The sequence below is a fragment of the Salvelinus namaycush genome, chromosome 41 (genome assembly GCF_016432855.1).
Source record: "Salvelinus namaycush isolate Seneca chromosome 41, SaNama_1.0, whole genome shotgun sequence".
In the NCBI taxonomy this organism is placed as follows: domain Eukaryota; kingdom Metazoa; phylum Chordata; class Actinopteri; order Salmoniformes; family Salmonidae; genus Salvelinus; species Salvelinus namaycush.
Window position 1 is genome coordinate 7,438,160 of NC_052347.1, and position 144,179 is coordinate 7,582,338.

General features: G+C 42.8%; 5 protein-coding genes across 5 annotated transcripts; 3 read left to right on the top strand and 2 right to left on the bottom strand.

Annotated features, from left to right (window-relative positions):
* The first annotated feature begins 2,654 nt into the window (after positions 1–2,654).
* LOC120034371 (beta-1,3-N-acetylglucosaminyltransferase lunatic fringe-like) lies at positions 2,655–10,755 on the top strand. Its single transcript, XM_038980900.1, has 7 exons — positions 2,655–3,196; positions 7,703–7,751; positions 8,053–8,155; positions 8,272–8,425; positions 8,564–8,815; positions 8,928–9,013; positions 9,158–10,755. The coding sequence occupies exons 1-7, from the start codon at positions 2,765–2,767 to the stop codon at positions 9,222–9,224; spliced, it is 1,143 nt and encodes a 380-aa protein (XP_038836828.1). The 5' UTR covers positions 2,655–2,764; the 3' UTR covers positions 9,225–10,755.
* Positions 10,756–18,760: 8,005 nt separating this feature from the next.
* LOC120033908 (protein tweety homolog 3-like) lies at positions 18,761–82,863 on the bottom strand. The gene is made up of 14 exons (XM_038980297.1): positions 81,812–82,863; positions 66,179–66,348; positions 52,419–52,530; positions 51,954–52,174; positions 50,773–50,868; positions 46,684–46,756; positions 46,030–46,105; positions 40,539–40,594; positions 39,233–39,325; positions 38,164–38,256; positions 32,862–32,998; positions 30,666–30,842; positions 29,965–30,043; positions 18,761–22,473 (listed from the first exon to the last, which is right to left on the bottom strand). The coding sequence occupies exons 1-14, from the start codon at positions 81,935–81,937 to the stop codon at positions 22,303–22,305; spliced, it is 1,680 nt and encodes a 559-aa protein (XP_038836225.1). The 5' UTR covers positions 81,938–82,863; the 3' UTR covers positions 18,761–22,302.
* Positions 82,809–98,346, top strand: LOC120033978 (sorting nexin-8-like). Its single transcript, XM_038980378.1, has 13 exons — positions 82,809–82,932; positions 89,322–89,449; positions 90,164–90,293; positions 93,241–93,431; positions 93,955–94,075; positions 95,718–95,854; positions 95,992–96,072; positions 96,169–96,329; positions 96,577–96,706; positions 96,810–96,878; positions 97,227–97,376; positions 97,903–98,052; positions 98,257–98,346. Exons 1-13 carry the CDS (start codon positions 82,809–82,811, stop codon positions 98,344–98,346), a joined length of 1,662 nt encoding a protein of 553 aa, XP_038836306.1.
* A 2,937-nt stretch (positions 98,347–101,283) lies between these two features.
* LOC120034051 (7,8-dihydro-8-oxoguanine triphosphatase-like) lies at positions 101,284–102,221 on the bottom strand. The gene is made up of 3 exons (XM_038980458.1): positions 102,070–102,221; positions 101,650–101,794; positions 101,284–101,457 (listed from the first exon to the last, which is right to left on the bottom strand). The coding sequence occupies exons 1-3, from the start codon at positions 102,219–102,221 to the stop codon at positions 101,284–101,286; spliced, it is 471 nt and encodes a 156-aa protein (XP_038836386.1).
* A 903-nt stretch (positions 102,222–103,124) lies between these two features.
* On the top strand, positions 103,125–109,876 carry LOC120034407 (rRNA methyltransferase 2, mitochondrial-like). Its single transcript, XM_038980945.1, has 2 exons — positions 103,125–103,489; positions 108,904–109,876. Exons 1-2 carry the CDS (start codon positions 103,189–103,191, stop codon positions 109,332–109,334), a joined length of 732 nt encoding a protein of 243 aa, XP_038836873.1. The 5' UTR covers positions 103,125–103,188; the 3' UTR covers positions 109,335–109,876.
* Positions 109,877–144,179: the final 34,303 nt, after the last annotated feature.

Sequence of the window (144,179 nt, forward strand, 5' to 3'; positions counted from 1 at the left end):
CTCTTTACTATGTACAGATGCTTCCTATGACGCACAGAGCAAGGTAAAACTGTATGTAGTCAGTTTCAACAGTGAGTGTGCAATCTTTCAGCGCTGAGTGGATGTGTTTTGTAAGTTTCAGTGGTGAGAACAAGGCCTTTACAATAAGTGGTCTGACAGAGACATTTTTGTGGCTAGACACAAACATAAAAAACAACAGTAATATTTCTCAAACTGACCTCAGAACTGACAGAAATGCTTTACCTCCCCTTTGTGCATAGATCCTACAGTAAATGAGGAATATAAATAGCATCCTTCTAATCATAACCACCCCACTCATTCCCCCCAGGCCCTCTCTATTCAAATCCCCAGAGATGTTCAGAGAGAGATCAAGCGCTGTTGTGTTTATTGGTGGGTCTGTGGGCACTCTCTGGTGGAAGTGGGATACTCTTTACAAAGGGGATTTCATTTCATTGGAATTCAGCGGTAACATCGTTAGAAGGGCTCAGGGATGGGATGGGGTGCTGTTTAGTGTGGTGGGTAGTTTAAGGGGAAAAGAAGGTTTTATGTTTCTGTTGTTGCTGTCAGTGGAGGGAAGATAGGAGCAAAAAGGGGGATGGCTGGCATAAAGCTGGTATAGAAGAAGGACTTTCACTTAGTACATTTCAACCGCCATTTTAACAACTGTCATTGTCCCAGGAGTCCAAAAGCCTTTTTAGAGGTGGGACGAATCTCCTGCAGAACCAGGAGAAAGAGCCTGTTGATCCAAGAAGAATGAGGGCCAGGGAGACAACCCCCTCTCCCTGGTTTCTTATATTTGTTTTTTATCTGCCTTTTTTTAGCAGTTTTAAAAGAAGCACAAAAGGGCTTGTCGGTAGGAACAAATCGAAGTGAAAGGATTACTTCTCAGCAACGTTTTGTGATTTTTGTTTGATTAAAAGCCCACCTTTCAGTTTGTTTTAAAGGGGCATTTAAGGAGAAAGGCTTATTGGTTCTTCTCCTCCATTTTACAGTGTGTTCTCTTCGTGGTTCTTCTCCTCCATTTTACAGTGTGTTCTCTTCGTGGTTCTTCTCCTCTGTTTTACAGTGTGTTCTCTTCGTGGTTCTTCTCCTCCGTTTTACAGTGTGTTCTCTTCGTGGTTCTTCTCCTCTGTTTTACAGTGTGTTCTCTTACTGTAAAACGGAGGAGAAGAACTTCTCTTTTGGCTCAACCAGTCCTTGTGATGTCAGGAAAAAAAGAGGACTAGAAGTATAAAGCTGGTATCCATACCAATTTACTCTGGTTTACTTAGCTCAACAATAGAAGTGGTGGGGTAGGGCTTTAGCTAGACGACTTTGCAAATAAGGATAGTCAGTGTTAGACTATTCTCCATATGACTTTAAAGCTAACCCCTCTAACCAAAAGATGATTTCACATGATTCACATGCTTTTTCACATCAAACTGTTTTCTTATTATTATTGAGAAACATGAGATTATAATTCTCATCCAATAGTTTGAGTGGTCCATTGGCCATTCTCTGAGACTGAGACTGGTGGGAGTGAGTGTGGGTATTCAGACCTGTCACTGCCAGCTGCAGGGCAGTCAGTCTGCTGGAACTCATGTCACGTCCAGGGGTCAGCCACCCCACTGCTTGAGAGACAGAATTTAAATAACAAGGGCTGAGGAATTGCCAACTGTTTAAAGCCCTTAAAAGGTCAATGCAGAATAATTGCATTTGCTTGGCTGGTGAACAAGCTGTCCACACTTGGTAGAATTTGAATAAATTCACAAAGAATTTCAATGAGGAGTCCAACTTTTTATATCTGAGAGACATTTGTAAGATGTGGAACGTAGCCAAATGTTACAGGATTCACCGGTTCTAAATGGAAGTTTCCAATGGTAGGCCTAATCAATCATTGTAAACTCAGAAGCCTGCTCTGTAACCAAACCCCCCAAAAATCACAAGGATGTACGTATAAGTAGCCTAAATATAATCAACATTTATTCAATTAGGCATCCTCTCTTGTAGATTGTGAGGCTCTGATGACAATCACAAACAGGCCAACTAAAGCCAGATAGGGTTGTTAATTATTCAAGCCTACTTGAAAAATGCTACTTTTCACCACCACCAGCTGCAGACAAGGTGCTAACTGAAAACATTAGCAATGTCCACCTGCTGCTTTCTTAGAGTAAAGCTTTCACTCTTATCTGTAACTGCCACGGGACTTCCCTGATAAGGAAAACCATAGGATCTGATCCCCTCCTTAATCTCCTCCAGCTAATATGACTTCTTTATTCAAATGTATATGTCACATGCTCACACAGCAACATATTTTTATGTTCTATTTACCAAAGTACTATGAAGGCCTACCTGTGGTAGATTCAAGAACAATCAAAGAGCCTATAGAAATAGTTGTAGGTTAAGGCAGAATGTGAAAACTTTGGCGGGCAAGGAATTCAAAAGTAACAATGGGTTTACAAAAATGAATTTCACACACACACACACACGCACGCACGCACGCACGCGCGCACACACACGCCCTCCAAACGGGGGGAGAGTCTTTTCTCAGCGTCTCCACAATAGAGCGCAATGGCACATTACAGAACGCCCATGAGGCGTGGCTAGCTTGGTGGGTAGCTTATAAAGTAGGGCTAGAACAAAATTGCATTTTATTACAATAATGCAGACGCACGGGAAAGTTGTTTGAGTTCTTTGTTCATTCTGGAGAGAATTACTATATGGACTTTAAATATACGTGTTTCTCAGTATACAACTACATGTTGTAGTTTTGAAATATATCAACATGTCGAAAAGTTATGGTAAGAAAACGGTTATCTCTATAACCAGTGCAGGAGTCACCTGCCTTCTGTTGCTCTTGGTGGTCGCGCAGCATCAAAGAGTTCAGGTAGACGAGGTTCCAAACCAGAGAGAGATGGGGACGCGCTCACTCCAGAGCATGGACACCGTGGCTACGGACGGAGTGAAGGATGTTCAGCAACAGGTCAATTCGGATGCGCAGGCAAAAAAAGGATTCTCTGCGTATTTTTCCAAGTTGACCCGGGGACGGAGAGAGGCGGACAAGCCTGCAGGGTCCGCTCAGTCAGCGACAGATGCCTCCCCCGCAGAGGACATCAGTGCAGATGACATCTTTATCGCTGTCAAAACCACAAAGAAGTTCCATCAGTCTCGACTGGATCTCCTTCTGGATACCTGGATCTCTAGAAACATGCAGCAGGTAAGCCAACAATACTACATTATTATCAGAAGAATATGGTTCATTTGACATCTTCCATGGACAAAGTCTAGAATAAAACAATCACATATTTTCACTAGGTTTCCTTTAGTAGGCTTAGGCTAGGCGATTTACCATAGCACACAATGCTTTTACAAAAATGAGCAAAAGGCCTAATCTTCTCCCACAAAAGATGCTTTACAACAAGCCACCAATGAGAGTTAAGTGTTACTGCTGACCCACTGAAACATCTGTCCCACTCATGTCAGGTGAGATGGGTGACAACTGTTTGATTCTGAACTGTCCATGTTACCCTCTTAATTATTCAGAGTTCCTTAGGCTCTGTCACTTTGTATTCTGCCTTGAGTGATGCCCCTGAGAACATAGGGAGCAGTTTCAGGACTCTGCACCCCCCTCCTTTTTCCCCTCTCTCTATTATCCCGCTTTCTCGGGTGTCCCTGTGAATGCCCTGGTGTCTCACAGCAGCAGCTCCAGTGCTGTCCCCTTTCCAGGGCTAACAAAGCGTCTTTCTGAAGGGGGAAGAAAAGCTTTCCCAGCCCCCTTGTCTCAGCCGCTCCATGGGAACGTGGGAGCTGAGTCTGGGTCAAGCAGCCAAGGGATGGTAAAAACGGGGGCTTCGTTAAGGGGATGCTTGGGACAAAGGGGTGCATCTATAGGGAAGTTTGTGCTGGGAGTAGCACGCTGAGTTTGAAAATGCAGCCCTGAGAACCAAGCTCTTTTAGACTGGTGCACAAAGGCACTCACAGCCATAGTCGAGAGGAAACAGAGGCTAGTCAAAGTGATTTTATCCACTACCCAGAGTTGTCACGCATATTTTTCAAAAGTCAATTACATTCTCTTCGGGCACAATCACACATTCTTTATCCACCTTCTTTTGAGAACTCTTCTCTCCATCCCAAGCCAAACCCCACTCTGTGTTGGGTGTTTTGAAAATGGCAAGGTTAGTCATGGCAACACTGTCTCTTTGTATGCAGAGGAAGTGGGGTGAGTTGAGTCTGTTGCCATGAAAATGGAACTTTGAACACATAAGATGCATCACATTATCAAATACAGTAGCCCATTCAAAAAACTCCCATTACATAATGGTCTGTGGTGAGTTTACTACATCCGATACAGGGAAAGTCTATCTGACACCTGTCCTAGTTCTTAAACTACCCCCCCCCCCCCCCCCCCCCATACTTCAGGACAGGTTTATGCTCAGGAAGATGGGCTGTCAATAGAGTTTGGGGAGTAGCAGTTTACATGGCCATTGAGTGTGTTGTGCTTACTGTAGTGGATGATGTAAGTTAACTCTCTCTCTCTGAGATGGGTTAACAGCAGGGTTTAATCAGGCAGCTGGTGGGAGCCAGTGCAGGCATAAAGGACAGCCTGGGCACACAATACAAATGGGAGTTCCTGGAGGAAGGCCGGCAGGTGGCCAGAAGTTAGAGAACAAAGGATGGTTTTAATGCCAGTCATAGGAATCAGGTCATTCCCAGCACATAGGGACATCACCCAGGTTAAATGATAATGCTCAACTGACGAACACCTGTGGAGCTCAGCTGACTGAATCCAGTTGATCATGTCTGTAGCTGGTATCTGAAGCTGGTCGAGATATCATGCCATTCTGCCAGCAGGTGAGGCCTGACTAGAACTGTGCACTGGTTCACTGGGCAGATCAGAGCCCTGATTTAGTATTTCCAGCACAGTTCCCGTAAGCCAACGGACTTGCTATCAGATAATGTTTATATGTAAATAGAGAGGGTAGATCCAATCTGTGATTACCATGATAGAATTGTGCCTGTGGCTTACTGTGTCTGGCAGAATAATATATCTGATTTAGTATTATGGTCAGATGTTTGTTTTTTATTACATCAAATTAAAGATGTTATTGGGGGAAAAAATTATTTGGTTCAGAGAATAGTTGTAGTGAAAGGCCCAATTTGTTTTTTTGTGAGTCATAAGTTAGTGAGTAAGCAAAAGTACTGTGACGTAACATGATAAATACGATGTTTTTTTTTTTTTACAACTTGCTATTATGCACGGGTTGTTCAAATAGTAGGCACTTGTTTCCTGTGTTTCAGCAGATTTCCCCCCTGGAACAATGCAGCTTCCCTAGTGAGTGAGCCTCAAAACAATGAGAGAACAAACTGTGCAGCAACAGCATTCTCTGGCTTGTAGTACTCTGGGCCCTGCAGTACATAACTAGCTACAAAACACAGGTTGAAATCTAGCTCTAAACTACACATCAATGAGCATTATAAAGGTATTGACTTTGGTTGTCTGGACAGGACAGCTGGTAGCCTGGCAGTGACATCATAGTGGTTGGATATGCATTCCATTTTTAATTGAGATTATACTAATTCGCCAGCACTCCCAAAATGAGCGTCTGTACGTCTGGTAGTTTGGAAGAAGACTTGGCTCCATTGTTGAGTTAATCAAATAGCCCTTCACAGTATGAAGGAATGAGTGTGTGAATATCCAGCTGGTCAGAGTGGGAAAGTGTCATTCTGTGTCTGTAGGTGGCCTGTTCTCTGTCCTGTAGTCCACACTTCAGTGACTTCAGTGCAGTGCTAAAGGGAAGGGAGAAAGCGGCATGGTTGAGTGAGGGGGTGTAGGTGGTTGTTGATGGAGGGAGATGAGGAGTGGGGTGTAGTCCGTGCCCTTCCTTCCCGGGGATCTTGAGACAGCCAGCCAGGCACCATGCTCTGCTCAGACTGGGCCGTGCCAGGCCTTTCTTTAGTGGGGAGGAGTGCAGTCCCCCCCCCCCCCCCCCCCCCCCAACCCCAGCCCTCATCTCACATCTCATCTGTGGTTCAGACAGTCATCATAAAAAAAACAGTTTATTCTCCTCACGGGACAGGATTTATCAAACTACGGGGGTAAATGAATTAGTATTCCGTTTGAGTGACTACTTTTCTTTCATGTTTCAGTTAAGACAAAAGCCATTTAGCCCTTTGTAGACTTCTCTTTTAGTTAACTGCTGCAGCTGTATGCAAATACCAGCAAACATAGTTAGAATTTACCCAGCGGAGGACTTTAACCAGCATGAAACCCCCCGGCATTGTTCTATTGAAGAGGGCCAGCGTATGGGGTGGTGAGAGAGGGGGGAACGGGGGGATGGGTAGGGGCTTGAAGTGGGGGTGAGTGACCACACACAGATTTCGATTTTACTAATCAGCAGTGAGACCCCCCCCCCATCAGCCCCTCTCGACCCCTTTCTGTCAGTACCCGGGCCGCTCTGGCAGCTGCCTCAGTGATTAGGCTGTCCATTCAGCGGGACTTAAAGCAAACAGCGCCAGCCTCTGATCCCTTTACCAGTGAAACCACCACCCTTCCTTAAACAAACACAGGCCCAGGGCCTTGCAGCATCCATCGCACAACATCTGCTCCCAGTTTGTTGTGCAAACCAATCAGATAAAGCTTTGGCACCGATGGCAGATAGTGCTGAACTGTAGAAATGGGAGGGGAGTTATTAGAAAGGTGAATATCTTTGCCTTATCGCCCTCTGGCATGAACTCAGCCAGCGCCACTGTTAGGATACAGATCTCAGATGGCTGTTGCTGCTCAACAGTCAGAGGCAGCAATCAATTAGTGGGAATGTGGGGTTGGTTCAGTTGTCATTAGCTGTTGGGAGGTCGCGAGCAGCGAGAAAGGGAAGGAGGGAGTGGGGCTGAGTGGGCGCTGCTACCTGGCGTGTTGGGGCACGCGGCGGAGATAAGGCAGGTGCTGTCTCACAAGAGGGGAAAAGTAAACGGGCAACGGCAGACACACGCACACAAACAGGCAACGGTAGACACAAACAGGCCATGGGGGCCCTTTCATCAGCCCTGTCTGACTGACTGAGGGAGGGCTGCCTAGCACCTGCTAAGCCCTACCCACCATAAAACAACTCCTAATCCCTACCTGCTCTTTTAAGTGTGCCACTGAGGCTGCCTTTTGTTGTTAACTAAACACCAGCCTGCAGTATTCTAACCTTGACAGCTTTATTCTTTGGCTGCTAAGACCTTACTCTGTGTCACACAGGTGGTGCTGAAATGATCATTGGTGATGTCCCCATTGATATCTGTATGATGGCCATCGATTTATATTCGTAGTCTAGTCAACATGTTGGAGCTAGGGAGTGGGTACAGATCTAGAATGGAATTGGGTCTTAAGGGTGTTGGGGGTCAGTGGGGGTTGGGGAGGGGGGGGGGGGGTGCCTCCTTCTTTGTTCCATGTCTGGGATACTTTTGGGGGGCATGCACAGTTGCTATGGAGAGAGGGGAACATTGCATAAGAGGCCTTTATTAGTGGGGCTTGTTTAACGCCATGTGTTCTCCACATGCATAGAAGACTGCTGATAGATGGTCATCACACTGAATTCGATGTATGGTGAACAAGGACATCAGACATACTGTAGTTTGGAATCCAGCTGATTCTTGTGCCACCACTTGTTCTGTGAGGGGCTTTGATTTCATGGATTTCCACTCCCACAATGTGATCTGATGTGTTTTCCCTCCTTTTCAGACATACATCTTCACAGACGGAGAAGATGAGGAGCTGAAGAAGAAAATTGGTGAGTTTTGGATTTTCTTTTGAAACATTTTAGTTCTCATTTTATATTTGTTTTAACCTGAACAGTAGCTGGGATTAGTTCACCATTAAATGTCCAGATTTGATAGTGATAAACCAAGCCCCTATTTGAATCCCCATGGAATTTGTTGCTTTGAGCTCCTGGGACATGCAGTCTTAGTGGCAGATGGCGTTAAACTGTGTGAAAAAGGCTCTAACAGCGCTATAGTTACAATTACTTGCATTAGCTAGCTTGTAAGGTACTAGTTTGTAACTCACTATCTCCTCCCTCATTGTTCCTATAGGGAGTCACGCCATCAACACCAACTGTTCAGCAGCACACAGCCGCCAAGCTCTATCCTGCAAGATGGCTGTGGAGTACGACAAGTTCATTGAGTCTGGGAAAAAGTAAGTGTCTATTTAAAGTGATGAATTTACCCAGGCTGTATGTCATTCTAGATTTGATAGTGATTATTGTTCTAATTGAAATATTAGAACGCTTTAACAATGTTTTCCCCTCTTAGGTGGTTTTGTCACGTGGATGATGATAACTACGTTAACACGAGGACTCTGGTGAAGCTGCTGTCCCACTACCCCCACACCCAGGACATGTACATTGGCAAGCCCAGCCTGGACCGGCCCATCGAGGCCACAGAGAGGCTAGGAGACAACAAGATGGTAGGTGGACTTAGCCCTCCTGGCTTATAACAACTTTTCAATTGGTTATTAAAAGTTTGAGATGCTTCAGAAGGGTTGCATAACAACAACCTAACATGCTCGTGGTCTCTTTTTTTTCTCCATTTTATTTTCTTCCAGCGACCAGTAAACTTCTGGTTTGCTACTGGGGGAGCCGGCTTCTGTGTGAGTCGAGGCCTGGCTTTGAAGATGAGCCCATGGGCCAGTGGCGGCCATTTTATGAACACGGCAGAGAAGATCCGTCTGCCTGACGACTGCACCATCGGCTACATCATCGAGTCAGTGCTGGGGGTGCCTCTGACCCGCAGCAACTTCTTCCACTCCCATCTGGAGAACCTGCAACAGGTGTCCAGATCTGAACTTCACAAACAGGTGAGATGTGCACGTTTGTCCGGCCGTCGTTTCTGTGAGAATAGAGTTTCAGCATTTATCAGAACTTATTGGGCATGGGTGCTAATTTCTTTCTTGTATTTGCTTGTTCCAGATCACATTGAGTTATGGAATGTTTGAGAACAAGAGGAACATCATCAATATGAAAGGGGCTTTCCCAGTGGAGGAAGACCCATCAAGGTGAGACATTACCCTCTGCATGACAACTAATACACAAATGGCGATCCTACTCTACTTGAACTATCTTGACTGTAAAGAGGGTATATCTTTTTTTCTCTGTTAATCTAACCTCCATGTCTCGCTCTCTCGCTCCTTGTGTTCCAGGTTTAAGTCTGTGCACTGTTTGTTGTACCCAGACACCCCTTGGTGCCCGCTTCAGGTTGCCTACTAGGTGACCGGCTCCTTTGGTATCCTCGTCCCCGCCGTGCCTCGGTATCTGAAAGGCTGGTGGGGACCCGTGTTTGGTATCGGACTGTGATGTCACTGTATTTTTGTTTCAGTGGCACACGGACTCTGATAGTTTTACTGGGCTGCTGTGCGGCCCGCCTTGGGACATTTCCTTCCTGTGTGGTGTCTTGGCTTCCTCCCCTGGCATAGGGGCAGAGGAGCCAGGCAGGCACTTAGTAGGAAGGAGCTTTCAGCATTATGGCTTTGCAGGCAATCAGTGCTTTGTTTTAAATGTTGCTTGTAAATGTATTTGCAATTCTTATAGAATACACTACTTATATATCCAAGCCTTTTGTCAGCTTTACATGATTCATTTGTTGAATTTCCGCTGAATTATTTCCCTCATTGTTCAATTTCTTTTTGTTTCTTCTGGGTTTTGGAAGCCATTCAAGACAATCCTTTTACCTTCTATAGAAATAATCAGACGGTCAGAATTTCTGAGATTGTGGAGGAAATGGTTTTCATTTGGGGATTTTTGGTTGTAGTTAATTTTTTTGTTCATCTCAGAAGACTCCGGACAAAAACAATAATATGAAGATATTTTGGTGCTTTTTGTTAATGATTTGTCAGTGTTATTACTAATATGATTTGAGCTGGCAGAAGGCAGTTTTCCGAATGTGCCGTCAGGTTATAAAATCTGAGGTATATCAGGAATAAGCACTTTCTCCCTTATTGATAGTTTTAAATGAATGAATTGACGTCCATAGATATGTTTCACAGCTGTGTCAAAACCAACAGATGTAATAACATAACCCCCAAAATATCAATATCTCTAGATTTGATTGTATTTAAGAACATTCCTTGCATTTGATAGAATCAGGGAAAATAATATATAGCAAAGATATCGATTTTTTTTTTTCTGTTACAATCAACTGTTGATTTGTTTGAACATAGTCTTGTTTAAAAATTGCACAGCTGGGTTTCAAATTAACTTTTGCTTGCTCTTGTGAAGTAGCTAAATTACCTCCAACTCTTCCACTGAGAGTTTATATTTACATTACCATCTACACATGTAATACTCTCTGATACTTTTTGCACAAAATGGATTGATGGAGAGCCATGTACACTAGTCTAACTTATTCCTCAGTGAGTATGCGGGTTGGTTTTGTATTGAGCTTTGCAAGAGCAACACCAGTGTTTACACACACAGAGGTGTTCTTCCTCTGTAAACGACCCATATTGGGTAGGATTGTATATGTTAATTATAAAGCAGTACTTGTGTACTGTGCCTTTTTTGTTGAAATGCTAAATGTGTATATTGCGGATTAGAATGTAAAGGATTTTGATGACCTGGACAAGTTTTTTACTGCTTGTTGTAACTGCGCTAAATGGCTGTTATTTATCCTCCAGTATCTGGATGGTTCTAATGTTTGCTTCTCAGGGATTACGATCAAATCCTGATGTTATTACCATAGGAACCACTGTGGTGCCTGAACATGACGCTTTGAAATAAAGTTGGATAACCACTGAGAAACTATTTTTGTTTCGTATTTTGTTTTCTATGACATTCCATTCATAGCATGAGGTTACAGATCTACTTCTACATAAAGGTTAGAATGGAATAAACCATACTTTTTTACAGATAGTGTTTGTGAACAAAATATCAGCTTATTCAATCACGTCATTATTTAGAAGGGATGACATAGGGTGTCATGACTTGCCATGATTTTATGTAACTGTGTTAGAGGGCACACCCAGGCATGACGATTTAAAAACTATCATTGTAAACTCAGTCATCTCTGACAACCATGCCAAAGAAAAAGGCTGACTAGAAATGGCAATGCCCAAATTCTTATGTACTCTGTCTAAAGCTCTGTGCTCATCTCACTAAAGCATTTAGGCAAACAACCTCTCCCAGTGAGTCTGAATGTTGGCCGAGGCCCAGCGTGTAAATTATAATGTTAATGGGACACACTTAAAAGCCACAACTCGGAATTAATTTATTAGTCTACAACACTGGGTATGGGAAATGACATTGTTGCGATTGAAAAGGATTGTGAGGAATTAACAGACCCGCAGTGTGGAACCACAGTTCTCCATGTGTCACAATCCTAATTCCACTGATGTTGTGATCAGACGTGACATTTCTGTGTGTCTGACAGACAGAGCCACCGCTTTTCTTCAGACAGAATTCTATGCAGAAGACGGAGGACATCACTCATCATAGTGTGACACCGAGCCTTGGGAAAACAGTTTGGCAATGATGAATTGTGGGTAACGCATTGTACCCCTCTTACAGTACATAAACAGTAGCCCTGCCTGATCTGAAAGATATTAGACCCAACAACGTCCATCACTCAACCAATGCAGTCTCACCTATAGCATAGTGCAGAAAAGCTTCTCAGAAGTTTTCAACCGTCTAGGTTTTGAAATGACTGACCAAGGTAATGTTTCTGTAACCCTGTGAGTCAGACCAGACTTTAGAGCCAAAGCTGTACGAGATCACATAACTCTTCAATTAAGGATTTGTTATTCATATAAAACCTTTGTTTTTCTAAGTGAAAGATCAAACTGCTCTCGGTGCCGAAGAAGACATGTTATTATGAGGACACATCCGCGACTTACCACTTAATTGTACAAGAGTTGATATACTTGAGCCATGTTGATGCTGTTCACATGGGTCCAGTGCCAGTAAAGAACACCCTACTTCCTCTACAGTCATGATACAGTTTCACCCAACTAATAGCCACTGGTTAAATGGATACGGTTACTAGAGTGATGGCTTTAACATGCTTGTGTCATATAATACATTTCACCCTTATTTCAAACCTCCATAAAGATTGGGGGGGGGGGGATTATCATTTCATGTGTCACTGGAGAGGAGAGAGCTTGATGGCAGATGTCTGTTTGAAACGGAGCTTCAGACACAAAGGGCCTGTAACTTTTCCCACTACATATCACCAAGCCAAGCTATGATTATGGCTTTGTGGCCTGGATGTTTTCTCTGGTAATTTGTCTCACATGCTCAGCTTCACTGACGGGTCCTTCATCCCTTCGCATGAAATGTTTTCTAAATGGACAGATGACTGTAAATGTAAAGTGGGTGAGTCAAAAGATTAAAATATGCTTTGATAGGACTTCCATTCAGTGGGACTGTAGCCTGAGTGTATGAGACAGACAACCATAGACGTGTAGTTACAGACACAACAGCAGGTGACAGATGACAAACAGAAAGACATGTAACTGGTGAGAGGGTTATCAGAGAGCAACAACAGGACGCTACAGCCCTGTAACCTCATCTCTTCTGGTGACTAGACATAATGTTGAAATAGAACCGGGGGTGTTGTTGTGCCACATCTTGTTATCACTGATAAAGATTTTAGGAACCAAACCAGTCCACTATCCAAATTCTGTTTTTTAAATGATGAATTGTCCACATAGTTGTTGTTTCTGCACACAATGATGCCAGTCAACACTCAATCTCCAGTCTTCCTTGTGTTAGCTTCTCCAGAATCGTGTCAGTCAAACTGTCTGCTCTCACCCTAGCCGTACTTGTGGCTTTAACCCTGGGCGTCAGTCATCATGAATAGCTGATGTATCTAGTCTCTGTCTGTCTGCTCTGCCACCCTTTTAATGATAGTTAGTTCTGAGAATTCCCATGTGGCAGTTGACATGAATTCATAAGTACTTTAAACACACATGGACTTAAGGTTTTCTATTTGTTTTGACTGGTTCCCCTCCATTTCAGACGCTACAGACTGTCTGAGTTCCGCCTTTTCCCAGACGGTCCATTTAATGGGTGCTTCCTGTCTAAAAAAGCTCCCAACCTACTTGATAATGTGTAGGCCAATAGAGCGAGTAGGATTCCAAACATTACAACTATATTTAAATCATGAAATCCCCCCCCAAAAATGTGCAATGTAAAGGCCAGAACAACTGGTGCCTTGATAATGAAACGTGAAAGCAAACCTGTTAAACACTTGAGGTAAGGTAGTTGACTCACTCTGACTCATTTGGTGGACACACTCAACAGTTAATCCAACGATCATTTTATCTACAGAGAAGTGTCAGAGATGGCTATAGATGGTGATGACCTGGAACTGTCTGTATCCTGGTGCTAAGACACTTTAACACCTCGGAGAATCTACAGCCTCATAGATGTTACATCTCACACCTCCCTGCTTGCTGTTGGTTCAGATGTGTCAAAGTACACACGAAAAGTATGTTTTATCAGGGAGGTCTGCCTTGTTTTCATTCATACCCACTGGGCACACACTGGTTGAATCAACACCTTCCACATCATTTCAATTCCATTTTTTAAATATAACCGTTATTTCACTAGGCAAGTCAGTTAAGAACAAATTCTTATTTACAATGACGGCCTACACTGGCCAAACCCGGACGACGCTGGGCCAATGGTGGGGCAGTGGTGGTGTGGATTAGGAAACTCCTGCAGTGATGTTCATGGTGAATCCTGGCACAAGGCTAAAATCTGGCGAGGTATGGAAGGCATCCAACATTGGAACAACTGCCAGGAGACAAACATTCCACAGCGCGCCGGGGATTGCGGAGACGCTGGTGACTCGCACGCTGTCACCGTGGCTTTCCCCTGCAGATCACCCACCCAGCCAGTCTCCAATTAACAACCCACGGTGTCTGTAGGATTAGGAGTGGCAGGACGGTTCTGTATAGCCCCACTGGGAGGGAGCACTCACAGCAACTGGCTGAGGGCTTAATCCGCTTTCTCAACATGTACTCAAAAGCTGTAAAGGCTGTCTTTACCATAATCCAGGTATCACATATCTCTAGAAGTGAGGGCTCGCTTGAACTACAGAGTGGCTATTATTTGTGAAGACAGTGTCCTTGAACAGACTATAGTGAAGATCCAGCCTTAGAGGAGTGCTGCAGGCTCCTCCCAGACCGATCCATCCATATACCGTAGCCTCTTGAAAGGTCCATTGGGTAAGGTAATACATAAGGGACCTTCTACAGTGTCCCACAGCAGGCAAAACAGTTCCTGTGTGTTCAGCCAATAGCTTGATCTCACCCATCCATCCCACATTGACTCGGAAAGGCCGTGCCTGTAACTCATGATTATTGAATAATTTGATCTGAGTGCTGGGCAATTAATTCCTGTTGGCACAAGCTGTAATTGAATTATCCATCAACAGTCTTATAGTGACAATGATAATGTACTCAAACACTTTCCATGACATTGTCCTAATTGAATCATTTGAATTATCTGAAAACATCCACTTATTTCATCAAAGACATGAAAGGTTGTCCTGCCCATTCCTCACTCATATACCATCGCTGCCCTAGGCCAAAAGTACATTCCTACACTTAAAGAAACATACACCGAGTATACAAAACATTAGGAATATCTTCTCTGTCCATGACATAGACTGACCAGGTGAATCCAGGTGAAAGATATCTCTTATTAATGTCACTTGTTAAATCCACTTCAATCAGTGTAGATGAATGGGAGGATGTAATAAATGTATCACTAGTCACTTTAAACAATGCCACTTTATATAATGTTTACATACCCTACATTACTCATCTCATATGTATATACTGTACTCTATACCATCTACTGCATCTTGCCTATGCCGTTCGGCCATCGCTCATCCATATATTTATATGTACACATTCTTATTAATTCCTTTACACTTGTGTGTATATGGTAGTTGTTGTGAAATTGTTAGATTACTTGTTAGATATTACGGCACGGTTGGAACTAGAAGCACAAGCATTTCGCTACACTCGCATTACCATCTGCTAACCATGTGTATGTGACCAATACAATTTGATAGGTTAAAGAAGGATTGCGTCATTCAGAGGGTAAATGGGCAAGACAAAAGATTTAAGTGCCTTAGAACGGGGCATGGTAGTAGGTGCCAGGGGCATCAGTTTGTGTCAAGAACTGCAGCGCTGCTGTTTTTTTTTACCACGCTCAACAGTTTCTCATGTGTATCATGAATGGTCCACCGCCCCAAAGGACATCCAGCAAACCTGACACAACTATGGGAAGCATTGGAGTCAACATGGGCCAGCATCCCTGTGGAACGCTTGACACCTTGTAGAGTCCATGCCCCGACGAATTGAGGCTGTTCTGAGGGCAAAGGGGGAGGGGTACAACTCAAGGTGTTCCTAATGTCTGGTAAACTCAGTGTACAAGGGAGCTCCACTGTGAGGGAGGAACGCTAAGTCCATTATACCTGGGGAACAAGGATTATCTCGTGAAGTCAGTACCGTATGCCCTGGGGTTTAATACTCTTCCCACTCCAGTGTTCTACAGTGACAACATTGGCACCTGCAGGGCTGTTGAGTGATGCTTGGGCCCACACCCTCTGCGTTAACGTCCTAACAGTAACACCATCAATCTTGATGCTACTCTCAGATATGCAAATATCACTGTCAGCTCTTACACCCCAGGTTGTGTCACGTAAGACATGCTGGATGTCGGGGAGATGAAGACTGATCATCTTTACCAGTTGAACACTAGGTTGACACGCCTAAAGTAATTTGACCCCCATTACAACACATTCTGAAATGTACACAAGGAAGGAGGCCTAATCTTACGGTAGAACACCAAAGGGATCTTCACCAGAGATATGCAGGAAAGGTTGATTTGATAGAGGATGCAACAAAATAGAACATTTCCTTAAAAAATGTTGGGAAACAGTCCTAACTTAGGGACTCAAGCACATATTGAACTGAAGAAATCGTTTTTTTTGTGTAAGTGTCTTACGGGTGTGCGAGACACAAGCTTTTGTATGGAATGCAAATCAGGAGGCAAATGAATTATCTGGACAGACAGCACCTTCTCCAGGCCTCTGCCCCGGCAGACACACAAGAGAGATATAGGACTCCAAGCTACGAGTGTTGACTGTAGCTTGATTACTGCCATGTATGCCTCATAGCCGCCTGTCCGGAGATTTTCAGTTAAATACAGTATATTACAGCTACTGCATAATGCTGTTTATTCATAACCTATACCAAATCCAACTAATGCATCTGTGATCTAGGATTACTGTTATAGGTGTGCCACCCTTCAAATGGGTCTCAGTTCAATCATTCCATTGCAGTATTTATGTATTAGGCCTAAGAGCCAACCAGCAACCAACCAGCAACAAGACAATCGTCCCAACAGAGGAAGACCAGTTCTTTGTAGCGATATACAAGTCACCCTGCCTTGTAACACAATAGCTCGTTCTGTAAACGCCATTTCCAGCCATTGTTGCTTCTACAGGAGGAACGTGGCCACATTCACGGCAAGTGTGGCAAACTAATGTGAAAATGTACCTTGTTAAACCTGTTAAACCGGAGGTGGTGGAAAAACACTGGTTCAAGACAGTAGTTTTGCCCAGGAGGCAAGACTCCCCTCAAAGCCTAGGAACGAAAAGGGATACGGTTTAGATCAATGTAAAAAGTAGGACAGTGAGAGGGAGGAGGGGATTTGCTCGAGAAGATAACTACCCTGCACCAATACCAATGCTTGCTTTTGAAAATGACTGGCTTTCCACACAGCCATGGAATAAAAGGTTAGGGAGGGGGCAACAGGGTAGCTCTAGCGATCCCTCATTCCCCCTCCTGGTGTGTGGGGGATGTGTGTAAAAGAGCTGCTGGGATGTGAGTAACACAGACACCCCCCCCAGGATACAGCTGCCTCTCTCTTTTGAGTCCAGCCACAAAGGAGGGACAAGCAACACGCCCTGTCTCCTTGACTCCCAGGCCCTCCCATGACTCCAACTACAATGTGCCTGGTAGGACGTCCCTCCAGTCAAAGATGCCTGGGACCTGCATTCACTGCTCTTTGCCTGGCTCAGTCCCACAGGACACTACTGTACATTGTGTTAAAAAAGGGTGAATCAGAATACACTGAGACATCCTCTAGAATTAGACTTTTCTAATTCTAGCTAAAATGGATGACAATTTAGAGAGGCATCTACACTAATAGGCTTCTTCCGTCTGCTCTGTCATGCAGCTGCTCTGAGTCCTGGAGAGATAGCTGGGGTTAGAATCCTCCAGAGGAGAGTTAGCTGTGCTAGTGTAGGAGCATCTGGCTGTGCGCCCAGGCCCGACTCAGGAAGTATCTGCTGGGGGTCAGAGGGCCCTGGCACCATCTCGCCCCTGCTCCGCTATTCAGCCCTCCACCTCAATGCATTAGCAATGCATTCCTCCAATCCAATAATGGGGAGTAATTCAATTTCCTCAAGAGTAAGACTGTGTGAAATTTCATTAGCGCGCTCCTTCTCGCTGAATACATTTCCGGTGCATTTGCAAAAGACTTGGCCTGCCTCTTCAGGAGAAACAAGACTATTTAAACACCGTTCTGCTTTGTTTCTTTACATCTCAGTCAAACTGAAACGTTTGAGAAGCAGGGAAGGAAGGGGGTAGATGTGATTGCTACATATTTAGACAAGAATATTGAATTAGAAAAAGTAAAAAAAAAAAAAAAAATCGAATATCGTAAGCATCATTAACCATTTACATGTAAGACCAAAATAAGATCATCTGATAGGCATTGTTGTCTCCATGCATACTTAACGTATACCCTAAAGAGTTACCAAAAAGTTCACATCTGGTGTGAGATACTAAATGGACCTTCCAAACTGATGACAGTGCAGTGAGTGGCCAGAAGGAACAGACAGCTGCTGAGTTCATCTACTTCTCCAGCTGTTCACTTATCATCATCCTACGATCCAGGAAGAAGTGTTGACCACTTCTCTTTGTTCATACTATGTTGGAAGAACACGTGACAAAACCGATTTGATTTAAAAGGATTTGTTGGACATTTCTGTCATGTTTGTTAAATTCATGTATCGTAAAGGCTGAGTTCCTAACATTACATTTGTAGTAAAATGGGATGAACAAAATACTAGGATTAAAGTACTTTGGCTCATGATCATTCAGGATCGAGGGACCATTCACTCATCCATCCCCGTTCCCATCCCTCCAACCCCTCAGACTAGACAGGACGCCAGTCTTGGAGAGACAGCAGCTGCCTGACGTTCTGCCCTACAGGAAGGAGACAATGCTGGACGTCTGTCCTGTTTGTGACACTGGCCTCTTGCCTGCCGTCGGCCCAGTGAGTTTACACAGACAACACAGCCTTTCTCCTCCAGTCAACAGGACATCCAGGCCTATAGCCTTTCAATCTGCACACTACAGAGAACAATAGCACATCCCAGAAATACATTGGAGCTATATTACTGCCTGTAACAAAGCCTGCTGTGTTGAATATCAAAATACTTGTATCAACAAACAACCATCCCCTCAGAGTACTATAGCACAGATATATTTACTGAGACACTGTGTAGTTCTGCTGCTACCTAGTGCTACTAGTCACAATGTCAGCCAAGTGGAGCAAGCAATCTGTTATCTTTGTTCACCATTGATAGCTGCACATAGGCTACATTATTTTACAGTGGAAGCCTAAGTTAAAATCAAACTCTCATAAAAACCATGCATTTCTGTCCATTTGAAAACAGTTATGATCAACATTGTCTATTCTTCACTACATGTAAAGACAAGTCAGGGCTCAACAGTTAACGTTGGTTTAATTTCAAAACACTGAGTTCAAGCTCAATAAAACCACAGGTTTAACATGTACAATATTTTAGTAATTGCTTTAAAATTATATGAAAACAATGAGTAAATCTACAGGGAAATGTTATCAAAACAAAGCAATGAAAGACAAAAATTATATCGTATTCCCATAAAAGCAACAAAAATGTTCTGCCTGCTACACATCGTAATATATGCAATGAACACTAAAAAGAATCAATGGTAAATTACTTTTTTTTTAATGAAGGAAAAAAGATTTCATCACCATGACAAAGGAAATGTCAACTTCACCAGCTCATTTAGCAAACTTGTTTTAAAGGGATACTTCAGGATTTTGGCTATTAAGCCCTTTATCTACTTCCCCAGAGTCAGATGCACTGGTGGATTCCATCTTTTTTGTCTCTGCGTGCAGTTTGAAGGAAGTTTCTAACTAGCGTTAGTGCATTTGCTAGTAGATACCATACACTTCCACTCATTCAGCTATCGCTAGTTAGCATTGGCTCGCAGATCTACCTCTTAACTCATACTGGATGCAGAGACGGTGGTCTATAAGTTCATCTGACTCTGGGGAAGTAGATAAAGGGCTTAATAGCCAAAATCCCAAAGTATCCCTTTAAAGTCTGTACATTGATCTAGCATTACAATATTAACAAAGAGAATATGACTACTCTAAAAACAGTAAAAATCCACCATTACTATAATAAATGGTCTTTCACACAGAAAATAAAAGAACAAGTCATTTTCAGCTCAAAATGTAGGGCTCATTTTCCTCGTTTGGTTGCTCAGGCAACCACAGTGCTGTGAACTGTACAAACAGGCCTAAGTGAGACATTTAAAAAGATCCTAGTAAAGGTAAGGTGTTGTGTTTGGTTATTGGCACAGTCTGACGAAAGAACCACACCTCTCATATTGATTACAACGCAGAACGAAGGGGCGCCAAGAGAAGCGTCGGTAGCAACAACGTACAACAATATTTCACTGTACGTTTGAAGGGGCACCATGCTTTAGGAGTCCACAGAAAAGTAGGATGCTCTTGCTGAAAAGGTAAATGGTACAAATGAACCCGTGTCACCACAGCATTTCTTCAATTTACCCATTTGGAAACAACTACCGCAGTTTCATTTTTTCTCTCTCCAAAAATCGTTCTTTATGCTAAAACACATCTTTGTGACCATGAAATGCTGGAGCATTAGGACGTCCATGTTGCAGTTGCCTTGGCTGTTGTAACATGCATAATTGTATACTAGAATACATGTACGCTACACCTCTTTAGAAGAAACACATTCTAATTAATGTACACAGCCTCCAGACACGGGATGTAACGTGATGTTACAGTCTGTGACTATATCCATGGGGTTCAGCAGAGGAGAACGTTGCGAGGCGGTCAGAGATCTGTTGGGAGGACAGGAGACTGGCAAGCAAAAACACCGACCACTGTACACAGAGGAACACCAACACAAGATACCTGGCTAATAGAAGAGCACTGCAAATGAGACTTTAAATGAGTCTTATAAATGGTGGAGGAAAACTCCTCTTTTGTTTCGTCTCTCAGCAATCAGGAACCAGTCCTCATATCGGTCTGTTGAAAAAAAGCTTCTGCTTCTGTTAGTTTTCGAAATGTTTCCTTTCCTCGTCTGAATGGTCTTCCGGTTTGGGAACAAAACCTTACCATAGAAGTGTGAACATTTTTGTCAAGCATATTCTCAATTGATCAAACTCTTCAATGTAATTGGAATTACAGTTCTGATAACAGCGGTCTGTGGTATTGATGAGAGGACAGCGGGTCCCACCGTTCACAGCTCCTCTTCTTTAGTGAGCGTCGTCCGTCTTTTCAGTTCACATCATCCAAGAGCAGACGCTGGAATCGCAAATAAACTCGTTTTTCCACAGCAAAACTCTCCAGTTCAAAATTCCATGTAGCTTCAGTCATTTTTCAGGAATAGTGGCACACTGCATCACTCCAATGAAAAACCTCCCCCTGAGGGGGGACAACAGCCACAAACATGCAGGTCAGGACTAATGTAAGAGTTAAGAGGTCCCAGTCTTTTCCAGTCATAGACCTACTACTGTAAGACATTAGGAAATAAGATAACTGGTCCCACTCACAGTCTGAGACAAACGCAATAACAAGCTGATGGCTACGTAGATAAGAAATCAGTAGTCTCTCAGCTTGTTAGACAGTAGTAATGATATGCCAACGTGATCTCGTCAGACACATGGATTGAGAGACCGGATAATACAACTGATGTTAATGCCCTTTCCTCGACCAGGCGTTCTACTGGTCGTGTTGCAAGTCCTCCAGATAACAGGATCACATGAGGAACTGAGATGTTTCACTATTATGAAGAACACTCACACGGAATGCTTGAGAAACACTGGTCTTTGTCTTTCAGACATATCTTTGCCATAGTATTGTTGAGGTACATCCAACCGTTGAGGAACCGTGCCTGGATCCCAACTTGCTATGACAGAGGACTAGGTCTGTAAAAGGGTGTGAGGGAACAGTGGTTTCTAGGCCTTTCCACAGCTCTCTGTGTAAAGGCATTGCTCAACATCTCCTCCAGCAATGAGAGAGAGAGAGTACAGTACGTAGCAACATATTGAACAAAATCACTATCAATAGTAATCAGTGCTAGCCTAGATGGTCCCATAACTGTCTCAGTCCTCACCAAAGCAATGGCAGTTTAGTTTCATCATCTAGTCAGGTGTTCTCTCCTTCACAGCACCACAACTAGTGGTTTTTGCAGTGGTTAACATGGAGACCATTTGATGGTGGATGTCTCCTTCATACAATATCCAATACAGGAAGACCCCAAAAGTGGCAGACAAATAAAACCAACAGATGTTGTTTGAGCAACATATCCTCACGTAAGACATTATCACTCCGTTCAAGATGATATTTGGTGGACTGAGCAGACAGAGGAGTGGAAAAGGAGCAGAGATCGTTCATGAAGAGCTGGAGTCCAGTTGCCTCATTAGTCTGTATTGTCCCTGGGTAACGAGGATGGCCCAGCACTGAGGCGCGGCGGTGGTAGGGGGTAGCAGGGGAACAAGGGCCACCACTCAGTCAGTCCACTAGCAGCCCATGAAGCAGATGACAGAGATCACACGATGCTGGATATAACCTCCCATTGGCCCTCACCCTGCACTGGCTAGCGGCTCCGGTGTGTGGCCCAGCCCAGACTGGCCATCTGGAAACATCATGAAAGGGCCTACGGAAAACATTGTAATGACGACAGAACTATTTACACGATGCGTCTGCCTTGCGCGTTCCTTTCTTAGCTCTGTCATCAAGCACACTTCAAAAGACATATTTGGCTCAGATGTTTGAAGTTGTTGTTGGGGGGAGAGGGCTAGTAAGAGCGAAGAGGAAAGGAGATTGGGACTGTAGCCTGGATGAGGATGAAGATGACGTCACAGAGATGTTGAGGGGCATTGGAGAAGAGGTTCCAGAGGCTAGGTGGTTCCACACGGGTGTGTCTGTTGGTGGGTCACGCCCCCGGTGTTGTCTAGAGCTGTGCCGCTGGGTGATGTGGTGGGCGGTGTGGAGTGTGCTGTCGTGAGTGGTGTGCCGAGTCGTGTTCTTGGTGCTGTGATGGGTGCTGTGGAGCTACGGGGGGGGAGGTACTGGGACCCGGTCCGCTGTTGGCCAGGTACTTGGCCCTCATGCTGGAGGTGTACTGTTGAGAGAAAGAGACAAGTAGGCGTAACAAAACAGCATGGGATGACCCGTGTATTCACAGATAAAACATTTTCATCCAATAGAGAAGTATAAAAAAATTGAAAAGTCATGAAAGGGCCTCCGGAAAACATAAGTCTTTACATGATGCCTCTGCCTTAGTGGTGTATATTTGATATTTTCTATGTTTGAAAGTGCAGGTCTTTTCCCTGACATCAAAAAAGCATGACTAATGTAACAAGCTGAGAACAACAGGTCACCTTAACAAATCAATAGAGAGGGTTTGGCTGTGAGGGCTGGAGAATGAACAAGCTCCACACATCACAGATGACAACACCAACAGAGAAAACATTCAGGGTCCATTAATTCATTTTAAATTGAGTAACTGCGCAGAGGCCATGCGGGATACAGAACCGGGGTTTTGCATTGTGGGAATGTCACCCGGGGAGTCATTTGGACAGCCTATTGTGGACACCTAGGATCAGCAATATGTACAGAATATCTCAGATTCCCCTAACCTCAGATTTGGCTCTGAACGGTCTGTGTGTGAGATCAGAAATCTACCTACAGTACCTACCTACAGTATCTACCTATATACTATAGGTAGATACAGTAGGTAGACACTATAGGTAGACACTATAGGTAGACACTAGTGGTAGACACTAGTGGTAGACACTAGTGGTAGATACAGTAGGTAGATACTAGTGGTAGATACTAGTGGTAGATACTAGTGGTAGATACTAGTGGTAGATACTAGTGGTAGATACAGTAGGTAGATACAGTAGGTAGATACAGTAGGTAGATACTAGTGGTAGATACAGTAGGTAGATACAGTAGGTAGATACTAGTGGTAGATTCTATAGGTTTTTGAGCAGTGGCTTCTTCCTTGCTGAGCAGCCTTTCAGGTTATGCCGATCTAGGACTTGTTTTTCTGTGGATATAGATACTTTTGTACCTGTTTCCTCCAGCATCTTCACAAGGTCCTTTGCTGTTGTTCTGGGATTGATTTGCACTTTTTGCACCAAAGTACGTTCATCTCTAGGAGACAGAACGCTTCTTCTTCCTGAGCGGTATGACGGCTGCGTGGTCCCATGGTGTTTATACTTGCATACTATTGTTTATACAGATGAACGTGGTACCTTCAGGTGTTTGGAAATTGCTCCCAAAGATGAACCAGACTTGTGAAGGTCTACAATTTTTTTTCTGAAGTCTTGGCTGATTTCTTTTGATTTTCCCATGATGTCAAGGAAAGAGGCACTGAGTTTGAAGGTAGGCCTTGAAATACATCCACAGGTACACCTCCAATTGACTCAAATGACGTCAATTAGACTATCAGAAGCTTCTAAAGCCATGGCATAATTTTCTGGAATCTTCCAAGCTGTTTAAAGGCACAGTCAACTTAGTGTATGTAAACTTCTGACCCACTGGAATTGTGATACAGTGAATTATAAATGAAATAATCTGTCTGTAAACAATTGTTGGAAAAATTACTTGTGTCATGCACAAAGTAGATGTCCTAACCAACTTGCCAAAACAATAGTTTGTTAACAAGAAATTTGTGGAGTGGTTGAAAAACGAGTTTTAATGACTCCAACCTAAGTGTATGTAAACTTCCCACTTCAACTGTACCTATCTACCGTATCTATCTACCGTATCTATCTACCGTATCTATCTACCGTATTTACCTACAGTATCTATCTACCGTATCTATCTACCCATCGTATCTACCATATCCATCATCGTATCCTATCTACTGTATTTATCTACCGTATCCTATGTACCATGTCTACCCATCGTATCCATCCATTGTATCCACCCATCGTACCTACCTACATACCGTATCTACCTACCTAGCATATCTACCTACCTAGCATATCTACCTACCTAGCATATCTACCTACCTAGCATATCTACCTAGCATATCTACCTACCTAGCATATCTACCTACCTAGCATATCTACCTACCTACCTACCTAGCATATCTACCTACCTACCTACCTAGCATATCTACCTACCTACCTAGCATATCTACCTACCTACCTACCTAGCATATCTACCTACCGTATCTATCTACCTACCGTATCTACCTACATACCGTATCTACCTACATACCGTATCTATCTACCTACATACCGTATCTACCTACCTAGCATATCTACCTACCTACCGTATCTACCTACCTTCCTAGCGTATCTACCTACCTACCGTATCTACCTACCTACCGTATCTACCTGCCTACCGTATCTACCTGCCTACCGTATCTACCTACCTACCTACCGTATCTACCTACCTACCTACCTACCATATCTATCTACCTACCGTATCTACCTACCTACCTAGCGTATCTACCTACCTACCTACCTAGCATATCTACCTACCTACCTAGCATATCTACCTACCTACCGTATCTACCTGCTACCGTATCTACCTACCTACCTACCGTATCTACCTACCTACCTACCATATCTATCTACCTACCGTATCTACCTACCTACCTACCGTATCTACCTACCTACCTAGCGTATCTACCTACATATCTACCGTATCTACCTACATATCTACCATATCTACCTACATATCTACCGTATCTACCTACATATCTACCATATCTACCTACATATCTACCGTATCTACCTACATATCTACCGTATCTACCTACATATCTACCGTATCTACCTACATATCTACCGTATCTACCAACCTACCGTATCTACCAACCTACCGTATCTACCAACCTACCGTATCTACCAACCTACCGTATCTACCAACCTACCGTATCTACCAACCTACCGTATCTACCAACCTACCGTATCTACCTACCTAGCATATCTACCTACCTAGCATATCTACCTAGCATATCTACCTAGCATATCTACCTACCTAGCATATCTACCTACCTACCTACCTAGCATATCTACCTACCTACCTACCTAGCATATCTACCTACCTACCTAGCATATCTACCTACCGTATCTATCTACCTACCGTATCTACCTACATACCGTATCTACCTACATACCGTATCTATCTATCTACATACCGTATCTACCTACCTAGCATATCTACCTACCTACCGTATCTACCTACCTTCCTAGCGTATCTACCTACCTACCGTATCTACCTACCTACCTAGCGTATCTACCTACCTACCTACCATATCTATCTACCTACCGTATCTACCTACCTACCTAGCGTATCTACCTACCTACCTAGCATATCTACCTACCTACCTAGCATATCTACCTACCTACCGTATCTACCTACCTACCTAGCATATCTACCTACCTACCTAGCATATCTACCTACCTACCGTATCTACCTGCTACCGTATCTACCTACCTACCTACCGTATCTACCTATCTATCTACCTACCTACCTAGCGTATCTACCTACCTACCTAGCGTATCTACCTACCTACCTAGCGTATCTACCTATCTACCGTATCTACCTACATATCTACCATATCTACCTACATATCTACCGTATCTACCTACATATCTACCATATCTACCTACATATCTACCGTATCTACCTACCTACCATATCTACCTGCCTACCGTATCTACCTGCCTACCGTATCTACCTACCTACCTACCGTATCTACCTACCTACCTACCTACCGTATCTACCTACCTACCTACCATATCTACCTACCTACCTACCATATCTATCTACCTAGCGTATCTACCTACCTACCTAGCATATCTACCTACCTAGCGTATCTACCTACCTACCTAGCATATCTACCTACCTACCGTATCTACCTACCTACCTAGCATATCTACCTACCTACCGTATCTACCTGCTACCGTATCTACCTACCTACCTACCGTATCTACCTACCTACCTACCTACCGTATCTACCTACCTACCTACCTACCATATCTATCTACCTACCTACCTAGCGTATCTACCTACCTACCTAGCGTATCTACCTACATATCTACCGTATCTACCTACATATCTACCGTATCTACCTACATATCTACCGTATCTACCAACCTACCGTATCTACCAACCTACCGTATCTACCAACCTACCGTATCTACCAACCTACCGTATCTACCAACCTACCTACCTAGCGTATCTACCTACCTACCTAGCGTATCTACCTATCTACCGTATCTACCTACATATCTACCATATCTACCTACATATCTACCATATCTACCTACATATCTACCGTATCTACCTACATATCTACCATATCTACCTACATATCTACCGTATCTACCTACATATCTACCGTATCTACCTACATATCTACCGTATCTACCAACCTACCGTATCTACCAACCTACCGTATCTACCAACCTACCGTATCTACCAACCTACCGTATCTACCAACCTACCTACCTAGCGTATCTACCTACCTACCTAGCGTATCTACCTACCTACCTACCTAGCGTATCTACCTAGCGTATCTACCTACCTACCTACCTAGCGTATCTACCTACCTACCTACCTAGCGTATCTACCTACCTACCTACCTAGCGTATCTACCTATCTACCGTATCTACCTACATATCTACCATATCTACCTACATATCTACCGTATCTACCTACATATCTACCATATCTACCTACATATCTACCGTATCTACCTACCTACCATATCTACCTGCCTACCGTATCTACCTGCCTACCGTATCTACCTACCTACCTACCGTATCTACCTACCTACCTACCGTATCTACCTACCTACCTACCATATCTACCTACCTACCTACCATATCTATCTACCTAGCGTATCTACCTACCTACCTAGCATATCTACCTACCTAGCGTATCTACCTACCTACCTAGCATATCTACCTACCTACCTAGCATATCTACCTACCTACCTAGCATATCTACCTACCTACCGTACCTACCTACCTACCTACCTACCGTATCTACCTACCTACCTACCTACCGTATCTATCTATCTACCTACCTACCTAGCGTATCTACCTACATATCTACCGTATCTACCTACATATCTACCGTATCTACCTACATATCTACCGTATCTACCTACATATCTACCTACCGTATCTACCTACCTACCTACCTACCGTATCTATCTATCTACCTACCTACCTAGCGTATCTACCTACATATCTACCGTATCTACCTACATATCTACCGTATCTACCTACATATCTACCGTATCTACCTACATATCTACCATATCTACCTACATATCTACCGTATCTACCTACATATCTACCGTATCTACCTACATATCTACCGTATCTACCTACATATCTACCGTATCTACCTACATATCTACCGTATCTACCTACATATCTACCGTATCTACCAACCTACCGTATCTACCAACCTACCGTATCTACCAACCTACCGTATCTACCAACCTACCGTATCTACCAACCTACCGTATCTACCAACCTACCGTATCTACCAACCTACCGTATCTACCAACCTACCGTATCTACCAACCTACCGTATCTACCAACCTACCGTATCTACCAACCTACCGTATCTACCAACCTACCGTATCTACCAACCTACCGTATCTACCAACCTACCGTATCAACCAACCTACCGTATCAACCAACCTACCGTATCAACCAACCTACCGTATCAACCGTACCTACCTACCTACCTACCTACCTACCTACCTACCGTATCTATCTACCGTATCTATCTACCTACCGTATCTATCTATCTACCTACCGTATCTATCTACCTACCATATCTATCTACCTACCATATCTATCTACCGTATCTATCCATCCATCTATCCAGTGTGTATATAGTATGTTTCTACATGTAAAAGTAAGGGCTTATCATACTGTACTTAGAGATAATAAACCACACTAGATTTGGGTTGTCACATCTGTGTACATTACAATGTATTTACTGCAAAGGAAGGAGCAGACACAAAACCAGGTGCACTTGCAGTACATACTCTGTGAAAGGATGTGACAGGTTTACAGAACTAACAGGACTTATTCCACTTGCCTATAGCTCCTATATAATATACATGCCATTCAGCTTTTAACCAAAGCGACTTGCAGTCATGCGTGCACCCAGGATCATCAGCGTTGCCAGCGCCATGCTTGGCCAACTGGATATAACCAGACATTATATCCTGCACACGGATGTACTGAAAAGTGGCCTTGCCAGATCATCATGACTTTCAATGGGAGTCTCTTAGACTTAGAGGTAAAGTGAGGTGGAGATCATCCCACTCCACACTCAGGAGCCATTCTACCCTTTATAGTGTACATCTATGAGCTCTGAAGGCCAGGAGAGACACGGAGACATAGGTGGCACAACCTGACAATAGCAGAAAGATGTTCTGGCTCACAGAAGAACTCAAGACTTCCAGAATGAACCAGTACAAGTCCTGGACCAGGGGAATCTCCTGGCAACAAACTGGATACAGTTGTTCTCTTCTATAGTAATTAACTCGTTCATTTTTCAAAACCGTCCATCCCTAAAAAAGTCCACTCAGATGTCATTCATAGTGTCCACTCCTTTCCAGACCCTCTCTGTTTCAGGTGGAAAGGGGAATGCAACAGTCTGAAGGGCTCGGCAGACTGCAACGCAGTTACGTGAATGTCGTTTTCTGTCGGACGTAGGCTTCAATGTTCATGAAAGAAAGGCCATAGTGGGCCTGGAGGCAGGACAAGAACGTGACGTGTACCACCTAAAACAGCTGCAGTGCTGGGGGATAGGAAGGCATGCTGCCCAAGGCCACAGTCAGGGGACACGCGTTAGGTGAGGTGTTACACTAGCAAAACACAGGAGGGCAGTGGGGTGGCAGGTAACTCTGGATAGGGCGTGGGTGGTTGGGGGGGAGTAGACTTGGTTTGGGGGGGGGGAGTAGACTTGGTTTGGGGGGGGAGTAGACTTGGTTTGGGGGGAACACAGGCCAGTAAGTGAAGGTGGGTGGGCGGGTGGGGGGGCCATTGTCTGTACCTGTTAGCATAGCGGAGGAGGTTACCAAAACGATCTCTCACTTGCCGAGGGTTTTAACTGCCAGCTGCTGCGGCTGTAACTGTCCATGCCGGCAGTCAAATACAACTGTGTGGGTTTGCAGGAAAGAAAACAACAGCGACAAGACAGTATAGAGAAGATGCACAGTGCAGAGTCTAGGCCCAAGCAGACACACTGACCAAGGAGGGGCTCAACCTCCAGGACAGGAGGGCAACCAGCCAGGGAGGACCAGGGACTGAGGGAACCAGGTTGATTTACAACACACAACCTGTGGAGACTGGTAGCTAGGATCGTCATGTTGACTCTAGCGCTTGCTGTGAACCAAACGCACTTGAATATGTCAAAATAAGAGGCAAAAACAAAACACCGACTACTCTGAGACATTTCCAAAACCAGGCCCCGTTGGCAGACTGTTTACTTTAAAACAAGATCTCATCGGAAAGATCTTTCATTATCGTGTCCTACATAACGGCTACCAAATGACCCAGTCAGTGGAGGTGTTCTGTCCATCAGTGAATAACGTAGACATTGGGACACTTACCGAGGGAGGAGGGGACTCTCTCTCTATCAGTGGGGTGTTCTCACACCGCGGGTTCTGGAAGGCATTGGCATTCTGGGTCCTGTGTAACAGAACAAACACACACTCCAAGGTTAAACACAGGCAGGGATGGAACTACAGCTGCAGAACCTGCGTGCGCACACACACACAGAAACACATACATGACTTGCTGACCCTCAAAATATACTTCCCATGCCACAGAAGCACATACATCCACATATACAAATAGTTCATGATACCATTTAAACCCCTACAGGCACCACAGACACAGAACCCCACAGAACATCCATGGCTGTACTGTACTGTACAATCCAGCAAAACCAGAGTACCACCAAATCCCCTCCCCCAGCCCCCATTCCAAATCCTAAGAGGTCCATTCATAAGGCTGTTGGGTTTCAAAGGGCCACAGCTGGAGAGCAACAGCTGCATCGCTCGTGGCCGCCAGAATGTGACACTCTATGGGAGAGCAGAGCACAGCTCCTCTTTCTCAGCGGTGCCCTAAAACGTGGAGGCTGTGCTAGTACAGCCCTGGGTCACATGGTATCTCACATTCCTCAATCCTCACCACCACAGCCTGCTTTGAACCTTTCAACACTGAGAAAGTGGAGGGGAAGTGCACCCACTGTTCCCCAGTGATTCTCTTTGAGACGAGTGTTCCACGGGACTGGTGTTACTGTACTCACATGTACTCTGTGACGGGGGCGTTGCTGACGGTGTGTGCTGCAGCAGGGATGCTGGTCTCGCTGCCGTAGCTGCTGCCACAGCTGTACAGGCTGGGCATGTGGACGCGGTACAGGTTGTCGTGGTTCTGCAGTCTGCCTCCGTGGGCCACGGACTCCTCCTCGCTGTCCGCCTCGTTCCTATAGAGACAGAGAGAGAGAGAGACACTGCTGAGTCACACATCCACCAGGACACATACTACCAGGGTTGGAGTCAATTCCGTTTCAATTCAGGAAGAAAACAGAAATTCCAATCCGACTTCCACATTTTCTCATAGAAAATCATTGAGGAAAAGGCAACAGAAAACATGTCATACCCTAAGAAGGATGCAGCGCCCCCTGCTTCGACCAAATGAGATACTACATGTGACACATTTCAGTTAATTACTATAGCTCATGCCTTGGGCAAATCAGTGTAATTTTGTAAATGTTGGATCTCTATGGAAAGATCCATCATTCACCCAAGTGACGAACGTACAAGGACACATCCACAGTACCATTCTCAATTTCATCGTGGGGGACAAACATTGGAATGACAGTTTATTTTGAAATGGAATTGACTACAATCCTGCAGAGTGACAAACGGCCACAAGGTGGAGCCCTCTCCCACTGATGGGGAGAGCAGCAGCGGCACAAAAACAGGCACATTCACAGTCACGTTTTGCATTCATCCTCGGCCACGTTTCTAGTCAATTTCTTCACTGCCCAAGGGGAGACGAAAGATGTCTTCTCTTTGAAAAAGGGAAAGCAGCAAATCCCCACTGAGCTTAAGGTATAAAACCACGCTCCACTAAACATGTATTCAGTTTCCACACAAATATTACAGATTGATCTGCTACAGTACGGATTGGTTTACTTTGCCATTTCTGTCCAAACAGGAGCTGTGATAGTAACTTGCGCAAGGGCACCACTGAAAGCCCACATTGTCACATTTCCAAAAAACAAAGACATTTCCCCCTGTAGCACAATGGTCAAGGTATAAAACATGGACAACAAAAGAAGACAAAAATAGCCTTTGCGGCACTGCAGTGAACAGCGCTGCTGATGATGATGATGACATGGTGGAGCTTGTCTCCCTCTAGTGTTCAACACACCACCCACAGCGTTCTCCTCCACACAGCTAATTAATGACATCATCCCATTCAGATCAGCACGCATTCACCCATACAGAACATTACGAAGACAGAGTGTGTAGTGGGGGGGGGGGGTAACTAATTTCCAACATTACCGTGTTCATATATAAAACATATCAATGGAATGGCTTATGGCACTAAAAGCAGTAAAGCTTAATGGCGGGTTATTAAGAACTACATGCGTCATTACAACAACGAGTTATTACTCAAACAACTGTATGTCATTTAGAAGATGCATTCCTATACAAAACCCTTTGCTGTATAACAGGAACAGCGAGCTGAGATCAAACTGCAGGACATAACATATCCACCAGTCTCCTCAGAACTCTGCTAATTACATAGTGGAGTTAAACTGGAGGCGTGGCCTGGGACAGCTAACTCATCTCTCTTACAAGGCATTATGATTAATCCTCTCCATCTGCTGCTGATAGGGTCGCCCAGCGGAGGGAAATCAGATGGATTTCATAAAGTACGTCGTCAACCTCCAAAATTACACCACTCCATGCAATGGTTGCAATAGATTTAGGCAAAGCTTTGCACGATTAGGGAGAGGGGGATAACAGGAAGTGATATATTTGGGGAAGCAGATGGGCCCTCCTGGCCAGGTCCGATGGAACACACTGCCAGTGTTCTACACACCAGCAACGGAAGACTTAAAGCAGCTAACACATTTAGTCAGGGGTTTAGAAACTCTTCAGGAAAAAAACAGATTCAATTCTATAATCTTATTGTCTCTGTCTGTCTACAGGCAAATCATTTGAGTCCTTTCCATGTAATGTAAAAATGGGACTCAAGAGGCTACAGTCCGTGGTTCAGGCAAAAGCTCTATTAACTAATGTATGAGTTCTATTGGAAGCAATTCTAACAGGTTTCTCAAACCCTGAAATACTTAAAACATCGTTTATTTTCTGAACCATTTTCCTCATAGACATGGAGCACTAACATAGAAACAGAAATAGCATTTAGGTCCAATTGGACTGTATGTGGTATTGGAAAATAGTGGTGTGTATGGGAGATGGGTTCTGACCTCTTGTTGTTCCAGGTGTGAGGTAGGCTGCAGACGATGGCGCTGAACATGAGAGCCGTGACGAAGGAGAAGAACACCAGGTAGATCAGGCCCTCCAGTCCAACATAACACCACCCTGTTAGAGCCTGGACATAGTCCTGGAACACAACAACATAACACCACCCTGTTAGAGCCTGGACATAGTCCTGGAACACAACATAACACCACCCTGTTAGAGCCTGGACATAGTCCTGGAACACAACCCTGTTAGAGCCTGGACATAGTCCTGGAACACAACCCTGTTAGAGCCTGGACATAGTCCTGGAACACAACCCTGTTATAGTCCTGGAACACCACCCTGTTAGAGCCTGGACATAGTCCTGGAACACAACCCTGTTAGAGCCTGGACATAGTCCTGGAACACAACCCTGTTATAGCCTGGACATAGTCCTGGAACACAACCCTGTTAGAGCCTGGACATAGTCCTGGAACACAACCCTGTTATAGTCCTGGAACACAACCCTGTTAGAGCCTGGACATAGTCCTGGAACACAACCCTGTTAGAGCCTGGACATAGTCCTGGAACACAACCCTGTTATAGTCCTGGAACACCACCCTGTTAGAGCCTGGACATAGTCCTGGAACACAACCCTGTTAGAGCCTGGACATAGTCCTGGAACACAACCCTGTTATAGCCTGGACATAGTCCTGGAACACAACCCTGTTATAGCCTGGACATAGTCCTGGAACACAACCCTGTTATAGCCTGGACATAGTCCTGGAACACAACCCTGTTATAGTCCTGGAACACAACCCTGTTATAGCCTGGACATAGTCCTGGAACACAACCCTGTTATAGCCTGGACATAGTCCTGGAACACAACCCTGTTATAGTCCTGGAACACAACCCTGTTATAGCCTGGACATAGTCCTGGAACACAACCCTGTTATAGCCTGGACATAGTCCTGGAACACAACCCTGTTATAGCCTGGCCATAGTCCTGGAACACAACCCTGTTATAGCCTGGCCATAGTCCTGGAACACAACACAGCAACACAGTTAATAACACAACCCTGTTATAGCCTGGACATAGTCATGGAACACAACACAGCAACAGACAAGTAATTTATAATGGTACCTGACATTATTTATGATCACAGTATGCACAGGGTGGTACAGTGCATCAGTCTCTTCAATTATGTGATGGTGCATGACGTTAGATCATTAGTAGATGTCATACATACATACATACATACAGTGAGGGAAAAAAGTATTTGATCCCCTGCTGGTTTTGTACGTTTGCCCACTGACAAAGAAATGATCAGTCTATAATTTTAATGGTAGGTTTATTTGAACAGTGAGAGGAAAGTGAATAACAACAAAATCCAGAAAAACGCATGTCAAAAATGTTATAAATTTATTTGCATTTTAATGAAGGAAATAAGTATTTGACCCCTCTGCAAAACATGACTTAGTACTTGGTGGCAAAACCCTTGTTGGCAATCACAGAGGTCAGACGTTTCTTGTAGTTGGCCAACAGGTTTGCACACATCTCAGGAGGGATTTTGTCCCACTCCTCTTTGCAGATCTTCTCCAAGTCATTAAGGTTTCGAGACAGATGTTTGGCAACTCGAACCTTCAGCTCCCTCCACAGATTTTCTATGGGATTAAGGTCTGGAGACTGGCTAGGCCACTCCAGGACCTTAATGTGCTTCTTCTTGAGCCACTCCTTTGTTGCCTTGGCCGTGTGTTTTGGGTCATTGTCATGCTGGAATACCCATCCACGACCCATTTTCAATGCCCTGGCTGAGGGAAGGAGGTTCGCACCCAAGATTTGACGGTACATGGCCCCGTCCATCGTCCCTTTGATGCGGTGAAGTTGTCCTGTGCCCTTAGCAGAAAAACACCCCCAAAGCATAATGTTTCCACCTCCATGTTTGACGGTGGGGATGGTGTTCTTGGGGTCATAGGCAGCATTCCTCCTCCTCCAAACACGGCGAGTTGAGTTGATGCCAAAGAGCTCCATTTTGGTCTCATCTGACCACAACACTTTCACCCAGTTGTCGTCTGAATCATTCAGATGTTCATTGGCAAACTTCAGACGGGCATGTATATGTGCTTTCTTGAGCAGGGACCTTGCGGGCGCTGCAGGATTTCAGTCCTTCACGGCGTAGTGTGTTACCAATTGTTTTCTTGGTGACTATGGTCCCAGCTGCCTTGAGATCATTGACAAGATCCTCCCGTGTAGTTCTGGGCTGATTCCTCACCGTCCTCATGATCATTGCAACTCCACGAGGTGAGATCTTGCATGGAGCCCCAGGCCGAGGGAGATTGACAGTTCTTTTGTGTTTCTTCCATTTGCGAATAATCGCACCAACTGTTGTCACCTTCTCACCAAGCTGCTTGGCGATGGTCTTGTAGCCTATTCCAGCCTTGTGTAGGTCTACAATCTTGTCCCTGACATCCTTGGAGTGGTCTTGGCCATGGTGGAGAGTTTGGAATCTGATTATTTGATTGCTTCTGTGGACAGGTGTCTTTTATACAGGTAACAAACTGAGATTAGGAGCACTCCCTTTAAGAGTGTGCTCCTAATCTCAGCTCGTTACCTGTATAAAAGACACCTGGGAGCCAGAAATCTTTCTGATTGAGAGGGGGTCAAATACTTATTTCCTTCATTAAAATGCAAATAAATGTATAACATTTTTGACATGGGTTTTTCTGGATTTTGTTGTTATTCACTTTCCTCTCACTGTTCAAATAAACCTACCATTAAAATTACAGACTGATCATTTCTTTGTCAGTGGGCAAACGTACAAAATCAGCAGGGGATCAAATACTTTTTTCCTTCACTGTACATACATACATACCAGTTGAAGCCGGAAGTTTACATACATACACCTTAGCCAAATACATTTAAACTCAGTTTTTCACAACTCCTGACATTTAATCCAAGTGAAAATTCCCTGTTGTAGGTCAGTTAGGATCACCACTTTATTTTAAGAATGTGAAATGTCAGAATAATAGTAGAGAGAATTATTTCTTTCAGCTTTTATTTCTTTCATCACATTTCCAGTGGGTCAGACGTTTACATACAGTCAATTAGTATTTGGTAGCATTGCCTTTAAATTGTTTAACATGGGGCAAACGTTTCAGGTAGCCTTCCACAATAAGTTGGGTAAATATTGGCCCATTCCTCCTGACAGAGCTGGTGTAACTGAGTCAGGTTTGTAAGCCTCCTTGCTCGCACATGCTTTTTCAGTTCTGCCCACACATTTTCGATAGGATTGAGGTCAGGGCTTTGTGATGGCCACTCCAATACCTTGACTTTGTTGTCTTTAAGCCATTTTGCCACAACTTTGGAAGTATGCTTGGTGTCATTGTCCATTTGGAAGACCCATTTGTGACCAAGCTTTAACTTCCTGACTGATGTCTTGAGATGTTGCTTCAATATATCCACATTATTTTCCTTCCTCATGACGCCATGTCAGGAACTGTGAAAAAATTAGTTGAAATGTACTTGGCTAAGGTATATGTAAACTTCCGACTTCAACTGTACATACATACATATACAGTAGGCCCGTATGACAGGACAGTGATGCAATTGTGCATGAGCAAATGTGACGTTTTGCAATGCCTGGATACAATACCACTAACATGGTCACAGATCTGTCTGCTCCACTGTCTAGTAGGGCGTTACTTAGGTGCCAATACGATATGTATTGCGATTCTCACAATTCTAATATGTACTGCGGTTCCACACTGTGACTTTATTGCGAGTCGATCATTCAAAAATACTGCTGCTGCAGAGGGACAAGTCGGAGCCATGAGAAAATGAGGTTTGATCAGTCACGGAAATAAAAGTGCTGAAAATAAAATGGGCTCCCTATTTAAAAAGAAGATGGAGAACAAATAGTGGAGTTTTGGTGCAGGTACAGCCAACTAGCGCAAAAATAATACTGCGATATTGTCAAAACTATGAGGTATACCTTCAAAAATAATAACCCGTTATGTAACTGCATGGAACTTTCCTTCCATCACTACCGTCTGGTTGCCATGTCATATACATGTATCTATGACAACTAGTGCACAGGCTAGAGGTTCACATCACTTCATAGAAACACAACTAACCTACCAAACAGATGCTACATTTTGCCTGTCAGCTACACAGGGTTACTGTACACAGCGCCCTATCTGACACACATGCTACACAAGCTGGGGGAGGGAGGTTAGACATGACTATTTAATGATGCATCGCGTGGAGGAGTGAAAGCAGGCCAAGACGGTGCTTTTCCAGCGCCTTGCTTCAGAGCCAAGCAAATTACAGTCATTATCGAGAGGAAGTAGCTCGACAACATTTGCAATACCCGCGAGCGCTATTCAACATGACAAAAGTAGAGTAAGTTGGGAATAATATTGTCCAGCTTTTAAAGAAAACATTTCATGACGGCCGCTTCTGCTTCCTGCATTTGCACTGAGAGACGTCTTGGTTGTTCCCTCTAGGTACAGCATGATTACATGTGATGTAGTGGCAGGCGCGTTACACCATCCTCCTGGGTCATGCTCAGCACAATGTTCAGAAAGAAATATACGATGCAGAACAAACATCCCTCTCTGTAGAAGAACAAACCACGTCAGCTCTATTCACGTCATGACATTTCTATCTGCTACTGAAAGTGGTCCTGGTTTAGGCCGAATGTAAGCTCCTGGGCTACTACTTGATTGGCTCAGGTTCTCCTGCCCTCCGCTGTGAGGGCTGTGAGTGGTGGGGATGAGAGTGGAAGTGACAGTAGGAACAGTGAGACCCAGGCAGGGTTCTGACAGTGTGACAGTGGGCACCGGCCACATAGGGGTTAATAGGGGAGGACGTGAAGAGCTGTCAGGGAGGGCTGCTACTACAGATCAGAGAGATATGCAGCTCAGCCCAGGGCGGAGGATGCACTGCAGGCAGAGAGGAGCAGGTCTGAATACAGGGTTGAACCAAGAGCAGTGGAGCAGAGTTGAGCTCAGCGGAGCACAGATGCACGTGCACAGGAGTGTGAACCGTGAACGTGGTCCTCTCCATCACACAGGCAGAGGGGAAGCCAACTGCGGGTCACGCAACGACTCAATGGACCGTTTAGACACAGCTTGCGCACACATCTGCAAACATCATCGGACTGGACATGCACCGAATGCACCGTACACGCTAAACACCACATCCCAGAGAGGGATATGTACACATGTAGACCGTGACCACGCAACACAGAGACCATACGACATCCCCCGTGGAGTAAGGATGTTAGCCATGGTCCCCCTGGTGTCCCAGGCAGGAAGGCAGCTCACCATGTGCAGGCTTCGGCAGTCCACCAGGGCAGTGAGCTGATGCAGGCCGATCTCTGTGGTGTTCAGCACCCCCTGGATCTGCTCTAGATTCCCCTGCAAGACACACACAAACACACAAACGCTTTAAAAACAGGGCCGGGTCGACATTTAACACAGCAAATTAGGCCAGACCACTGTCTCAGTGTGCGTGTGAGTGTATGAGAGAGATACTGGCAGTACTTAAATTTGGTGTCCTACTTAAACTAGTAAAGGAGGTTGGTATGATGTCAACAAAAGTAGAGAGTCGGCGAAACTTTGAGAAAACTCCCAAACCAGAACAGAGTCAGCAACCCTGATGCCTCGTGCAGACAGACTCCAGGGTTTTAATGGTGCGCACCACATTCCATTGAAATGAAGGTACTTCCTCTGAAACGTCAAACTAAGGCTATACCGCCGTCTGTCTGCACGAGGTGTAATAACAAACCACGTCCGGATTCTCCTATGGGCTGTAACGGCAGGCAGAGAACAGCGTCTGTCCAGAGGTCTATTTTCAATGACTAAATGGGACACGAGGGCTGATGAGTGTTGATGGAGTTCTACATCTCTGGTAGCCCAACAGAACGTGAAATGTTTCCATGAACTCAGCATTTTCTCTCTTCACTGTGCCACTGAAGCAGGCCTGCCTGCCTCTCTCGATTTTCCAACACGTCCCAAATGTCAGGCCTCATTTGTTGCTCTGTGCACACAGCGGAAAGCTCAGCGCTGGACAATACAACACAGGGCTGTACAGAGGACGCCAGTGAAAGTAACATGAGCATAACGCAAAGGTGAAGTGCCAGCAGACTTTTGTGGCCAGGTGCACTCGTCTCCTCCCTCTCTCTGCCTCTTGGTCCATTGGTTCCATTCAGTGGACTGTTCAACCCTTAGAATTGCTACAATAGTACAGCCGGTGTATTCAGAGCAGGGGGAAAGGCAGGGTGTGTTTGTGTGGCGTGACTGAGCCAGCAGGTATACAGTAGTATCAGTACTCTGGCAGGTGGCGTTCACAGCAGGAAGTAATGCGATGGATCTCAGGAGTCAGGGCGCTCACCTTAGTTTGGGGATACTCTCTGGTGGCCGAGCGGAGCAGCTCAGACACGTCGTCCTGCATCTCCACTAAGGCTTTGTGGCTCCCGGACAACTTCTACAACACAAGAGGAAAACACAACCGCCTGTATCAGACATGGCACTGAGAACTGCGCTACTTGTTCAATGTCTTGGTGAGAAACCTCCTGACCAGAACACAGAAAAACCCAACCTGCTAGCGAACTCTAGTCCTTTCTGATGGTCAAATACGTCCCTCTACACTCAACTCAATGTCGGCACATTGACACCTTGTACCTGTGAGATATATTATACATCAACCCTTTTTCTTAACAGATGTACCTGTGATAGCTAGCCTGGGCTTGTGCTGCACTGAGAAGAGGAAAGAAATACTACAGTCCATTAAAAGCAAGTCACAGATAGGGTCTTATGGTAGGGTCTTCAAATCACGTTAATATTTGACACTGGCAATGGCCTTAGTGGCCGTTTCGCAGTTCTACATTTAAACCTCCAGGAAAAGCTGACATTTGGCCTAAAAGATGAAAGACACAGGGGGTGTGCACTCTGTTCTGTCTCTCCCAGCAAGACTGCTCCTCTCTAGTTGGACTGGTACAGTGAGTGTACGTCATAATATGCTTTTGAGGCCCCCCCAAAAAAACAGTCTTGCAGCCTTGACCAGTATTCTTTGAACAAAAAGCTTTTCTGGGAGATATGTTTTTTCGCTTAGATTTACGTTTTGCGACACTTTAATTAGCCAATAAAAAAGCTACAAAGTCTAAGTGAAAAGACAATATTTTCCCTCTGAAGTAGCGGTTGTTGACTAGTCTTACTCCTCTTACTGAGACTGTATTTTCAGCCTGAACAGGTACTAATGACGTCATTTCCACCAACTTCGCCCGCTGGGTCCGAGGCGTTGGTTTGAAATGTTAATCTGAGACGGCAGTCCACAGAGGAATCTAGAAAGGCTGCATATGATCATCATCTCCCTTCCTTTCGTCCAATGGGATCGCCTCATTTACACGCAGAGGTCATAGATCAGAGAGAAGATATGTGCATACATTATACAGTATGTATGTGGTGAGACGCATTAGCTAGATGAGTCATTTCACTGTTCAGCCTCATTAGATCAGATAAATTATAACCGGCATCAAAGTTACATGCTAGCCTGATTCACACATATACTGTATACTGAAAAAGATATGAATACTAAACATGCTATAAAAACAAACACATCCCTGGTGTCTGTGAGGCCTATATCAAAGCGCTTTGCTAAAATATGATGGCCAGTAAAAAGTCTGTTTGAAGTAGCCTACCTGTTGGAATGGGTTGGTTTGGCCCACACTGCATGTCATGTAGTACTGCAAAATGTCTGTGGAAAAACACACACAACAGGCCTGGATCAGATGATGTGAGCAGTACCGCAGACAACCTCAGTCTAGTTAGTTGTAGTACAGTGACACGACTATTACACGGTGAATTGCATGAACACATTCTCACAGAGGCTATCATGTTTTCTCTCCAACCATTTCCCCTGTGAAAGCAGGTCCTTTAGAAGCTGCAGTATGTGGGAGCTTTCATTCACCACCATGGTGACTTACTGGATGGTATTTCTATTCCCTGACCTTGACATCCCATAGCCTTTATATGCCACTGCCTGAAGCAGTGCCTAGTCTACTGAATGTCAGCTGGTGAACCCCATAACCTACAGTGATGTGGTATCATCTCAGGTCAGCTTCCCCAGAGACAGAGAGAAATGGACAGAGATTGGGTTATTTTTTGGGGTTGCTTTTCTGAAGGAGGGTGAATAATGATCTTTAGGAGGGCCTGCAGAGTAATCAATGGCTGCCGATTATCTGGGGGCTTGTGAGGAGAGGAGACCGGGGGCTCGAGAGGAGACCGGGGCTCGAGAGGAGAGGAGACAGGGGGCTCGAGAGGAGAGGAGACAGGGGGCTCGAGAGGAGACCGGGGGCTCGTGAGGAGAGGAGACCGGGGGCTCGTGAGGAGAGGAGACCGGGGGCTCGTGAGGAGAGGAGACCGGGGGCTCGTGAGGAGAGGAGACCGGGGGCTCGTGAGGAGAGGAGACCGGGGGCTCGTGAGGAGAGGAGACCGGGGGCTCGTGAGGAGAGGAGACCGGGGGCTCGAGAGGAGAGGAGACCGGGGGCTCGAGAGGAGAGGAGACAGGGGGCTCGAGAGGAGAGGAGACAGGGGGCTCGAGAGGAGACCGGGGGCTCGTGAGGAGACCGGGGGCTCGTGAGGAGAGGAGACCGGGGGCTCGTGAGGAGAGGAGACCGGGGGCTCGAGAGGAGAGGAGACCGGGGGCTCGTGAGGAGACCGGGGGCTCGAGAGGAGAGGAGACCGGGGGCTCGAGAGGAGAGGAGACCGGGGGCTCGTGAGGAGAGGAGACCGGGGGCTCGTGAGGAGAGGAGACCGGGGGCTCGTGAGGAGAGGAGACCGGGGGCTCGTGAGGAGAGGAGACCGGGGGCTCGTGAGGAGAGGAGACCGGGGGCTCGTGAGGAGAGGAGACCGGGGGCTCGTGAGGAGAGGAGACAGGGGGCTCGTGAGGAGAGGAGACAGGGGGCTCGTGAGGAGAGGAGACCGGGGGCTCGAGAGGAGAGGAGACCGGGGGCTCGTGAGGAGAGGAGACCGGGGGCTCGTGAGGAGAGGAGACCGGGGGCTCGTGAGGAGAGGAGACCGGGGGCTCGTGAGGAGAGGAGACCGGGGGCTCGAGAGGAGAGGAGACAGGGGGCTCGAGAGGAGACCGGGGGCTCGTGAGGAGACCGGGGGCTCGTGAGGAGACCGGGGGCTCGTGAGGAGACCGGGGGCTCGTGAGGAGAGGAGACCGGGGGCTCGTGAGGAGAGGAGACCGGGGGCTCGTGAGGAGACCGGGGGCTCGTGAGGAGACCGGGGGCTCGTGAGGAGAGGAGACCGGGGGCTCGAGAGGAGAGGAGACCGGGGGCTCGAGAGGAGAGGAGACAGGGGGCTCGAGAGGAGAGGAGACAGGGGGCTCGAGAGGAGAGGAGACAGGGGGCTCGAGAGGAGAGGAGACAGGGGGCTCGAGAGGAGAGGAGACAGGGGGCTCGAGAGGAGAGGAGACAGGGGGCTCGAGAGGAGAGGAGACAGGGGGCTCGTGAGGAGAGGAGACCGGGGGCTCGTGAGGAGAGGAGACCGGGGGCTCGTGAGGAGAGGAGACCGGGGGCTCGTGAGGAGAGGAGACCGGGGGCTCGTGAGGAGACCGGGGGCTCGAGAGGAGACCGGGGGCTCGTGAGGAGACCGGGGGCTCGTGAGGAGACCGGGGGCTCGTGAGGAGAGGAGACCGGGGGCTCGTGAGGAGAGGAGACCGGGGGCTCGTGAGGAGAGGAGACCGGGGGCTCGTGAGGAGAGGAGACCGGGGGCTCGAGAGGAGAGGAGACCGGGGGCTCGTGAGGAGACCGGGGGCTCGTGAGGAGACCGGGGGCTCGTGAGGAGAGGAGACCGGGGGCTCGAGAGGAGAGGAGACCGGGGGCTCGAGAGGAGAGGAGACCGGGGGCTCGAGAGGAGAGGAGACCGGGGGCTCGAGAGGAGAGGAGACCGGGGGCTCGAGAGGAGAGGAGACCGGGGGCTCGAGAGGAGAGGAGACAGGGGGCTCGTGAGGAGAGGAGACCGGGGGCTCGTGAGGAGAGGAGACCGGGGGCTCGTGAGGAGAGGAGACCGGGGGCTCGTGAGGAGAGGAGACCGGGGGCTCGTGAGGAGAGGAGACCGGGGGCTCGTGAGGAGAGGAGATTGGGGTTGCGTCTCTAATGGCACCCTACCCTACACCCTGGTCAATAGTAGTAGAGCACTATATAGGGAATAGGGTGCCATTTGGGACAGAACCTGGGTCGATGGTGACGGTTCAGAGCTCCGTAAACAATGCTAATGGGTTAGCTAGCAGCACAGTCAGGGACACTGTGCCAGTAGGATGAAAAGTATCCTGCTTTAGGGAACTCAATCTGGGACGGTGTGAGGAGGAGACATGTATTCTCACCCACACACTCATGCAATTTAATAAATAATGCTATTTGGGAGTGCGTGACTCAAACATAGCACAGCATGGCAGAGGTTTGAATCAGAGTGGCTCTCCTTCTGGTCCCCAGTATTAATCACAGAGAATATCACCAGCACCACCAACATAACACATGGCATCCTATTTCTGATGTCACACTGGCCTGTGACGTCCACTGATTCCCACACAGTCAGGTGGATTCCCACACAGTCAGGTGGGTTCCGGATATCTAACACACACACACACACACACACACACACACACACACACACACACACACACACACACACACACACACACACACACACACACACACACACACACACACACACACAGCGTGGTAGAGAGAAGAGCAAGTCTGCTCTGGTTATGGATGGGCCAGTTCACGTCTGCCGTAGCTCCTCTAAACTGAGCTCCCTCCCTGTGAGTCTCATAAACAGTGTAATTATGGCACTGACAAGGGAAATGAACTGCTCATTCAATGATATCCTTGGATGGCCATATACAACAGGCTGAATAGAAGACCTCTCATTTACGGCTTGTAATAGTGTTTAAAGCAGCCAGTCAGAGATGACAGACTCATAACTTATCTTTGTGGGAGCTGCAATAATTGGGTTCAGGATTTTACTACCATAACGGCAGAGTGATGTAAAAGAGAAACAACGGCCGAAACGTTAAGCAGAGAGCGGGAGAATAGAACAGCCTTTCTGTTGGGGCTAGGACAGGGCAGTAAAGATCGACATATTACAGCCAGCGAGGAACAACAGATAAGATGAAGAATGGAACCAGAGCTGTTGCAGAGTGAACTATAACCTGCCCTGTAGGGTTCATTTACCAGGGCAAAATAAAACAGGAAATCGCGTGCAGTAATAAAACCAACGGCTTGTCCAGGACGGCCACTCTCTTCTCCTGATGTCGAGTGACAGGTATGAAATAAGGACAGAACGGAATAAAAGGTAACGAAAAGGGGGACCTTTTCAAAGGCTGCCGTTTGCGAATTGAGAACAACAACCTTAGGGGAGGAAGGCAAGGTCATTCTTAGGGGTCACAAACATGCACTGGACACCATGTTGAAGAGAGAGACTCTCTCAGAGTCATATCACCAACAGCGTACCAATTTAAAATCAAGTCTTGTTCAGCTCCCTTCTGAGTCTAAACCACCGTACATTCTAATCATTTCTGCTTATAAACACACAGGCATGTTAACACGCAGGGAAAACAGAACACAGTAACACCCCTGAATGCCCGAGTCCAGCCCCAAGGCAGTGGGTGAAGCTACTGTACTGAACAGAGATCTGAGATGACGCACATAGGTCTTAACAACAGTTCAACTAGCCAGGATCTATAGTTAATGGTGGCTTTCCTAACTGGAGCTCCCTCTAGTATTCCTACTGAGAGTAGACAGAGAGGGCTTCACAATGACAGGGTAGAGAGCTCTATTTTCTCCAGCAATGACTTGACAATGGAGTGGTGATTTAGAAAGAGGATGACACTAACTGGGCAATAGTGTTAGGGGAAAAACATTGATAATCGATACAGTTACATATCGGGGTATTTTTGACCATGTATCGTTTTGACAATATCGTAATATTATTTTTGCGCTAGTTGGCTGTACCTGCACCAAAACTACAGTATTTTTACTTCATAGCTTCTTATATGAAATATGGAGCCAATTTGTTTTCAGCACTTTTATTTCCATGACTGATCAAAACTTGTTTTCTCATGGCTCCTTTGTGAGAATCGCAAGGCACCTAAGTATCGTGATTATATCGTCCCTGGCAATTCCCAGCCCTACTGATGACTGTGTTAAATTACGCAGTACTTTTCCACAGATACCGTCGACTGCAGTAGAAACACACACACACACACACACACACTGCCTGCCGGCCTTCCTCCCTCACCATAACATGTCTCTCCTCATCCCCCTCCTCCACTGGTCTTATGTCATTCACACACAGACTACTTCACACACCCCTGGCTCAATCTCTCTCTCCCCTCATCATGGGACCAGATTGGCCAATTACGCCACGGGCCGTATTAGACACTTAAAATGCAGCGCAGCCCGTCACCCCTGGCTTGTCTGCCCGGCCACAGATGCTCTGGGGGTAATTTATTGAGTCCTATTACAGGTTTGAGGAGGTAGCTCATGCACCCCAGCCCAGGTCCATAAATCTGAAAGCAATACATTTCACCGCTGGCCAGAGAAAAGAAAGTTTTATCTCTCTCCCCAGGGTGGGATGGGGGATTGATTGAGCATCACAGTGATTGGGCTTGTCTGGCACATATTAAAGCGCTTTTGGCATTTGTGTCGTTGCTCTGTCATTATTTCCGCATCATATCCCAGTGTGTATGCTACTGAAGGGAATGAATCCAATCATTTGTCAGAGCTATCAAAAACATCCAGATGAGAGTACCCCACGACAAAAGAAACACTTATATTTTATCACAGACGGTGTTAGAGCCAGGCTTGTCATTGGTGTTATGCATTTCCCCCTACAACGATTTTCTATTTTCTACAACTGCTGTAGTGTTCTGTCAAGTTGAAGAGAGAACGCAATTCATAGTCAGCAGACGGTTCTCCTCCAAAACAAAACAGGATATGAACGCTTGTGACTGTGAAATTTAACAAAAACTTGCCTCTCAGCATTCTTGCACAAACAACTTAAAAAGTAGAGTAAGACGTGAATCTCACAGAGAGCAGTGTCTGTATTTCACTTCATGATTGATCTCACAATAAACGTGACAAATCTAAGACACGGGCGATTCTCTTAATGAATCTTCACCTTTATTGAGCACTCCATACTGTTCGGTCATTTGGGCGACGAACATGTCAGGAGCAACGCAGAAGTCACTGGAGGTCTGCAGAGAGGGGAGTAAAAACACATTCACACGGTGGGGAAAAACCAAACAGTCAGAAAGCACAACAGGACATTTCCCAACAACACAGTAGTTAGAATAATGAGAATGCATAGTCTGTAGGATAATCAGTCTCACTAGAGGATTCCATCAGGAGATAATAAAGATCACATGCACCATCGTGTCCCGGAAGGAAGACGAGGCAGGGGGGTGTCATCTCTGATTCATATGCAGGGGAGGGAATTATCAATTTGAAATGGTGTGGGAGGGGGATTTGCATAAAGACAGATCCCACTGGGTCCTACACATTTGATAAAGGCACAACCAACGGCACACTGTACCAGCTATAAATTGTAGTAGCTAGTCTGCCTCGCAAGTGTTAACAAACCTAACTTCATGAATCATACTGATTATAGTACCTCATGCCAAACATTCTATTTTGTTCAGTGTCAGCTGGCCCACTGCAGTGACTCAGGTAAAAGGTTGTACAGGTTCTAACTCCCACACTACTGTGGGGCTGAGCTCTGGGTTCCAAGCCTCAACATAGAGATATAGAGCCATGTTCCCATGGAGACACTCACAGCAGACACAGCCAACTCCAGACCCAGGGAGGCCCAGCTGATAACCAGAGCCAGGATGCCCAGAAGACACACTCTGGGGAAGGAGAGAGAGAGAGCGAGGACAGAGGTTAGAACAGGACTGCCGCCCAGAAAAAATATCAGCCCGTACAGAGACGCACGAGATTGAACTTCACTCAACTTTACTACAGATTCACCCCGTTAGTTTACACTTGCAACGTTTCCCTCTACTGTGGGTATTGTGATCGAATCAACATAATATTTGTCCCTTTCAATGCAACATACCAGGGAAAAAAGTGATATTTTGTTATAGGCAGAGCGCATCGGAGGAGGATTCCATTGCATTGACAGGCACGAGCGACCGCGAGTTGATGCACTTGTTTTGAGATCAAAGTGAAGAACCGCATGTACCCACCCGCGTGCACATTTTAGGGCTGACCCCATTTAGTAGATTTTTTGGTTGACCGAGATTTCTTTCGTTTTTATTTATCATCATTGTCTACAAGACATCTGTCTGATTGGCACCTGTCTGAGTGGACTAATCCATTGTGGAAGCCGTGGGGATGGCACAGTCCATCACTAAGACGCGCTACTGAAATTGTATATGGTTATATTACCTAAGAACAATGGTGCAACACTAATAAAAATAATATTACTTTATAAAAAGTGCGCTTTCCCGCGTTGGATAGTGGTCGCTGTCCGTGGTTCTGAAATATCAGTGCGCTGTTGAATTGGTGCCTTTCCTAAACCATGTTGCTATGTGCATAATAGCAAAGTTAGCCAGCATATGTGGGAGGCAGCATCAGTTTGGAGACGAGAAAAAAGCTCTTGCCTTAATTGTCTAAGAAAAGTGAGGAAGAAACTTAATTAGGTCTATAATCAAAATGGGATTGGCTTTATAAATCATCTACAGAAATAAGACAGATCCTGCATCTGTTGCCTGTTTGAGTGTTTGCTTAATAGCCTACTGATTCCGTGAGCACCATGCCTCACGCAACCACAAAAAGCCGGATAAACAATTTCACAGATACGGCTGTTTTTAATCTTTGCTATGCTGTAATAAAGTCGTTACACATTTTCTTCATTAGAACAGCCTCTCTGGTATTATTTATCATTTATTTAGTGTTTGCACGGTTCCAAATTGTCCGAAAAATTATATTTATAAACCATAATAATAACAACCCTCCTTTTTCTTGATCTCCTTGTTATTATTACTATTATGATCATCATTATAATAACAATAAGTAATGTCATTATCATTAGTAGGCTTAGTATAGCAGCCTTGTATATCCACCATCGAGCTGTAGGCCTGTTTAGTCTTAATACCGTAACTTACTTAGGACTATATTTCAATAGTTAAATAGGCTACAGTACTGTATCAATCAATCATTCAGCTGTTCATGTCATCGCACAGCATACGAGTCATTAATAATTTGAAATGCAATCAAGCATTTTAGCTAAAAAATTAAAGCACTCAGTGCTTGCTCCTTACCTTTTTTTTCTTGATCTCTAGTATTTTCCACAACTAGTCAAATGTATTCCACGCATCTGACTTCCCCTTTACCTCCTGAGCAACCAGTAAACATTCCCGTTTCCAGTTTATTTGTCACGTCCTCTGCATCCCTTTTGCTGTCACGTGTTACGGTGTTCAGAGTTTGTTATAACTAATTGATTGATGTAATTATGATATGCTATAGGTCAGGCCCTATCGGTCACGTGCATGCGATGCATACATGTGTCACGTTAAGAGCAAGGGTCAAGGGAATAGGGAATGTTTTTCCTAAACAAATGAGGGATTTAGGTAACAGAACTTTTCAGTCAGAAATGGTTGTAATTATGTTGCATCTTCAACAACATGGACAGATCGATAAACTCTGTTGATGTTATGTGGTGGTCGCTGCAGCAGGGAGAAGAGAGACAATGGGTGCTAGTCACACAGTCATTTGCTGCCATTTTTATTTTTTTATAAACACAAGTGCAGCAAGTCTGAGCCCGGTCTGGCACAATCAAATCAATTGCGGTCGGACTCCATCTAGTCATTTGTGTGTCTTAATTATTTAAATCAAACAGTGTGCTTAAAGCATCAGACAAGCTCAGTGCATATCGTTGATTTGATCAACACACATAGGATGTGTCTATATATGAAAAATACACGTTTAAAAATTCTGAACAATAGATTGGTCGAAAGAACAGACGACTCTCAGGCGACAAAGTTTTTTTAGTTTTTTAGTCAGGGATAGCTCTAGCACATTTGTTCATAGGCCTATTCTTCGATAGTTAGTGAGTTATTAGCCAAATTATACTGTAGCACATTTTTGGTAAGCAATGGAGGAGTGATTGTTTCCTACAAGAGCACAAAACTATTGATGAATTATTTTTAATATTTTTTTAATCGATACAGTTACATATCCGGATATCGTTTGGACAATGTCGCAATTATTATTTTTGCGCTATTTGGCTGTACCTGCACCGAAACTCCACTATTTGTCCTTCATAGCTTGTTCTCCATCTTCTTTATAAAGCCCATTTGTTTTATGCACTTTCATTTCCATGACTGTTCAAAACTCATTTTCTCATGGCTCTCCCTCGTGAGCAATATGTTCAGAACGCAATAAAATGACAGTATCGAATCACTAATACATATAGAATCGTGAGAATCGCAATACATATCATATTGGCACCTAACCACGAAAACATTGTATTGTGAGGTCCTTGGCAATTCCCAGCCTTCACAAAATGTGTACATTTCTAGCACTCTTTGAAAAGTGAGTCAGGTAAAGATATTTTTTTATGGCTTCAAGTGGCAATATTGTATTTTAAGAGTAGGCAATATGCAGAGGGTAGCATACATTTTTGTCTGATCCTCTGAAATAATAATAATGTTATGGGAATGATAATGCATTTTATTTTGTAAAGTAGCCTTTTGCAAGTAGCTAAAACAGGTTAATGTCAAGCCCTGCATGTTTTCAAAAGTCTCATGGAATGTAGGCCTGTATCATAGAACAGTTATTTCTATAGTTATTCCATGCTAAAATGTTATGATTACATTTTCTCCATAGTTTTTTATGGTAGGCCACTCTGGTAGGCCAACATTATGATCAAATAGCCACAGTAGCCCACTTGGCCACTGTTAAAACTAATCAAAAAACTGGGTACAGCCTCAGTTCACACAGTAAAAAGGCACTGGAAGTTGCACAGAATTTTCATAACATTCAAGTTCGCTCCAAGGAGACAAAAATGTTCTCAATGCCGCAAAAAAATTGAGGGAACATTGCCTGGGACTGGGAGTTGCTTAGCCTTAACACCAAACGATGGCTATTACACATTATGACTGATGTAAATTAATTGCTGGAGGGTTTAATGTTGAGCTATGAAAAAGGAAACCTTGATTTCAACCCTAAACACCCACAGGGACTTGGGATAATGTTTCCCTCATCTCACAAGGAGAGTTAGGGTTAATTATGTTAGAGGAAGTACCCCTTCATTGGTCTCTGGGCAGGGCTTGAGGATGACCTGGGTCTGATTCACTGAGGATGCGTGAGATGAAAGGACATAGGAGGGATAGGAGAGGAGGACCTGGGGGAACCATAAAGCCCAATGCTCTGGAACTGACTCACATGACAATGAGCCACCCAAACTGACCCCGCTGTATCCACAGACACAGATCATTAAATGAAATAGAAGGGGAGAGACTGAAGAGGAGGACAGGCAGTGCTGAGCCTGTGTCCTTGATGCCTTTTAAAAAGGATCTAACATACTTTCCTGCAGAGTTGTCAAGAGTTGAGACAGAGGAATTTTCTGAGAGATTAGTTTTAATGCCCGTGCCAAATGGACTGTGACCGGCTGAAACTTTATGAAGCGTGAATTCGTCTCACATAATCGCAATGACAAGGTTGTTCAGCGTAGTCAAAAGTCATTTGCAACAGGCGTACAAAGTGATACACGAGATAAAACTTCTGACACGTTGGGAGGCTTTCATTTTATTTAAATAATTGAATAGCATGACAATTGCTATAAATATATGGCCTAGCAGAATATGGTCCCCCTCCCCACAGTTCTTTTTGGTTCACACCCTCACATGGTAGGACTCACCCAATAAGTGTTCCCTTGGAGTTGCGAATGAGGCCAAACAGCACCAGCAGGCAGATGAGGATGTTGAAAAGCAGCAGTCCTAAGTAGCCCAGCCACCTGAGGTGGAACACAACAATAACAACAGTCACAAAACCAACACCCAACCACAAACACAACAGAACTATAGACTGACTGACTGAAGAAACCCAAACACCTGCTGACAAACACAGCACAGAAAGAAGAAGTTATCTATGACCACTGTACAAATCACATCGGTACTGCTAAAGAAATCAAAAGGGTACAAACACGGGGATTGCTTCAAACATACATAAAACAAAAAGATGTGATTTGAAGACCACTTCCCCTGCGAGATGCTGAGGGAGGAAGTGTTTGAGATGTCGAGAGGAAGTAGCAGGGAGGGTCGGCTGCTGAATCAGACTGATTTAACTGTAAAAGGCGTTTCCACCGTTGACTGCAGCCGTCGCCGTTAACTACTTTCACATTCATACAGATCCAACTGAACATCACTGGCTGGCTGGCTGGACGGTCTCGCCAGGAGAGAGATGAACTATCCAACTGTGAAATGTGCTGAGGATATATAAACTCATCTTACACTGCAGGGTTGTTAACACGAGTTTCAGGAGGGAGGACTGTGTTGTGTGTTTCGGGTTTCATCCAGTGTCTCCTCCCACTACATGGTTCATTTGAAGGGTTTTCCCAGAAAAATCAGAGGTCTGATCTGGTTCATATTAGCCTTTTCTGAGTACCAACTGATATGATTCTCTCTCTAAAAGGCCTAGCAGTAGAATTATGCAGCACGACACCAGCATAAACATAAATCTACGAGGGATGACGTAATGTTCGCGTAAACTGCTAATCCTCTAGTGCAGGATTCCTCTCAGAGTGGAAGCTGTGTAGCTCTGTTCACACTCCATTAAACCCACGTTGCTGTGAGCTCCTGTATGTAAATGAGGCAGCAGCAAAAGTAGCTAATAATAAAAACTCCCTAATCCCCAACTTGAAATACAAGCAATGTATCGTACAACATGACAAGAAAACAAACTCCAACTATTCACCTACAATAGCCAAACGATGTACTAAAACAAACAGGCCTCAGTTCTGGTAATGGTTTTGGTGAACAATAGAAATTGTATGTCCTGAGATGTCATGTATTGAGTCTCCCAAGTCTGCCCATCTCTCACCTGTACCAGTCGTAGAGCTCGATGTTGACGGCCAGCTCCTCCAGGGAGATGTCTCTGTTGCCCCAGAAGGGGATTGCCACCATCTGCCTCACCAGCTCGTCCAGCTGGCCCTGCAGCTTCTGGATGATAGACAGATAGTCTGTGTGCTTGGCGTACTGGCCCTCCAGCTGCCCCAGACTGCCATCCGCCGTCTGCTTCAGGGAGCCCGTGCTGTCTGATACCTAGGTAGTAGGCACAGAGAGGGACACCCAAGGTCACTAACAACCTACTCCTTATGGGGATAGACAAAATCAATAGTGTTAATTATATTATATCGTATCTATTTGGGGTTAGCAGGGGAATCATTGCTCCTTATAGTGATCAACAGTATGATGACTGTGAATGGTGGGCCCAGCCCATGTTATGGCTGTGACAGTAGAGATTTTGCTGCGGTGTCATTGTTTCAATGAGAGTTCTGAGTATTACCAGTTTCTGCACTCCTGCCACCGTGCGGTTGGCGTGGCGCAGGGAGTACGTCAGCCTGTTCACTCCGTCACAGGTCTCGCCATTCCCATAGAAACCAACAGCAATGCCGGCGCTGAAGGGAGACAAAGGGGAGGAGAGGAAGCGGTTAGGAGGAGGAAGAGGGGTCGGCATAGCACGGCAGACAGACAGACGAAAGGGGTCGGCATGTGAACCCTGCCAGGGATAGATACCACTGAACAGGCAGCATTGAGCTCCAGCAGAAAGCCTCTCTATACAGAGTCCATAGCAACCAAGAGGAATGGGTCAGCAATGCCCAGAGCCCCACCATAGAGCTGACAAAGGCTGCACTGACACAGGACATCAACCCTTGCCCATTCATGGAGGCCGGAGATTATAGGGGGAGCCGTCCTGGCAATCAAAGACCTACTGCCTGCCAGCTAGCACTAGACCAGTGGTTCCCAACCAGGAGTACCAGGAGCCCTGGGGGTACTTGGCCTATCCACAGGGGGTACTTGAGAAGACTCGTGAGACCATGGGTCTACTGGTAAAATGCACATGAGGGGGCACTTCAGGGGTACTCTGGGCAGAGCAAAGTTCAGATGGTGGTACAGTAGCCAAAAAAAGGTTGCGAACCACTGGTCTAGACAGGCATGGGAACCAATGAGCTAACCTATAAACAAGTGAAATCAAATGCATTAGAGGTGGCAATACGCAACGCTGAATTTCTGATACAAGTACCATCTAATTACTTACATAAACATTCCGAATATTAGCTACCTATTAAAAACTACTACCAGTAGGCCTTTAGAAGTCTGTGTTGTCCTTTAGATTAGAACGCGATTGAATTTTGCTCAACAGTGAAACCCAGGAAACTCAGTAGGAACTGAAGACCTGGTGAGAGTGGGACTGTTGCTCAATACATGTGGGGGGTAATCAATTGAATCAACAACGAGAATGATATCAGCCTTGTCTAAGGAGGAGTTGTCACTACTTTTAACCTCTTTCCCCTTTGGGAAACAAATACCTCACCACCAGGGGTCTCTCGCTCTCTCTCCACACCTCTCATTCTCTCTCCACACCTCTCATTCTCTCTCTCTCTCTCCACACCTCTCATTCTCTCTCTCTCTCTCCACACCTCTCATTCTCTCTCTCTCTCTCCACACCTCTCATTCTCTCTCTCTCTCTCCACACCTCTCATTCTCTCTCTCTCTCTCCACACCTCTCATTCTCTCTCTCTCTCTCCACACCTCTCATTCTCTCTCTCTCTCTCCACACCTCTCTCCACACCTCTCTCTCTCTCCACCTCTCTCTCCACACCTCTCATTCTCTCTCTCTCTCTCCACACCTCTCATTCTCTCTCTCTCTCTCCACACCTCTCATTCTCTCTCCACACCTCTCATTCTCTCTCTCTCTCTCTCTCTCTCTCTCTCTCTCTCTCTCTCTCTCTCTCTCTCTCTCTCTCTCTCTCTCTCTCTCTCTCTCTCTCTCTCTCTCTCTCTCTCTCTCTCTCTCTCTCTCTCTCTCTCTCTCTCTCTCTCTCTCTCTCTCTCTCTCTCTCTCTCTCTCTCTCTCTCTTCTCTCTCTCTCTCTCTCTCTCTCTCTCTCTCTCTCTCTCTCTCTCTCTCTCTCTCTCTCTCTCTCTCTCTCTCTCTCTCTCTCTCTCTCTCTCTCTCAATTCAATTCGCTTTATCGGCATGACATAAAAACGTACATATTGCCAAAGCTTACTTTGGAGATGTACAATATTAACATAATTAAAATAATAACCAATATTCTCCAATTCCCTCCCATTGTGAGCAGTTCAATAGGCGTCACAATCACTGCCTCCCCGCTGACTGAGAGACAGCCGAGCCAGACAGCCAGCCCAAACAATAGCCTATTGACCATATGGCCACTCTCAGCTGAACACATGCAAACTGGAGGAGCATTCCATGTGTACAGCAGCTTGTTGAAGGACAGTCCATCTACAGTTCACACACGTGACATCAGATGGAGGACAGGCTCCATACAGAGAGTCCTTCAGTGCTATAAACTAAAGCAAATAGGCCGATATCATGATGACATCATTATAAGGCAGTTGGAGGGACTGTACAAGCAAGATGGAAGGTCTGAGGGCAGTGTATCAAACAGACTGGCTTTTAACATTGTATTGCAGGATTTCAAAGCTTCACTGCCATTATAAACAGTATGTTTAAAGCAGGTAGGTTCAGTTGATGTTCTCAGACAGATGTAATCTTCCTAAGGCTATACATGGTTTTCTGCAGTCGTAGCAGAGTTCCCATCATTCCTGCAAGGCAGTAAATCTGCCAGGATGATCTGTATAGGGTGTGGGTCTGGGGTAAGGCCAAACAAAGGGTTCCTCTGGCATTGATAAACATCTAGCTTGTTCAGCACCAATGGAGCCAAGACCAGGCCATTGCAGTAACCAAAGCCTCAAACATTTCAAAAGAGAAGTTTGAGTGTCATGCATTTAAGGCTGCAGCAATAACTAGGCTACATCAACAGACACTAGGCTTACTCAACATAATGTCTCAGTTGAAGTAGAGCATCTTCAAGGACAGATGAGGAGAATATCTCTAAACACAAGAGTCGAACTGAATTCTACGATTCAGCCACAGCGATATCACATTGACGCACCATTAATGACTTATGAAATTGCCATACTCAACATAATGTCTCAGTTGAAGTAGAGAATCTTCAAGGAGAGATGAGGAAAATATCTCTAAACAGAGTCGAACTGAATTCTACGATTCAGCCACAGCAACAGTGATATCACATTGACACACCATCAATGACTTATGAAATTGCCATGGCAACCCCTTTTGAGAAAAGTTAAAGCTGTACAATACGACAATTGCTTCTTTCTCCCGTCCCTGAGGTAGAGACAATCATTATAGACATAAGAGAAGGTAAACTACTTCAGAACAAACCTGGAGAAAGACATTCAATCACCCCCTGCATACAATCTATAGACAAAGTGTCGAAAGCGTTCCACAGGGATGCTGGCCCATGTTGATTCCAATGCTTCCCACAGTTGTGTCAAGTTGGCTGGATGTCCTTTGGGCGGAGGACCATTCGTGATACACACGGGAAACTGTTGAGCGTGAAACACCCAACAGTGTTGCAGTTCTTTACACAAACAGATGCGCCTGGAACCTACTACCATGCCCCCTTCAAAGGCACTTAAATCATTCACCTTCAATGGCAGACATACACAATCCACGTCTCAAATGTCTCAAGGCTTAAAAATCCTTCTTTAACTGGTCTTCTCCCCTTCGTCTACACTGACTGAAGCAGATTTAACAAGTGACATCAATAAGGGATCATAGCTTTCACCTGTATAGTCTAAGTCATGGAAAGTGCAGGTGTTCTTAATGTTTTGTATAATCAGTGTATATTGTGAAGACTAAGCTGATCTAGCCCTCCTACGCTGTCTAGACATCGTGTGAAAAAAACAGACTTCAACGGACCACCCTACCAGTAAGATACATAATATCAAATGTCCCCCCCCCCCATAAAAACCAAGCAGTGAATTTGAAGCTCAGATCTTTCCATTTTTAAAAGCAGGTCTGTATAGGCTTAACTCTTCATGCCCGTGACATAACATCCCCAGTCCCTCTCCCCACACACAAGAGCATCTGACGTCAGAGGGGATTAAATCAAATGGCATGTTGACAAGGGAAACACCTCCTGTTAAAATGGGAGCCAGTCCACTCCTCTTCACCCTGCATCCAATAGGTGGATGGGATTGGCCATTTCCTGAACTGCTGCTAGCTAGGGCAATCTCTTCCTCTCATACTCTGAAGGATGGAAAGGTGAGCTGGAGCTATGGGTTTGTGATCAGGGCAAACAAAGCACATCTCCCTCTGGGGACTGGTAAACTGTGGTGGAAACGTCGAACAGGAAACACAGCCAGGGATTAAATACACAGCAACCCCACTAGTTTGTTGGTTCAGTGTTCTCTTCGACCGCCCTGATAGTTTGAGTTTGTAATGTTTTCTAGACACAACCGGTTTGTGTCGTGCATATTACACCCCCGTGCCGTTTCACAGAAACGTACAGAGCGTTGTTGTTGCTAGCAGTGATTCAGGACTGCCAAAGCAGACAGACAACATGACTGTTTAAGTGCTTTCTGTTTAGGTGTTTAAAAAGACAACGCCAGAAATGACATATCTGAGTTCCATCTCCCTGTCATCGAAAGGCAGTTCTGCTTCCTAGGCTCTTGCCTGGGATTCCCATCATCTTTAATTAGGCAAGCAGCAACAACTCCTTTGATCTCGACAACCTCAAGTTACGCAGCCAAAACGTAACAGAGTGACAGAGGATGGGCATGTGACTGTGAGGACTCCCTCAAATCATGAGCTTTGTGCAAGACTTCAGTATATAAAAATATATAAAAAAAATGCATCAAGATTCTCTCAAGTTTCATGACAGTTGGACCATAAACTTACACTGCCTGTCATTCACGTGGCATTAAACTGAATTGACATACCGCATGCGGCATTTTTACTCACTGCTCTAATCCCACTTTGCCCGCGCTCTCACCACACACACACACACACACACACACACACACACACACACACACACACACACACACACACACACACACACACACACACACACACACACACGAGAGACGACACAGACGACGAAGACACAGACGACGAAGACACAGGGAGAGAGTAATTGTCATGCAGCCCACATGCTCATCAGGTCTCCATGCTTTTGTGAGCCGCTCTGCAGTGATTTCAGCTGAATCCAACAACATGGCTCTGAACTGATCCAACTCAGGGGGCGTGAAAACAGGATTCAGCCCAGTGTTAAAATGGATGTGACAAAAACAGGAAGATTCCACAATTGAGTCAGCAAAGAAGCTCATGCTTGGATTTCACAAGCTCTCCCAAATAAATTAACTCTTTATTGGGGATATGGAAGCTTTTGTGGGTCTCTCTCTTGGGCGTCCTCCATTTGTAAGACATTTTTCAGTTTTCTGTGGGAGTTCTTTGCTCTGCTCTTATGTTGTTCTTCCCTTTCTCATGACCCCTCTGAGACTGCATGCATATACAAGTATCTGGCCTAACAGTCAAACCCCAGAGGATTACTTACATAGTATTATTATATATATATTTATTTATTTAACCTTTATTTAACTAGGCAAGTCAGTTAAGAACAAATTCTTACTTACAATGATGGCCTCTCATCTATACATGAGAGAATAGGCTTTGTTTCCAGGTAGATTTGTAGTGGATTATTTTTTAAGGCTGTGTTTTCACACCTCCACAATGCTGAACATAAATGGCACAAAGCAGATGGTTGGATTCTTAAAAGGTGTCCTTGAACACAATACAGAAAACTGACTTATTGCATTTATTTGGGTGGATCCATGAAGAGCCAAGGCCTCTTTTTCCATGTGGTCAACAGGCGAACAGGAAAACACTGACTAAGATCATGAGAAGAAGATATCGGCCCTTTTTAATGTCCTTCCTTCCTTCCTTCCTTCCTTCCTTCCTTCCTTCCTTCCTTCCTTCCTTCCTTCCTTCCTTCCTTCCTTCGTCACTTGCCATGAGGCTATTTTACTCTGCGTTTGTGGCTGCTTTCCTATTTCCGCCTTGATCATATATGTACGAGCTACAGACAGTGACTGTCTACAGTTTGCTGTCTGTGTGTCCGTCTGTCCGTCCCTAGATGAGCAGAACGACTTCCATTTCAGCGCCTTGAGACTCCTGGCTGGGCCTCTGTGTAGACAATGATGCCATGATCTGAGAAGTACTAAACAAATAGAGGAAACAGACTAAACTGTTTACTTGTTTGGGTGGCCTGGGGGCTGAACCCACAACACAAAGCTCATGTTTTCTAAATTACATCTGAAGGAGCTGTTTCCTCATCCTCCCAAATCTTTATTGGCAGATTATTAAGCACACAACACAAAGTGCATTCCAGTTAAGATTCACTTTGGCTCCACAGCAGGTCTCTGTTACAAAACCACCCACTACTTTGGTTACTGTTCCTATCATTAATGGCAGACTGGATTTGTATTCTCCCCCTCCAAAAATGCTTCCATGCATACAGACTAGGGATGGGCATCTGAAATATTTTCACTACTCGAATAACATAATACATATATTTTTTAAATCGGATATCCGGATAGTCGAAATACATGTGTTTTTTTGTGAAACTTCTGTAAAACTCTGCTTGCTGCTGTAGCAGGGGTCAGTGTGTTAGAGACTGCGCTCCCTTTCCTTGTCTACAAGTACTGGAACTCTGGGTCTAAGCTTATAACATATACCCACCTTGAGAGTTATGTCCCGACCCGTTGTTAGCTTTTCATTTAAAGGGGTGGTGGTGGCATCAAACTATTTGATTGAACACTTTCTTAGGCACCGCTCCGCCATGCACACGACAACCTTTGCATCAGAACCATCTACCGATTACGGATACAGTCCAACGCGGGACACGTGCTGCTATAACAGGTACAGTCATTGGCAGAGTACTAATCTCTCACGCTTCTCCTATGTAATGCCCTACAAACGGAACATTAACTGTTTACGTGACGGCGAGCTTCAGATTAAACAACAGTCTGTTACCTTCTCATTAACGTAACTTCCTTCCGCCATTTCTATTCCTTTGTGCATTGATTAGAAATGTCCCCACTTCACCTGCTAGGCTACATACAGTACGGAGCCTCTGACTGTAGTGCCGCTTTGATTGCCTCACAATAAATCAGATCAAACTTTATTTGTCACATGCGCCGAACACAACAAGTGTAGACTTCACCGTGAAATGCTGACTTACAAGCCCTTAACCAACAGTGCAGTTCAAGAAGGAAATATTTACCAAGTAGACTAAAATAAAAAGTAATAATAAAAAGTAACACAATAAGAATAACAGTAACGAGGCTATATACAGGGTGCACCGGTACCGAGTCAGTGTGCGGGGGTACAGGCTAGTTGAGGTAATCTGTACATGTAGGTGGGGGCGAAGTGACTATGCATAGATAACAAACAGCGAGCAGCAGCAGTGTACAGGGGGTTAAATGTAAATTGTCTGGGGCGGTTTGATTAATTGTTCAGCAGTCTAATTGCTTGGGGGTAGAAGCTTCAACAGAGCCTTTTGGTCCTAGACTTGGCGCTCTGGTACGCTTGCCGTGCGGTAGCAGAGAAAACAGTCTAACTTGACTGGAGTCTCTGACAATTTTATGGGCTTTCCTCTGACACCACCTATTATATAGGTCCTGGATGGCAGGAAGCTTGGCCCCACTGATGTACTGGGCCGTTCGCACTACCCTCTGTAGCGCCTTATGGTCAGATGATAAGCAATTGCCATACCAGGCGGTGTTGCAACCGGTCAGGAAGCTCTCGATGGTGCAGCTGTAGAACCTTTTAAGGATCTGGGGACCCATGCCAAATCTTTTCAGTCTCCTGAGAGGGAAAAGGTTTTGTCGTGCCCTCCTCACGACTGTCTTGGTATGTTTGGACCATGATAGTTTGTTGGTGATGTGGACACCAAGGAACTTGAAACTCTCGACCCGCTCCACTACAGCCACGTCAATATTAATGGGGGCCTGTTCGGAATGCCCTTTCCCGTAGTCCACGATCAGCTCCTTAGTCTTGCTCACATTGAGGGAGAGGTTGTTTTCCTGGCACCACACTGCCAGTTCTCTGACCTCCCTATAGGCCGTCTCATCGTTGTCGGTGATCAGGCCTACTACCACTGTTGTGTCATCAGCAAACTTAATGATGTTGTTGGAGTTGTTTGGCCACGCAGTCGTGGGTGAACAGGGAATACAGGAGGGGCCTAAGTACACACCCCTAAGGGGCCCCAGTGTTGAGGATCAGCGTGGCAGATGTGTTGTTGCCTACTTTTACCACCTGGGGGCGGCCCGTTAGGAAGTCCAGGATCCAGTTGCAGAGGGAGGTATTTAGTCCCAGAGTCCTTAAAAAAAAAAAATGTTTTACCTTTATTTAACTAGGCAAGTCAGTTAAGAACAAATTCTTATTTTCAATGATGGCCTAGGAACAGTGGGTTAACTGCCTCGTTCAGGGGCAGAACAGATTTTTACCTTGTCAGTTCAGGATTTGATCTTGCAACCTTTCGTTTACTAGTCCAACGCTCTAACCACTAGGCTACCTGCCGTCCTTAGCTTAGTGATGAGCTTCGTGGGCACTATGGTGTTGAACGCTGAGCTGAAGTCAATGAACAGCATTCTCACATATGTGTTCCCTTTGTCCAGGTGAGAAAGGGCATTGTGGAGTGCGATTGAGATTGCGTCATCTGTGGATCTGTTGGGGTGGTATGTGAATTGGAGTGGGTCTAGGGTTTCCGAGATGATGTTGTTGTGAGCCATGACCAGCCTTTCAAAGCACTTCGTGGCTACTGACGTGAGTGCCACGGGCCGGTAATAATTTAGGCAGGTTACCTTGGGCACAGGGACTATGGTGGTCTGCTTGAAATATGTAGGTATTACAGACTCGGTCAGGGAGAGGTTGAAAATGTCAGTGACACTTGACAGTTGGTCCGCGCATGCTTTGAGTACACGTCCTGGTAATCCGTCTGGCCCTGCGGCTTCGTGAATGTTGACCTTTTAAAAGGTTTTGTTCACATCGGCTACCGGTTTACACGCGTGAAATGTGTGAAGGCTACCGGTGTTTCTTTTTTTTAATAGGGCACACATCATAAAAACTATATTCAAAGGTTTGTTGTTTTATTAAATGAAGAATGTCAAATGTCACAGTATATACTTGTATGTAGGAATGTCACATCATGGATCATTTTAGTTAATTCAGACAAAGCCTTTTCAATGTTAAAATAGGCCTATACATTTTCGCAGCAAAAAATGTACACTCACAAATAATCAAAAACTAACGTTCGATCGATTAAATCGGGCCCATCCCTAGCACAGACCACATGAATTATACAATAGCATTAAGCACAGAGAGTAGTCTTGCTCAATTCATGATACCTACGCTGCTTATTATGGGTTGTGCTCCTTCCCAATGGGGAGAGACCCTCTCAGCCTGTGAAAGGAGGGCAGGGCGAAGTGAGTTTGATGAATCTCTTCTCCCTACAAGCATAGATGGGAGTCGATAAGACTCCCACAGCCGGGAAGAAATATTTTCAGCTACCTGGGCTTGCAGAGACTTGCATCATGTGGATGGATTCGTTCTCACAGAAGGGCCAGAGAGGCAGGCAGAGAGACTCCAGAAGCTCACTGTTATGGCAGCAACAGGTGCAGACTGTCATTACTCACTGGGGGTTCAGGGAGGCCAGATATCCATCATTCAGATTCAGCCAGAGATGCAATTACAGTTCAGGGAGAGGTACCATCCTCCATCTGGTTCACAGCGCATTGAAACAGAAGGCTGGGAAGTGCCTATCCCACAGACGGATGGAGACTGTGGTGAGAAGACGAAAAACCCTTCATCAGTCATAAATACTGGGCTGTGCCCCAGACACTACAGTGGCCATTCTGGCCAATAGCTTTGTCTTAAGAGATCACATACAAAGGGGCTGCATAATCGAAAAGGAAGGTTTTTCTAGGAATTCTAGGTCCATTATTTTGACAGACAGCACTGTTCATTCACTTATCTGGCACTGCCACTCAGAACATGACCCTTTGTGAGACCCAGGGATTCCAAAGCTTCTCTGTGTGACTGCGGGTGGACTCGCCTGTCGTTCTTCCAGACAGCCGTGTAAATCATTGGTTGGGAGGGACTCTGGAAGGAAGGACTCAGAAACAGACAACAGTTTGGTCTGGTTTCCCACTGTACTAGACACAGAGCTACTCTTTGATAGTGAAAGGGCATATTGTCCTTAGCATTTACCCCAATGTGATACTTTGCCATCCCATTGAAGTATACTGTACAAAAATATAAAACGCAACATACAACATTTCAAAGATTTTACTGAGTTACAGTTCATAGAAGGAAATCAGTCAATTGAAATAAATAATAATCTATAGATTTCACATGACTGGGCAGAGGCGCAGCCATGGGAGCCATGCTCAGCCAATCAGAATGAGTTTTTCCCCACAAAAGGGCTTTATTACAGACATAAATACTCCTCAGCACGGTACTGACAAATGTTGGAGGTGGCTTGTGGTAGAGAAATTAACATTAAATTCTCCTGCAACAGCTCCATTGGACATTCCTGCAGTCAGCATGCCAATTGCATGCTCCCTCAAAACTTGAGACATCAGTGGCATTGTGTTGTGTGACAACACTGCACATTTTAGAGTGGCCTTTTATTGTCCTCAGCACAAGGTGCGCCTGTGTAATGATCATGCTGTTTCAATCAGCTTCTTGACATGACAAAGGAGAAATGCTCACTAACAGGGATATACACAAATTTGTGCACAATATTAGTGAGAAATAAGCTTTTTGTGTATATGGAAAATGTCTGGGATCTTGTATAGTATAGTATACTATATAGTAGGCATCTAGTGTGATTAGCTCTGCAAGATTGACACTTTTGCAGATTTCTTGGGGTGGCCTAATTCCTGAAAATACACCACCATTTTATTGTCATTCAAAGGGTTCTAACTCCAAACCACCAGAGTACTTGAGTATCCCTCCGCCTGCTCTGAGCCAGTCCTCTGGGTCTTCTTCCGTGTCCTGAGTTGGCCTCTGAGAGAATGTTGCCATGGAAACTACAGCCGGGGCTCATTTGTCACATGATTTCAGTTTGAATGTGGGAAATCCTTTGTTTTCCAGTACATTGCTTGAGGACTACCTGCAGAGATGAGGACTCACAAGCTCACGGCTATCATGTCTATGCCAGAGCATAGGGACGTTGGCATGGTGTTTGGTAAGGAACCAACATTTCAGACAGAGACGCTGAAAACATGATTCTATGGCAATTTTGACTGCAGTGCAGCGCAGGAACTTGCATATACCAATGGTGCAAACTAAAGCCTAAATATGGATGGCTGGCCATTAAAACAAGTTGTGGTTCAGTCTAGAGCTGTTCAACAGCTGACTTGCCAAGTTAAATAAAGGTTAAATAAAATAAATAAAAATAACAGCTGAGAGCCGTTCAACAGCTGAGACCCATCACATGACCACAAAAAATGTTCTGTGTAACACTTCACTGTTCATAAGCATACAGATTACGTGGCACAACAATGCCTCTCCAACTTCCTCGCTCCACTTATTCAGTGTTCTGTGGCATCAACTTCCTCTAGAAATAGAATCAATATGTCCTCATCTTCATAACAGCGTCTCTCAGTCAGACAACAACCACTTCATCAGCTTTAAACAAAATCAATACCACTCCCACTATAATTAATCCACATATTATGTTCATCCAGGAAGTCACAAGAAACTCATTGAGAATCCCAGAAAGACCTGGCTTTTCCTTAATTAGACCTAGTTAGACTAAACATATGTGATTTTTGTTGTATGTTGTATATATATATATATATAAGTATAATAGTTAGATAACCTAGACTAAGAAAGGAGAGCTAATAGCCTAGACATAAAAAAGAAGCAGTGACTGAGGGTTATTTCATTTGAGGCAGACTGAAGAAACTACCAAGATGGATTTGTGCTTTCAAGCCTTTTAACCCTGTGCACCTCTCATTCTCTGCTTCAGCACATTTTACAGCTGCTAGATTGTTCACATTTTTAAAAACACCAGCTGAGGAAGAGGTTAACACCAGCCACCAAGCACCCAAGTACCATCCAACTGAGAGCTCCAATGAAGAATACCACCATCTCACAACAGTAGTTAGACACTAAACCTGCAGCAGCAGCTTTCAGATGCTACACTCTACCACAAACTTAAACACTACATCCCTTCCACTGCAGAGACGTTGTTTGCCTACACAAAAACAGAATCATTAAGTTTACAGGTCAAAGTTTAGAAGAATTGTGGGGGTCCTGTCTGTCATCCCCAGACTACAACATGCAACCCATGGTTTGTGAAGTCCAATGTCAAATGAAGGTCTGCTCTTGTATCTTCAGTTCAGAAGAGGAGAGGTGTAAACAACAATAAAAGCGGCATCAGACAGTGTGTGTGTCAAATACCTCCTGTGTCCATTATGAGTTAGGAGACAGGTCACAGTTCTGCTCTCAGAGCTCAGCCACCAGCAAAGTAAACTATCCATCAATTCTAGGGGTCTAACGGTTCCCCAAACCCACGGTTCGGTACGTATTGGGGTTTTGGTGTCACGTTTCAGTTTGGTTTTGGTACAGCGGGACAATTAAATGCTATTCACTATGTGCAGCATTCACAATGTTCCTGGCAATGTCTGTTGTGACAGAATTGTTATGTTGGGCCTCTCAAGTATCCACTCTGATATGTGGGAGGTGGGAATTGACCTGTTGTGAAGTCCTAAATACCAGCTGGATGCATTCATGTGATTTGAATTCCTTGAGAAACTCCAATTAGCTAACGGCCAACAAGCTGTGTCAACCATAAACTAAATCTACCATGCGTGTAAACAAATTATAAAGTAAAAAAATTATAATAATAGATCGATTTTTATAAATAATGTTTTGCTGTTGCATTTAAGGTAATGTCCTTAGTAGGTGATAGAGGTCACCATGTGGGAGAAGTGGGTGCTCAGGATGATAGGAGAGTTTCCAACTACTAATTACCAGCTGGAGGGCTGTTCAAGTGGATTTTCCCCGTTATATATAAATTGTACCCTTCCCTCTTGGTTATGAACGCACCATGATAGTTGCTCGAGCACGTTTACGAGGGGCTGAAACCCCCCATTCTCAACCACCGTGAACGGGCGCATGTCCGGGGCTATAAACCGAAGACGGGAAAAAATGAAACAGTCTACCAATCGCTCTTGTATTTTCTTTGGCCAGGTCAGAATCAGCTGCAAAAGAATGCAGAGGGGAGACGATGTTGTTGTTATTTCTTAGCGTTTCGGTCTTGCTCCGGTATACTGGGGCGTCAACATGAGGTGTTGGCAGCTGCATAGGCTATTCTCCTTGAGCGGAACGACACACTGTTAAGCATTTATCCACAACTCTCTGTCCATCGGCGCTGCAATCTATTGGGAAGCCAAAACGTTCCCAAACTGGAGATTTAAACGATGAATGAAGATCCTCCAATTCTGGTTAATCAACCCCACCACTCGCCATCATACAAAAATAATTCACTTCAGCGCCTCACAAAAGGACAGTTGGATATGCGCCAATTAAAATGTAAATGTTGATTAAAACGTGTGCAAAGGCTCTAGCTGTTTTAACGGAATAGCCTGGAATGTACTCAAGAGACATAGGACTAGTGTTTGTATTTTGGACTGTAAATATCTTTTATGTATTCATTCGGGTTCACAGTATGGACCGAACCGAGGTCCCTGTACCGAATGGTTCTGTACGAATACATGTACCGTTAAACCCCTAATAAATTCCCTCAGGCAGACTATGCGTGAGGTCTTAAAACCAGTCACATATGACACTGTGGGTGGTGCTCATTCATCTCAGAGCAAGACTGCTGGCAATGTGTTAGATAAAGGCATCAAGGAGATTAAAAAGGCACAAACTGCTCCATCATGCATGAAATACGTTTATGCTTGTGCAGTACATGGCCAATCGAGGTGGTTAAGGGGTGATGGTGAACATGGCTAATCCGAGGAGGTTAAGGGGTGATGGTGAACATGGCTAATCCTTGCATTGTTTTTTGCAGTCCCAGGCTTTACATGTTGAAATTAGAGATGGCCCACCTCATTACAGCGAGGCCTGTATTTTGGGTAGTGAACCAATGAGTGATCAGAGCCTTACGTCTTTCCAGGTGGGACTCACCTGCAGATGAGCGTGGCGATGATGACACACCAGGCGGTGCAGCAGCAGTCGGCGTTGGGCTGCTCCTCGCTCTTCTTCCGCCGGCAGCACAGCCAGAAGGAGTAGAAGAGCAGGAAGAGGAGGTCCAGGGCCAGGCAGGCTAGAGCCACGCCTCCCAGCAGCAGGATGGACTGAGGGGGGAACAAGAGGACGATGAGACGTCATCTCACACACATAATGAATAATAGCCATGGAAAGTTTTGCGGTTATTACACAAACACACAACTGCTGGGGAAAGCTTTCAGAGAGACTATGTAGGATGTAGAGATACAGGAGCCAAGCATCCAGGATCCATTTTGTGGTCCTAAAACTAATTTAGACAAATATATATATTTTTGTATTGCATAGCTGTTGCCTGTTGGAATGATATTGGGGGAAAGGGGATACCTAGTCAGTTACACAACGCATTCAACCGAAATGTGTCTTCCGCATTTAACGCAACCCCTCAATCAGAGAGGTGCGGGGGACGTCCACATCATCAGAGCCCGGGGAGCATTTGTTGTTGGGGGTTAACTGCCTTGCTCAAGGGCAGAACGGCAGATTTTTCCACCTTGCCGGCTCGGGGCTTCAAACCAGCAACCTTTTGGTTACTGGCCCAACGCTCTAACCGCTAGGCTATCTTGCACATCCAGTCTGCAAGGAATGAGAAGCTATTTAAAGCAGATATACACTCTGACCACCCAGAGGAGTCACATGGCAATGAGATGGTCTCTCTGATTATTAGCTATGCCCTTTGGCTCGTCAGAGCTCATTTACACCAGATCACAGTTAATTAAGGGTTATCGTCATAACTTTGAGAATAACGTAGAAGGCAGAGGAGAAAAGCCTCAAGCCTCAATAAAACCCCCCATCGTGAACAAGCACAAACACACCACCACAAGACGCATCCTCTGACAAAGCCTACTGAAACACATAGAAACCATATAATCCTAGTCCCGAACGTCATCACACATGAATAATGTGTGTGTTTCCCTGGCCTCATTTTGAAGTTTCACTTAAAGCCAGTTCTCATAATACAGGGGAAGGCCACAATTATTTCAAATCAAGCCCAAATTTCATACAGGATATATCCATTACGATGAATCATACAAACAGAAGTTACTGTAAAGCATATTATGCTCCCAATCTGTCTGCCGTACAGTAACTTCAGTCTTATGATTCATCGTAATGGATATCTCCTGTACGAAATTTGGGCTTGATATCAAATAACTAGATTTTTCTGGACCCAGTGAACTCCTGTTTCCATGTGAGCACTTCAAAATGACTGGAATCTTTTGACGCTCACGAGCTGCCATCGTTTCCCTTGCAACATGTGCAAAGTACGTCTCACCTACTCTGTGTGGGCATACAGTACGGGGTGCTGGAGAGAGCATTGTGTTGGCTCAGGCCAGACAGCTTGTGACTTTATAGGAAGTGGGGTAAAGAGAGTCAGGGTTCGTGTGAGGAGGCGAAATACTTCTCCACCAGAGGGAAGAGAGAACTGTCTGGAGTGGAGTGACACAGAAAGTCTTGAGTGACCAGGGCCCTGGGGTGACTGAGGGGAAGGCCACTGTCGTTTGGGCTTAGCACCGCTCACTCGCTCTTTACTGCTGTCAGATGTACATTTGCAGTGATTTGCCCATTGCAATACTGTATATGATTAAAATGCCCAGATAGCAGAGGTAATTATTTGGCTTCACTACCTCATGGATATCAAGTTGAGAAAAAATGTGCATAGGAAATGGTCTTTCCGATTGTTCTTCTCCACCTTTTCCTGTTGTTGTAACGCCTTAAATGAGAATGAAGCCAGTATTACCGCACGTTCCCTCAACAACAGCTGCTCTGAGCTCCTTTGAGATAGGAAATTATTTCCAAAATGCAAGACAGCCCAGCTCCTTTGGGCAAATGCTAAATAAGGATCTAATTTTAGGCGCTGCCTGGGCTCCAGTCTTCTGTTCATGCGTTCGGACAGTGAAAAGCGAACAAAAAAACTAAGCATTCTCCCTAAAATGGAACAGTAGATAAAGGGAAATGAAGGCTCTCGAAGTAAATCCATTAAGACTTCTTAACTTTAATGAGTTTTTAGATGCATTTACTTATCGAGCCCATCTCAGGCAAAAATGCATTCATTCTTGCACAGGAAAAACAAAATAGACTTTATACTGCCAACTATGCCAAGTAAAGATTGTTTAGAAAACAAATAATTCACAGTCCTTAAATGAAAAAGGATATTCACAGAAGCTGGTAACTATCCGTTTTTATAAACTGGGTGGTTTGAGACCTGAATGCAGATTGGCTGACAGCTGATTGGCAGGCACTCCGCGTTGTGTCGTGCTTAAGAACAGCCATTAGCCGTGGTATATTGTCCATAAACCACACCCCCCTGTGCCTTGCTGCTTAAATTAACACATTATTTTGGATGGTGTTAAATGAGTGTCAGGTTACTGTTTATTATCTATCCAGCTGCCTAGTCACTTTACCCATACGTATATGTACATATCTACCTCAATTACATCGCACCCCTGCACATTCACCCAGTGAAAACAGCCAGGTTTTTCTATTATGTCTCTTTTTACTTTCTCTAAGTTGTTGGCAAGGATCCGTATGTAAGCATTTCACTGTTGTTTACGAAGCATGAGACAAATAAAGTTAGATTTGATAATTGTAACCAACTGAGCAGAGCTAGTTAAGAGCTTTATAAAGCATGAATCAACCATTAAGACATGATGTGGAGTGTGCTATAGTGGCAAATGAACCTCTCTCACATGTTCTCTTTTCCCGGTTCTGAGATGAGGCTAAGGGTCAATGTGGAAACTGCCAACTGGTTTAAAAGTAAGGCAAAAGTGAACGGGAAACGGAAAGCTGCAACTGAGCAGGAATGCAGCTAAAACAAGCCAATCTGGGAGCACGGCCAGTATCAATTAAGATATGACTGCTCCCCTGACTTAGCCTAATGTCGAAAGAATAGCAAGAGCTGGTCTTCTCTATTGGCAGTGTAGCCTTCTCAACTTGGAGTGTAAACTCATATCAGCAAGACAATTTATGTAGGAGGACACTTTATTCACCCACAGGTAGTGTGGATCAAAATGATAGGCTGCAAGGTAGATGTCATATGGTCTGGGATCAGATCTTACGATATAGAGCTTTGATGTGAAAAGGCACCCATCTGCTGAACTTTGGAACGTGCGTGTGTTTCAGAGAGCGAGAGAGAGATTTATTTTCCCTTTTGTACTGTAACCATTTGTACATCGTTACAACACTGTGTATATACATAGTATGCCATTTGTAATGTCTTTATTCTTTTGGAACTTCTGTGAGTGTAATGTTTACTGTTCATTTATATTGTTTATTTCACTTTTGTATATTATCTACCTCACTTGCTTTGGCAATGTTAACTTATGTTTCCCATGACAATGAAGCCCCTTGGAATATAATTTTTTATTTTACCTTTATTTAAAGAGGCAAGTCAGTTAAGAACAAGTTCTTATTTTCAATGACGGCCTAGGAACAGTGGGTTAACTGCCTTGTTCAGGGGCAGAACGACAGATTTTTACCTTGTCAGCTCGGGGATTCGATCTGGCAACCTTACGGTTACTAGTCCAACGCTCTAACCACTAGGCTAGAAAGAAAGAGGTGAAGAAGAGAGAGCGCGAGCAAGCGAACATGCGAGGTGTTTAAGTAATGAAAAGGCGTGTCAGTGAGTGAACTAACAAACTGAATAGCTTAAGTGAACCAGCTTAGGCTCAATATGATCAAACAGAAACAGCATAACACCTATTATCAAATGCATCTCACGGCCTGATGACATGTTAAGTATTGTGCTAGAGAAACGGGTCTATTGCTGAGTACTGTAGGTCCAGCACCAGTCCCATACTTCAGCCTGCAGCACACAGGGAGAGAGCAGGCACTTCATATGTAGTTCACACAGGCCTCTCGCTCATGTTTGTATTCCTGTGGGGGAAATACAGGTTGGGAGTTCATTGTAATTACACAGATTTCGATCCAGACAGTTTCTCTTCCCCTAGTAGTCGCATATATTAAACAGGAAAATACCGGCACTCTGGTTCTCCAAACAGATGCATTTTTCAGTAAGATCAGCCTAATGGGCTGCCCCTGGGCTCTTGGTGAATAGAGGCCTCTCCATTGAAGGGCTTTATTGAGATGGTTTCCCCACCCTGGAGAAACAATATCTGAACTCAATTACAGTATCTCACTGAGCTCCATCTCCTGGGCAGCCATCTGTGCAATACACTGTGCAAACATTTTAAAATACTACATATGCTGAAATGCAAGTACGGGAAATTCATACAGTGAGTGGTTAAATAAATGGAAAATAGGCAATGTCACTGTCTGACTAAGTGAAGCTCAAAGGGGCTGGAGAGGAGCCGTACCATCCTGTGAACAGGATGCTGACATTGTTTCAACCCCTTCTCATCTTCCCAGCTTCTGATCCAAGACGATGGGAATTCAATGCTGACTAATAATGACCTTCTTCAATTTAAGTCCTTCTCTACCTTTTAGTCATGATTTCTTTCATTTTCACTCCCCATTGTCAAGAAAAGGAAATGGTCCTTGTTTTATGGTGCGATTCAAATTTCAGGAATGGGAGTTCTGTTTTTCACATACCGGTTGTCAAAAGAGCAAATCGTGGTCCATATGTGTTCCATTAAAGGGCACTTAAGTATGGCTTTGAATTAGACACATTGCCATGAAAGAAAAGCAGACCAAAATCACAAGACAAGAAGGGAAGAGAGGAAGTAACACATGCTGACTCAACTGTCCACTTTGTCCTTTACAATCAGGTTTCACTTCCAGGTCAAATTCCCCACATTCAAAATGAACTGCTTGATGACCATACGCAGACGGATGCCGTGACAAACAGCCTGTTTCCTGTAACAGCTAGGAGTCTTGTGTCACACCAGGCGAACAAGCTGACATAGCACACAGGCGAACAAACAGATTAGCACGCTGTTGCCCTTTTCCGCTTCCTGTGCATCAAGGCACATCATTAGATGACACTATGTAAAGACAAAGTAAATGGATAAACACAATTTCATTTTTGGCTAATGTGCAAACACTTCACCACACCAGGGACATAAAAATAGTTTATCTCGTACATCTATATCTCACTGTGCTATTGGCAGTGTGGATGTCAACATACTTGCCCTAACCAACGTAGCCTACATTAAAAAATGTATTTATGGCCAAAATCTAAAGGATATATATTTCCCCACTCCTCAGGCTAGCCCGAACTCTCTCCTGGTTCTCTGACCCAGGTAGGAGGCTGAAACCATGCTGGCCCTGTCTACTCTCCTCACCCCAGTCTGCCCACACCCAAACAAACCCATCTCCAGTTCCACTCCCATCCATCACAATGGCAATAGACTTCCTCTCTTCTTCCACCTCGCAAACCTTGGCTCTGGTCCACAACTTGCAAAAGCTGCCTCTTGACAACCCCCCTCCATGCTGCCCTTCTGACGAGAAGGAATTTGTCAGACAGCCAACTTCACTCGTTTCTCACTATTGCCAAAACTCCTTTATAAAGCACCAATGAAGAAAGTGGATGACTGTCTGTCATCATTAAGACATCATTGGATATCAGAATGAAAGGTGTGATTACTGTATGTATGCCTCAGGACAAATGTTGCATCTCCTTTGTGGGCCAAATCAGAGGTTAAGGGGAGAAATGGCGTACTTGGCAACATAGGCCTACTCAATTTGTGGAAACTTGAAGCGGGGGTAAAACAAATCCTAGCTTTTGTCGTACCCTGTCGACAGACTGGCAATTATCTCTCATTTTGAAATCCACTTCAAAAGAGAAATGGGAAAAAGTTCACTGATCAGCGCATCAAGGTCACAGTGGATTTTACTTCAGGGAGGGTTGAGTGAAACCCTCAACTAAATGAGCTGAGAATATCCATTAATTCTGACTCTGAACAAGTGCCATGCTGCAGAGTGCAGGAGGGGTTCTCCCCTCCCCAATCTTCAGCTGTGCAGCTTGCTTGCACTGGGCTGCTGCACTCACTCATCTTCTACGACACACTCATTGGCTTAACCTCTAAATCTATGGTAGTGGAACTTGGTGATGGGCAATAGCCAGGGCAGTTCGTTCCAGCAAATGACCTTAGGGTAAATCCATATAAATTCAATCACTTTTTGACAGCATCTTTTGTTTCAAAACAAAACTTTCCGTATGTGGAAAGTTGGAAAAAGTGGAAAAAGTGGTCAGAAAGTGACTTTTTGGACGTGAAGGCCAACACATCCAGGAGATCGAGGTACTCAAAGTTCTGCATAGCCCACCATATCATGAGATCCATGTCTTCATCACTGGAATATATAAATAGTTGAGTTTGATATTGTTTAAAAGCTTACAAAACAGGTTTGTCAAACTTTTATAAATTCTAGATTTGTTATTTGTTGTTGAATAAAACGTATAACATTTTTTTAATTACATGAAAGGTTATCTAAAAGTGGATAAACTCAGATTTTTCAAATATTCGTATACGTTGTAGCTTGGACCCTACTTTAGATCCTCTGAGGTTTTAGTGTTGTGCCGCTATCGGTTGAGACACAACATGCTCTTGAATACAGGGCGGGTGTCATTTCAATCGTAGAAATAGAACACATAGAATGGACCTATCCCTTCAGACCACTACAACACCTTTGACATTTTAAGTGAATTGTAATTTTAACTCCTAATTAGTGCCACAAAGATGGCCATCGGTCCACCCACTGTGCAATGTCAACTAAAAGGATCATGCCAATTATAGTATCTATATTTCTAGGATTTCCTCCGGAGGATATAAATATCCATTCAAGTAAACATTCTCTGATGTGTGGACCTCCAATAAGCTATGTGGTAACATTTGAAAGTCGAAAATGTAAATGATATTCCTATTAGTACATTTATCCACTAAAACATTACACCCACCCTGTATTCAACAAAAATCGGAGACATTGTAGATAATCGACTGAATTGTACAAAAAAAAGGAGGAAAAATAACACAGTTTAACAACACTGTTTGTAAAACTTAGAAATGATATCTCAACCGATTATCTTTTCCAGTGATGAAGACGTGTCTCATGGTATGGTATGCAAAATAAGTCAACTTTGGCATTCAGGTCCAAAAAGTCACTTTCTGAGCACTTTCTACAACGGGCAAATATGTATGGAAGGTTGCGATCAAATCAAAAAAGGGGCGCTGTCAAAAAGTGATTGAATTCAAATGGATTTACCCGTTACAGTAGTATGCCTTGTTGCCATTACCTTGCTGCTTGAACCAGACAGAGCTCTGCGGGTGCAGAAATTAGGTAGGATACTGATGGTCATATACTGTATGTTTAAATCGTGTTTACAGTAGTCAGGAATGGCATATGTAGGTATAGATAAGAGTTGGGTTGGAGAGTAGAAGATGGGTAGAATATTTTTAGGTGGCGTCAAGAAAGACTGTGGAGAGAGGGATGTTGGAGGGGGTAAGCCCTTAGTCACCAGGGACGGCAAGAATGTCAGCATCAATAATCTGTCCGACTGTCTACTTATTCCCTGACATACTTGGCCCAAGACAAAAGCTGTCCCATAACCCTGAAAGACCTTTGAAGACTGAAAGCACATTATAGCCTAGTGAAGAGTGTGCTGGACAGCATAAAGCCAGGCCTGCCCTGCTAACACTGTCTGTAACATCCAGTGGTGTAAAGCACATAAGTAAAAAATACTTTAAAGCACTACTTGAGTTGTTTTTGGGGATATCTGTACTTTACAACACTGAAGAAAAATGTAAAGCTAATTTCGCAAAAATGTTGTGCACATCCCTGTTAGGGAGCATTTCTCCTTTGCCAAGATAATCCATCCCCTTGACAGGTGTGGCATATCAAGAAGCTGATTAAACAGCAGGATCATTGCACAGGTGCACCTTGTGCGGATGACACTCAACTACTTTTTCCTTATCCCCTTCTGACACCCAGGTGGCGACACCCAGGTGGCAACATGCGTCTCTTCATGCTTGACAGATATCTCAACTTGGATGTCCGCGCACCACCTCAAGCTCAACCTTGACAAGACGGAGCTGCTGTTCCTCCCGGGGAAGGCCTGCCTGCTTCAAGACCTCTCCATTACTGTTGATAACTCCACAGTGTCCCCCTCCCAGAGTGCAAATAACCTTGGTGTGACCCTGGACAACACCCTGTTGTTCTCTGCAAACATCAAACCAGTGACTTGCTCCTGCATGCTCTACAGCATCCATAGAGTACGACCTCATCTTATACAGAACGCTGCAGCCCGCCTGGTGGTCAACCTTGCCAAATTCTGCCATATCACCCCGCTCCTCCGCACACTCCACTGGCTTCTAGTCAAAGATCGCATCCACTACAAGACCATGATACTTGCCTAGGGAGCAGCAAGGGGAACTGCCCCTACCTTCCTTCAGGCTATGCTCAAACCCTTACACCCCAACCCGAGCACTCCGTCCTGCCACCTCCGGTCCCGTGGCCCTCCCACCCTTACCGGGAGGAAGCTCCCGCTCAGCCCAGTACAAGCAACCCCACCAGAAATGTACTTTCTGAGCTTCATTCTGGAGTTTCAATGTGTCTAGACATGAACAGAGGCTCCAAAAACACCCCAAACATCCTTTTATAAACAGAAAAGCTCCCTGTATCATGATGCAGGTCTTTAGATGTTGCACATAAAGTTGTCATGCCAAACGTTATACACAATGTTATAATCCATTTGGTTTTACACAAGCGCTAATTTCGCATATTGGCTTGCATGCATGTACTTCCTTGTTCCTCTTGCCATTGCGGGCGTGTAAGTAGGGGGTGTGCTACCGGAACAGGTACTAGGTAGCTAGCTAGCTAGGTTTTCAGTTAGTCACTCTCAAGATCAGCCAGGAGACGACAAGGGGACTGAAGTAGTTTTTGTTAGGTAATTTGCTGAATTTTGTTGAATGTTTCTTTTTTTTGCTGAGTTTATGCATAAAAGACTGATTTGGCATTGTTGTCCTATTGCTTATAGGGGGGTTTTATGTCACAGGAAACCTCAAGTTTACTGACCCACTGCTCCATGTCATCCAGAACCAACCCATTAAGTTGCACAACAAATCAGTGGATTACATTGTACTCTCACAAGCTTTTCGGATTTTAACATGTGTTCGAATTTGCACCTACATCAGTGTTTCCCCAACTCTGGTTCACGAGTAACCCCCACATCACACATTTTTGTTGTAGTCCCGGACAATAAAACCTGACAGGCAACCACTGCTGCAGGTAAAATGTGATGGTTTTTCAATGGACAGGTCATGGATTCTATAATGGAGAGGTCATGGATTCTAAACAGGGCCATGGTCACTGGAGACATTGTCTAGGGAGAAGCTAATCACATTGTCATTGTTTTCATGTCTTTGTAGACTTGATGAAAGTTACTTTCCAGTAATGCTTGTTACTGTCATTATAAAGTATGCACAATCTTATTTTCAGGAAAGGTAGACACCAGGCAGACTTAGTGTGTAAATCTTATGCGGAAGTGAGAAAATTGTTAATTGGGGTTTCATTTCTCCTCAGGCACACCCAGGTACAGTATGGTTCTCCCCCCAAAAAAACAAACCCTGGGTTGCTCAGAACATTTACGAGCCATCAAAACAGACCTTCCGGGTGGACCTGGTAGAGCTGTGCTGAAAAGACAGGAGGACAAGACAGTGGTGTACAAGGTCCCGCTCTCCAATGTACAACTTCCAACACGACCACCCAAGAACATAGCTAGTGTTCCAAGACCAGACAAGGCCCAGATTGTAGCTGATTCTGACTCCTGCCCCTTACCACAGTCGCTCCAAAAGGACAAAATGAACATTCCCACTCTGGTGCCGACTCAGCCACCCACTCAGCCACCACACAAATTGTAATCAAAAAAGGGGAGGTAACAATTGTTTATGCATCCTTAATAAAAAACCTTTTGAAACTTTGTTATTATCATGTCATTTCATTATTATTCAGGCGATTACTTAGAAATATTAAATCAACAAATTAAGAAATGCCAGGTTGAAGAGGACCTGTCGCATTTTTGCATTGACACAACATTAACAAGTCAAAATAATGATCTATGCCTACCTTGTCTGTTGGCTTTTCTGCATATAACATTTTCTAATACAGATCCTATTTCGACGCACAAAACCATTCAAGCGAAGTCCGATGGGTTTTCTCCCACCTTTCCCGAAATAGTTACATAACGTCACAAACCCTGCTTCTGCTGTCATTCGATGCCAGTGGCATACGTTCGTCAACGAGAGGACGCTGTAATGAGAGAAATAATGTAGCCTAAGCTTCTGAAAACAGGCCTTTTTACAAGATTCAATCAAGACAGGAGCGTTTGACTCTTAATAAAGAGATGGAGTCCAGACAGGCTACCTTAGGAAACTTTCTGAGTGGACATAAAGGCCTATAGATAGAATCAGCATACTCACGCACGCACACCTGTTTTACAAACGGTAGGCTATACAGACATTCATAAAAGTGAATTGCAGGCCAACATCGTTTAGCCTACTTTGCGGGGATAGGAGGGCGGCATTTTCTTTGTTGTCGTTCCGCCAAGGGCGGCATATCGGCCAGGACCAGGCCTGACCACCGTTGATTAGTCTATAAATTATGAAAATATTCCGTATCAAATTATACCATGCCAAGTTGGAGAGGATTGGTGCATTCCTTGTCCTTTTGACACAACATTAGGCACATGTTGTAGGGACCAGATGTTGGAGCAGCCTTGAGGGCAGTCAGTAGCAGGATCAAGTGCAAAATAGTGTCCAGTTTTGTAACAGTGAAAGGTAATTCCCGGTGAATGACGAAATGCAATGAAAATGTACATAACCTACAAAAGATATTTAAAAAATGAACAGACTCAAAATACAGTTTTGAATATGAATCAAAAACCTAAGCCTCAAAAATCAGGCCTACCCTGCCAAACCAACTATAGCAGGTTGGGGTATACCAGACTATGGACAGCCTCCCCACACAGCTCACATAGCAGAGCTACAACATAACTGAAGCTCACAGGTGAAACAGGTACCTTTATACCTATGGCCCCTCCCTATGAACCTTACATGATTTAATATGCCATATTTGGGTTAATGGTAACAGACATCTTCATTATACCTACATCAACATATTCTGCCTAAATAATATGCGGGAACACTTTCCATTAATGAATACACAATTCATAACAATAGTTCTGCAGGCCAACAGGAGGCAAAACATATTACTTATGGAGCTGCGCTCCCATTATGCACGGAGAAAACCGACAAGACATGGAGATCCGAGACACGCATAACTTCAAAACACGGGACACATTACAATATGGGAATAAACAAACTTCTTTCTCGCCAGTGTAGCAAGTGTTCATGGGCACCTGAACATCGCATCCACTGGGAGGATTGCAAAATGGCTAATTACTGCATTTAAATATGAAACTGAAACGAGTCACGATGCAACTCGACCAAACATTTCCTCGACACATAATTAGCCGTGCGCACGGTAAATACCTAGACACTGGCAAAAGAGGAACCAACAGTATATACATTTAGCATAAATTAATTACTAGATATACGTGGAAACATGAACGCCCTAAACAATTTATAAGGGGAAATAAATGATGCTCGTTCGTGACGAGAGCTCCTACGTCAGCTGCGTCACAACACTTGGCCTCAGAGCCAGAACAACCTTGTTGACTGCTGTCAAATAATGAATGAGTCAGACACCTTTTTTAAAAAGATTGATTTATATAAATGACTAGCAAGCAATGAAAACATGAATTGTATAAAAGAAAGTCCACACATCAAACATGATTTTTACTAATGCCATAGCCTACAGCGCTCTACACCCCACCGCATCTAGCAATCAGCTGCTCCAGCACATAAGGACATTTAGACAGAGGAGGAGATGTATACTGAACACAAATATAAATGCAACATGTAACAATTTCTAAGATTTTACTGAATTAGAGTACATATAAAGAAATCAGTCAATTGAAAAAAAGTCATAAGGTACTAATCTATGGATTTGACATGACTGGGAATACAGAGCTCTATTGGTCCCAGATACCTTAAAAAAAAGGTAGGGGCGTGGATCAGAAAACCAGTCAGTATCTGGTGTGACCACCATTTGCCTCATGCAGCATGACACATCTCCTTTCACATAAAGTTGATCAGGCTGTTGATTGTGGCCTGTAGAATGGTGTCCCACTCCTCTTCAATGGTTGCTGGATATTGGCGGGAACTGGAACATGATGTCGTACACGTCGATCCAGAGCATTGCAATGGGTGACATGTCTGGTGAGTATGCAGGCCGTAGAAGAACTGGGGACATTTTCAGCTTTCAGGAACTGTGTATGTAACAGTATAACTTTAAACCGTCCCCTCGCCCCGACACGGGCGCGAACCAGGGACCCTCTGCACACATCAACAACTGACACCCACGAAGCGTCGTTACCCATCGCTCCACAAAAGCCGCGGCCCTTGCAGAGCAAGGGGCACACTACATCTAGGTTTCAGAGCAAGTGACGTAACTGATTGAAACGCTACTAGCGCGTACCCGCTAACTAGCTAGCCATTTCACATCCGTTACATGTACAAATCCTTTCGACATGGGGCCGTGCATTATCATGTTGAAACATGATAGTGATGGCGGCAGATGAATGGCACGACAATGGGCCTCAGGATCCCGTCAAGGTGCACCTGTGTAATGATCATGCTGTTTAATCAGCTTCTTGATATGCCACACCTGTCAGGTCGATGGATGATCTTGGCAAAGGAGAAATGCTCACTAACAGGGATGTAACCAAATTTGTGGGCAGAATTTGAGAGAAATAAGCTTTTTGTGCATATGAAAAATGGAACAGGTGCCCCTTGTGCCGGGGAAGATAAAAGGCCACTGTAAAATGTGCACATGTCTCAAGCATTGAGGGAGGATGCAATTGGCATGCTGACTGCAGTAATGTCCACCAGAGCTGTTGACATAGAATTGAATGTGCATTTCTCTACCATAAGCTACCTTCAACATCATTTTAGAGAATTTGGCCGCACGTCCAACTGGCCTCACAACCGCAGACCACGTGTTACCACGCCAGCCCAGGACCTCCACATCCAGCTTCTTCACCTGCGGGATCATCTGAGACCAGCCACCCAGACAGCTGATGAAACTGATGAGTGTTTCTGTCTTTAATAAAGTCCCTTTGTGGGGAAAAACTCATTCTGATTGGCTGGGCCTGGCACCCCAGTGGGTGGGCATATGCCCTTCCAGGCTCACCCAAGGCTGTGCCGCTGCCCAGTCATGTGAAATCCATAGATTAGGGCCTAATTAACTTATTTCAATTGACTGATTCCCTTATATGAACTGTAACTCAGTATTTTTTTTGAAATTGTTGCGTTTATATTGTTGTTCAGTATAGATTTTCCAAAGCTGGTATAAGCAGGTCCAACTCCACGCAGCAAAGACACTTGTCTTCAGTGGGCATCGCTTGGCATTGCCCACAGATATACCACCAGTTTCCAGAGGTCCTGAGTCGCATCTCAGCTGCTGGTTGAATATCTGCCTGAGCCCCTGCCTGCTCCGTCTCGCCCTCTCCTTTCTCTGTCATCCTCCATCTGTTGAAGATCGTCTGTGTATGCCGGTTCAAATAAATAAGACTCGCCTGCAAATTCGAACATTTCCTCCTCGTATTTTCTAGTCAGACATGTTGGTTGCATAGTAAAAAACAACAAATAATTGGCTTGCTTGGTAGATTAGCGACCGGCAGCTTGCTAGCAGCTCTGCGTTTACAGTGGACACGTTGTTGTGGACTGGCTAGTGTGTTTATGAAACATGCCCCCCCCCCCCAATTTATATGCTGGTAGTAGTCACTGAGGTATAGGCAGAAGCGAGAGGAACAAGGAAGTAAACGCATGCACGCCAATATGTGCACGCTAGAAATTATCGCTAATAATTATCGTAAAAAAATATATTAAAGTTGTGGATAAAGTTTGGTATGACAAAATGTCATGTGTACAACATCTAAAGACCTGCATCAGGATACTGAGAGATTTGCCGTTTGTAAAAGGACGTATTTGGAGCATCAGTTTATGTTTTCTGGATGCCTTGTAACTCCAGAATAAGGCTCAGGAAGTCAATTGCTGGTGGGATAAGTTTCTCAAAATCAAGTCAAAATTCAAATAAAACTGTCTGGAACCTAAAAATACAGATGAGGGTCCTAAATAGTGAAATTCCCCTTTAAGATGAATGCACTAACTTTAAGTCACTCTGGATAAGAGTGTCTGCTAAGTGACTGAAACGTAAAATCGGGCAGCCAGACGACCTCAGGTCAAAGGTCATACATCAAGGTCGTAATGACCCATTGGTGCCGGGCACTGTCTCCTAAGGAACAGAGTTACAGTATAAAAGAATGCAGAAAATAATGCAAATAATGCCTAACAGAATAATCATCAGCTAACACATGACACTATACAGACATAAATGAGTCTCATTCACACCAACATGGCCCACAGCTTGCTTTGAAATTTGAGAAATAACTTTGTAGGTCAGGGATAGTACATTAAATTCCTTCAGCATGACTTCATCTGGGGTTATCTTGAGATGTGTAGGCTGGATGAAGTGTTTGGTCAGCAGGCCCACGGCCCAGTATTACGTCTGATAACTGACAGGTTATCTTGGTCCTAGAAGCTGTGAATGAGCAGCTCTGGCAATCTCCCTTTCCCTTCTCCCTGAGCACTCAACTGACAGTCCCACTCAGTGCCAGAAAATACAGCCCTCTTTTTAGAGCCTGTTGGGACAACTGTCGTCGTGATACCCACCGCAGCTGACAGGGAAGGGGAAGCCATCTGTTAATCTCGTCCTCCTCCATACACTTTGGAAGCAGACAAGCTCATTTTGGAAATCCCCATCTCCTGTGATTAGCTAACTTAAAATGTCAATAGTTTCTGTTTGCTGTTGCACAGGCCAAAGCCATAACGGCCACACCGTAAATGGGCATTATGCTCCCCCTCACACACACTTAATTAGGAGAACCGGAAAACAGTCCTAGATGAATAGCTATGATTATGCTGCAATTTATGACATATGGAATCCCTGTTATGACTCGGTTTAAAGACCACTGTCTTTAATCCATCTCCACCCTTCCCTGGAATCCATACATGTCATGTCTTGTCAGAAGGTAACAGTGGCTGTTTCTGCAATGGGAACTCAACATGACAACAGTTTGAGAAATATAGCTTGCAAGAGTAGTTATCAGTCACCCCCCAGTCTCAGTAGGGACTAAGTCTAGGCCTATACACTGTACCACGCCTAAGGAACCACGGTTAATAAGTAGTCTTGAGTACTCTTGCAAAGGCTCTGCGCCAAACAAATTTAATAGGCATTGTCAGTGCACAGGGGTATAACATTGCCTTGGTCTGTGCTGATGCCTGCCCCATTTGTTCAACTCCCCAAAATCCTCAATCAATTGCATCATCCCAGAATATTATCATACATCAAACAGCAGCAACCCACTGGCAACTCCTTTGTTTACAAACGTATAATGTTTGACAGACATGTAATTGCTTCTGATTCACAAGACACAGTTCAAGTAAGTGTATGTCATAAAGTTACCTGTTGATATGACGAGTCCTCCGGGCGAAAATCACTGCTTGTCTGTTCGAATTGAAGGTTGAAATGAGGGAGTCGGTGTAGCAGGTTGACCCACCACGGCGGTGAGTAGTTGACAACCGCTGCCATGGTATGAGGGCTGTGGACGCTTTAGGGAAACGGTGACCTGTGTGGTCAGTCAAAAATGAAATAATGGACTGAGCCCGCGTCATAAAGTTCTTGTTAGCAAGCGGTCCAGCAAAACCAAAGAGATCCCTATGTCCGAATGGAGAACGTCAGACCTAATGCATTGTAGTCCAACGTTAAACTGTACCTGAGATATCGGTTGTCACTTCTTTCCTACGGTACTAACAAACGGGCAGCTAACTATATCCATTGTCCTATAACACTCCCATGTTCACTTCTGTCATGTGTAATACTAAACTGTGTCGAAAAAAGCTTAAGGATGAATAACGGGCTACCCAGTCAACTAACGTTAACTTCACGAACACCCCCACGCAGATGACAGTCCATCCACCTTGTTGTAGTTGCCTGTCCGTCTGGTTAACTACTGTACAGATGACGTAACGTTGGCTAACTGGATAGCTTCCCAACTCAACATGAAAGTAACCTTAGCTAGCTAACCGGCTAACTATTGTTGTTGAACAATTCTACAGAACGCATCCATTCCATTAAAATACTTTCGTAAGAAAAAATGCGTAGCTAAAACATTTGATTGAGTCTCACTAATTCCTTCTGGGTTACAATTTGACTGTCCTTTCCTCGTTATCAGTCATAGCCAGTTGATTGTTACTCGTGTTCCAATTTATCAAGTTAGCAGCAGGCTAGTTTGCTTGCTAACTAGCTTAGCGGATATATCCGTGCTCCGTCCGTGGTTGCTCCAGTACCATTTGCGCCCTTTGTCTTTTCTTCAATTTTCCTTAATGCTTTGATGACTACCAAGTCTTTTACTGTATTGCTAAGTTGTTTAAAGTCAACTATTCCTGTTCATTCACTAAAGATGAACAACAATCCGGTGAACTGTTCACGGGACTACGACGCTGCAACCTCCACACCATCCGATGCAGATTGCAGTCCCGCTCGCACCCACAACAACCCCACTCCTCACGCAGCGCCGCTGTCTCGTGAAAATAATTTGTGTGTAGTGGCCTCTGGTGGCGAGATGGTGAAGCTACACACACCCAGGCATATTTTGAGTAAGAGCGAGTTGTCGAGTCGACCTGCTGAGTAAAGGGATAAATGAACAAACTATTGGGCTCTATCCAGGAAATCCGTATGACACACACTGCACAATAACAACATTTTTATAATTATCAATTTAGGGTCCTGCTAGTTACTTGACTGTTTTTTCCTCTCCTTCAGGTTCTATTGGAGGAGACAAATCCACAAATCACCCTTCAAACTTTTAGACCGTCTGAACGCATTGAACGACCAACAAGTAAAAATTGGTTACAATATAATCATATACACATTTGTATATCAATATCCAATAAATAGATTTGGCGCACTGGTCCTCAAAGAGATGTTCTTTGATTTATTTGGCCAGAGTTTTTTTCAAATCAAGTTATGGTTAGGCAGAGGTGGAAAAATACTCAATTGTCATACTTGAGTAAAAGTAAAGCTACCTTAATATACAATGACTCAAGTAAAAGTGAAAGTAACCCAGTAAAATACTACTTGAGTAAAAGTACAAAGTAAAAGTAAATGCTATAGATCAAATTCCTTATATTTAGCAAACCAGATGGCACAATTTCCTTTTTTCTAACTTTTTTTAGACAGCCAGGGGCACACTCCAACACTCAGACATAATTTACAAAGGAGGCATTTATGTTTAGTGAGTCCACCAGATCAGAGGCAGTAGGAATGACCAGGGACTTTCTCTTGATAAGTGTGTGAATTTGACCTTTTTCCTGTTACTGCTAAGCATTCAAATTGTAACTAGTACTTTTGGTTGTCAGGGAAAATGTATGGAGTAAAAAGTACCCAATTTTCTTTAGGAATGTAGTGAAGTAAAAGTAAAAGTAGTCAACAATATAAATAGTACAGTAAAGAACAGATACCCCCCAAAAACTACTTAAGTAGTACTAAAAAGTATTTTTTATGAAGTACTTTACACCACTGCGGTTAGGCTATGTCATAATTGCTCGGTTTCCAAAGTTGGACTGAGAGTGGGAAAGCAATTAAATTCGAGGGCAGAGGCATATTTGAGATTTTTCAATCCTTTGTGGGGGAGGATCCATATACAATAACACTTGTTCACCAGTGCTCCTATGTTCTGGAATCCTAATATCCCGTTTGCAGTAATCCAGGTCCTGTCTAGTTTCTACAATAATGTTTGGACATATACAGTGCTGCTGCATAAGGTCTGAAATCTGGCAAAAATCCAAAATTCCCTACAACTTTAAGAAATAGTTAATTCATCGGGGTTTTTTCTTCAGGAAATCACATGGCGGTGCTGTCGTGCTCACATGACAAACTGAACTATGGCAGGCGAGCTCAATGAAGGTAATTTGCTAAATACATGTTATGTTCCACTTCTTTATGTTGGATTTAAGAATGTGTTTTCGGCTTTTTGTAAACGTTCTACGTGGCGACAGGCGAAATAATGTTTTTTTGGAGGGTTATGCTTGTGATTGAATTCAGACTAAGAGAACGCGGTTTGAAGTGTTCAGAGAAATAGTGTAGCCTACGATTCGTGATGTAACTACAAAACCTGTCAACTTGGAGATAAACAGTAATATAGTAGGTTTACTGCGAATTGTAAAATACAGGCTACTCATCTGAGCATTAGATTACACGTTTAGCAAGGGTGTTTAGTTTATTAGGATCCCTATTAGTTACTGCACATGCAGCAGCTACCCTTCCTGGGGTTCACATAAAACTTACAAATACATAAAAGTACAGAACAGTAATAGGCAAGAACATAAGATAGGTGTAATTAAGGGTGATTTGACAGATATCTGTAGTTTTTTTTTAATACAGTAGGGTAGGCTGCTGTACTGTTTCATTGGTCTGCTCATTGTCATGTTCTCACCTGTTATGGATGTTACCTGTCCCATAGAATTACAATCTAGATTATATTTCTATGACCTGTCCAAATCACGTATTCAACGTTCCATAGCATAGGACTAGCCTGGTTGTCTTCTGTTTAGCTATTATATCCCACTACTTGCCTCCTGTCATTTGCCTAAGACATATGAACATTCTATCGTTAAGATTTGATCCTGAGCTATCATCCAATCACAATATTAATGCAAATTAGATTGATAGAAAAACATTAATTTAATTCATACATTTGATTAGAAACATTCTAGCATTGGCTATCCTGACGTAATACATATAATTGGGAGAGCAGAGGATTGCGTTTAGCTTTTTTTTTTACCAGTCTCTTGGCAAATGACAGGAGTGGAAAGTTAGTTGGTACCCAGACTACCATAGGAAAATTGTCGCTAGTTTATTTTTTATTTTCTTTCATTATGAAAATGACATATATGATTAAGTTTACTTTGTAAACATTTTTGCCAATACAAAAATACATTATTTTAAGCACTGTTTTGCCCATACATGTAACTGCCAGAATAATGGAAATGAGGGATACAAAGTATATTGAAAGCAGGTGGTTCCTGAGTTAATTAGGCAATTAACATCCTATCATGCTTAGGGTCATGTACAAAAATGCTGGGCAGGCCATTATTTTGGCTACCGTGGCTATGCTATGGATTACAATGTCCCCATCCCACAGGGCACGAGTGGCCACTGAATGGTTTGATGAGCATGAAAACGATGTAAACCATATGCCACGGTTGAACAATTGTACACTTATGGGAGATTCTGGAGTGGTGCCTGAGACAGTGTTTTCCACCACCATCAACAAAATATCAAATGGAATTTCTTGCAAACGAATGGTGTCGCATTCCTCCAATAGAGTTCCAGACGCTTGTAGAATCTAAGCCAAGGTGCAGTAAAGCTGCTCGGGATCGTGGTGCCCCAGCACCCTATTAAGACACTTTATGTTGGCATTTCCTTTATTTTGGCAGTTACCTGTATGTACAGCGCCTTCAGAAAGTATTCACACCCCTTGACTTTTTCCACATTTTGTTGTGTTACAAGGTGGGATTAAAATGCATTTAATTGTCTTTTTTTTGTGTCAACGATCTACACAAAATACTCTGTCAAAGTGGAAGATAAATTCTAACATTTGGTAAAGCATTTATAAAAAAATAAAACACTAATATATCTTGATTAAAAGTATTCAACCCCCTGACACAATACATGTTAGAATCACCTTTGGCAGAATCACCTTTCATAGCATTACAGCTGTGAGTCTTTCTGGGTAAGTCTAAGAGCTTTGCACACCTGGATTGTACAATATTTTCACATTATTCTTGAAAAAATTCTTCAAGCTCTGTAAATTGGTTGTTGATCATTGCTAGATAGCCATTTTCTTGGCATAGGTTCTCCAGCCAATTTAAGTCAAAACTGTAACTAAGCCGCCCAGGAACATTCACTAGCTATGTTTCCATTAACTTGTCCAGTGATTTATTTTTTTGGTCGACATTTAGAAAATATATGTGACAATTCCCTGCTAGAGTGCGTTTCCATTGAACTATCTCGTTTCAATAAAAACACCTGGACGTAATGACATCACACACACAAAAAAACGACAGTGTCGATGTAAAAATGTAGTGGATGAAGTGTTTCCATTACCCATTTAGGCAAATTTCGCATTAATAAATTGGCGACAACCTGTATGCCCTCCCACCTATCTGTTGCATGTCTCAGGTAGCCCACAAAAGCCAACATGTATAGAATGCAATCATTTACTCATATTTGTCATATTCTAATAAGTCTCATGTGCCAGCGTATCGCTGCAGGCCGTGCCATGGTAAAACTTGTACACCTGTAGATCTGAAAGAATTGGATGGTGAAACTTGCCAGCCAACCAGAAAAGCAAGGCGAAGCAATTCATGTATTCTTGACAGTCAGGAGAATCCTTGTTCTGCAAAGAAACATAATATATTTTTTGTGGAAAAAATGTATTTTGTAAGCAATAGGCATTTAGAATTAAACCTGGGGTGGAGCTTTATAATTATGCAGTGACATCACATGCCCTGCGTACCTTCAAAATGATTAGGAAATCATCATTTATTCTAAAAACACAGTTTCAATCATCATTTGTCAAAATAAAGAAAGTTAGAAAAAATAAAAATCCACCCGTCGAACAATTTTTTTTTTGTCAATCTTGAGAAAGTTTCTCCTATATCTGCCCTTTCCATGACACATGTCGCAAGGATTCTTTTTGTTGCAACATTGCTTTTGTCGAATAAACCTGGGTCAATGGAAACTGGCCTACTGTCTTCTTGGTAAGCAACTCCAGTGTATATTTGGCCTTGTGTTTTAGGTTATTGTCCTGCTGAAAGGTGAATTTGTCTCCATATGTCTGTTGGAAAGCAGACTGAACCAGGTTTTCCTCTAGGATTTTGCCTGTGCTTACTGTAGCTATATTGTGTTTCCTATTATCCTAAGAAACTCCCTAGTCCTTGCTGATGACAAGCATACCCATAACATAATGCAGCCACCATCATGCTTGATAATATGAAAAGTTGTACTCAGTGATCTGTTGTTGGATTTGTCCCAAACATTGTTTTGTATTCAGGACATAAAGTTTGTTTCTTTGACACATTTTTTGCAGTTCTACTTTAGTGCCTTATTGCAAACAGGATGCATGTTTTTGAATATTTTATTCTGTACAGGCTTCCTTCTTTTAACTCTCATTTAGGTTAGTATTGTGGAGTAACAACATTGTTGTTGATCCATCCTCAGTTTTGTCCTATCACAGCCATTAAACTCTTTAACTGTTTAAAAATCACCATTGGCCTCATGGTGAAATCCCTGAGCTGTTTCCTTCCTCCCTGGCAACTGAGTTAGGAAGGACGCCTGTATCTTTGTAGTGACTGGGTGTATCGACACACCATCCAAAGTGTAATTAATAACTTCACCATGCTCAAAGGGATATTCAATGTCTGCTTTTTTTTTTACCCATCTACCAATAGGTGCCCTTCTTTGAGAAACATTGGAAAATCTCCCTGGTCTTTGTGGTGGAATCAGAGTTTGAAATTAAGTGCTCGACTGAGGGACCTTACAGAGTGTGTGGGGGTACAGAGATGAGGTAGTCATTCAAAACTCATGTTAAACACTATTATTGCACACAGAGTGAGTCCATGCAACTTATTATGTGACTTGTTAAGCAAATCTTTACTACTGAACCTATTTAGGCTTACCATAACAGGGGTTGAATACATATTCACTCAAGACATTTCAGCTTTTCATTTTTAATTAGTAAACATTTCTAAAAACATAATTCCAATTTGACATTATGGGGTTCTGTGTGTGTGTGTGGACAAGTGACACAAAATCTCAATTTAATACATGTTAAATTAAGGCTGTAACACAACAAAATGCACTGTAGATCCAAGTTGGCTAGACTTTAAATATAAAGATTAGCTGGCTACTCATTAGCAGGTGGGCTTGTGCTTGAGATTGTTTATGAGATCTGTGTTAAAGATGCACTATGCAGAAATCGCTCAGTCATTTCCTGGTTACTAAAATGTGAATAGTTTGCCTAATTTCAGTTTGTGACAGAACAAGCAAATATAGTGTAGAGCATCATTGTACCATCTAAACCACTGTGAAATATATTTTCCATAAGAAAAATATTGTATTTTCAGCTGTTTGAAGGTGATGTACAAAACCGAAAGTAAAAAACGCAAAAACAAAACTTAAGTACAGGAAGCATAGAAATAGCACAAATAAAATTTCTTAGACTTGCTTTCAATGAGAATGACAGATCTATAACACTTATTTCTATGTGAATATGCTGGGTCGCCCAAAAAGTTACATTTACACCTTTAATTTTCTATAATGCCTGTTACCAGAAGTTGGTCATTATTAGTGGATGTGCATGGTTCTGGTAAAAAAATATATATTATAAGAAAAATTGCATTTTTGATAGACTGATTTGAAAGCCAGATCAGTGATTTTTGCAAAAATGCAGGTTATTCTATTTTGATAAAATAATAATATTATTAGTGGCTCTTATGCTGAAGGCTTATTTTTAGCCTAGGTATAATTTTACAAGCCCTGAATTCAGCTCTACCTGCACCTTAGAGACTGCTCCCCTGTGTACATAGTCATTGAACACTGGCCACTTTAATTATATTTACATACTGTTTTACCCACTTCATATGTATATACGCTATTCTAGTCAAGGCTCATCCTATATAACTACTGCTGTACACACCTTTTCTATTCATATACTGTCCATATTTTCACTACCATTATATGCATATACACTGAGTATACCAAACATTAGGAACACCTTCCTAATATTGAGTAGTTTAGGTTAAATGAAATAGATTTTGCCATGATGTTTAACCACAAATCATGCAATTTAATTAAAATGTCTTCATCCACATAAATCCATGCCTAATGGTTTGTGCACCTACTCTCTCAGGATCAGTCCCTCCGTACTACAGGGAGGTGTACGAGGCCATCCGGAGTAAGATAGATGAACGAGTGCAGGTGGAGGTCTTCCAGAGGTTGCTCAGCAGAACAGATCTTCCCAGTGCTGTGCAGGGCCAGGTGAACACTACTTTTTCTTCACTTGTTGTCACATCTATGATCTAGAATGCCCGCCAAATGTGGAAAGGAAGTTCTGGCTGTCTGTGTATTTTATTTTTTTTAGGCTCAAGTTTTTGTTGTTATGAAACAGAAGCACAGACTGGTTTGTAATGTATTAGACCGATGGGTTTTCTATCCTCTTCCCTTCTTGGAACTCCAAGAAAAGTGAACAAGAAATTCTGCAGAATAGGAAGTAGGACTTGAAAACATCTAGCGCTCTTTGATACAAACCATTCAACTCTATTCAAAGACCCTCTCAAGCCTATATTTGTTTTACCACTAAGTACTAAAGGGGTAATTACAATACTCGTTCCAACACCAGTTATTAGAAAGGGTGGTTTCTGCTAACTATCTCCTTGCTGCCATTTAATTAGTGGTATTTGCTTCAGTAAAGCTTACTCAAAAGTGATGGTATTTGAGGGGATGGCATTTAAAAGTTGTGTTATTCAAGAGCACATGGGATGTGAAAAAATGACAACGTGTTACACATTATCCATGGAAACGCTTCATAGATGCATTTCAGCTGAGACCACATGGTTCAGTTTGATGTTTCTTACTGTATTATATCATTACTAAAGTGTTTTCTGCATTTTCTTGTCAACCACAGCTGAATTTAGACCTTGGATTGAGCAATGACCTGTTAAGAGAGTCCTGTAATGTCCTTGTCTTTTTCAGATTGCTGAGCATGTTGACTACACTGATGGATTCTTAAGCAAGTTGTCCCTATATAAAGCACTGGCGTTGATTGCGCTTGCTCAGCAAGGAAAGCAACCAAGCCCGAAACTCTTAGAGAACTGCATACAAGGTAAGCCTTTTAACTAGTTGTTTTCAAGTGAGGACACGGCAGTAAATGGGTAGCTTAATCAGTGGCTTGACTGTTAAGTATCTAAGGTCAAAAACCTTTGTGACCCCTATGAACAGCTTGTGTGAGAAAGTTCACTTCTCTATATATTGTGTGAAGTTGAATATGCATGTGACAACCTAAATTACACATTGCATTTGCACACAAAACAAGCAAGTGTGCTGTGCTAAAAAGCTGGTCCTAGTTTTATCATAGTGTGTTGTATTTGTTGGCCGGTTTCCTCTAACCTCTGGGCATTGCGTCTGGGAATACACCAGCTCCCTTCCCATGTCTCTGTAAAAGACACACAACCTTTCCCTGCCCTTTTTTTCCTCTGGAACAGCTCTGTGAAAATCATAATGAAAGTTACAGGAAGAACTCTTCCCTCTCTCTTAAGTACACTTGTATTTCTTGATTATATGAATCAGTTTACTTTCACATTCTGTGGCTGTTGAAAAGCATGAGTGTTACAGTGTACAGTACCATTAAGTTGGAGAGGAGTCGTCGTCTTTGGTTTTTCAGAGGTAGCCATTACTCCGAACACAGCCCTGAGTTAGAGCTCTGTTCCAAAGCTCATATGATTATTTAGGGCCCTCTGTGTTATTTCAAGTGCTGCCAATATGGCAGCTGACTGCTTTCTGTGAAACTGATGTCACTTTTTCTCTGCTGAGCTATGGTAGAGCTGGTTTCCTGGTTGTTGTAGGAGGACGATTAACTCTGCTCATATCTCTGTGGAATGTCAAGGAGGGTTACATTCAGGATCACATGAATCACACCATCATAATTGTTTGAAAGACTTAAGAGACATTTGAGTTCAGGGAGAGTCATGTGTGCTTTCTAATGGTGTCAAGTCTAGTTTCCTCAATATTACTAAAGATGTACCGCAGGGGTTGGTATTGGGACCTGTGCTCTTTACTATTTATATACAGTGCCGTGAAAAAGTATTTCCCCATTTCTAATTGTCTCTACTTTTGCATATTTTTGATACTGAATTATCAGATCTTCAACCAAAACCTAATATTAAATAAAGGGAAACTGAGTTAAAAAATAACAAAAAAAGTTAGACTTATTTAATTCACACAGTTGTGCAACACCCAATTCCTTGCATGAAAAAGTAGTTGCCCCCTTACACTCAATAACTGGTTGTGCCACCTTTAGCTGCAATGACTCCTCCAACCCAACACTTCCTGTAGTTGTTTATCAGTCTCACGCCACTGTGGAGGAGTTTTAGACTACTCTTTCATGCAGAACTGTTGTAACTCAGTGACATTTGTGGGTTTTCAAGCATGAACTGCTTGTTTCAAGTCCTGCCATTGGGTTGAGGTCTGGACTTTGACTAGGCCATTCCAAAACTTCAAATGTATTGCTTTTTAGCCATTTTCATGTAGACTCGATTGTGTGTTTTGGATCATTGTCTTGCTGCGCTTCAGCTTCAGCTCACAGACGGATGGCCTAACATTCTCCTGTAGAATTCTCTGATACAGAGCAGAATTCATGGTTCCTTCTAAGGCAAGCCGTCCAGGTCCTGAGGCAAACCATCACACTACCACCACCATGCTTGACCGTTGGTATGAGGTTCTTACTGTGGAATGCAGCATTTGGTTTTCGTCAGGCATAATGGGAACCATGTCGTCCAAAAAGTTATACTTTTGAATCAATCATAGACCATTCTTCCAAGAGTCTGCATTCCACAGTAAGAACCGCATGACAACGGTCAAGCGTGGTGGTGGTAGTGTGATGCTTTGGGGATGCTTTGCTGCCTCAGGCGATGTGAGATACTGATCAACAACTACAGGAAGCATTTGGTTGCAGTCATTGCAGCTAAAGGTGGCACAACCAGTTATTGAGTGTAAGGGGGCAACTACTTTTTCACAGAAAGGAATTGGGTGTTGCACAACTGTGTGAATTTAAAAAGTCTAACTTTTTTTGTTATTTCTGAACTCAGGTTCCCTTTATTTAATATTAGGATTTGGTTGAAGATCTGATAACATTCAGTATCAAAAATATGCAAAAGTAGAGACAATTAGAAAGGGGGCAAATCCTTTTTCCAGACTGCAGCAAGCCGCTACTCTTAAACCGTTGGATGCCGTCTACCGTAGCGCGCTTCACTGACAGTTTTAATACTCATCACTGCATCATGTATCAGAAGGTTGGCTGGACCTCACTAAAATCATGTACATCACTTTATTACTCCTTTCTTGTTTACTAAGCTCTGCTCCACAAGATTCCAACATACTTCACTTCCCTGTTGAAATATTTCAATATGAGATACCAATCCCGTTCTGAGGTGTTCTTAACTCTTGAGGTCCCGGTTGTCTCCACAAAGTTTGGTAAATTTGCCTTTTAGTTTTAACACACTACAGTTATGGAATACCTTATAAACAATTTCCACCTTGATTCCCTGGTGCCGATAGGGCAGTTTAAAACTCTGTTGGTAAAGTAGTTCATGGAAGTGTGCAATTGTTTCAATTGACTATTATAACTTGTTATAATGTATTTATAGCTGAATTGTAGTTTTATTTTTTATATTTTGTTGTATTGATGCCGTTTTTGTCATCAGGGCACCATTGCAAATGAGACACTGGTCTCAATTGGGCTCCCTTGATTAAATAGAAGTAGCCCAAAAAAATGTGAATGGGAGAATTCAAGTGTCTGAAGGATCAGAGGGCAACTAAGGGAGGTGAAATGTCAAATGTACACTGGAACATGCTTGCTTTCCCCACACAACATGGAGAGGAAAATGTTTTCTATTCAAACTTGCACTACAGGAAATCATAAATGATGTCTATTAGTTCAATAGAGCTGAATGTGTAGACTTTGTCTGTGAGCATAGATGTGCTGATGGCCTTCTAGAGAAATTAGTAGATGAGAGCATTGGTTACTCATGTTTGAATTGGTGTTTGTTTGACAGGGTTCCCTAAGCCCCAACTTGGTGAGTTCAAGGACCTCCAGACTCTGAGGATGCAGCCAACTCAGGATAGCCCCCTCACGGTGTCCCAGACCCTGGGCAAGCTGCTTGCCAGGGATACAGTCCAGGTGGAGCTAATTCCTGAAAAGAAGGGTCTGTTCCTCAAACACGTGGAGTACCAGATCACCAGCCAGGTGAAGGCTGCATTTAATTACATATGAGTGTAACATAAATGGGCTTTGTTAGAAGAACAGTCAAGGAAATTATGAAGAGAAAAGGTAAGGCACATACTTTACCATGTATTTACCTTTTTACTTCAAATAGGTCACATTTGTGCATTACAAGCAACATTTTTAATAGGAATTTTGATCATAACTACAAAAAGCCTGTAATTCCCTCTGGCTCTATTCCTGGCTCCTCAATTATTTCTGCATTTTTGGCTTGGTGAAACGAATGGCTTTAATGCTTGTTGGTAAGGGTCCATCTAAGAATGAATGTATACATACAGTACATTGCATCGTTTACACTGGGTGCCTAAGCTGAACAGAGCTGGTGTTGTTTCTGTGCAGTGAGCATTCACAATCAGTATGACCTAAAGCCAACGCATGACAAACACATCCATTGTCAATATATTTGTTGAATTCACAACCCAAAGCATTATGTTATTTTGCACTTCTCGGTTATTCACACATGTAATATTTGTTTGAACTTTTTCAGCATTTTAAGATATCTGTTTACCGGCGGTACAGTGATTTCGATGTCTTCCACGAGCTCTTGCTGCAGAGGTTTGCCTACAGAATGGTGCCTGCACTGCCGCCTAAGAGAATCCTGAAAGGAGGTATATAGAGGATGTCAGTCAGAACGTTTGATTATTTGGAGGAGAGTGAGGCTTTGGTCTGTAAATAATAGTGTTCCACTCTGCATCAGAGCTGGGGTCTCGCTGCTCCAAAGAAACTCAAATTCTATTAATCCAACTTCACCCGTGTTCCCACATCCAGACATGAACTCTGGTATCTAATAATGGTAATATAAAGACAATGTTATTACTTTATTCAGGGTTGGGCGGATAACTTGAAAAATGTAATCCGTTACTGATTACAGTTACATGATAAAATAATCTTTTGGATTACTCCAAAGAAGTATCCGATTACATTTGGATTACTTTTGCATTACTTTCACTTCTAGCTCCCAGACATATTTGAAAACGCTTAAAACTGTAGATTTAATATAGTATTTTTTCATTTAGTAACATTATTATTTCCAAATGGGGTGGGAGCCTAAAGATCCTATAATTCATGTTATATTCTATGTGTAAGAGCATAGTCACAGGGCTCCATACTAACATTTTCACTTGTTGGCACCAGCCCATGATTTGGTTGCACCACAATTGCTGTGGGGTCACGCAATAGAAAAAAATGGTAGCCTTATCGTCTTATAAAGTAATTAATCGTTTTCTATTCAGAGGTGTACTAGACTACTAACACGGTATGATTCAAGAAATACATGGTTTATTCTTACATCATGTTCAAGTACAACTGCATGATTCCAGCTATTTTGAATTGCAACCTAAACCAGTGATTGTCATGGATTTGGGGTTTGGCAACTAGGCAATTATTATTATTTTACGATGAAAATAGGCTTACAGTATTTTATTTTTTTGTTCAATAGATATTCATTTGTCTACATCTTTTTGGGCACTCATTTATATTTTGAGGCTAATTTATTTGGGACTAATTCACCAGATGAAGAAGTGGTTAGCTAGAAAGCTAACTCAAAATATAGCATATTACTGATAGTTAGCCGTGAAATGTATATCTAACAGTACATTTAATGTATATGCCTATGCACCTACCTTTAATGCCCGACGTGAGTGCCCTTTGTTGGATATTAAATACAATTCAGACCAGAAAGCTTAGACCCCTTTCTCTTAAACAGTAACCACATTGGTTGCATTCAGTAGTGTTTTTCCGATGATTTAGGCCTACATTTTGAAATATTGTGCAATCAGAAAGCATTTCACGAAGGAAAGAGATTGAAACTGCACTGCTTCAAAGCAGCAAGCAGGACCTCTGTAGTCCCAGCTGATTTGCATTGACCAGTGAGCCAGGTGTAAATGTTTTGGAAGCCTTACCAATTCATTCAACCACAGAAGAAGCCATCCACCCTTAATGGGCGATCAGCAGAATAATAGAATCTCTGAGAGCATGTGAGAAGTGCTGATGGTGCGCTAAATGACAGCAATGATGACAAAGTTTTATCAAGATGAAGTATAGATAGATGAAGTAATCCCGAAAGTAATTAGCTGTTTTTAAGAATGTAAGTAATCCGATTACACTTTTTAAAAAGTAATCCAGATTGATTAGTTACATCGAGCCAACCCTGACTGTATTACATAAAACGGTATGATCTCTTCTGTTTTACGGAAGCAGAACAAGTGAATGAATATGCTGGCTCTTTAACTGACCTCTGTCTGTCTACAGTCCTGACCTCTATGTCTGAGAGGGACTTTATAGAGGGAAGGCGGCGTGCTCTGGGCCGGTTCATCAACCTAGTGGCACGACACCCCTTCTTCTCCGAGGACGAACTGGTCAAGACCTTTCTCACCTTCAATGGCTCGGTACGTCTCTGCTACTGAAAAGACCACCTTGCTTCATCTCTGCTAGTTGTCTATGCAAAGATCACATTGTTCTTTGGCTTGCCATGGATAATGACTGTACTTCTCACACAACTTTACTCTCTCTCTCTTACTCTCAGGACGTTCAAGTGAAAATGCGTGATGCTTGCAAGAAAATGGGAGATGAATTCATGACTAATACAATGGCAACTCTGGCAAAGGTTTGTATTGTTTCTATTATCAAATAGTACATCAAATGACTATTTGAAATCCTACTGAGATGCAGCAGTGTGAGTCTTGGTACATCTGTGCTGTAGGAATATCTCCCAGCTGATATCCAGGCCCAGTTTTCATCAAGCAGGGAACTGATCAGGAATATCCACAACAGCTTTCACAAGCTGCGGGACCGGGCAGAGAAGATGGCCGAGCGCTCCAAGGAAAATGCCACTGATTTGCTAATGTTTGGAAGGGAGCTCAGGTACAGAACTCAGCATTTATAGGGCATAAAGCTCTCTTTCTCTATCGCCCCTCTCTAGACAAGTGTTTTGGCCCGAGGAAACATATTATGCTAGCTACCCCACCCATACAACAGTTTTGGGGAAGAAAATGTTGGCAATTGTAAAGGATTTGTTTTCTTTTCCTTTTCAGGGTTTTCACTTCAAATCGTTTTTGTCAGCCAAGACACCGTACTGGTCCAGCTTCTCTAGTTATGCTTTCTGTTGCAGTACACTGGGCTCCGATGGTTCACCCATTCCCTCTCTGGCCTCATCCCAAAGCACCTGGGGCATTCTCCGTCAGTCTCTGAAAGGCCTTTCCGTGGAGTTTGCTCTGCTCGCCGACAAAGGTGCTCAGCAGGTACAATCCAGCTCACTGTATATACGTACCACCTGCTCTACTGTGCTATTGCCAAACTCTACCTGCGTGCAAAACATAATCATTTATTCATTGATATCTTAAGGGGAGGAGAGAAGAGGACGATGTTGTGGAAAAACTGAATCTATTCTTGGATTTGCTGCAATCATACAGAGTGAGTTTGAGAAATGTAAAAAATCAATTTACTGAAGAACTCTGTATTAAGTTAATGCAATGTTACTAGTGTTATTACAAATGCACTACACAGGTATAACAGCAACTTAATTTAGAGTGTTAACAATATATATTTGACCCGTGTGGCTCAGTTGGTAGAGCATGGTGCTTGCAACGCCAGGGTTGTGGGATTGATTCCCATGGGGGACCAGTACAAATAAGTATGCACTCACTACTTACTGTAAGTCATTCTGGACAAGTGTCTGCTAAATACTATAATGTAAAAATAGGTTAGTTATTTAGTTATTTCTTACCGTGTGTGTGTGTGTGTGTGTGTTGTGTCCCATAGGATCTGTGTGAGCGGCATGAGAAGGGAGTATTGCACGAGCACCAGAGAGCGCTGCAGAAGTACGGTATGATGAAGAGGCAGATGATGAATGCCACAGTGCAGCCCAAAGAGCAGGTGTCAGTGGAGCAACTGGAGTCTCGCATTGTGCAGGTTCTCTCTCATTCATTCATTCATTCAATCTCCTTCTCTTCCCCTTTCTCTCTCTCTCTCTCTCTCTGTGTGTGCTTGAAAAACGCTCTTCCTTCCTCATTTACTCAGGGTTGTCACACGTCAAATCAACACTGTTGTCAGGATAATGAAGATTAAATAATGTCATCACAGGCCAACCCACCCTCCTTCCCTCGGAGAGACTGTGTCCTCTCTGACATTGAGAGGAAGGAGGGAAAGCATTTTCCTATATGCCGTCATTGGGCAGTTGATTGATACCCTGGTATAAGGATTGATATCCTTGTATATCCTACCACATTTCTCATACTAAACCATCTTAGGACGATATTGCATTTGACAGTTGGGCATTTCAGCCTTTAGAATGGATCTCATATGTCATGCGTTTCATCACTGACTCCTACAGACAAGGCCATGACAGCATAGTCTTATGATCAATGAGGTTGTTCCTCTTGATAACCATCATATGGTTGTGGTTTGTGAAGTAATGGTTTGTATCCTCCCCTAACAGCAGGAGAACGCCATTCAGACCATGGAACTGCGGAACTACTTCTCCCTGTTCTGCCTTCACCAGGAGACTCAGCTCATCTTCACATACCTGCCCATCACCTCTCACATCCTGGGAGCCTTCGTCAACTCACAGGTCCAAGGTCACCAAGAGGTGAGACTCACCTGGACATATACAGTGTCAGGCATGGATTTCTAAGGATTTAGTTGATGTAGTAGAGCACACAGTTCATTAGGTTGGTGTGTGTGTGTTGATTCTAATCTTTAATAGATGCACAATTATAAGATAATCGTCTATAGAATTTTGGTCAGAGGATGCTTTCACTTTAACAGACTACTTTGTTTGTTTGATAACTAGATGGGTGCAGTGTGGAATGATCTCCAGCAGAAGCTTGGGTGTCTCTTCGGTGTCGATGAACTGCAATCCCCTCCTCTTACACCCAAGTAGACACCCATGTCCCCTTCTCTCTCAACAAGCGATGAATATGCTGCTTTGCAAGCCAAAATACAGTCACTCTCAGAAGGGACTGATGGTGAACTGTTTTCATAAAACCTTGAAAAACACTACAAACTATGCCTTAAGTATCAATCAGTGGTGAGTAAATGCAGTTTACTCACCTTTTTTTCATTTTCTTTGTGGGACAGTTTATCCACCTTTTGCGGAAAAATGCATTGAAGTATAGGGAGCGCTACTTTTTTTCTCTGCTACCCGGCGATCAGTTTACCCACTTTTTTTTTTACCACTACATCACTGATTTCAATGAGTGGATGTGGTCTGCAGCTCGAGATATATTATACTGTACGTGCATCCTCACTAGGGATGTAAGAGGTAGATCAAAGGAGCTCATTGGGAAGTGGAAGAGTGCTTTGAAGAATGTGTACTGCTGCCTTGCTGTATGAGAATAGGAAAATATGGATTTCATAATTGATATAGAGGGAACATTTTGTTGAAAAGCTGGACCCTTTCTGTGTTATTTTGTAGCTCATTGCCTTTACCATATGAGGGACTTCTTACCTACACTTCTTGGAGGATCATTCGCCTATGTTGAGGTATAATGTAGTGTCTCATTGCAGGCAGACAAATGTAAGAATGTATGTGCATGTAGGAATACACTAATTAAGCTGATTGAAGATGTTGCCACACAGGGAAGATAGGTTTCCTTGCCGCAGCCAGGTGGTGGCAACATAACCTTTTGTGTTTAAGATGTTTAGAAAGATTCTAATCAGGGCACAGGCTCATTTCTGAAAAAGACAGGCAAACCAATATATATTAAAGTAAATGTAGTAGCAGCATGCTATTCAATGGTTTGTTGTGAAGTACAACATAAGTATTAATCATCCTGCTGACCACACTTGTGCAACTGGGCTGGCTAGCTTGTTGTGTTGATATTCATGCAAAGGACTTCGGATTCCTTGCGTCAATCGAATCTTAGTTGCAATACTGTGAAAAGCTGCTTCAGTTTCTACGCCTGAGCTGAGCAATCTATCGAGAGGAAGAAGTTTGATCAAATGAAAATAATGAATGATTTATGGCTGATATAACACTTCACGTGACCAATGGTGAACATACCAAAGAAACATGCTACAATGCCACACAGTCATTAGTGCAATTAAGTAGTAATGATCCTGTAATATTTTATTTCAGGTAGAAATGAAATGTGCTCTGTGTTAATGCTTTTGACCTGTTTGCAATGTTTCAGTTTCAATTAAGATGCAATGGTGGTTCAGTGTTTACTTAATGTAGATTTGAAGAAGAGATTTAATATTTTTTCTGTGTATGCAATATTCAAGAATATTCTGATTTATCTTTTTCAAGAATATACCCAATGATTTATTGTCCTCTTATTCAACAGTATACATTGATTCCATGTCTAAAGCATAAGATTGTTGGTAAAGTTTCTCATTATTTGATCTGATGAAAAATGTAAAAAAAAAATCGCTCACTATTTTGAAGCTTTACGTAACCTGTTCTTGCAAAATTCACCCTCTTGCAGGATGTGCAAATTGCATGTGTTTTACATGTAATTAGTGTACATGAATGAGGGTGTGTAACAAAATGTTGTCTCAATTAGAACGGAGTAATATTAGAGAGCTCCGGGGCAATACGTTTTGTTATTCAATATATTATTTTCTTGTCTTCTCTGTGGAACTGTTAATTGGTTCCTCACAAGTTCTTATTATTGTGTCAACATGAGATATTGGCATAACTTTTTTTTTGTTGGCAAGTCTTAAAAAAAAAAGAGGAAACAAATGCTTTCTATGATCTTTGAGAAAGAAAATTGGAACTAGGTGAAGGATGTAGATACAGGAACGTTTAACTATTGTATCAAATACCCGTCTCATTATTATTATTGGACTCCCGAGTGGCGCAGCATCTCGGTCACTACGGTACCTGGTTCAAATCCAGGCTGTATCACATCTGGCCGTGATTGGGAGTCCCATAGGGCGGTGCACAATTGGCCCAGCGTCGTCCGGGTTTGGCCGGAGTAGGCCGTCATTGTAAATAAAAATGTATTCTTAACTGACTTGCCTAGTTAAAGGTTAAATAAAAAATAAAAATTACCCTGATACTGAATTGAATTAAACAGGATGTTGAACAATCAAAATCATTGTCATTCCACCTGTTTGATTAAGTAACAAAAAAGAGGTGCATTCTGCATTCTCCCATACTTTACTAAAGAGCACACTGCATTCGCACATACTTTACTAAAGAGCACACTGCATTCGCACATACTTTACTAAAGAGCACACTGCATTCGCACATACTTTACTAAAGAGCACACTGCATTCGCACATACTTTACTAAAGAGCACACTGCATTCGCACATACTTTACTAAAGAGCACACTGCATTCGCACATACTTTACTAAAGAGCACACTGCATTCGCACATACTTTACTAAAGAGCACACTGCATTCGCACATACTTTACTAAAGAGCACACTGCATTCGCACATACTTTACTAAAGAGCACACTGCATTCGCACATACTTTACTAAAGAGCACACTGCATTCGCACATACTTTACTAAAGAGCACACTGCATTCGCACATACTTTACTAAAGAGCACACTGCATTCGCACATACTTTAAAAATGTAATATCAACACAATAGTGGAATAGGATACATATGTCAGCAACATTTACACATCCAGTATTTAGTTTTGGCTCAGTGGGAATTATTACTGATTCACAGGCATATGGTCACTGGTAACAAAGTGTTTGTAAATTTATAAAGACCTGGGGATATCTTGGCACTGAATATGAACAAGGGTAGCTGGAATCAGTAAGAATTCTGCAGTATTTCTCCAGGGATGTTTGAGGTAGACAACAATGTGGGAATGCTCTTTGATACAGTATGAATGAGTCAGAGGCCAGTAGTTTGTCTTAAAGATTTTCTACCTCCTCTAACTTGTGATCGATTATCAAGTCATGACCCTGAAATTTGAAGTAGCCCAAGAACTTCTTCTTTTGAAGCATCAGTGGAAACCACAGAATATTGTCAACCCACATTTGACCGAAGGGTATCTTATCCGAGTCGAACCACTGCGGCCTCATCTCTAGAAGAGAAAAGGTATAAGTTAGTGAACTTCGTCAGACAGTCTAAAATCTCCATAAAAACGCATGTAGTATAGGACCGCAGTTTTTTCCAGGAAAACTATGGGGTCTATGATTATAGCCTATTGGGCTATGAGTTCATCCTGGTCACAAACCTGGCCCTAAATAGAATGCATGAGATTGAGAATGAATATCATCTGACTCTGTTGGCTCCCCGTTGTAGTTGTCAGCTCGGAAAACATGGGCATCAAGCAGCTCTGTTTCTCTGATGAATTCAAATTTGATATTTCCAATCTTATCAAGTGCATCCACTGTGAGGCCACTTTCCTCCTGCAGTTCTCTGGAAGAAACAAACCGTTTGTAAGTAGAGAGAAAGCAGCAGGAAAGTGTGTCGCTTTCAGACCAGAGTAGGAAAAAGTAGATAGTAGGCCTCAGACAACAGGCAACAATCAGACCATGCCTACTGTAACATCACAATATGACATTTATGGGGGTATGTAGTATCAGATGCTGCCCAGTGCTGAAATCTGTTAACATGATTTTACATGCAAATTGTTAAACCAAACTGTAGGGAAACCTTTCAAAACATCTACCGAGGACTGCAACCAATCTCACTGCCTGGTAGCCTCTTCAATAGTCTCCCCAGGTTGGACTTTGCCACCAAACCCATTCCACTTCCCTGCTCTGAACCCTCTCTTCTTCATGCCCAGCAGCACCCGTCCAGGCTGCACCACCAGCACCAGGGTCAGCAGCTTGTTGGTAAACATTGTACTGTAATATACATAATCAGTGTGTAATAATCAGTAGACCACAATCCATGGATGACCTCACTCTCTTGGTTGCATCGAAGCTACAGTATCTCTAGAGATGACACATTGCAGATTATTGAGAAGCATTCTGTCATGTTATTTTCTGCCAAAACACTATTGTAAGAGTTCTGGTATGCAAGACATCACAGCAGTGCACAGCAGCAAACTTAAACTAGTAGCCTTTTATTGCATTCTTCAAGTAGACGAGAAGTAAAACTCCATGCAAGTATCTTGCCTTTATAGCAACTTTTAGGTTGTCAATCTAGTCCTTAAATGGTTTTCCTAGATTCGAGTTATCCAGAATGAATAACGAATTTCTCCAGTCCCGCGTTGACAATGGCAAGGCCTGCCATGTGATCATATTCAATGAGTCGGGCACTGATCTGTAACATTCGACATTGATAAAAACAGGGATAAAATTGGTCGTTTTAGTTAAAGATCTGTGAAAATGTGTTACCCTCAAATATTGTCGACTGGAAACAGAAGTATAATGCCAAACCATTTTTTTTTTTTATCCATAGCTGGTGATAGCAGTTGCTGTAGTATTACGGTAACCTATTTAATTACACATCCTCATATAATTTAACACGTTTGAAAACAAAATAATTGCCACGCGTTATAACCTCTCCACAACAAGTAGATCTGCGCAGATTATGTGCATCATTGACGTTCTCGGACAGATTAATTAGCTGCGCTCAATTTAGCTCGCGCGGCGCGCCGGGTTGGCGGATCACGTATGATTCTAATGTCGCCCTGCAGGACTACCGGGAGACCTAATTCGCGGAGTCGGCTGTCTTTGACTAAATCGAGTGTGTCCAACAAACTCACGTGATCAGGAAGTGCAACTACAAATTCGAACGAAATGCTGTCTGCCAGCAGCATTAGCACAGATTAGGACATCTTTGCCATTACATTTAGCTACATAATGTGGTACTCAGTGTTACAAAAATCATATCTACATACCTCTGTACATCTCCTAAAAAAGGCTGCGCATAATCTGAAAGGAAAGAGTACTGCCGATCAGCGTTGGATAGTTCGGCAGTTTAATGACCCCTTTGTGAAGGCTGCCCCTTTGCACATCTACCGGTGTAGAAGCGCCTTCAAACTGCTGGAGATTGATGACAAATACAAACTTTTAAAACCTGGATTCAACGTACTAGATTGTGGTGCTGCACCGGGTGCTTGGAGCCAGATAGCTGTTCACAGGGTCAACTCAACTGGGGCTAGTGAGTACATCTTGTATTTACCCAACTGGCAGATTAACACATGACATGTTATAATTAACCTACCAGCCAGGCCAAATATATATTTTCCTGCATCTGACATGTTCTGACTGACATGTTTATTTGCATTTATTTATCTAACCTTTATTTTATCAGGGAGTCATACTGAGACCAAGGTCTCTTTTACAGATGAGCCCTGAATTACATAAACTACAGAAAATACACACAATAGAAATAAATAAATACAAGCAGAAAGAACAACATGCTCATAAAAAACAAACCCATTCATCAGTAATAAGGTCCTCAATCAGCCTTCTGAATTGCCCCAGAGACACCAAAACATCACAGTTAAGAACATTTTGAAGATTGTTCCACAAATAAGTTGCAAGAAAGGTAAATCAGCTTTTAGTTACTTTCCAGAGTTAACCATCCTTGAGACTGGGTGTGGTAACTCCTAAGTCTAAAGTTTAGTCAAGATGTTAAGTACAGTGGGACTTTTTGTAAACGGGCTTTATAAATGAAAACACAGCAATGTGACATCAGAGGGACAACCAACTTTCTGGTAGAGAATGAAGTGATGAGTAGTAAAATTGTTGCCCGTAATAAAGCATAGTGCGCTATGATAAACTGCATCTAACGGCTTTAATGAAGTGGCAGCTGCGTTCATATAGATGATGTCGCCATAGTCTAAGACCGATAGGAACGTCAACTGAAGAATCTGCTTTCTACTATTTAGCGAGAGGCAGGACCTATTTCTATAGAAGAAGCCCATTATATTTCTATAGAAGAAGCCCATTACATTTCTATAGAGGAAGCCCATTACATTTCTATAGAAGAAGCCCATTATATTTCTATAGAGGAAGCCCATTATATTTCTATAGAGGAAGCCCATTATATTTCTATAGAGGAAGCCCATTACATTTCTATAGAAGAAGCCCATTACATTTCTATAGAAGAAGCCCATTACATTTCTATAGAGGAAGCCCATTACATTTCTATAGAAGAAGCCCATTACATTTCTATAGAAGAAGCCCATTATATTTCTATAGAAGAAGCCCATTATATTTCTATAGAGGAAGCCCATTATATTTCTATAGAGGAAGCCCATTATATTTCTATAGAGGAAGCCCATTATATTTCTATAGAGGAAGCCCATTATATTTCTATAGAAGAAGCCCATTACATTTCTATAGAGGAAGCCCATTACATTTCTATAGAGGAAGCCCATTACATTTCTATAGAAGAAGCCCATTATATTTCTATAGAAGAAGCCCATTACATTTCTATAGAAGAAGCCCATTACAATTCTATAGAAGAAGCCCATTATATTTCTATAGAAGAAGCCTATTATATTTCTATAGAAGAAGCCCATTACATTTCTATAGAAGAAGCCCATTACAATTCTATAGAAGAAGCCCATTATATTTCTATAGAGGAAGCCCATTATATTTCTATAGAGGAAGCCCATTACATTTCTATAGAGGAAGCCCATTACATTTCTATAGAGGAAGCCCATTACATTTCTATAGAAGAAGCCCATTACATTTCTATAGAGGAAGCCCATTATATTTCTATAGAGGAAGCCCATTACATTTCTATAGAAGAAGCCCATTACATTTCTATAGAAGAAGCCCATTATATTTCTATAGAGGAAGCCCATTATATTTCTATAGAGGAAGCCCATTATATTTCTATAGAGGAAGCCCATTACATTTCTATAGAAGAAGCCCATTACATTTCTATAGAAGAAGCCCATTATATTTCTATAGAGGAAGCCCATTATATTTCTATAGAGGAAATTTTTTACAGGCGAGTCGATATTGTTAATGTAAAAAGTACAGGACCCAGAATCGACCCCTATGGTACACCTTTCGTAATATCCAGGAAACCTGATTTAACACTGTCAGTAGATACACATTGAGTTCTATCTGTCAAGTAATTTCTAAACCAGTTACATTCAGCCTGGTCTAGACCACTTGAGGAAAGCCTCTGAATTAGCAGTGAATTATCAACAGTATCAAACGGTCAATGAAGAGGGCAGCTCAATGTTGCCTTTTATCCATACAGTTAATCACATCATTTATAACTAGAGATGCAGCAGAGATAGTGCTATGACCTGGTCTAAAACCCGACTGATGCACATTTAGAATACATTTCAGAGATGTAGTTCTTAGCTGAGAATTAATCAAGGATTCTAATATTTTAGCTAGGCAAGAAAGTTTTTAGAAATAGGCTGATAATTATTTAGGTCACAAGGGTCCCCACCTTTGTGAAGGGGTAGTACATGGGCCGTCTTCCAAACCTTGGGGATAGTACCAGATATAATCGTCAGGTTAAACAAATGGGTTAATGATTCAGCTATCGGGGGCAGAGAGCTGCAGCAAAAATGGATCAAGCATATCAGCCCAATCTTAAGCAAGGCATCTAGCACATCACAGATAGTACATTTAAAAAAAATTTAAACAAAGATTCACTAGGGGTGCGTTCATAAATTCACTCTGGATTGCCAGAGAGAGCTCAGAGTGCGCTCTGGGCGTTCATAAATTCAGAGGGTTGTCTGTTTGTAAATTCAGAGCGTTTCGCTCTCGGAGCATTCAGAGTGCACACTGGACGCTCTGGCTGAGGAGTAGGGTTGATCCGAGTGTTCTGACCTCACAACGGCAGTCAAGCACCCAAGCTCACTGGCTAAAGTTAGCTAGCTACTTCCAGGCATAAATGAGAGAACACACTTCACCATTTTTCTCACCCTAGCAGAGCTGGTTAGGCTGTTTTCATGTTATTCTGAGTTTTGGTGACTAACTGTGCTGCTGGCAAAAAATTTAAATACAACTTTTTGCTGAGGTTTACTGACACCGGCCATATTCAACGGGTGTTGAGCGTTCGAAAATTAATCAGTTATTCTGCTCTCTGGCACACTCAGACAAGAGTGGTCTGAAATCGTAGTAGATCCAACTCAGGGTCAGGAATACAGGAGCTGGTGGCTAAATCAGAGTAGAACATGTCCCAGAAACAAAGAACAATCCCAGAAACAAATAACTGTGTATTCTGGTTTATGGGCACATATACAACCAGGAGCAAAACTTTATTGGGAATATAAATATTTAAAGATTGGGACACCAGATTTGACATATATGGCCACTCCTCCCCCTTTCTGTAATATGTCACATCTAAATACATTATAATAATTTACTTCAATGTCTTTATCAGATACAGAACCATTTAACCATGTTTCCGAGAGAACCAGAATGTCAGGACACGAGTCCTGCACCCAAATGTCAATTGTGTCATTTTTTAAATCATACTTTGCACATTTAGGTACATTAGCCCAAGACCCCTACGGGATTTAAAGTCAGAGGGCGTATTCAGCTCAGTCCCATAAGAGCTAACAGGCACAGGGTCATCTGCAGCTATTTGTTGAGTGAGCTGAGACTTTGCCAAGGTCTCTGGCGAATCCACGTGAGAGCAGAGTAGACAGCATTTGACAGACCTCCCTCAAGTCGCTGGATGCAGTGGATAGGGGCGGGAACTGGGAGAGCAGTGTTGGCAGACCTCCCTCAAGTCGCTGGATGCAGTGGATAGGGGCGGGAACTGGGAGGGCAGTGTTGGCAGACCTCCCTCAAGTCGCTGGATACAGTGGATAGGGGCGGGAACTGGGAGGGCAGTGTTGGCAGAGCAGTCCACCCTGATGAAGCTCCCGCCAAAGGAGGCGGCTGCCAATGCTCCATTCTGGGTGTGCACAGGAGGCAGGAGTATCCCAGGCCCGTCCTGGGGATGGGAGTAGAGAGTGTAACCAAAACTAGCCTGGGAGGGAGGTTGTAAGGGGAATTGAAGAGGGTGGTGTGGAGGGCAGTGTGGCCGGCGATGCTCCAAACTCTGCATGGGGCCTCTTTGACTGGGTACGGCTTGGGCATAGCTCAGTGTATCTGCATGCAGTTCCTTCGGAGAGAAGTGGTAGAGGGTGGTGGGGGGGGGGCAGTGTTGCTGGCTGTTCTCCAATCTCTGTGAGGCGCCACCAGATGCAGGCCTAAAGGAGCGTCTGATTTGTCTCATGGAGCTGTTCTGTTGCTCATGTGAGGTGGACTGGCCACCCAGAGCAACATCCTTTAACATCCTGGCGAAGGTGGGGACTGCCTCTTTGTACAGTTGTACATTGTCTTAAAGACAGTCCAGGCTGATGGTGGGTCAGGTGTGCGTTGGGCCATAGCACACAGTCCCGAGAGAGGCTGGCATTTACCCTCTGGATGGTGGCAGGGTGGAAATCTCTCCTCTGGAGCAGGGTAGATATTACTATGTTCGCGAAGGGGAAGATGGTGGAGGCCCTTTCTATCACTCCCCTTAGTAATGTGGTCACCCGCTCCTGTTGGACACACAGGTCATTGGTCCCCGTGTGAATGAGGATATGGCTGGGGGAGACCAGCTGGGCCACAGTCAATATCTCCAAATCTCTCTCTGTTGTGGGGCACCATAACTTTGACACGTCTTTATTTGGGAAAAGTTCATTCTCTCATATAAACTTTCCATTTGAATCCATCATTAATATAATGTCTGTTTTTTTGTCAGGTCTATGGAGGATGGCAGGAGTGATTGGAGAATTACAGGCTGTGAGTTGGGGATGGAGTGGTCAGTTGGGTCAGTGCATTAGTTGGTTGGGTTGGTTGGTGGGTTCTGATTCAGCTGTTGTCCTGGTTTTTGTCGGACTCTTTGTAGAGTGGAGTGGTTGTGGCTGAAAAATTCCTGCCTGTAGCTCCTTCTGCAGGTCGTGCATGTGGCTGGTGTTGACTGTGCTGTGCAGTTCCTCTCTAAGTCTACACACTGGTTTTCCTCCTCAACATTATTCATTGCACACTGCAGCTCCCAACCTCATCCCTATGCTGAAGCACCAGGCTGATCTCCTCCTCTAGAAGATGCTGTGGTACTGCTGGTGTCACGCGTGAGAGATTCATGCTCAGGGCTGTGTCTGCTGCAGCCGAGGGAGGAAGAGCGACACTGGGGACTACATACTAGGGCACAGAGGGAGTGAAGGCTGTTGTAGGTAGTGACAGTGGAGAGGTTTTAAGTTTAGCAACAAGAGGTTTTATTTGGTCAAAGTAGTGGACAAATTGATCCAAACTGGCCTCCGAACCTTGAACCGTCTCAATGCTGTTATAATAAATATGAATGTTACTTTTGGGTGTGGAATCAATGTACAGTTGCCTCATTGTTCTCTTTTCTGACATTTTAAGTTCATTGTTGTTCTTGTGGCGAGCTGTGTGACAAGCATTAGGATCATCTGTAGAACATCAGTGTGACATCAGTGAAATTAATTGTCAAGGCTTGACAGTGTTATCTAATGTCCTTTTTAGCACAAGAAGCTGTGAAAATGAGTTATGACCGCAGTTCTACACGTCATGACCTCTTGCATGTTTTGTTACTTCCAGACGGAGAATTCCCCCGTGGCACTGTGGTTGGAATTGACCTTCTGCGTATAGCACCTCTAGATGGAGCTCACTTCCTGTCCAATCATGACATCACCGACCCAGTCACACATGCCAAGCTGCTTGAACTTCTCCCTGGTGCCCAGGCTCATGTCATCATGAGTGATATGGCACCCAATGCCAGTGGTTTCAAGGAGATGGACCATGAAAAACTCATCACAATGTCATTGTCATTGATTGACTTGGCTGAGAAGGTGTTGCAGACTGGTGGCTCTCTGATTTGTAAGTATTGGGACGGGGCATTGGCGCACCAGCTTCAGCAGAAGCTTTCAGCTGTGTTCCGTGACGTCAGGACAGTCAAACCAAAAGCCAGCCTAAAGGAGTCGTCAGAGTTGTTTTTCCTTGCCAGGTCGTACAGAAATAAAAAAGTCTGACTGTATATTTTATAATGTGTGTTGTAAGCTTTGTTCACCTGCAAAAGAAAGGCTTGAGCTGCTAAAGCACTTGAGGAGCCCCTCTATTTCTCCTTCCTGAATGTACTTTTTGTAAAAATCTAGTGTGCTATGATATCTTTACCCAACTCATTAAAATCGATGGCTATTCTACAATGATTTACATTAGTCAACATCTACAATTCTTGAAACATTCACTAAAATATTTTAGACACACTTTATAAGTACAAGTGACATCCATACCACATCTGTAAATCCAACAAGAAATTTGGATCAAGCATGCATCATTCATTTCTCACTCGAGCTGAAATATTTAGCCTACCAGAAGATGGCGCCCTTGAGGTATCAATAAGCCGTGCATTTGCAGGCCAATAATTTCTCCGTAGGGGCTGTTTTCATCTTTACCTACAGACAAGGTGATATCAACATCTATGGGCCAGAATGTATTGTATGTATCAAGCCCTTATCAGAGCCACCGTGTTCCTCAAGTAAATTTCTGTGCACGTCAGAACTATTATTGTTCCTTTGCCAGGCGTGTTTGAAGTATTACAAAGTACATTTGGTATTTGTTTGATAATAAATATTCCAGTTTGCCATTTGTAATGCTTATAATCTGTTTTGCCAGCCATGTAGTAACATGTAATCATTCTCTCATTTAGGGCTTATAAAGGGAAAACGGGCTGGATGAAAGAGCCATGGACAGCATGACTAATGAAATGGCTGATGCCACTGAAGCCGTGCATTATAAATAGTGTTGGTCTTCGCTCTCAGAGAGCGGGGATGTGCTCTTCAATACATCATCAGGCTGGCTTTTGAATGCTCTGCTTGAAATGATGTGATTTTGAATGATTTTTGCCAAGTGGACGGCCACTGATTGAGATTTCCCTCAGATACAGAGCTAAATACCTCGGGATGAAGGCCCACAGTAGTGTTGATTTGGCACTATTTACTTTGCCTGTTTGTCTCTCTCGTCACTGACTACTTTCTATAATTATATGGCTCTCAGGGTTTGAAAGTACTCTGCTGATTTTACCAGGAACAAAGAAACAAAAGTATCAGAACTGTGCAATGGACTGAACACAATTAAATGCGACGGGGACAAGAGAAACAGATACAAATGTCCCTTAAAATAGAGAATATGATGAAAATAAGCTCACCATAAAGATGCACATGGAAGGTTTCATATATCTGATGCCATACGTTGGTGAAGGGGCCCTGTCTCCATGACGATATTATAAACCTTCATACAATTAGCCAGTGAGCTGTGACTTTCAAGCCATCGATACCTCCCTGTTATCTCCTCAGTTATATAAGTGATCAGCAGCTAGATTGTAACGGGTTCATTGTTGGCGTATTGGGTTGCACATGACTTGTGTTACACAGTACATAGAACGAATAGTAATGTGGACATCAGCCTGCACAAATCAACCTCGTTTTAAACATTGTCTACATGGTATCGACCATTGAACTCTACCTTGAATCAGGTTTTTCAAATGCCTTGACTTTTCACAAATCATTGATGACCAAAGACACAAATAATGTCCAGTTAAATGCCTTAGAACAGACTGAATGAGCAAGGCATTTCTATTCAATACTCCTTCAACCTCACTGCCATAAATGAGACTAGCACCGGCTATACAAGTTCCACCATAGAGTGGTTTGGAGCCAGTCACCTTTACCATAAAGCATTGTGTGTAGCTAGGAGAGAACATAATAGATTACGTTGTACATTGTGTGAGCTGATATGCTGTCCAGATTTCTTTCCACCTCCGTGGTAACCTCAAGTTCGATTTGTTATTGCTGCTGACACAGAGGTCATTGTGGTACGATTAACCACAACACGTGTGAAGGTTTCACCTGCTCCAACAGGAAAGTGTGCAAGGAACTTCTGAAGTAAACTAGAAATGCTTAGAGGTGAAAAGTAAAGGCCTAGCACAATCGTACATTGTTTTGGCATTCCATGTTCCAATATTGGTGGATTGCCTTGGTAAGAAGATCCAGATCTTTCTCATAGCCTCTGTGTAGTTTAGGCTACCTTGTCTCTAATAATTTGCCCTTCCATTCTTGTCTTTGAAGAGTCCTCAATTTCCAGCTTCAGGGACATGTTGCGTTTCACCAGTTTCTGTAATGTAGTGTAAATCCACAATACAGGCAGTTGTGAAGTGCCTGGAGTTTTACCAGAGCGCTGATAGGGCTCTGGTAAATCGACCTGGCCGGGGTATCCTGGAATGACATTGACCTCATCCCGTCAGTAGAAGATGCCTGGTTATTCTTTAAAAGTGCCTTCCTCACCATCTTAAATAAGCATGCTCCATTCAAAAAATGTAGAACCAGGAATAGATATAGCCCTTGGTTCACTCCAGACCTGTCTGCCCTTGACGGCATAAAAACATCCTGTGGCGTTCTGCATTAGCATCGAATAGCCCCCGTGATATGCAGCTTTTCAGGGAAGTTAGGAACCAATATACATAGGCAGTTAGGAAAGCTAAGGCTAGCTTTTTCAAACAGAAATTTGCATCCTGTAGTACAAAGTCAAAAAAGTTCTGGGACACTGTAAAGTCCATGGAGAATAAGAGCACCTCCTCCCAGCTGCCCACTGTACTGAGGCTAGGAACACTGTCACCACCGATAAATCCACAATAATTGAGAATTTCAATAAGCATTTTTCTACGGCTGGCCATGCTTTCCACCTGGCTACCCCTACACCGGTCAACAGCCCTGCGCTACCCACAGCAACTCGCCCAAACCTCCCCCACTTATCCTTCACCCAAATCCAGATAGCTGATGTTCTGAAAGAGCAGCCAAATCTGGACCCCTACAAATCAGCCGGGCTAGGCAATCTGGGCCCTCTCTTTCTAAAATGATCTGCCGAAATTGTTGCAACCCCTATTACTAGCCTGTTCAACCTCTCTTTCGTATCGTCAGGGGATTCCCATAGATTGGAAAGCTGCTGCGGTCATCCCCCTCTTCAAAGGGGGAGACACTCTTGACCCAAACTGCTACAGACCTATATCTATTCTACCCTGCCTTTCTAAGGTCTTTGAAAGCCAAGTTAACAAACAGATTACCGACCATTTTGAATCTCACCGTACCTTCTCCGCTATGCAATCTGGTTTCAGAGCTGGTCATGGGTGCACCTCAGCCACGCTCAAGGTCCTAAACGATATCATAACCGCCATCGATAAGAGACATTACTGTGCAGCCGTATTCATCGACCTGGCTAAGGCTTTCGACTCTGTCAATCACAACATTCTTATTGGCAGACTCAACAGCCTTGGTTTTTCAAATGATTGCCTCGCTTGGTTCACCAACTACTTCTCCGATAGAGTTAAGTATGTCAAATCGGAGGGCCTGTTGTCCGGACCTCTGGCAGTCTCTATGGGGGTGCCGCAGGGTTCAATTCTCGGGCCGACTCTCTTCTCTGAATACATCAATGATGTCGCTCTTGCTGCTGGTGATTCTTTGATCCACCTCTACGCAGACGACACCATTCTGTATACCTCTGGCCCTTCTTTGGACACTGTGTTAACTAACCTCCAGATGAGCTTCAATGCCATACAACTCTCCTTCTGTGGCCTCCAACTGCTCTTAAATGCAAGTAAAACTAAATGCATGCTCTTCAACCGTTCGCTGCCCGCACCTGCCCACCCGTCCAGCATCACTACTCTGGACGGTTCTGACTTAGAATATGTGGACAACTACAAATACCTAGGTGTCTGGTTAGACTGTAAACTCTCCTTCCAGACTCACATTAAACATCTCAATCCAAAATTAAATCTAGAATCGGCTTCCTATTTCGCAACAAAGCATCCTTTACTCATGCTGCCAAACATACCCTCGTAAAACTGACCACCCTACCGATCCTCGACTTCGGCGATGTCATTTACAAAATAGCCTCCAACACTCTACTCAACAAATTGGATGCAGTCTATCACAGTGCCATCCGTTTTGTCACCAAAGCCCCATATACTACCCACCACTGTGACCTGTATGCTCTCATTGGTTGGCCCTCGCTTCATACTCGTCGCCAAACCCACTTGCTCCAGGTCATCTACAAGTCTCTGCTAGGTAGTCCCACCTTATCTCAGCTCACTGGTCACCATAGCAGCACCCACCCGTAGTACGCGCTCCAGCAGGTATATCTCACTGGTCACCCCCAAAGCCAATTCTTCCTTTGGCCGCCTCTCCTTCCAGTTCTCTGCTGCCAATGACTGGAACGACCTGCAAAAATCTCTGAAGCTGGAGACTCTTACCTCCCTCACTAGCTTTAAGCACCAGCTGTCAGAGCAGCTCACAGATAACTGCACCTGTAACATAGCTCATCTGTAAATAGCCCATCCAATCTACCTCATCCCCATACTGTATTTATTTATTTATTTATCTTGCTCCTTTGCACCCCAGTATCTCTACTTGCACATTCATCTTCTGTACACCCTACCATTCCAGTGTTTAATTGCTATATTGTAATTACTTCGCCTATTTATTGCCTTACCTCCCTTATCCTACCTCATTTGTACATGCTGTATATAGACTTTTCTACTGTATTGTTGATTGTATGTTTGTTTATTCCATGTGTAACTCTGTGTTGTTGTATGTGTCGAACTGCTTTGCTTTATCTTGGCCAGGTCACAGTTGCAAATGAGAACTTGTTCTCAACTAGCCTACCTGGTTAAATGAAGGTAAAATAAAAAATAGACCGCTTTACCTGCTGTTCATAGCGATGGGTTTAGTATACCAATTATAAGGCACGAGTTAATTGGGAATGATTTCAAATTCATAAATAAGGCGCGAGGGGGTGTGGTATATGGCCAATATACCATGGCTAAGGGCTGTTCTTAATAAAAGCTGGACAGTTTTATCTCAATCTCTTCATTCAAAGACTCAATCATGGACACTCTTCCTGACAGTTGTGGCTGCTTCGTATTATGTATTATTGTCTCTACCTTCTTGCCCTTTGTGCTGTTGTCTGTGCCCAGTAATGTTTGTACCATGTTTTGTGCTGCTACCATGTTGTGATTCTACCACGTTATGTTGTGTTGCTATCATGCTGTGTTGTCATGTGTTGCTGCCTTGCTATGTTGTTGTCTTAGGTCTCTCTTTATGTAGTGTTGTCTCTCTTTGTCGTGATGTGTGTTTTGTCCTATATTTTAATTTAAAATGTTTAATCCCAATTATAAAATTATGCACGATGCATTGACACAGCCCTTAGTCGTGCTATATTGGCCATATACCACAAACACCCGAGGTGCCTTATTGCTATTATAAACTGGTTACCAACGTAATTAGAGCAGTAAAAATAAATATTTTGTCATACCCGTGGTATATGATCTGATATACCACAGCTGTCAGGCAATCAGCATTCAGAGCTCAAACCTCCCAGTTTATAAATGGGCATTTTGCTATCTTTACAAACCCTGATGTAAAGATAGTCCTACTATTCAATAGATACACGGCACGACTTCTGATGGCAGCTTTTGTGTTCAGCCATCCCCAAGTATAATGTCTACCATCTGCTTTTCAGAATTGTACAGCCTTTACAAGTTGCAAAAGAATGAGATATGTAAGTATTTTATGGGTCACAACAAAAGATAACCTCTTAAATTCATATTCTTTTCAAATTATTTGAAAAATCAGACATTTTACTTTCAATTGGGGTTGTTCATACTAAATTGGTGAAACAAAACATCTTTATTTTAGCATAGTGCCTAACAGTGTTTTAACATTTCTACTGAATAAAAGCTCTCAACGGTTTAATTTTATTGAATTAATCAACTGCTCTCAGGCTTAGGCTGAATATACTCTACATGAATAAATGCCCTTCAAATTACCACCGAGTTAATATCCTTGTTGAAATCTGATTAAAACCTCAAATTGAGTTTTTTTAAAGTCTGATTATCCCATGAAATTGAATTTTTAAACCTAATTATGACTTGATTTGCATGTATTTATGGCACCACTGAAATAGATAGTTCATGTTAATGTATTAATTAAATCTGCTTATTTGGTTTCCTATAGGCAACATGTCACTTTCTTTAGGAATGATGACTGAGTATACTTTGTTGAACACATTTCTGGCCATGCTGAAATTACGTTAATAAAGAAGAAACCTTTAATCCCAATTGATTGTTCCGTTGATGGAGAAAAATGTGAAAAGCTGGCCCATTTTGTTTTCTGCTCATTACTTGTTGATCGTCCACTTCTTTTGGTATTCAGATCACATTTTAATATTATTCCCTAAACACTGTGTGCTGCTGACACACATTTAGATGCAATCCTACAATCCCTTTACACTTGTTACTGTTGTTGCTGAAAGGGATAGGCATAATGCCTTGCGGGTTCATTTACCTTTGTGGAGACAGCTGGTGGCTTGTATGTAAATAGTAGCCAATTTAGCTAAAAAATTAAAAATAATCATTTGGAGGCACTATAAATTCCTTCAAATTCAATTATGGAAATGAGATGACCTCTTTAATCATCTGGCTTGTGAACAAACTTCCACTGCTTTAGAGGAACTGTTTTGAAGTTAACTTTCTAATGTGTTTCCTTTCTTTCAGGCAGCACTAGGGATTTCCAATAAACTTTCTCATGGATTGTGGTGGAAATGTATTCCCACAGGGATTGTTAATAGATGTAGCTACCTGGCTCCGTCAGCAATGAGTTAATTTGCTTTTATGCTAAAAGCCTGTATCCTGGAGATTAGGAGCCTCTCTTTTAGTGGTTAAATTCAGGAAGTGGCTTGGGCCTGAATGTAAAGTGATGTTGTCTGCAGTCATTTGAGTTCAGAGTTGGATGACACATGAGAAATTGGTGCTTGTTAAGTTAGGATTCGGCCTTTAGAGAAGGACTAAGAAAGTTGCCAACCGAGCAGTGCATGCAGATCCTGACACTTGGCTATTATTTGTTAAAGGATTACCTTTGCTTAACAAAATGTGAAACTTGTGATGTAAAAAAAAAGGAAATTTCCAGGGAAAAGTATATATTTTCTAGTCACCTCATCTTACTTTGACACAGCAGAAAAACACTAACTTTAGAGCATTGATTCACAGTGCTCACATCTGTATGACATCAAAGAAAGAGTAAGATCAAATGTGAGTGCATTAGAACAACACAGCGGACTCAATAATCAGTTCACTGCATCAGGATGTTGTATTCACTTCCTGGAAGAAGAAATGGATGAAGTTAAACTACATTACCAATACACACTTAGCTTGTTGAATAGACTTTTAGGCCATTGTCCACATCATCCAATTTTATAAGCAAGCACAAATGATGGTTGACTGGCCAAGCATTCATAACTGCACTGACAGTTAAATGAACTTGAAATTTACATTTTACACATTTAGCAGCTGCTCTTATCAGATGATCTTATCCAGAAATCTCTTGATGTATGTTTGTCTTTCTTTGTGTTATCAATGACACTTACAGTTCATAGTTTTTATGGTTCGGCTACACCAATTGGACACACTGAGAAACTTGTCTGCAAAGGTGCAGGCCCTCCTGAAGGATGCGGGAGGGTACAATGAGGCATGCAATTGAATATTCATACCCGTTCAGGAATTAGGTTGCCAATATACAACAGTAAGTGCTTAAGTAGCTCTCTCTACACCATGAAGTCTTGAAATCAGGCAAAAGGCTTCAGACAGGTGTCCAGACTTCACTCTTCAATTAGACATTTCTCTTTCTAGCATAAATGTTCACAATTACACCCGTCCGGGAGTAGTCAAGGGTTAGCTCTCCTCATCAGCTAGTCTACGGCAGATCAATTGAATTCCATCTTGAAGAGAGGGAGGAGATAGAGAGACGGAGGGCAGTTTCTCCTTTAATTCAGGTAGTATCTGAAACCCCATATATGTTCTTACTGTATAAAGTACCTATACGCCACATGGACTTCCATACAGTCCTCTTTTAATTGCATGACAGTTTGACAGAGCTATTAGGATCCTCTGCCATGGACCAATTATTCCTTTCATTTAATTAACTTGTCAAGGGACAGGTAACTGGTTTCTGGGGTTGCAGGGCTGGATCGCAGGCTGGTGGACAGTGTAAATTAGATATTACTGCCGGAATGGGGCGTATGGTGAGACAGATGGTGCAAGGGCTAGTTCTGGGGCATCTTGCTTCGTTACCTGTCAGACAGGGGAAATTATTTGGATCCCACTACAAGGAAAACATGGGAGATGTTGATGATTTATTCACAAAAACAGACCAAGTACATTTATTATCTGCACTTTCTAACTATCTCCTACAAATTAGCCCATGAAATTAGCCCATGTCATTTGAACATGATATAGAACAGACCTCTCAGGGCAAGAACTAAAATATTTGAACAAATTATTTATTCTAACCCTGACTGATTTGTAAGTAAGTGTACAGTTGAAAATATTCCTGTTTAAAATTCACTGATGGTTAAGGGAACTTATTTTTCCCCCAAAGAATATTATTGAAAATTCACTGAAGTGTACAAATGTTCATCCCCTTCAGACCTTCATGCCAAGTCTTAATTGCTATAAATGATCCCTGCATATCAAATCCAAACCTTTGAAGACAAATTCTCTCACTTTGCATCTCTGGTTATAGCTGGATGCCCTCCTGGATTACTTTGGAATTCACAGTGTAAACTAGGGAGTCTTTTGGACTACATGTAGTCATTCATCTCTCTAAAGATGCTGAAGGCAGAGTTTGACACACTATTACAGTAAGTTCCACTATATGGGCCAAATCAGTATAGAGAAGTGTATGTTGTAACAGCCTCCCCTGTGTTTATGGAGGGGTGTTGGTTGCTAAACCATTCTGACTGGCTGTCTGGAGAACCAGAGAGCTCCCACAGTGTTTTGCTGGTCATTCCTGTTGACTCACCTTTGGTGGTAGTTCTCAGGCTAGCAGCAGGAGACAAGACTTTTTGGCAAGACATCTAACATTTCTCTCAGAATGGAAAGCAGCAGGAGGTCTACAAATGAAGGGGGGAAAACGAATCTTCTTGCTGTTACACAAGAGCTTTGAATTATACATGTGACCTGTTTTAAATGACACGTTGGTCTTGTTTAGCTGTGATTTTTTTTCAAAGATTTGCATTTCTGAGGTACAGCACTTCACTTGAATCAGAATTGAATTTAAACATGGAATGACCGATTTTTCTTCAGAATGTGTCAGAATGTGCCAACCCCATAGGCTATGCAGTACCAGTTTGTCATCACTAACGGCATATGGCTCAATATGAAGAAGTAAAAAAACAAGTTGCACATATAATAACCTGCCCAGGGACTGCGGTTGAAAATTAGCCGGCTGGCTAAAACCGGCACTTTTACTGAAACGTTGATTAATGTGCACTGTCCCTGTAAAAATAAACTCAAACTCAACTCAACATCGCTACTTTATTCACCCGATGTTTAACCAAATGGAGCATTTAATTCAACTTAATCTGTCTTTTGCATTACCTCTGCCAAGGATATTTTGATACATTTGCAAAGAGGAAAAGGGGGTAACTGCAAATTACTTTGTAATCTTAATGTATATTTCCAGTAAAATAAATAAAACATGCAGAGAAATTCCATTTCAAACCCGTTTTATCCTCGGGAAAATAATCAACTGGTGTTTAATAAGATATTCTGAAAGTGTGTATATACAGAGTGGCATAAACATGATTTGCTCAGGGATGTTTCTTGTTTTGTCTAATTGCCACAGGAACTTACAAAAAAGGCATTCGGTTTGGCTTTGAAGTTCGCTTGCTAACAATCTAAGGCATGATCTTAATGTTTATGAAATCTTTGAAAACTTTTTCATCCCATAAAAACCATATATCTGCTCTACAGCATCCAGCACCATATATTTTCTAATGAATTTGTTTATTGCTGCTAATCACATAGTGAGAAGAAGATGTTTAAAATGACAGGTTAAACAGAATTTACACTGACTGTCTTTTCATCTTTTCAATGGAAATTGTCTGATTGGCCTTTCCATTCCAGCCATGCAGAGTTCATAGCTTTGAATATAGTTGACATCTAATTGTTATCTCGTGGCACTGCGAGTATAGAAATCAAGAGGCCACTGTAGGTGTATCATGTAATTGATGCCCTCAAAGCAACTCTTTCATTTAGACAGCTTCGATGAGTGTTCAATACAACATCTATTTGACAACGGACTATCTGGATCGGGGGGGTTTGGGGGAATCGGGAAAGTGTTTTACTTTTTTTAACAAAACAAGTTGAGTAGATAAATGACCGTTTCCTTTTATCCTACATTAGAGAGAATGATGCATGCATTCACTCAGGAAAGGTTGTCAGATGGTACATTCTTCCATTAGGGTTAAGATGAACTATTATTCTCAGCTCAAACGTTAAGAATAATTACTAATTACATTGTACTTTAAAGTTCAAGACGTGTAATCAATTGTCAAGAGAAATGATGGATGGGTGACAGACATAAGGGGCTACCGAACACTCAGAAATGCCAGGAATGAGTTGGATGAGAATCAAACCGGAGTCTCTCACTCAAGGGAATCACCCTGAAGCCTTTACTGAGGAATCCAGATATCCCTCCTAAAGGCACAATCTGTTATTTCAACAGGTTGATCCTGCTGGTATATATATCATTAAGTTGCCATTGAACAGTGGGAAATCTTACAGATTGTGCCTTTAAATCACAGCTTAACAGAACACTGTTGGTGATAGTCAATGACAACTGGCAAGTCAAATGAGCTTGCCTTTGCGTCCCACATGAGAGTTATAAAGTTGTGAACATTATTTACATTCAGGGCATTAACCATATTGCTGCATTATTTATAAGGCAAGTCATTCATAAATGCGTATGGATATGAACCTATGGATGATATAGAGTGATGTAAATCTGAGGTATAAAGAACAAAAGGACAATATAGGAATACGGTGGAATCATATGACACAGGCTCCGATGCCCGCCGCATGTGGCAGGGGCTACAGCTAATACGGGTTACAAACGAAGACCCAACTGTGATCTGCCCAACGATGCCTCTCTACCAGACGAACACAGTGCATGTTATGTACGCTTTGACAACGACAACATGGTGCTGGGTGTGAGGGCCGTCACCGACCCAGAGGACTGGGTGATCTCGCTCTCCGAGGCCGACGTGAGAAGGGTCTTTAAATCAGGTCAACAGCCGCGGAGCCTGACGGTGTTCTTGTTTTGATCTCAGAGCATGCGCAGAACAGCTGGCAGGCATATTCACGGTCATTTTCAACCTCTCCTTGTCCCCGACTGTAATCCCCACATGTTTTAAGGGGACCTCCATCATTCCTGTGCCCAAGAACTCTAAGACTTCATGCTACAATGACTACTGGCCTATAGCACTCACTTCTGTATTCATGTAATCAAGTGCTTTGAGAGGCTGGTTATGGCACACATTAACTCCACCATCACAAACACCCTAGACCCACTCCAATTTGCATCTTGCCCCAACAGATCCATAGATGACGCAATCTCAATTGCTCTCCACGCTGCACTCACCCACCTGGATAAGAGGAATACCTATGTGAGAATGCTGTTCATTGACTACAGCTTAGCGTTCAACACCATTGTCCCCTCGAAGCTCATTACCAAGCTTAGGACTTAGGGTCTGAACACCTCCCTCTGCAACTGGATCCTAGACTTCCTGACCGGCCTACCCCAGGTGGTGAGGGTAGGCAACATCACCTCCACCACGCTGACTCTCAACTCAGGGGCCCTACAGGGCTGTGTGCTTAGTGCCCTCCTGTACTGCCTGTTCGCCCAGGACTGATTGGCCACGCACAACTCCAACACCGTCATCAAGTTTGCTGACGACACGACGGTGGTAGACCTGATCACTGGAGATGATGAGTCAGCCTATGGGGAGGAGGCCAGTGACCTGGCAGTGTGGTGCCAGAACAACAACCTCTCCCTCAATGTCAGTAAGACCAATTAGCTGATCGTGGACTACATCGATGGGGCCACAGTGGAGCAGGTTGAGAACTTCAAGTTCCTCTGTGTCAAAATCACGAGACATGGTCCAAATGCGCACGCAGTCATGAAGAAGGCACGACAGCGCCTGCTCCTCCTCAGGAGGTTGGAAAAGTTTGGCTTGGGCCCTCAAATTCTCAAAAAGTTCTACAGCTGTACCTTTGAGAGCATTTGGCTGCATCACTGCCTGGTATGGCAATAGCACCGCACTTGATTGCACGGCGCTACAGAGGGTGGTGCAGACAGCCCAGTACATCACGGGGGCCGTGCTCCCTGCCATCCAGGACATCTATATCAGGCGGTGTGGTAGGAAGGCCCGGAAAATCGTTAAAGACTCCAACCACCAAGCCATAGACTATTCTCTATGCTTCCGCACGGCAAGCAGTAACAGGCTCCTGAACAGCTTCTATCCCCAAGCAGTAACAAAATAGCTACACAGACTATCTGAGATAACCTTGTATCCTTATTGACCTTTTACTTTTGCACTGTCTCTATACACACTCACATGGCCCTGCCCGCTCACAGAGCCCTACACACTCACAGAGCCCTAAACACTCTCAGGGCCCTGCACACTCACACTCACCTGCTCACTAACACATTCATTTATACTGACTCTATACACACACACACACACACACACACACACACACACACACACACACACACACACACACACACACACACACACACACACACACACACACACACACACACACACACACAAGCTGCTGCTATTCTGTTTATCTTATATCCTGTTGCCTAGTCACCTTACCCCTATACATATCTACCTCCATCACTCCAGTATCCCTGTCACCTTACCCCTATACATATCTACCTCCATCACTCCAGTATCCCTGTCCCCTTACCCCTATACATATCTACCTCCATCACTCCAGTATCCCTGTCCCCTTACCCCTATACATATCTACCTCCATCACTCCAGTATCCCTGCACATTGTAAATATGGTATTGGAACTGACCCTGTCTGCTTACTTACTTACTTAGTGTGTTCTTCATATTTCTTCTTATTTCTCGTGTGTTTTTTTCTAGTATTACATTGTTATTGATTATTGCGTTTTGGGGTTTGCAAGAAAGGCATTTCACTGTACTTGTCCATGTGACATTAACACTTGAAACTAATGTTCTTAGTTATGTCACTATTTGTCTGAGTCCAGGGGGCACAATTAGTATGTACGTTCTTATGCCAGAAAGCCATCGCTTAGTTTTCCTCCATTGTGAGAGGTGTCATTAGGTAGACTTTTTGATTAGACAAAGGTTTTGGCTTATTATGTGAATTATTTAGACTTGCCATAACAAAGGGGTTGAATATTTATTGACTCAAGACATTTCAGCGACTGACATTGAGATCGCTCCGTGCTTCACTCCATCTGGAAGGATGATCAAAGACAATCTGTTGTTCGGACTTCAATTAGACCCCACAGACTTGTTACACTCTGTGCTGTGCAATGCACACTGCTAACTGGTGGTAAGAGACTAAAAAGCTAAACTGTAATTCTACTGCTGTGAAACAACAAGTGAAAGCCTCTACAGGCAATGAGTACTGATGTGAATGGTGTTTGATATTTCCCCTTCATTAAAGAGAAGTTTCCTGAGTCCTCGAGGGGGAAAAAAGCTGCCAATACTTTCCACACAATTAAATGGTTTCCACAAGCTGCCTCAAACTCCGGTAAAAAGCTCCCTAACTCTTTGGAACCAGCACCATGTCTATCAAAGACACATGTGATGAAGAAAGTGGGCTTGGAGAATCTCTCGTTTCACCAGTATTCTCAAAGAGTTTGGGTTCTGAGATAGTTCTGTTTTATTGTTGTCCTCATGTCCCAAAAGCCTTTGTGATTCTAAACTTTTACATCTGTAATTGAATTGTATTCCCTTAATGAATTTTAGCAAAAGGAAAAACATTTATCAAAAATACTCGACAGAAATAAATAATTGTTAATGCATTATTTTTAGTGAAATAAGCCAGTTATTATTTTGTTCTTTTTAAGTTCCATTTACTTTAATGTGCAAGGTTTCTCTACGATAGCTTGTTTCAATTCATATCCTGCCCTTCTAAGAACTTAATTATCTACTATATACTGTCTTTATCTTGACACAATTATCCAAATGATGTGGCAAAGTTACATACAATAACTGTGTAATGTACATAATTTGAACAGTTCTGGCTCAGAGATATGGCATGTCAATTTATTTCAAATTCACCTATTGAGGTGAATTCACTTAACTGGACTTTGCATATTGTACTCTTGAGAGTCTTCACAAAATGGTCTCCAAATTATGCAAAGAACACAACCATTCTTCTCTATTCTTATTCTATTCTTGCATTTGCTGTCTGCAGCAGTTTGTGGTTCCTCCTTTACCAGCCAGGGGTGCCATGGTAACAACAGCTGAGCTGACAGTCAGATGACTTGGGAAAAGCTTGCACCTTCTAATGTAAAAGACCCAGGCTCTACTGGCCAAGTCATCATAATACATTCAGTTCCACAGAATATATCCCTGTTAATTATTTAAACTCGACCATCTTCATTGAATAAAAAATGATTTGCATGGTTACGATAGCAAACACACAACGTTAGGAGCAAAGCAACATTAAACATATAAGAACATTATGTGAGCATCAATGTCTAGAGGCCTCAACACATTTACAATGAAACAACAGCAAGAGAGAGAGGGCCAGGAAAACAGTTTTTGATACAAGCAAAGTATGTTGAATTTGTATAAGTGTTGTGTTTTTAAGATGAATGCTGAATAGATATAGACTTATAGTGGCGTTATGTAGATGGGTTTACAGTGGCTTTTTCTCACCCATCCACACACTATACCCCATAATGAAAAAGTTAAAACAATTTATTTTGTAACATTTTTGTAAGATTTATAAAACATTTTTGTCAAATCTGCCGTTCAAAAGTTTGGGGTCACTTAGAAATGTCCTTGTTTTTGAAAGAAAAGCACATATTTTGTCCATTAAAATAACATCAAATTGATCCGAAATACAGTGTAGACATTGTTAATGTGGTAAATGATTATTGTAGCTGGAAACAGCAGATTTTTATGGAATATCTACATAGGCATACAGAGGCCCATTATCAGCAACCATCACTCCTGTGTTCCAATGGCACGTTGTGTTAGCTAATCCAAGTGTATCATTTTAAAAGGCTAACTGATCATTAGAAAACCCTTTTGCAATTATGTTAGTACAGCTGAAAACTGTTGTTCTGATTAAAGAAGCAATAAAACTGGCTGTCTGGAGCATCAGCATTTGTGGGTTCGATTACAGGCTCAAAATGGCTAGATACAAAGACCTTTCTTCTGAAACTCGTCAGTCTATTCTTGTTCTGAGAAATAAAGGCTATTCTATGCGAGAAATTGCCAAGAAACTGAAGATCTTGTACAACGCTGTGTACTACTTCCTTCACAGAACAGCGCAAACCGGCTCTAATTAGAATAGAAAGAGGAGTGGAAGGCCCCGGTGCACAACTGAGCAAGAGGACAAGTACATTAGAGTGTCTAGTTTGAGAAACAGACGCCTCACAAGTCCTCAACTGGCAGCTTCATTAAATAGTACCCACAAAACACCAGTCTCAATGTCAACAGTGAAGAGGCGACTCCGGGTTTAATCTGTGTTTGAAATTCACTGCTTGACTGAGGGACCTTACAGATAATTGTATGTGTGGGGTACAGAGATAAGGTAGTCATTCAAAATGGATGTTAAACACTTATTGCACAAAGAGTGAGTCCATGCAAATTATTATGTGAATTATTTAGACTTGCCATAACAAAGGGGTTGAATATTTATTGACTCAAGACATTTCAGCTTTTCATTTTAAATTCATTTGTAAAAATGTGTACAAACATAATTCCACTTTGACATTATGGGGTATTGTGTGTAGGCCAGTGACACAAAATCTCAATTTAATCCGTTTTAAATTCAGGCAGTAACACAACAAAATGTGGAAAAAGTAAATGGGTATGACTACTTTCTGAAGGCACTGCAGAGGACTAGTCATGGCTGTTGATATAGTTTCTGACATGGCACAGGGAGTTTTGTAGAGATGAATAATGCATGCTGTTGCCTCTTGATAGGCCGAGCTTGACAAGAGTTGAGCAAGTAATTCAAAGGCTCTCTCCCTGTCGATGCATGAAAGTAAAAGATAATTAGTCTGGCATAAACGTGATAAAGTTAAACCAGGAGACAGGAATTCTCATTGAAAAATAAAAATAAAATATTCCATAAGCGACAATATTGACACATCTTGCTTTTTCACCAGGCCTAGACTTTGAAGTGGTTCAGTCTGCTAGGCCAAGAGATCAATAAAGTGGCTACCCATGTCAAAGGTAGCTATTTTAATGATGAGAACGTCTCAAGGTAATTACTCTATTTGCTCCATAGGATCCTCCCTCGTATCGACAAGGAGTCATTAAGGTTGCCGCTGTAAAGAGAAGATTGAAGGTCTATTACGTTCTCTACTTTGGAATCTGCTGCATCTTTCTGTTACATGTTCTGAGTAAGGAGACATTTTGCTTTATACTTTCATTGGCTCTGTTATTGAAGTTCCCCTTGAAACTGCCGTTGTAATGTAGTTGCCCTTGATGGTCGTCTGGCCCAACAACATCAGGCATTGTGAGTTCAGGAAGAATAAGAGATGGTTAAAACTTTTTGTATCTAGAAGAAAAAGAAACGCACACCTATTTAGGCAAAGTGCTGGCCAGCGGAGTAGAAAACTTGAAAATAAAGGAGAGCCGCACACTCTAGGAGCTCAGATGCAAAAATGTAATGTCCAACGTTTCGACAGCCAAGCTGTCTTCATCAGGGTATAATCACAAACACTGCGGGATGACTCGTTTATATAGTGTCAAAAGACACACAGATGTCTGTAAACATGGCCAAATGTGGCCTAATATCATTGGTTAATTCTCAAATATAAAAAATGGCATACAAAGAACACCATACAGAAAACAAATGGATAGCATACGGTCATAGATTCATTTTAGACTACACAAGCTTACAAACAATTACAATGGCAAAGTCACAATAATCACAAGAATGTTTTCTGTATGGTGTTCTTTGTATGCCATTTTTTATATTTGAGAATTAACCAATGATATTAGGCCACATTTGGCCATGTTTACAGACATCTGTGTGTCTTTTGACACTATATAAACGAGTCATCCCGCAGTGTTTGTGATTATACCCTGATGAAGACAGCTTGGCTGTCGAAACGTTGGACATTACATTTTTGCATCTGAGCTCCTAGAGTGTGCGGCTCTCCTTTGTTTTCAAGTAAAACTTTTTGTATGAAATTGTTTCATATTTTTATGAGATTTGTTTCTCATAAATGCCTACAATAAGTTGCTGATGGGCATTATGTAGCTTTAACTGATGCCATTGCAAAAGTGTTACTGTAAACAGGAAGCTTTTTATTACTGGCAAAGCCACAAAGCCACAAGCCGCAGTGCATTCTGAAGCTGGGGTCGAGGGCATGCCCCAGAGAGATGATCCAAATGAAGTGAGTTAATCAAAGGGCCAAGTTGCAGACAGAATGTCCATATTATCGATGTTCCATAAATAAGAGGCACATATTTTACATTTTGACAGGGCCCCCCTGTTTTCACAGGGTAGTTTCCACTATAAGGCTATGGTGCTATTGTTAAAGGAGTAGTTCACTATTTTACAACTTGATGTTAGATGATTCCTCACCCTGAAAGTAGTCTATGTATAACGTATATGCCAGGAAGCAAGTGAGTTTAATAATGAAAGGATAAACAAGACCAAACATAAGAAGTGTACTGAATGTGAGAGAGAACAATACCAACTGATGGCTAAATAAAGGGGGAGTAATCAAGGAGAAAATTATGAGAAGGTGTGCGCAATGATTGTTGCCAGGTGTGCGCAGTGTGGGTTGCCAGGACCGGTGGGTAGTAGACCCGCGACTTCGAGCGAGTAACTGTAACGCATGGTTCAGTTTTTGTTATACAGCCATTACAAACTTGAGCCAACTTTAGCCAGTATAAACGAACAATCAATGGAAGTGATGGGAGGCTTGTGAGTATGTTTGTTTATGGCCAAATCAACTTTAAGTAACATCAAACCAAATATGGATTTGATTTGAGCATTGTTTTTCTAAACATGCCATATACCCCCATCACTTCCATAGATTTTTAGCGGTGGCTAAAGTTCGTAATGGCTGTTTAAAGATAACTTAACCATGGATGACAGTTTCTCCTGGTCCATAGACTACTTTCAGGGTAAGGAACCATCTAACATGAAATTGTAAAATAGTGAACTAGTCCTTTAACAGGCTCTGGTAATTTGGTTGTTTGTTTTTTCTCTCTTAGTACAAAATGATTGTAGCTAAAGCTCAAGATCGAATGGGCAAGGCGACTAAGACAAATGAAGAACTGTATATGTCCTTCAGTAACCTCTTGATTAGCTATACTGACTCTACGCTGTACAGAACTGGACACTGTTTGTTTGAGCTGAATTATGTAGCTGGACTCAAGGGTCTGTTTTACATGATAACATGGAGGCAATTATATTCCTTTTGCTCTAAGTTATTGATTTGACTTTAAAACGCCTATTATTGATATCTAAGGGATCAGGAGAGAGCCAAAGCACTTTATTGTGATCTATTAACACATGGTGGAGGGGAGAAAAGTAGGTACAAGAAGAGAGCGGTTAACCGCTGAGCCTTTGTCCATATTAGGCCTCAATTATAAATATACATTTTATACAATCAAAAATAAAAAGTCTCCAGTTTTGGTTGCCAATATTGTGAGTTATTAGCTAATATTAAATGTTCTTATCAGGCACAACACCTGCTCTATTAGGTGCTCTATTATACATGGGAAACAATTGATGGTGGTGCTTATTTACCATGACATACATCTGTGTCAGTTGGTATGTGCTTCCATATACAGTAGAGTATGTGCTTGTCGTACTGTACATTATGTCAATAGGCCGAGTTTCTGTCACGCCTACTCCCGTTCCATCTCTCCGGCACTCAACTAACCACTGGTCCTGGCAACCCACATTACACACACCTGGCAACCATCATTATGCACACCTGGACTTCATTACCTTGATTACTTCCCCTTTATTTAGCCTTCAGTTTTCCATCAGTATTGCTTTTGTTCATGTTCAGTACGCGTCTCCTGGTTTGTTTATCTGCTTATACTCATGATTAAACTCTCCTGACTCCTAGTGTATATGTTACAGTTTCCCTATTATCTTGTTTTAGCAACAAGCCAGGCATTGAGCATTTCTCTGTGTGTGTCTTCTAAGACAGTGTACTGCTCTTCCTTCTTGTCAGGGTGTTGGCCTTATTCCAAGTCATTCAGGTTCGTTCCAGGCGAAGATGGTAGTTCAGACTTATTGATTTAAGCGTACACAGAGGCCTTGGCTTTCTCAGACAAGAAGCACAGCAAATCTGTCTGCAAGGCATGGCTGCATCAGTCCTTATCGAAGCCATGATTCTACATATTCATCCAAACATGGCCCATCCAGCTGAGGGTGCTTTCTCATTCTGGTCTCTAGAACCAGATAGTTAGCGTTGCAAAATCTATTCCAAATTCCTGCTCGCTGTGTCAAAAATGCACCAATGGTACTCAGTTGTCAGCTAGTGACACACACATGCACAAAGACCCAAGATATGGATTTGTATGACACAATGATCCTGTCTGTGCTCTTCATTGTACTGTGCACATTTGTTTAGTTACATTGCAATTGCAAGTCATCTACAGAACCGAAATGAAATGTCAGTGTTAATCAGTATAATCTTGGGTAATGATGGAGATACATTTGGAGAATAGCTGGTGCTGAATGTGAATTTAACATCCAATAACCGACACTGAGATTGAGTCAAATGCACTTCCAAAGCATTGAGAGTTATCCTGTGTTTTCTGCATTCGTTTTTAAATGCCCTGTCAGGGATGATATTATGAGGGTAGTTTGATGGATGTTTTGTTGTGATTCAGCGGCAGAAAATGAAGTGCCATTATCCATGACAAAATTGAAATGAGCTCAGTCTATATTGTCGCACAGGATGTGCAATCACAGTGGAAATTGATGAATAACGAATCATCAGGATGTTGGTTGAAAATAGACAGCCAAACACAAACAAATCCCTTCTGGTTGGATGACTTGCATATAGCTGGATATAGCTACTTTTCTATACTCTGTGAAATGGCTGCAAACCGTCTTGTGGCTGATATCCTGATTTGCGTTTAACATGTATAGAGGATATTTCACTTTGCGAATTGTAAGCTGTACTTCCCCATTGTTGTAAGATACCATGTTTCTGAGAACTGGGAAAAAGAAGAGGATGCAGTAAATGTGAGAAGTGTTTGTTAGCCTTCACATTGAATTTAGTCAGTTGCAGCATGTGGCATGGGGGTTCATTTTCACTTCCTTCACTCAATCTGGACACATTTCCCTTCTGTCAATATGTATCCATCTGATTTTCCTGAGGATGAAGTGATGTTTGACTGCGTGAATTCCATGCGCTTCGCAGCACACTCGCTTTCTTTTTCTGTAACTGTAGGCCTGTACGTCAATGCCTAAGGGTGTGTGAAAAAAAGAAATATCAATATTCTTGAAACAATTGTCAATATCTGAATTTGAACATACCGCGTGAATGAATGTGATGTCAGATTTGAGCGGAAACAATGAGTGAATAATGTTCTGTTGCTGAATATAAATACAGCAGGTTGTTTATAATGAATGACTGCATCACCCTGTGTATGTATCATCCAGGAACTACATCTCAGGCTCCACAGCCATGCACTTTGTTTGGGCTCAGAGGACCAACGAGCACTGCACTCTTCACCCTGTGAAAGTAGAGGTTGTGGTCACCTTTGTCCTAAAATAAAGCACACAGACACTACGACAGTAGTTGACCTAAAAACACATACTTATAACAGCGATGGAACAAAAGAGAGTGGTTGAAATAACAATGACCTGCAGGCACTGATGATGGTGATGATGATGATGATGATGTTTAGTCTGTAGAATGCAAAAAGGAAACAGGGATGGAATATTTTATTTCAAAAATGGTTTTATTTTATTTTAATGTATTGGGTTTATGAATGTGCCACCAACCATGTTTTCTCAAACCAAATGAAACTTGGGCAGACTTACAGGCAGTCTTTATTGCCTTTGCTAAATTCTAATTATGTCTAACAGTCAATGACACTCGTGTCATCTGGGTGCTACGGGGCTTTCACAGTCTGTAATTAGGAGAGAAGCATTTCTACACACCTTCACCTCTAACGGAACCCTATGATTAAATATAAATATGGCTTTGAGAAGGTCTATGTCCTGGGTACTTTCAAATGCCACAAACAGTCTTGAGTGCCCGTGTTAAAAAATATTATGAAGAAACAATAGCAGCCACTGTCTCTGTCAACAAACATTTTGCGTTTCAGAAGTGTTATGTACGAACAATCATCAGTGGAACTCAATGTTGCCAAGGTAGTGTATATATATGGTGCAATCTTGAACATCCTGCTATTGTTCTCATTAAGCCTAGGAGCTGGTTATTGCAGACTCCACACCACCGATACGAAGGGTGAACAAGTTGCCCATGTTTACAATTTGTACGCAGCTTTCTGTGTCGTATGAATCATGCTCAAATCATTGTTGAAATGTGCAGGTTGCTGTGACTAGCTTGTATGCTGGATGTACCAACCAGACTTGGGGAACAGATTGGCGAGCAGGTCTAAAGCGGATTAGAGTTAATTACAGGGACGTTCCTGCTTGTCATATCCTTGGATCCTCTCACTATTTCCATACTAATGCTGAGGCATTGACTGAGAGGGGGCTGAGGGTGATACAGTACCTCCAATGGATCGTAGTTATAGTCGAATGTGAAACATGGAACTGTATTCAAATAAGTGTAATATTCTCATTTACTACAGTATGTGAAATTGCATGCTTATTGTAAAACTATTCTCATTTAGTGTTGCAGCGTAACTTGATGAGTTGGGTTGCAGCTGTATTTGTTTCTTATTTTTTCGAGAGTTGGATTGAGAACCACAGGTTTAAAGTTTATCATACACATTTAGAGTTTTGACACACCTTCACTTTTCACTTAAGGAGTAAATACAGAGTGAATACCGAGGCGGTCGTAACTAAAATGTGGGATCAACATAGAAAAGTCCCGTTGAGGGAGTCTGAAACAAAAATGGAGATAGACACCTCTGAAGATCGCTGCAGAAAGACCTGACATGCTACTAATATCATATTCCAACACCACAGAGTAGTCAATTAGTGGTGTTTTGTACAGAATGAACACTTTGATTTTGAGTTGCCTCCCCATAATGTGGAATATAATTCCACATAACAAATTGCCCTTTCCTCATAACAAGGCCTGAGTGGGACTTGGCTCACTGTTTACTTTAATTGTCAACCAATTTCACAGATTTAATTTCATCATTTTTCAGACTCCACTCCTCTGGTGCTTTCGGGTTTAATTTCCCTGCAATGAAACCCTGTTATTAAAGTCCAATCGGCTCCAAATGAAAGCCAAAAATGAAAAACAATGTGATCCATTGGACACTCAATACGCTCCTGCCAATGCCATCTCGTTCCCTGTGCTTGCTGTCTTGGTCTTAATTGGATACTGTTGTTCATGTTGGCATCGATATAGGAGTTCATAGCCAAAGGGAGCTAGTATTAGTAATCATAGTATGATACGCCTCACCTTTTTTTTGTTTAGTTTATTTCTCAGTGGAGGAACACTGCACACATTAGCTGGCTTAATCCACAAAAGCGCCTCCTATTTACTTGCATGAATTGAAATGATGACTGACTTATCACATAGTCTTCAAGCTAAAGCCGTTTTTTGTTTGACACACAACACTGTGACTAATAGATCCGAGAGTGCAGTATGACGCAGACATACTGTACATTTGCTGAAGACAAACTCCCCGGGGGAATTGTTCCCTTAATTGCCAGCCAATTAATGAGCTGACCGAAACAATGTGTCCTACAGCAGTTCATGCTGCTTTTGTTCCTAAATTAGGACCACATTCATTTATGTCTCAACTCAAATGTAACATGTCCTTTGGAAGATAAACTTTAGGGGAAATGTTTATAGCTGATGGCACATTGTGGCCTGTTTCCTTCTGGTGTGATGTAACCCGTAATAAATGACATATTGTTTTGGAGATAATGTGTCAGACAGGGACAGATTCTTCTTTTCAGATAAAGAGGAATGCGGACATGAAAGATTACAAAAATGAGAAAAAAAAATGGCATTCCTAGAACATTATGATAAATGTTTGTTATATTGTCAACTTTATGAAGGAACCCTGAATACTGTATCTTCCAGATGCACCGCCATTGTTTTAAGAGGATGTGGTTACGTGGTTTTAAAATGAAAAACACCAATCTTAATGAAAATGTCTCACCTCTACAGTATATTTTTTTTGGTCATAGGCTGTAGTTTTCATCTTCATCATTTCCCCCATTACTTTGGCTGTGCAAGCTACTCCTCCTCTGAGATAAGAATATATCCAAGATCCTCTTTGAGAGTAGTCGGAGACACTTTGACCTCAATTTTAAGATCTATATTCCTTTATGCTTTAAGATATCACACAGAATAAACTAGACCACTGGTGGCCTGACATTTAGGTTACTGGGGAACTTTCTCATCTAACATTTGACTGTCTATTCTAGGATGAATTAATGTCTTGGGGGGTGGGGGTGGGGGGGGGGTGAGTACACAGAGAGAAACAAAAACATATTTAATAAATAACTGTCTGAATAATTGTGCGGATAAAATCGGTGATGTTTTGTCAGGGTAGTATCCTAGTCTCTTTACTAAAGCCTAGTTCTCCCTGTGGCTGGTAAGAGCAAAAGGGCTGCATACCCCGCTGGGAACAATCCGTCTCTCGGGCTAGGTGATGAAACAGTACTTTCCCATCCAAGACAATCACAGTTGTGCAGTGAGGTGCAAGGCAATTGAAAGTGACATGGCAAACTTGAAAACAATTATGATTCAGTTGTCAGGATTGGCATCATCTAATATTATACAGTGTCTATTATGCCAGCCCCTTATGTCATTTAGACTAACATGAACCAAATCCAAAATGTTAATTTTGAAGAGTCTTTAGTTGAGACTGAGCAACGATGAAGATGACCAACCAATAAAATAGTATAGAGCTTTGTATGCACCTGTGCTACCTTCTAACAAGACAAAACAAAAAGTGTCAAAAAAGGTGGAATGAGGAGTTTGTACTGAACTACAATATACCAAAGCTATTATTAATTTAAACTGGGTCTCTACCCTTTGAATATGGTGACCTATTCTTTAACGAAATGAAAAACAAGTTCAAAAAAGGTCATTCACAAATAGGGGATGGAAAATAGTCAGGCATATATACATCTCTTCTATATTCATCATGCTTACTGCACCCTTTGATTTTCTATTCAGTATATGCATACGCACAAGGCATATATTCAGTCGGATATTTCCCATTTCAAATAGAAGTTAAGCATTTCTGCATCCAATTATATCAATGTTACCATTTTGACCTTCGGTCTAATTTTTCAACTGTTATTTCTCAGAATTTTGCAGCTATAGTTTCAATGCATTATGTATGACTTTTAATAGGTACAGCTCATGCAGAACATTCATATATGAAGATTGAAGTTGCTTTGATTGACCCTTCCCCAGAGAATCTAAGAAAATCTGAAAAACGCACTGAGAGAGAGGGTTTATAAAGATTCACTGTTCCAGCTATTGCTGTTTTTTTAACACCTATTAGACCATTTACAAATACTCATGTGCCAAAACACTTAATTTTACGACGGGTATTATGTTGCACTGCCATCTAACATATTTCCTTTCAAGTCACAAGATATTTTGACATTGTTGGATTCATTTCAACAACTTTATTTTCACTAATGTAAGTATGAATAAACTATTATTGATGATTGACGTGTTATAAGGTTGTGTGTCATTTAGTTGAAATACGGTTTCCTTCAATGTTTTACAAACTTGTACTTGTTATTTTTTGCAAAACAAATATCACATATGTTCTGCCCACAGACATCTTAATCCTGGTTATTTGATGCCAACACTAACAGAATTTGTTTAAGTTTAATTGATCTTGAAGATCAATATTAGCAGCAAATTGATATTTACTAAGATCCCTCTGAGTATCTACTCAACTAACGACAAAGCTTAAAGGCCCAGTTCAGCCAAAACGTGATTTCCTTATATTTTATATACAGTTGAAGTTGGAAGTTTACATACACTTAGGTTGGAGTCATTTAATAAACTCATTTTTCAACAACTCCACAAATTTCTTGTTAAAACTTCTTAAGGATCGGCGTTCCGTCAACGGGACAGTTATACATCATGCAGCACGTTATGTCAAGATCGCAGATTTTAGAGAAACAACAAATGTCGGTACATAAGTGTCTTTTATCGGCTGAAAGCTTAAATTATTGTTAATATAACTGCACTGTCCAATTTACGGTAGCTATTACTGCGAAAAAATGCCATGCTATTGTTTGAGAGCTCCTAACAAAACACTTTTTCACCACGATAGGTTTGATAAATTCACTTCTGAAGGTTTAATATGTACTTACATTCTGAAATCTTGCTCTTATTTATCACCCAAAGGTTCCCAGAGATAACATTAAGTGTTGTTTTGTTAGAATCCTTTTTCATATCCTAAAAAGGTCCATATAGCATGCACGATTGATTTTCAAAGATAGGAATCTGTGAAAATCTCACCCTAAACGTTGTTTCAACCAGTCAAATCACTTTCGTATGTTTACCTCAGTGATCCTAGAACGTAACGAGACTTCACTATATCATTAGGGGTGTAGTATATCCTATAGGACACCATATTTGGTCAGAGAGCGACGCCTTCATGGCATGCCGATGACGCGGGCGGCCGTCACTTGAACGACTGTATCTTTGTCAAATAAGCACCAATCGGGGTCAAACAAAGCTAGCTAGATAGCCAATGAGCTGGGCTTTACGGGAGGAAACAATGTATATGTCGTAAGATGTAGCTACTAACCTTGTACGACAGCATGCCTTTTCATTTTGGACAAAAATTATAAGGATATTCAGAGTTATGAAGTTATGAAAACTGGATATTTTGCAAATGTTGAACTTATAATATGGCTACCAATACTTGGAAAGCTAAATCAAAGTCCAAGTATACAGGTTTGACGATATTCTTGCAGAAAAATGGAATATGAATGCGAATGTCTCCTTCACGATTTGCCCAAATGTACCTGGGGATATCGCACTGAAAGTCTTGTTTACTAATTGTTCAAGTTATCCATCTGAAACTTTGCACATACACTACTGCCACCTTGTGGACACTATCGGAATTACAACCAGAGTAATGACTAGAACTATGACCTTTCTCTTGCATTTAGAGTTCAAAAATAGTGGTAGAAAAAGACCGGTTGGTTTTTTCTTTGTATTTTCTTCTACCTTCTACTAAGAGTATGCATATCCTTGCTTCAGGGCCTGAGCTACAGGCAGTTAGATTTGGGTATTTCATTTAGGAGAAAATTGAAAAAAAGGGGGCTATCCCTAAACTATAGTTTTGGCAAGTCAGTTAGGACATCTACTGTGTGAATGACACAAGTAATTTTTCCAACAATTGTTTTCAGACAGATTATTTCACTTATAATTCCCTGTATCACAATTCCAGTGGGTCAGAAGTTTACATACACTAAGTTGACTGTGCCTTTAAACAGCTTGGGAAATTCCAGAAAATGATGTCATAGCTTTAGAAGCTTCTGGCTAACTGAGATAATTTGAGTCAATTGGAGGTGTACCTGTGGATGTATTTCATGGCCTACCTTCAAACTCAGTGTCTATTTGCTTGACATCATGGGAAAATCAAAAGAAATCAGCCAAGACCTCAGAAAAAATATTGTAGACCTCCACAAGTCTTGTTCATCCTTGGGAGCAATTTCCAAACGCCTGAAGGTACCACGTTCATCTGTACAAACAATAGTACACAAGTATAAACACGATGAGACCACGCAGCCGTCATACCGCTCAGGAAGGAGACGGGTACTGTCTCCTAGAGATGAACGTACTTTGGTGCGAAAAGTGCAAATCAATCCCAGAACAACAGCAAAGGACATTGTGAAGATGCTGGAGGAAACAGGTACAAAAGTATCTATATCCACAGTAAAACGAGTCCTATATTGACATAACCTGAAAGGCCGCTCAGCAAGGAAGAAGCCACTGCTCCAAAACCGCCATTAAAAAAAGCCAGACTACAGTTTGCAACTACACATGGGGACAAAGATCCTACTTTTTGGAGAAATGTCTTCTGGTCTGATGAAACAAAAATAGAACTGTTTGGCCATAATGACCATTGTTCTGTTTGGAGGAAAAAGGGGGAGGCTTGCAAGTCGAAGAACACCATCCCAACTGTGAAGCACGGGGGTGGCAGCATCATGTTGTGGGGGTGCTTTGCTGCGGGAGGGACTGGTGCACTTCACAAAATAGATGGCATCATGAGGAAGGAACATTATGTGGATATATTGAAGCAACATCTCAAGACATCAGTCAGGAAGTTAAAGCTTGGTCGCAAATGGGTCTTCCAAATGGACCATGACCCCAAGCATACTTCCAAAGTTGTGGAAAAATGGCTTAAGGACAACAAAGTCAAGGTATTGTATGGCCATCGCAAAGCCCTGACCTCAATCCTATAGAAAATATGTGGGTAGATATTTCATTTTTCTAATTTTAGCTGAATATAGTTTGAGAATGCAGCAACTATTGCCCAATCGATGTCGAATCCAAATGGTCCAGTACTAACTAGGTGTAAAAAGAGGTTTAGTACCTAGAAGGTGTTAAGAGACAGTGTGTCAGCACAAGAATATAGGCTGTTGGCCTGGTGTATAATGTTCCTACCTTGCATGTTATTGTTGTTGGCAGGATAATGCATTAACAAGTATGTTGTGCTGTGCCTGTGAGAAAGCTACGGAATAGAAAATAGATTCTATGCCTCAAAGAAGGATGTACAGAAGCCAGAATGTTAATATGGATGCATTTTAACACCCCCAATCCCCTCTGTTACAAGGCTATTGAACCATCTGTAAAACTGTCTATGCCTTTCCTCAGGGTTGGAGATATTGTCATGTTCCTGGAAACATTAAGGAAATGTGTTTTACAGAATAATAATGTGTTACAGAGAAATTAGGTCTGTATTTGTCCATTCTTTTGTACAGGTTGATGAGAGAGCTGTTGGGGTCGGGGAACGTGTTGTTACTGAGAGAGGTCACCACTTAGTACATGTTGTCACAGAGAGGTCACCACTTAGTACATGTTGTTACTGAGAGAGGTCAACACAGAGTACATGTTGTTACTGAGAGAGGTCAACACTTAGTACATGTTGTTACTGAGAGAGGTCACCACTTAGTACATGTTGTTACTGAGAGAGGTCACCACTTAGTACATGTTGTTACTGAGAGAGGTAAACACTTAGTACATGTTGTTACTGAGAGAGGTCACCACTTAGTACATGTTGTTACTGAGAGAGGTAAACACTTAGTACATGTTGTTACTGAGAGAGGTCAACACAGAGTACATGTTGTTACTGAGAGAGGTCAACACTTAGTACATGTTGTTACTGAGAGAGGTCACCACTTAGTACATGTTGTTACTGAGAGAGGTCAACACCGAGTACATGTTGTTACTGAGAGAGGTCACCACTTAGTACATGTTGTTACTGAGAGAGGTCAACACAGAGTACATGTTGTTACTGAGAGAGGTCAACACAGAGTACATGTTGTTACTGAGAGAGGTCAACACTTAGTACATGTTGTTACTGAGAGAGGTCACCACTTAGTACATGTTGTTACTGAGAGAGATCAACACGTAGTACATGTTGTTACAGAGAGGTCAACACTTAGTACATGTTGTTACTGAGAGAGGTCACCACTTAGTACATGTTGTTACTGAGAGAGGTCACCACTTAGTACATGTTGTTACAGAGAGGTCACCACTTAGTACATGTTGTTACTGAGAGAGGTCACCACTTAGTACATGTTGTTACTGAGAGAGGTCAACACTTAGTACATGTTGTTACTGAGAGAGGTCAACACTTAGTACATGTTGTTACTGAGAGAGGTCACCACTTAGTACATGTTGTTACTGAGAGAGGTCACCACTTAGTACATGTTGTTACTGAGAGAGGTCACCACTTAGTACATGTTGTTACTGAGAGAGGTCAACACAGAGTACATGTTGTTACAGAGAGAGGTCAACACGTAGTACATGTTGTTACAGAGAGGTCAACACTTAGTACATGTTGTTACTGAGAGAGGTCAACACTTAGTACATGTTGTTACTGAGAGAGGTCAACACTTAGTACATGGCTCCCTTTGTTCTTATGCCAGAGTGACATCCTGGCAGATGGAGGACATGAGGATGTCAGTTAAGGATTCATCCCCACATCCACTCCCTATAAACATAATAATGTATTCAGTTATAAAACTAATTTCATAAACCACTAATACTTTCTCAATGTCTTTCCATTGCTTAAAAGCTCATCATGTTCTTCTGGTGGAAAATATTTTCCATACATATTGCATTGAGCACTTAAGCTCTTCAAGAGGTGGTTGTCTGTCATATTGCTGCAATGCTTGATGGGTTTTAATTTACCACTCCTGTCCTGAAGTATGACGCATGACAGACAAATGTGTTATATAATCATTATTCTGACACCAAAATTCAGATTGGTCCTTTATTTCCACCTGTCTCAAATACAAATATGAACGTTTGTTATTCACAACTCAAAACCAATGTTCAAGGCCTGCTTTGTGGAGACCTGGGGAAAGTAACAGTGATTTGAGTAGATCTTATTTAAGCAAAAGCAGCCCCATTGTCATGCCATTATGATGTGTCAGTGTCCTGATGACTTGAACAGAAGACTGGCATGATGTACAATACAAAGACACTTGGTGCATCTTAAACTGAAATGAGAATCAGCTACATGCAGACACCCATAGAAATCTTCAGAATTGTGTCAAATTATTCTCCGTTGCTGGAGACTCCACATTAGAACACATTGAAATGCAATGCAAAAAACACAATAGTAATCAGGTAGAATTGTTGATTGATAGAGAACCCTGGGACGTAAATGACTGCTCTTGATTGCTGTGCTTACGCAGAATAGACTTCCTGAGCTGCTAAAGACATAGGAGTCATTTCAGGGCCCCAGCTGCAGGTGCCATGAAAAAAGGATGACAGAGGGCTCAGGAGTTACGTCTCCTCAAGTTTAAGTTCAGTGATGGAAGTGAGATCACATGCGACTTTCCTCCCATGAAATAAGTTACTTCTTCGGCAGGCAATTGTTCTCAGGTCTTGATAAGACACTTTTATGTACCGTGTAATAATTTCCCTGTCACTCACAATGACAAAGCTGTAGTGGAAGGACAGCCAAAGGGGAGAAATACAAGTCCTTCAGTTAGAAGATACAAAAGCATCCAAACCATCTCCAAACCATTTCAAACGGATTATTCTTGACATTTAAAGCAGATCTCAATGATTGCCCTATAATGCTGGTACGTTGGGCTTTCATCCTACTATTAGGAAGGAAATGAGAGATGTCCTCCGGATCCTGTTTTGTTGTCCACTCTGTGTTGCATTTTAAACAAAAATGCAGTTTGAAATGTCCCTAGGAGACGTGTGAACACTCCCTCCCCTTTGACTGGTGGAAAGGGTGACCTTGCTTAGGTGAGCTAAACCGCTGGGCACACACTGGTTGAATCAATGTTGTTTCCATGTCATTTTAATGAAATTACGTTGAACCAACGTGGAATAGATGTTGAAATGACGTCTGTGCCCATTGGGGAAGTTGCCCCACCATCATCGCATTACCTTGAATGTATTTGTGCTTAATATTTGTAATAGGCACTAGAAGGGCTTCATGTATCACCAAAAACACAACTCAAATGTAATGTCTACAACATGCAGGGCTGATTGTTGTGTAATCAAATATGCTGGTTAATTTTCTGAGGACTACAGATGTATTTTGTTCATCAAATGCACACAAAAAGACAGCAATGCTTTCTGAGTTCCAAGCACAGCTGTAAAACAAGGTGTCCTCGTGCCAACTGCTGTAATGCTGTTTGAATGGTGACAGCAAGTTGCAGATGCTGGGACATAATCATTTTTCAATCGACTGTGCTCTCAACGAATTGCTCAAGTATTAAAAGTCCCTCTGTTCACTGTCCCCAGGGAATTCAGCCAGGTGGCATTCGATGGAACCAGGTAACAACATTCATCTCATGTGCACAATGGTGAGACCAACAGTTGAGAATGTTGTCATTGCTTAAGACTGCGCCAAGTTAACACAAAGGTTACCAGACAACATGACAACCAGAACGTTTAAATAATTTGTCAAATTTGAATGAGTTGATCAATTCAGTTGTTCATGCGTCTGAAAGTTTTCCTGCTTTAAGTTACATTGTATCTATTCTCGAAGAATATAACTTACAAACGCTGTGTGGCCGAAGAACTGAGACTATTTCGCTTTAGTTGAGATACTGCAGAGGGTGGGACCTGAGCCATTTTGGAACCAGTCTGTGTTAATCTGAGAATAATGTGAACATCTGTTACAACCTACCAAGCTGCTATAAGTGCTTGAAATATTGGTGGGTGGAGTGTTCAATATGCAGGGCTGTTATGAAGGATGCGTTTGTGTAGTACGACACTGATTTATTTATGCAATTTCAGAGGCAGGTTTTGCATCTCAGATGAGGGAGGAAGTAAAACATTTGCTTTGTTTGTTTTACTCACTTATCTGCTGTATTGACTTGCACCTCAACCGGCAATGTTGTTTTCCATCTTATTGTTGCAACACACACCATTAACAGAGGTATCAGTGATCTCTGTTTGCCCATTAAACAATTCATTGATTTGTACTGACTGGAGCCTGGAGGTTCCATTAGGTCAATCTGTTTTCCTATCTAAATGAAAAGTAACAGTAAGATGGAGGTTACCGGGAGGTTAGTACATCCTCATACATTAGATGAGAAGCTGCTGTCTAGAGTTAAATGAGCCTAGACTGCTCACAGGTTTTCAAATGGGACTTTTAGCAGATCTGTTCCGACTACTTCAATCAGGTAAAAGTGTTGTTTTCCTGTCTCAATAGGCAGATTTGTACATTCACATCCCTTTTGTTTATAGGATGGTATACTCTAACATGCCCGTTGATTGAAGTAAGGGAAATATGCAGCGGAATTCCTTCACAAACCAACAGGTTGTGTTCGTCAACTCTAAATTCAAATAGAGGGCCAATTCTCTCTGTTAGCAAATAGCAAATTTAACAGGGGCAGCAAAATTAGAATTCAGCCAGTTGCTTCCAATGTCTGTTGTCTGGAATTTGTAGTCGAGTAGAGAGGAGTTGAGAGCAGGACACAATTTACAGCAGGTTTTGTTTTGAGTGTGGGCTTGGGAGCAAATAGCTTTTTTTAAACTGTAGATCATGTACAAGCTCAGAGTTTTTTGTTGTTGCTGTTAACTGGATTTTCGCAGATAATATGAGGTGAGGTGGAATCTGCTCGGCCCCACGGTGAAATGTGTTCCACCGTGGGAGGAGCCTTTGGCTGGCAGCAGGGGTCTTGAGCTTTGACTGGTAGGCAGCAGCTGAAGGCAACTGTGGAATTGCAATAAACCGCAGTATCCTGTAATTCCAGCAGATGGAATTACAGTAAAACAGTGCCTTTGAGGACAAAGTACAGACCAACCTCACTTCACCAACTTCAAAACGGAAGATTAATCATGGCCTTTTTTTATTTGCTTGTGTACTGCAAAGATTCATCACCAGGACACATGTTGTTGAATGTTGTCTTGTGAAGGATGAGGCAGGAGCATTGCAGGTGACGCGGTTGCATGCAGGCTTCCTGAAGGCCCACTGGACTGCCTTGTCCCTCAACTAAATGCAGCATTGTGTTCTGATGATTCATGGTTCAGGCATCTTCCCAACATTGGGAGCCAGTTTATGCCACTCAGATTGATCTTCTCCCCTCTCCAAACCTCTTATCTGCTTGAACAACAAGTGGAGCGATAGACACGTTTCATCACCACAGTAAGAAGTGCTAGTGTCAAAGCCTTCTCCATGAGTCTTTTATTAATTCAAAGGAATTGTGGTGATCTAATTGTATTTGACAGTGGGTTGGTTCCCAGTATGAAGCTAGGTAAACTATAGATGAGTCATTGTATGAATAACGACATACGGAGAAACTGCTAACATCATACAAAATGAAAGCCTTACTGGAGAGATTCCAACATTTTTCTGGGTTTATTCACCAGCTATGCTATACATTCATTTTCTCTATACCTCCCTGAATGTAAAAATACAATTTTAGATAAAGTTTCCAAATAGTATGTTTATACGCGATTTGTTGACCAAACCAAACGTTCTTAACATATTGTAATGAAACAGCAGGGAGCAGGTCTCGAACCCTCGACCTCCTAGCCCGAGGTCCGGCGCGCTATCGACTGTGCCGCAAAAGCATGCTCGTGCGGCAGAGTCGATTTCCGCGCTTATGAACCCAGGGTCGTTACACTACTCCCTCCTTTCAAAGAGCGCGTCCTCGCGCTAGCTTGCGACTCTACGTCTTACAGGAACGCGCTCACCGGCCAAGCACACGCACTGTCGTGGATGCAAGGTCCGATCACTTCTGACACCAATGTAATGAAACAGCAGGGAGCAGGTCTCGAACCCTCGACCTCCTAGCCCGAGGTCCGGCGCGCTATCGACTGTGCCGCAAAAGCATGCTCGTGCGGCAGAGTCGATTTCCGCTCTTATGAACCCAGGGTCGTTACACTATGTTAGGACTAACAACTTCCAAATGTTCACAACAAGATTACACAAAGTTGTGTTGCTTTTACAGAGGGTTGCATCTTATAAACAGGGAGAGTCATTTGGGAATTAAAGGCTGTATTGTGAACATTTAAGATGAGGTAAGGGGTGAGTCGAAGGTGCGACATTGTGGGGAATAGACATTGTTTTACTGGGGAACATATTGTGAATACTAATGTAGTGTCTCTAATTCAAATTGTCTTCCTTAATAATCAGGAAGACTGACAACAGGAAACTCTAGCTCCAGAGGACTGGGAAAAAAAATCTATTAACACAATATGCTGTTTTGCTTGTTAAAATAATGGAAAAGCTTTAGGGGGAGGCTGACCTGGGTAGGTGTATTGTTCTCCTCGCTGTCGCTTGAGTTAATTGCAAATTTGAACCCCTAAAAGCCTTATGGAAGTTTCTGCAGTTTGACAAGCTTCACTCAGATATGAACTCCAAACTCCCATAAATTATTCCTCTGGATAATCCTAATTGAACATGTATTGGCCAGGCAGCTTATGTTGTTTTGGCTCTTATTAATAGACCATCAAAGGCTATTTTTAATGGTGTCAGGGAAGCAAGAATTGACAATGGAGATAAACACAGTCCAGGAGGTCTCTTTTTCCTCTGTGGAGCCCAGTAATGCAGGACCTGTCACTAAAGCTGCCCTAATTGGGCCCTGGCTGTGGATATGATGGGGGTTTGGGCTGTTACTAGGGCATCTGGTAGTTTTCACATCTTTCCTTATTAAGCAATTCACTGGTCATATACTGGAGGCAAGATCTGATCGCTTGGGAGTTAGATTTATGTTGTTGTTTTACCCAGCTAAAGCACAATTTCAGCAGTACACCTGAATCAATCATTACTGTATGTGTCAGTGAAATCTATGGTTTAGTGTCAAAGACATACTATAACAGACACATATTCTGGCAAAACTATTTGTAGACAGGTAAACATGGGTGAATGCAAATTAAATGATGCACCCTATTTATCGGTTTCCATGGTAAGGTT

What these genes read in the sequence shown, in the direction of transcription:
- LOC120034371 (XM_038980900.1), top strand. Translation starts at nt 2,765, where the DNA reads ATGTCGAAAAGTTATGGTAAGAAAACGGTTATCTCTATAACCAGTGCA. An exon ending in GGAGCTGAAGAAGAAAATTG is followed by an intron (nt 7,752 to 8,052) that starts GTGAGTTTTGGA and finishes TTGTTCCTATAG; the next exon opens with GGAGTCACGCCATCAACACC. An exon ending in TTCATTGAGTCTGGGAAAAA is followed by an intron (nt 8,156 to 8,271) that starts GTAAGTGTCTAT and finishes TTCCCCTCTTAG; the next exon opens with GTGGTTTTGTCACGTGGATG.
- LOC120033908 (XM_038980297.1), bottom strand. Translation starts at nt 81,937, where the DNA reads ATGGCAGCGGTTGTCAACTACTCACCGCCGTGGTGGGTCAACCTGCTA. An exon ending in TGGCAGGAGTGCAGAAACTG is followed by an intron (nt 52,175 to 52,418) that starts GTAATACTCAGA and finishes CCTACTACCTAG; the next exon opens with GTATCAGACAGCACGGGCTC. An exon ending in GAGAGTATCCCCAAACTAAG is followed by an intron (nt 38,257 to 39,232) that starts GTGAGCGCCCTG and finishes TGTGTCTTGCAG; the next exon opens with GGGAATCTAGAGCAGATCCA.
- LOC120034051 (XM_038980458.1), bottom strand. Translation starts at nt 102,221, where the DNA reads ATGTTTACCAACAAGCTGCTGACCCTGGTGCTGGTGGTGCAGCCTGGA. An exon ending in ATTGAAGAGGCTACCAGGCA is followed by an intron (nt 101,795 to 102,069) that starts GTGAGATTGGTT and finishes TGTTTCTTCCAG; the next exon opens with AGAACTGCAGGAGGAAAGTG. An exon ending in GGGAGCCAACAGAGTCAGAT is followed by an intron (nt 101,458 to 101,649) that starts GATATTCATTCT and finishes TTTTCTCTTCTA; the next exon opens with GAGATGAGGCCGCAGTGGTT.
- LOC120034407 (XM_038980945.1), top strand. Translation starts at nt 103,189, where the DNA reads ATGTGGTACTCAGTGTTACAAAAATCATATCTACATACCTCTGTACAT. An exon ending in GGTCAACTCAACTGGGGCTA is followed by an intron (nt 103,490 to 108,903) that starts GTGAGTACATCT and finishes TGTTACTTCCAG; the next exon opens with ACGGAGAATTCCCCCGTGGC.
- LOC120033978 (XM_038980378.1), top strand. Translation starts at nt 82,809, where the DNA reads ATGAACAACAATCCGGTGAACTGTTCACGGGACTACGACGCTGCAACC. An exon ending in TTCTCACCTTCAATGGCTCG is followed by an intron (nt 95,855 to 95,991) that starts GTACGTCTCTGC and finishes TCTTACTCTCAG; the next exon opens with GACGTTCAAGTGAAAATGCG. An exon ending in ATTTGCTGCAATCATACAGA is followed by an intron (nt 96,879 to 97,226) that starts GTGAGTTTGAGA and finishes TGTGTCCCATAG; the next exon opens with GATCTGTGTGAGCGGCATGA.